Here is a 141486-nt window from a genome sequence, read left to right as displayed (position 1 = left end):
AAGCCCTACGAGCTTCCAATGTAGTTGCTGCTAAGTCCTGTGTGATCCTGACTGCAGCTCCATGATATTTGAACTGTGTCCTTCTGGCTGCTTGTAATATTTTCTCTTTGACTTGGGAGTTCTGGAACTTGGCTATAATATTCCTCAGCGTTGGTTTTTTGGGATCTCTTTCTTGGGGGCGGGGGGATCTGTGGATTCTCTCCATTTCTATTTTGCCCTCTGCTTCTAGAATATCAAGGCAATTTTCCTGTAGTAATTCTTTGAAAGTGATGTCAAGGCTCTTTTCCTGATCATGACTTTCAGGCATTCCAATAATTTTGCATTTCTTAGAGTACAATAACATTTTATTACATTCCTATATGGCAACTTGTTCAGCCATTCTCCAATTAATTGGCATCTCCTCAATTTCCAATTCCTAGCTATCACAAAAAAGAGCTGTTATTTTTGTACAGATAAATTGTTTTTCCTTTATCATCTCTTTGAGATACAGGTCTAGTGGTGGTATTGTTGGGCCCAGCGGGATGCAAAGTTTTAAGGTCTATTTGGGTATAGTTCCAAATCACTCTCCAGAACGATTGGATCAGTTCATAACTCTATCATCAGTCTTGCACTTTATTCTGTAATGTCATAGAAATTCTTTAACAGGGGGAGGCTAGGTGGCACAGTGGATAGAGCACCGGCCCTGGAGTCAGGAGTACCTGAGTTCAAATATGGCCTCAGTCACTGAATAATTACCTAGCTGTGTGGCCTTGAGCAAGCTACTTAACCCCATTGCCTAGCAAAAACTAAAAAAAAAAATTCTTTAAGAATTAGCCATTTGAACCTCAAATATCAATATCTCCAGAGGTGTCGATAAGCTCAGCAACCCAGGTAACCAAGGGCAAGGACAAAGCAAAACAAAACATCTCCAATTAGATATACAGCAGGAGCAAAGCCTGGCCCTGGCACAAAGCCCCATTTTGGAACCAAAGCTGGGAGATTCGTAAGACAAAGTTACTGACTGTTATATAAAAATTATCACAGATGGCAAGCAAAATTCAAAGGATAACAAGGATTTTCCATAAGGTCTGTACAGATACCTAGAAGAAATGAAACAAATTCAAAATATTAAAAACTGGAAGAGAGAAATAATTAGTATTTTAGAAGTGAAAGTAGTAAATCTTACCCAATTTACAGGCTTCCTAAAAACTTTAATAGACTAAACAGAATTAATGACTCCAAGAGATAGCAAGAAATAGTAAAAGCAAAAAATCAAAGATTGGAAAAAATAGGAAATGGGAAATTCAGACCTGGGAAGGGAATAAGGACTACCGTGACAGATTTCTATTCCCTACAGCACATTTTTTATTTTTTTCCAGTGCTCCAGGCATCAGATTATGGGCACTGACAAAAGCAGTCTAGATGTTTGGACCTTTAGTTTTCACCTCTCCAGCTTTCCCAGTGACATGGATTTGAGGAGGGGATATGCCAGGCTATCATTAGAAAACTGCTGTGTTACTGTTGTCAACATCACTGCCACTGAGAAGAGAAGGGAAATGCCACCACCTTCTTTCTCTGGGTGTTTTGTCTTTTTTGCCTAAGTCCCAAAGCATGACATTTCTTTGCCTCAGAAGATGAATGAAAACTCAAGATCAAGACAGAATATCTCTGTCCCCTCTGAAGAGGTACAATTAGGCTATTAACTTCCTCATTCAGTTAATTTAGCAAGGGATAATTGAGAAAAGTTAGTAGAACCAATAAAGATGTTTCTTTATTTGCATATAATTGCTGTCAATGTAATTTTTATGATACCTTGTTATATGTTATTGTGTACAAAATTATCACTTTTTATTAGTATTAGAATGTTTCATGGATCCATTTTTTGTTGAGTTTTACTTATTCTTTCTTTTTTATTTTATTTAAGACTATTATTTCACTCCCTTCCACCCCCACCCCCCAACTCTTCTCTTCATCTAGATCAATTTCTCCAAAGTGAGATCATGGCATTGATCACAAGGGTTGCATGAACAAACAATTAGAGGGTGAAAAGATGTCTAGCTCCTTCCCTTTTGGTGATAGTCAATCAAAGGGCTTGTCTTCAACAGAGTTTCATCTACTCTTATTTCTTAACCTTCTCTTATTCTTCCCTTTCTCTTGTGAAAGTTCTTAACTTCTTCAGAACCAGTCATTGCAAATGATGTTGGAAAAGCCTGAAAATGCCAAACACTTCATCCCCAACACACCTACTCCCTGTCCCTCAGAATACTTCATGGCTGTAACAGCTAACCTTGGAAGACTAGTCATATTCTCTGGAACTGAGAATAAAAGAGTCTTTTCTTTGCTACCTTTTAATTTTGAATGGAACAAAGTGAAGTCTGAGCAGTTCTGGATGGATTGCATTGTGTAGTATTTTATTTCTTATGATTTTATTCTCCCCCCCCCCAACCTATTCCTTCCCCAGACTTCCTATTTTTTTTTAAAATAGATTTTATTTTTTCAAACAGTAAAAAATCTGCTTCTCTGCCTCTTGCTCCACTGCCTCCCCATCTTCCCCCCAAAATGAGAAAGAAAAACAAAACTTTTAAAACATATTCAGACTTATTAAAACATTATTCAAATATAAAATATTCAAGCAAAACAAATTTCTGCATTGGCCATAAACAAAAAAAGAATATGCCTAATTTTGCATTCTGAGTCCTTCACTAAAAGGTGAATTAGGAAATGGACAGCATGTTTCATTTTAAGACCTCTAGAATAATGGTTGGTCATAAGGTTAATCAGGGTTCTTAATTCTTCAAAATTATTTGTCCTCATATTGTAAACATTGCATAAATTTGTTTCCCTGGTTTGGTTCATTTCACTCTACAGTAGTTCATACAAGTCTTGTTCAGCCATTCCCCAATTGTTGGGTATCATTTATTTTGACACCTCAAAAGAGTTATTATAAATGTTTTTTTTTTTATGTAAGTCCTTTTCTTTTTTTCACTTGTCTGGGATATAGACCTAGTATTTGGCACTTGTACCTGATATATTTTTATTAATTATTTATTGAATTAAATTTACAAGATTGTTGAATTCATGGAGGTAAGTGGTATATTAGACCTTGTGTTAAGAAAGCATGCTGGGACAGCTAGGTGGTGCAGTGAATAGAACACTGGCCCTGGAGTCAGGAGTACCTGGGTTCAAATCCGCCTTAGACACTTAATAATTACCTACCTGTGTGGCCCTGGGCAACCTACTTAACTCCATTGCCTTGCAAAAAAAAAAGCATGCTAGCATTGAAGATATAATTAAAAATTCTATAGAAAGCATTACTTGGGGGAGGGGCAGAGCCAAAATGGTGACAAGAGAGGAAAGTCTCTTAGGTGCTCTCTCATAAAACTTTGAAACTAAGGACTTTAACTAAATTTTTGAGAGGCAGAACCCACAGAGGGTCCCAGGGAGATAGTTCTCCTACTCAAGGTAACCTGGAAAAGAGCAGAAAGGCTCTGCTCCCCGGGGTCAGAGGGGCGGCCAGCCAGAGGTGTGGCCCGCCAGAGCAAAAGAACTTCAGCCTCCTGGAGGCAGTCCCAGGCACTGGGAGCTGCGGCTCACAGTAGAGGGTGAGCTTCCTGAGCTACACCCAGGGAGCACTGGGCACAAATTGGGGGAACAGTGGGGGACCTCTGCCAGAGCAAGCACGTGAAGTCCAGCCCTCAGGGCACACAGTGAGCAGCTTGACCACTGCATTCCAAATCCAGGAAACAAGCAGGAGTCCCCAGGACATGAGCCCATTGAACCTAAGGAGGGGAGTGAAGAGAGACTGCAGAGCTCTGCCCCTGAAACAGGACTTTGGGGTTCTGAACACATTCAGATCCTGATCACAGTCTAGGCCCCCCATAGAACAGCAGGGCCCCCCCACACCTTAGCCCTGTGGCAGAGGGGGACGCATATGGTCATTCACAGACCAGGAGAGAGGACAGAGCCTCACACACTGAGACCCTTTTGGGAGTGTCCCAAAAGCTCAGGAAGCACCCCCAAAACAGGATTAGGCTGGGAAAATGAGCAAGCAGAGAAAAAAGAGGAACACCATTGAAATATATTTCGCATATGAGCCCAAGAAGGATCAAAACACTCAGTCTGAAGATGAGGAAGCACAAGCTCCTGCATCTAAAGACTCCAAGAAAAACAGAAATTGGGCTCAGGCTATGACAGAGTTCAAAAAAGACTTTGAAAATCAAATGAGGGAGTTAGAAGAAAAACTGGGAAAAGAAATGAGAGAGATGCAGGAAAAACATGAAAATGAAGTCAGCTGCTTAGTCAAGGAAATCCAAAAAAAAATGCTGAAGAAAATAGCATGCTAAAAACCAGCTTAGGTCAAATGGATAAAACAGTTCAAGAAGTTATTGAGGAGAAGAATGCTTTAAAAAGTAAAATTGGCCAGATGGAAAAAGAGATAAGAAAGCTCTCTGAGGAAAACAAATCCTTCAGACAAAAAATAGAACTCAGGGAGATTGATGAATTTACCAGAAATCAGGAATCAATACTTTAAAACCAAAAAAAATGAAAAATTAGAAGAAAATGTGAAACATCTCATTGAAAAAACAACTGATATGGAAAATAGATTTAGGAAAGATAATTTAAAAATTATTGGAATACCTGAAAGTCATGATCTGGAAAAGAGCCTTGACATCATTTTCAAAGAATTACTACAGGAAAATTGCCTTGATATCCTAGAAGCAGAGGGCAAAATAGAAATGGAGAGAATCCACCGATCTCCCAAGAAAGAGATCCCAAAAAACCAACCCCTAGGAATATTATAGCCAAGTTCCAGAACTCCCAAGTCAAAGAGAAAATATTACAAGCAGCCAGAAGGACATAATTCAAATATCCTAGAGCTGCAGTCAGGATCACACAGGACTTAGCAGCAACTACATTAAAAGCTCATAGAGCTTGGAATATAATATACCAGAAGGCAAAAGAGCTTGGAATGCAACCTAGAATCAACTACCCAGCAAAAATGAATTTCCTCTTCGAGGGAAAAAGATGTATTTTCAATGAACCAGGGGAATTTCAAATGTTGCTTTCGGAATGGCCAGAGCTGAACAGAAGGTTTGATCTTCAAATACAAGATTTACGTAAAGCATAGAAATTGGAGGAGAGGGGGAAAATATGAGGGACTTAATGATGATGAACTGCATATATTCCTGTATAGAAAAATGACACTGATAATACTCATATGAACCTTTTCAATTAACAGAGAAAGCTGAATTTGAAGATAAAATATGTTGTAAAAATGGAGTCAATAGAAAAAAGGGAAATGTAATGGGAGAAAGAAAAAGGAGAGGGGGAATAGGCCAAGATATTTCATATAATAAGTTTTTTTCTTTATTACAATGAGCTATTGCAATGATATGGAAGGGGGGGAGGCAAGGGGGAATGAGGGAATCTTTGCTCTCATCAGAGGTGGTTAGGAGAGGAAACAGCATATATACTCAATGGCGTATGGAGTAAAAGGAGGGGTGGACAGGGGGAAGGGGGGGATGTTAGTGATGAAGGAGAGGATGGACCATGGGGGGAGAGTGGTCAGATATAACACATTTTCTCTTTTATTTCTTGCAAGGGCCTGGGATTAGATGACCTGTCTGGGACCATAGGGCCAGGTGGATGCTGAGCCTAAGGCGGGGTATGGGGGCTTGGGGCCAGGGATCTGTCTGCTGTGCCACTCAGCTACACTACAGCAGAGTCAGAGTGAAAGGAGAGAGAAAAATATAGTATGTGGTAGTGGAGAAATACAAAAGGAGGGAGCTGTGATCAGCAATGGCAACAGTGGAAAAATATGGAAGTAACTTTTGCCATGAACTTATCATAAAGAATGTGACCCACTCATGACAGAGTTGTTGGTGTTTGAACAAAGACTGAAGCACATTTTTTATTATTATTATTTGGGGGGGGGATGCAGGGCAAATGGGGCTGGGTGGCCCACCTGGGGCCGCATAACAGGGTGATCGTTGTGTGTCTGAGACCAGATTGCGACCCAGGTGCTCCTGGCTCAAGGGCCAATGCTCTGTCTGCCACCCAGCCACCCCTTCTATTATTAATATTTTATTTTATTTTGGGTTTTTTCCCCTTTTTTTGGTTTTTGCAGGGCAGTGGGGTTGGGGTGGCTTGCATGTCACACAGCTGAGTGATTTTTGGGTGTACAGGGCTGGATATGGGCTCAGGTGCTCCTGGCTTCAGGGCTGGTGCTCCATATATTGTACCACCTGGCCATACCTACAATTATTACTATTTTTTTAATTTTAATTTTTTTCTCTCCCCTTTACTTTATTGCTCAAGTGAGTCTATATTTTTTTGGCAGGAGGGGGTATTTTGTTTACTCTTAAACAAGAATATTTTATTAATCTAGAAAAAAACATTATTTGTACAAAATGAGAATAAGTAAACGTTAAATTAGATATGAAAAAAAGAAAAAAGAAAGCATTACTTGTGAAATCTACCAACATTTCAGATCTTAGAGATGTGGGTTACAGCATATGCCAGAGAGACATCATCTAGTAAATTAAGTGTTCATTTTGGGAGAGAGGAAAGGAGGAAGTGGTATGGGAGCATGAGAGAGGAAATCTGTACTCGAGTATAATGACAACTGAAAACTGGAGCAGATGGAGAAATCCTATGGGAAACAAAAGACATTGAGTTAGATTTGGATTCAAGTTTCTTATGTATGCCTGGACAGAATCTAATACCCATACCAGTTATGACTTTAAAATATTGAGATGTGAAAATAATTTTTAAAAATTCATAGGTTGCTTAAATATTATAACAAAGCGATGAATTAATGTTACTTCTCTTTTGTCATGAGTTTGATGTATGTTGCCAAGAATGAGATGCTTAAAAGAACCATTTATTTCTAATAGATACTGTGATAGCTCTTTGAGTTTTAGATTGAGGTCCTTTTCAGATGCAACACTAAATCATGATGGTGTTTTTTGTTCTTTAAAGATTTGGAGAAAGGGAGCTCTTCAAAGCCAACCTTCCTGTTTGTGTCTTGAATCTATCCCCTCTTATCTCCTCTAGGATCTTGCAGCTTTGATAATCCTCATTTTCTCCCTGATTTTAATCTCTTCTTATCCAATGGCTCCTTCTCTAATACTATAAGCATGTCTATTTCTCTCTCATTCATAAAAAGCTTTCATTTGACTCTATCAGCCCTTCAAGCTATTGTTTTATTTTTCTTGTCCCTTTTCAGCCAAACCATGGAAAATGCTATCTACCTTCCTTGCCTCTACTTTTCTAACCTCACACTTCTTTCTCAGTTCCTTTTTCCTAATTGTATCATTCAATTGAAACTGCTTTCTCCTAGGTTATAAATGATCCTTAGCTTCCAATTCCAAGTGAATGACTTCTCAATTCTCATCCTTTTTGACTTCTGCAGCATTTGACACTGTTGATCTCTTGTTCTCTTAATCTCTTTTTTCTGGATTTTGGTGACACTTGTCTCTACTGGTTCTCTCCCTACCTATCTGGTTGCCTTGTTCTTAGAATCCTTTGCTGCATCATCACCGAAGTTCTACCACTTATATAGACAGACATCTAAGGTTCTTTTCTGGATCTTAAATCTCTTGGTGATTTTATTAGTTCTCATAGGTTCAATTATAATCTTTATGCAAATAACTCCCAGATCTATATATCTAAATCCCGACTCTTTCCTGAACTCCATTTCCTGAACTCCATCAGTCTTTATTGAACATTTCTAATTGATGGTCCCAAAGGCATCTTCAATTCAATATGCCACAAAATTGGGAGGGATTCCTAGTATGCTGTATTCCATGCAATCCAAAAAGATCTTGCTAGGGAATTGAGTTGAATCTAAAAAGGCAAAGTTCAGTCAGGATAAATGTAAATTCTTTTTGGTTCAGTTATTTCAGCCATGGTCTATTCTTCATGACCCCATTTGGGGTTTTCTTGGCAGAGATTCTTGGGTGGCTTGCCATTTTCTTCTCCAGCTCATTTTACAGGTGAAGAAACTGAGGTAAACAGAATTAAGTGATTTGCCCAGGGTCACACAGTTGGCAAGTGTCTGAGGCCAGATTTGAACTTTCTCACTCCAGGCCTGGTGCTCTGTTTACTACACTACCTCCAATGTAATATTTTACATGGTTTTAAAAAATAAACTTCCCAACTACATGATGGAGTTGGTCTGAAAACAATCTGAGTGTTATAGTTGACTTCAGACTCATTGTTAGTAGTGTGTTTTAGCAATCAAAACAGAACAAAATGAATCTGATCTTGGACTATATCACATGAAGGCATAACTTTCACAAATCAGGAGATAATAGTTTCACTGCCCTCATCAGTTCTCATCTGGTGTTATTATATTCAGTTCTGTTGTTTGGTTTAAAAAGTTCATTGATAAAATGGAGAGTGTCCACAGAACAGCAAACAAGATGGTGAAGAACTTTTGAGTCCATGTTCTATGAAGGTGTTTTGAAAGAACTAGGTATTTTTTAAACTAATTTTTATAAAGATATTATTTGAGTTTTACAATTTCCCCCCCAATCTTACTCCCCCCCCCCCCACGGAAAGCAATCTGTCAGTCTTTACTTTGTTTTCATGTTCTACCTTGATCCAAATTGGGTGTGATGAAAGAGAAATCATATCCTTAGAGAAGAGACAAGAAGTCTGAGGTAACAAGATCAGACAATAAGATATTTGTTTTTTCTAAATTAAAGGGAATATTCCTTGAACTTTGTTCAAACTCCACAGCTCCTTATCTGGATACAAATGGCACTCTCCTTTGCAGACAGCCCAAAATTGCTCATTATTGTTGCACTGATGGAATGAGAGAGTCCTTCAAGGTTGATCATCACTCCCATGTTGCTGTTAGGGTATACGGTGTTTTTCTGGTTCTGCTCATCTCCCTCAGCATCAGTTCATGCAAATCCCTCTAGGCTTCCCTGAAATCCCATCCCTCTTGGTTTCTAATAGAACAATAGTGTTCTATGACATACATATACCACAGTTTGCTAAGCCATTCCCAATTGAAGGACATTTACTGGATTTCCAATTCTTTGCCACCACAAACAGGGCTGCTATAAATATTTTTGTACAAGTAATGTCTTTACCCTTTTTCATCATCTTTTCAGGATATAGGCCCAGTAGTGGTATTGCTGGGTCAAAGGGTATGCACATTTTTGTTGCCCTTTGGGCGTAAGAACTAGGTATTTTAACCTAGTTATAAAATATAAACTTAGGGGAAGGATGTTATATGCATAAAATTATTTTAAAGATTTTTGAGGTAGAACAGGGACTAAGCTTATTCTGTTTTTCTGGTCCCTGAAGGTAGAACAAAGATCAAGACAAGGAAGGAGCAAAGAGGAAAATGTAGGCTTGATATCAGGAAGTACTTTCTGATAATTAGAAAGTAGAAATAGCTGCCTAAATTGGAAAGGGCTACCTTAAGAAATGGTGGGTTCCTTTTTTCCTCTTGGAGGTATTCAAGCAATATCCAAAACAGAATTCATTAGTTTGATCCACCCTATGAAATCCTTTGCTCTTTCTAACATTTTTATTTCTTTTGAGGTTAAGATGATCCTTCCAGGAACTCAGGTTTTCCACTTTGGACTCATACTTGACAATTCTCTTTCTCACATCTAATTACCAAGTCTTTGAATTTTACTTCCATAATATGTTTAGCATCTACCTCTGTCACAAGGGCATTACTATAGATTGGACCCTTATCACTTCTTAATTATTGTAACCATGGTGTATTGCACAGTTTCTGGACAGAGTAGGCACTTAATAAATATTTGTTAACTTTACTTGAACTAGAATATTATCATTGCCTCCCAACTGTTCTCCTTCCCTAGTCTTCTGCCTCTGTAATTCATATACCATAGAACTACTAAATTGATATTCCCTTTTTTCAAAATGGAGAATTTATTGAAATAGAATATGAAAGATTTAGACACATAAAATAAGGGGCCTGCTCCTCTGAAAATGAAATAAGTCCAAAGTTACAATACAGGAAGAAAATAAATTCATTTTGCCTTCTAACTGGTGATAGCTTTAACTAACTGGTTAAAATAATTGCCACCTAGTGACAGTTTAATTTAATAGTATATCAACTCAAGTGCAATAAAAAATAGTTGAACATTTCATGCTAAAGATTTTATTCTCCAAACCTTTAATGGAATGGCATCCTTTCATTGGGATACTGTTATTTATAGTTTGAGATTTTTTTGTATTTTAAAAACATATTTATTTTTCTAACTACCTGCAAAGATAGTTTTCAACAGTCATTTTTTTGGTAAGGTATTGAGTTTCACCTCTCTCTCTCTCTCTCTCTCTCTCTCTCCTCAATCTTCCCCCTGACAGAAAGCAATCTAATATAGGCTATATGTGTATAATTAAGTTAAGCATATATCCATATTAACCATGCTATAAAAGAAGAATCAAGTCAAAAGAGCAAAAAAAAAAAAGAAAAAAATATAATTTATAAGACAACTTTTAAAAACTGAAAATAGTAAACTTTGATCTTCAGTTATACTCCTGGATATGGGTGGTATTTTCCATCACAAGTCTTTTAGAATTATCTTTTATTATTGTACTGCTGAAATCATCACTCAATGTTGCTTGTGTATGTACAATGTTTTGGTTCTGCATATCTTCTTCTTTTGGTTCATGCAAGTTTTTCCAGGCTGTCCCATCCCCCAAGATTTCTTATGGAACAGTAGTGCTCTATCAATTTATATATGATGGATTTTTCCAATTCTTTGCCACTATGAAAAGAGCTACTATAAATTTTTTGTACATGTGGATTTTTTACCCTTTTTTGTAATCTCTTTGGGATATAGACATAATGGTGGTATTACTGGATCAAAAGGTACATGCTTTGGATGTAATTCCAAATTACTCTCCAGAAAGGTTGTATCAGTTCACAACTCCATCAACAATACATTAGTGTCACAGGCAAAATGAGAGTCTTTTTTTACAAAGGGTTAAGTGACTTGCCCAAGGTCACACTGCTAGGTAATTATTAAGTGTCTGAGGCTGGATTTGTACTCAGGTCTTCCTGTTCTATTTACTGCTCTATGCCACATAGCTACCTCCACGGAGATTCTTTTTTTTTGTTTATTTATTTTATATTACTATAATAATTTTGTTGTGAGAGTAATCATAACCCCCCCCCCCAAAGATGAGAAACCTCAAGAATAGCAAGAGAGGAAAAAAAGTATACTTCAGTCTGTGTTCAAATTCCAAGGCTCCCTAAAAAAATTCCAATGGCTCTGTCTCTGGGATGAGTTGCCTTCCCCATCATAGCCACCAGAGAAGTTGTTTCAATATTTTTCTCACAGTTGCTATCACTTGCTGTATTTCCCCTCCATTCTCATCTATGTCATTCTCTCTTGCCTTTCATCCTGTCCCTGTTCAGAAGTGTGTTATATCTGAGTATCCTCTCCCATGATCTTCATTTTCTTCCATCACCTATTCCCCTATTAAGTGTATATGCTATTTCTTCTCTGAGCCATTTCTGATGAGAATGAAGGCTCACTCATTCCCCCATTCCAACTCCATTGTAAAAGCTTTTTCTTGACTCCTGTATGAAATATCTTAGTGCCTTCTTCCTTTCCCTTCTCTTCCTCCCAGTACTTTATCACTCATCGACTCCATCTTTTTACTATATTATACCATTATATTCAGCTCCTTCCTGTGCCTTGTCTATATATGCTCCTTCTAACAGCTCTTATAAATGAGAAAGTTCATATTAGTTATCAATATCTTCTTCCCATGTAGGAATACAAGCAGTTCAACATCATTAAGTTCCTCATAATTAGTCCTTTTTATCCACCCCTTCTATGATTCCCCTGAGTCCTATACTTGGAGATCAAACCTTCTGTTCAGCTTTGGTTCTTCCAGTAGAAAAGTTTGAAAGTCCCCTGTTTCATTAAAAGTCCATCTTTTCCCCTGAAAGAGGATGTTCAGTTTTGCTGGGGAGTTGATTCTTGGTTGTAAACCAAGATCTTTTGCCTTATGCACCCTTAATGTAGATGCTGCCAGATCCTGTGTAATCCTGTCTATAGAGCCATGACAATTGAATTGCTTTTTTTTTTGTCAGTTTTTAGTATTTTCACTTTGACTTGGGAGTTTGGGAATTTGGCTGTAATATTCCTGGGAGTTTTTCTTTTGGGATCTCTTTCAGCAGGTGATAGGCAAATTCCCTCAATTTCTATTTTATCCTCTGCTTCTAGGATCCCAGGCCAATTTCGATGTATCATTTCTTGAAAAATGAAGTCTATGCTCTTTTCCTGGTCATGACTTTCTGGTAGTCTAATAATTTTAAAATTATCTCTTCTGGATCTGTTTTCAAGATCAGTTATATTTCCAATGAAATATTTCACATTTCCTTCTAATTTTTGTTTTTTTTGGTTTAGTTTTATTTCTTTCTGAGTTCTTGCAAAGTCATCAGCTTCCTTTACTCTATTCTGCATTCTTTTTTCTTCAGAGAGCTTTTTTAATCTCCTTTTCCAGCTAGCCAATTCTGCTTTTTAAGGCATTCTTCTTCTCATTTGCCTTTTATGTTGCTTTTTCCATTTGGCCTAAAGTGGTTTTTAATATGTTTATTTTTCTTCAGCATTTTTTGTATTTCTTTCACCAAGTTGCTGACTTGGTTTTCATGATTTATCTGCATTGTTCTCATTTCTCCTCCCAATTTTTCCTCTCCCTCCCTTAATTGCTTTTCAAAGTCTTTTTTGAGCTCACCCATAGTATGAACCCATTTTCTATAACTTTTGGAGGTTTTTGATACAGATACTTTGATTTTGTTGTCATCTGAGTATGTATTTTGGCCCTCCATGGGACCAAAGTAATGCTTTATGGTCAGATTCTTCTTTTTCTGTTGTTTGCTCATTTCCTCAGCTGATGACTGATTTATCACACTTCCAAGGCTTGGGGGGGTGGTTTGGGACAACCCACAGGGAACTTAATTCCTCCAGAGTCTCATGAGAGGCTCTGACTGCTCTCTTGCCTGTGTTCAGGCTCTCCCCTCTTCCCTGGAGCTGTGAGAAGGGTCTGCTCAGCTATGGAGGTGTTGTGGGGGCCCATACTACAACCTGGATCTGAGTGTGGGCAAACAGCTGAGTCCTGCTCCAGACAGAGCAGAGAGACCTCTGCAGTCTCCCCTGACCCCCTTACCATTTATGGGCTATGGATGTGCTGGGTGGCTGTGCCAACCTAGCTGCAGGTTCTTACCACAGGGCTGCTCTGAGGCTGGAGCCACATTTACTCTGGTGTGGCAGAGTTCTCTCACTGCCCCTTCTGGCTGTCCCGGATGGTCCCTGGGCCAAGAGGTTTGGAAACTATCCCCTCTGCTACAGACCTAGGTACCCCCGCTGAGATTCTTTTTTTTTAAGAAAAATTTTGTTTATTTTGAATTTTACAATTTTCCCCCTAATCTTGCTTCCCTCCCCCCATCCCCCACAGAAGGCAATCTGTTAGTCTTTACATTGTTTCCATGGTATACATTGATCTAAGTTGAATGTGATGAAAGAGAAATCATATCCTTAAGGAAGAAAAATAAAGTATAAGAAATAGCAAAATTACATAATAAGATAACTTTTTTTTAAATTAAAGGTAGTAATCTTTGGTCTTTGTTCAAACTCCACAATTCTTTCTCTGGATACAGATGGTACACAGAAACCCCAAAATTGTGCCTGATTGTTGCACTGATGGAATGAGCAAGTCCATTAAGGTTGATCATCACCCCCATGTTGCTATTAGTGTGTCCAATGTTCTTCTGGTTCTGCTCACCTCATTCAGCATCAGTTCATGGAAATCCTTCTAGGCTTCCTTGAATTCCCATTTCTCCTGGTTTTTAATAGAACAATAGTATTCCATCACATACATATACCACAGTTTGTTAAGCCATTCCCCAAATGAATGACATTTACTTAATTTCCAATTCTTTGCTACCACAAACAGGTCTACTATGAATACTTTTGTACAAGTGATGTTTTTACCCCTTTTCACAATCTCTTCAGGCTATGGACCCCAACTGAGATTCTTTTTTTTTTTAATTTAAATTTATTTTTATTAAAGATATTATTTGAGTTTTACATTTTCCTGCAATCTTGCTTCCCCCCCCCCCCCCGAGAGCACTCTGTCAGTCTTTACTTTGTTTCCATGTTGTACCTTGATCCAAATTGGGTGTGATGAGAGAAAAATCATATCCTTAAAGAGAAGAGAAGTCTAAGAGGTAACAAGATCAGACAATAAGCTGTTTTTTTCCCCTAAATTAAAGGGAATAGTCCTTGCACTTTGTTCAAACTCCACAGCTCCTTATGTGGATACAGATGGCACTCTCCTTTGCAGACAGCCCAAAATTGTTCCCGATTGTTGCCCTGATGGAATGAGCAATTCCTTCAAGGTTGAACATCACTCCCATGTTGCTGTTAGGGTGTACGGTGTTTTTCTGGTTCTTCTCATCTCACTCAGCATCAGTTCATGCAAATCCCTCCAGATTTCCCTGAAATCCTGTCCCTCCTGGTTTCTAATAGAACAATAGTGTTCAATGACATACATATACCACAGTTTGCTAAGCCATTCCCCAATTGAAGGACATTTACTGGATTTCCAATTCTTTGCCACCACAAACAGGGCTGCTATAAATATTTTTGTACAAGTAATGTTTTTACCCTTTTTCCTCATCTCTTCAGGATATAGACCCAGTAGTGGTATTTCTGGGTCAAAGGGTATGCACATTTTTGTTGCCCTTTGGGTATAGTTCCAAATAACTCTCCAGAAGGGTTGGATGAGTTCACAGCTCCACCAACAGTGTAATAGTGTCCCAGATTTCCCACATCCCTTCCAACAATGATCATTATCCTTCCTGGTCATACTAGCCAATCTGAGAGGTGTGAGGTGGTACCTCAGAGAAACTTTAATTTGCATTTCTCTAATAATTAATGATTTAGAGCATTTTTTCATATGGCTATGGATTACTTTGATCTCATCTGTAAATTACCTTTGCATATCCTTTGACCATTTGACAATTGGGGAGTGGCTTTTTGTTTTAAAAATATGACTCCGTTCTCTGTATATTTTAGAAATGAGTCCTTTGTCAGACAACTGAGATTCTTAAAGCACAGATCTGACTGTCATTTATTACTCTTGCCTTTAGGATAAAATACAGACTCTTGATTTTTAAAGCCTTTCACAATTTGTCTTCAGTCTATATTTCCAGGCTTGTTAACAATTATTCACCTTCATTGACTTTTACGTTCCAGACAAATTGTCTGACTTTCTGTGTTCTATATAAGGCATTCTGTGCTTTCAAATAGCTGTGCCCAAGGCCTTGGTTGCACTTCTTTCTTGACTCCCTACTTTCCTTTAAAGGTCAGCCAAAGAGCCATTTTATAAAGCAGGACAATACTGATCTGCCCAGTTGCTTGTGCCCACCCTCCTAAATTTACTTTGCATGACAGTTATTGTATATGTGTGTGTTCTTGCTTCTCTCCAATAGAATATTAACTCCTAATCTGTTTGTTGCCTTTTGGTATTTACAAGACTAATGCCTAGGACAATGCCAGATAAATAGTATTCATAAGCATTCACAAATGCTTGTTAAAGAAATAGAGATGAAGTAATTAAGAGTGGTCCTATTAATGAGTTCTGATGGATGCTACTAATCTGGAAAGGTGTTAAGTAAGAGCTGAGTCATGATTCTGAAGACCAATGTAGCCAAGTTTGAAGAGGATGGCTCAATTTTGCCCATGGCAACCTTCAAAGATAGCTAGATTATGAATGCTACAATTTGTGTTGGGGGGAGAGAACACCTTCATTGAGCAATTGACTTGAACTACTGACAAAACACAGTAACTCAAAAGGGCAAACCAATCAATTAACCAATAAACATTTATTAAACATCTACTATGTAACAGGAAAGGGATACAAAGACAAAAACTGAAAGAGTTTGATCATTTCAGTTGTGTTTGACTCTTCATGACCCCATTTGGCTTTTTCTTGACAAAGATACTGTAGTGGTTGGCCATTTGTTTGTCCAGCTACAGTTTACAGCTAAGGAAATTGAAGCAAAGAGGATTAAGTGAGTTGTCCAAGATTACACAGCTGCCTGAAGTCAGATTTGAACTTGGGAAGATGATTCTTCCTAACTCTAGACTCAGCACTTTACCCACTGTGCTACCATTGTTAATTGACCCTTTCTCTAGGCAGCCCATTCCAATTTTGGCAGTCATTTCTACTTTCTAATTGTTTATGTTTTCGTTTGAAAGTCATCTACTTTATATTTTTGATGTTTTATTTATGTTTTGTTTGTTTTTCATCATTACCTACCAACACTTTCATGGCCCAAATGCAAGTCTTTTATATTTATTAAATAAGTATAAATGTATATTACATTCTGCACTGCTATTCTATTACCTCTCTTCCAAAAGGCCAGAATCATACTTCATCAGTTGTCTGAAGTCATGACCAGGCATTTTGAGGTTAAGATTTTTCTTCAATCTATTAATCAACAAACATTTATTAAGCCCTTACTAAGGTACTGTGCTAAACATGGGGATAAAAGGAAAAAAGAAGCATAGTGCTTGCCCTTGACTAGATTATATTCTAATGAGGGAGACAGCAAGTAAAAGCAAAATTCTTTGTTCAGGCTTTCAACCTGATTCAGGAGGCAAAAATCAAGACAAAGTGAATTTAAAGGACTATAATCAAAGTAAGATAAGTAGCAACACAGAGCTTATCATTGAAGATCACAAGGATTTCAGGATGGGGCTAGTTTTTTTTGGGGGGGTTAACTTTAGTGATGAGATAAAGGCAATTTGCATAGATCCATAAAAGTAAAAGGAGGTGGGTCATTGTATTCTGGTATTACCCCCCAAGGTAGCAAGTAGGTGACAGTTTGCTGGGGGAAAAATAGGGGATGACTTGCAACAGGATCAAAAATGACAAAGCTACAGACTGAGCAACACCTCTCCCCCCAACACCAATTGACAGGCAGATCTAGGAACAATGGGTTACTGAGTCAAACAGAATTAATATAGATGTCAGAATGCAGAAGGGATCGATATCTGTCTATCAGGTAAAAGATAGCATTAGGGGGAAGACATTACCAATTTGGGGGAGGAGGTAGGAATGGGACACAGCCCCAGGAAAGACCTGCAGAAGATGATATTTTAGCTAAATTTTGAAGGAAGTTAAAAATTCAAAAGGTAAAAGTGAGAAAGAAAAACATTCCAAGCATAAGAGATAGCCAGTGCAAAGGTTTGGAGGAGGATAATGGAGTGTTGTTGAAGAATAGTCAGGCAGTCATTATGGCTTCTCACATGGAAGGGAATAATGTGTAATCTCCATTACCTAGGGACCTCTTTCCTTAATTGGTTAGTTCATTCCAAAGTCTCCATTTTTAAGGAAAAAATGCCCAGGTCAGTCATGTCTGCATGACTTCATTCTCTGGATGTTCTCTACCATGCCCCTAAAGGGGTAACTTTTTTCCCTTTTCAATTTCCTTTTATGTAGTATCTTTTGTCTTTACACATGAAGGCAGGAGACTCTTTCAGCTTTTATTTATATTCTTGCACCACCATTCTATCCCCTCTCTTCTAAGAGACCAGAATCATACTTTGGTTTTCTGAAGTCATGAACGGGCATTTTAGGGTTAAGATTTCTCTTCAATCAATCAATCAACAAACATTTATTAAGCCCTCAATAAGGTACTGTGCTAAGCATGGAGAGAAAAAGAAAAGGAAAACATAGTTCTTGTTCTTGAGGAGATTATATTCTAAGAACAAACAAGTTAAAAGGAAAATTCTTTGTTCAGGCTTTCACACTGATTTAAGGAAGCAAAAAAATCAAGATAAGGTGAATTTCAAAGAGTTTATTCAACATAAGTCAAAATAGCAACACTAGGCTTATTACTAGGGATCATAAAGGTTTCAAGATGGGGCCAGCTTTTTTTGATAACTTTTTTTGATGAGATAATGGCAATTTGGATAGGTCCACAAAACTTTGTTGACTTGCCTTGTTAAAAGATGAAAAGGATATAAAGGAGTCAATTTGGGAAGAGCTTTAAATGCCAAATAGAGAAGCTTATATTGGAAGCCATTGTAATTTATTCAATAGGGCACTGGCATGGTCAAATCTACTTTTTTTTAAAGCTTTTACAAGATAGTGGGGTTAAGTGATTTGCCCAAAGCCACACAGCTTAGGTAATTATTATGTGTCTGGGATCGAATTTGAACTCAGGTCCTCCTGACTCCAGGGCTGGTACTCTATCCACTGTGCCACCTAGCTGCCCCTCAAATCTATCTTTAGATAAATTACTTTGGCAGCTTTTTGGAGGAAGATTTGGAGAGGAGAGAGATTTCATGCTGGGAAACCAATTAGAAAGTTGCTGCAATAATCCAGTGAGAAGTTATAAGAGCCTAGAGTGGTAATTGCTGCAATGAAGAGAAGAGAAATAAATGTATGAGAAATTATGGAGGTTGAAATGGCAAAACTAGTCAGCTGATTGTACATATGAAGTGGATACCTTGATTTACTTGAGCCCCACCCTCTCAATTATCCAGGTAACCAAAACAACCATATGAGGATTGACTATATGGATCTGATATACCAATAGTCCTTTGAAAGAACTAAGAATAAACCTAGCTGGACTTGCAGAAAATCAACAACTCTGAAGCCAATTATATTCCTATCAATTCTGAACTAGGCCCTGAGCTATTTGATGGCTTATAGACCTTCAAGAGAAATCCCTATTTTCAAAGACTTTATGGGCTTTGGAGACAACTTTATAACCAGAGCCTCTCCTAACTTTGGATAGGGGGCTCTATCCTTGGACTGCTAATCTGCTATCAAAGGGCCAGAGCCTTGACTCCTGGAATTCCTCACTCCCTCTCCCTCTCCATCTGGGGATAGGGCTCATTGACTCATTCCTTTCTAAACCCACCTTCCCCCCCCCCCCCCCAGATTCCTTACCTTTTGTTTAAAAACAATATTAACATTGCCCATTTATTACTTGGTGAGCTGGCAGCATAGGCTGTCAGTCCCCTTGTGCATGTTTTACATCCCCACTTAATAAAAACCTTTCTTTAATTTCACAAGCATTGTCTTCCTCTAGTTTTCTTTCCTATGGTGAGAACTGACCTTTTCATTCTCCAGGGATCTTCTCCTTTGGGGAAAAGAGAGATTGGGTCAGTTCTCACTATAGGAAATAATAAGGAATAATAAGTCAATAATAATTGACAATTACAAGGAAGTTCAGAAGAGGAGTGGGTTTTGGAGGAAAGTTAATGTTTTGGACATATGAATTTGAGATGCCTAGAGAATATTCATTTTGAAATTTCCAAAAGGCAGTTAGTAAAATGGAAATGGTACTCAGGAGAGATAGGGATGGATAAATAGATCTGGAAATCATCTGCTTGATAATACTGATAATTAAATTTATGTGAACTACTCAGATCATCAAATGAAAATGTATATCAATAGAGGGAAAGGGACCAGAACAGAGTCTTGGATAGGGCTATGACTTGGATGAAGATCCAGTAGAGAAGACTGAGAAAGGGAAGTCAGATAGGTAGTCAATTTGTCAACAAACATGTATTATATATTTTTTTCTGTCTTTCATTCTTGAAGAAGACCATGACATCAGGGAGGTGATGTCATGACATGCAAATGAATTGAATTTGGGTAAGGGGGTGCTGTGGAAAGTCACCCGCACTTTTTTCTCTGGAACATATGGGTCTAGTGGCCAAATATGAATCAGCTCACTGAAGACTGCCCTGAATGTGAGGTAATTAGGGTTAAGTGACTTGTCCAACATCACACAGCTAGTAAGTATGTCTCAAGTGTTTGAGACTGAATTTGAACTCAGGTCCTCTTGATTCCAGGGCCAGAGCTCTATTTATTATGCCACCTAGCTGTCCAGATATGTCTTAAGTATGGTGAAGAAGCAAGCGAGCATATAGGAAAAAAGAGAACATTTAGGAGAAGAAACTGGCAAATGCCACAGAAAAGTCCAGGATTAGATCACTAGGGAAATTTGATGGGAGCAGTTTTAGCTAATGAGGTAAAAAACCAGATTGCAGAGGGTTTAGAAAAGAATGGTGAGAAAGTGGAAGCCCCTACTTTATACAGTTCTTCCCTCCCCGCCCAAGGAGTTTAGAAAAGGAGGAGATATCAGGTGATAGATGGTAGATCTAGTGTGGCTTTTTTAATGATGGAGGAGGTTTGGGAGTGTTTGTAGCAAGCTAAGAAGGAACCAATACATAGGTAGAACCTGAAGATAGAAAGAGAATGGAGATGGTTGTAGGGGCAATCTTTAGGAGAAGATGGGAGGAGATGGTGTATATATATATATATATATATATATATATATATATATATATATATATATATATATATATATATATATAACCTAGTACAGAGAAGAGCCTTCACTTCAACAGATATTTATTTTAATGATTCCTCTAGCTAAAGTACCACACAATTTTTCAGCTCAAGTGGTCTTCCCCAGCCTACATTAACATGTTGGTCTCTCCATTTCCTGGAGGCAGGAAATTCTACCTCTGAGATTTCAAACTTAGCTAGAGAAACTCTTTCTCTGGGTTACTTTTATTTTTCAACTTCTCTTGTTCCAGGGCTGTGGAGAATTACTGGAGAAATCCTTGAAATTGAATCAGTTTCACTCACTACATATTAAAGTTCAGCCTTTCATGCACTCTTCCCTAAGCAATTTCTTATCTCAAAGCCTTCCTCTTCATTTTAAGGAGGCAGGGATTTTTCTCTCCTTTCATCTTTAATCTTCACTCTGACTTCTATACTTAGGAGACTTCTACTTCATTAAGGCATTTATGTGATATAAACCCAGTCATTTCCATTCCTTTATTCCTCATTAATCCCAGTATATGAAACAAAATATTAACTCAATTGTTACCTAAACTATGGATCCTTGCTCAGTCTTGATTGTGCAATATTCTTTGCTAAAGAATCCTATAAATTGTGATTTCAAAGTGATTTACTTGAGAGAGATATTGGAAATATCAGGAAACTCTTGTCAATTTGGACATTTCTCTTCATAAGTAGAAAAATGCTTACATTTTTTATTATTAATTTTTTGACAAGCTTATTCCCAAGAGTACAGCATTTTCTTTTTGTCAAACAATTCCTACTGTCTAGATGATGCAATGGATAGAGCACTAGGCCTGGAGTCATAAAGAAATCAGTTTAAATATAGCCTCAGACACATACTGGATATGCAGACCATTTAACCTCTATCTACCTTAGTTTCCTCATCTATAAAATGAATGGAAGAAGTAAATGACAAACTACTCCAGTATCTTTGCCAAGAAAACCCCAGAAAACTGGACACCACTGAGAGACAAAACAGACCAATGATCTACTTACTACCTATTTTTCCAAGTCCTTGTAATCAGATTTCTTCTTGAAACTATTTGCTCTAATGTCATCAATTTTTTTATTTTATTATGAAACCCATCAGTCTTTTTTTTTTTAGCCCTATTCTGCAGCTTTGAACATTATTGATCAATTCCACTACTTGGTCTCAATGAGATTATTACTATGCTTTCCTGATTTTCTCTCACTGCTCCTCTGAAACCCTCATTGTATATTTTACTTTTTTCTGATCCTCAAGATGGGATCTGCTATGGGATCTGCTTGTGTTTGGCCCTCTTCTCTTTTCCCTTGCTTTTCCTTGAGAATTATATTCATTCCTATGGCTTCAACTACTGTCTCCATGACAGTGATTCCCAAATCTCTATACGTAATCCTGACCACTCTTCAGACCTGTGTCTATTAGTCTGTAAATTCCTTGAGAGGAAGAATTGTAGATTTTTTTTTTACTATTTGCTTTTCTTTATGTCCCAAGTGTTTAGCATAATATCTGATATATAGTAGGTATTTAATACATGCTTTTGTTATCTATTAAACCTCCATACCAGCATGTTCTTGATGGCACCTAATATTTCAACATGTTTGAAATAAAATTCATATCCTTTTGTCTTAAGCCTAATCTTTCTTTCAATTTCACTATTCCTGTTTGTGGCATCTCTATTCGTTAAGGATGAATAATCTGAGGGTTAACTTGATTCTTTTTTCCCCCTTCTTTATCCAATTAGTTATGATGTCCTATGGATTACACTTTATCCACATCTCAAAAGCATTACCCATCTAGAAGCAGCTTAATATAAAAGGATAGAGTAGTTGGAGTCAGGAGTCCTGAATTTAAAAGCTCATCTATCTCAAAGATTTACTTTCGGTGTAATGAAGGGCAAATAACCTAATCTTTCAAAGCCTTGGTGTTCTCTCTTGTAAAATGAGATTAATAATTGCAATATCTTTCTCAAAGGGTTGTTGTGAGAAAAGTGCTTTACAAAATCTCTAAGTATAGGAGTCTTTAATATTCCTTCTTTTCTATTTCTATCACAATATCGGCCCCCATTCTCATTCACTTGAAATATAAAAATAGCCTTTTTACTCCAACTCTTTCTGTAATTCCATTCTTTATGATGCTATCAGAAAAATCTTTCTTATACTTGGGTCTGCTCACGTCAGGCCTCTGATCATCAGTGGCTGCTTTTTAGAGTTCCCCTTGAACCCAGTTTAAGGCAATTCATTCTAACTAGTGTCTAGAATATTAGTTTAGAATTAACACTGGGTCTAGCATCTGAAAAACTGGGTGCCTTCATGTGCTAGCTCTGCCTCTTATTACCTACCTTTTGGACACATCATTTCATCTTTTTAGATCTCACTTTTCTCATTATTCAGAATGAATTAGATGACTTTTGAGGTTCTTTTCTGGCTCCAAATCCATGATCTTGTAAAGTTCAAACCCCTTTGTTTGTCTTTGAAAGCTCTCCACAATTTGGTACCAGCCTGCCTGGTCTATAATAACTTCCTCCAGAAATTTTCACTGAGACTGTGGTTTCCTTGATTTAAGGACTGCCTTTTGCCTCTTACTGTGTTCCCAATGGGCCTGGTACATAGTAGGTATTTATTCATTCATTCATTCATTCATTTATAATTTGTATAGCTATGAACATGAACAAATATTTTAATTTATTACATGCTATTTGTAAATTTATTTCATAATATGTTGGAACATGAAAGAATTGATACTGTTTTTGTGATCTTGAGTTTATTTTTCTTACATTGATATAAATTACATATTTGTTTTATATATCATGTATTAATTAAATACAATTATTAGCACATATATGCAATAATTTCTTATTGTACTATTATATTTTTATTGCTTCAGTTAGCATACTGATTTTGTTGAATGCCTTAAAAAGGAAGCAATCTTTTTTTCTTTTAAAGGTTTTTGCAAGGCAGTGGGGTTAAGTGGCTTGCTAAGTGTCTGAGGCGGGATTTGAACCCAGGTACTCCTAACTCCAGGGCCGGTGCTTTATCCACTACATCACCCAGCAGCCTGGAAGCAATCTTTCAAAAAGGTGCATACTGAATTGGCTGAAATGTATTGAATGTCCTTGAAGCCTCCCATCCTAAGAAGTAGATGGTGATTATTAGACTAACAATATTATAATAATGCAGGGTGTCTCAAATCCTATTTTTTTCCTTTAGATTTTTTTTTTCAAGGCAATGGGGTTAAGTGGCTTGCCCAAGGCCACACGGCCAGGTAATTATTAAGTAAGTGTCTGAGGTCCGATTTGAACCCAGGTACTCCTGACTCCAAGGCCAGTGCTCTATCCACTGTGCCACCTAGCTGCCCCCAAATCCTATTTTGAGAGTAGTCCAATTGCAAAGAAAGGTGAAAGACTTAGATTAAAGAGTAATGTCTAGTAACATAAAGTCAAATGAGTTCACTCAGGAAGTCCTCTACTTATTTTCTGACATAAGATCTTTCAACAATCTGGTTATATAGTGACAATCTTCATGAGTTTGGTGTTAAAGATAATAATTAAATTAAATATATGTTAACCTTCAGAGCTTGTCCTAATAAGGGACAAACATTAACCTCTACAGTCTGATCTTAAGAAAGAGCAAAACAGAATTAGGTTAATATGTACATTCATCCATGCTTAAATATATATGAAATGGGGGAATATTGGAATGTAATGTTTTATAACTATTAATCCATACCTATGTACTGACCATGAATCTCCATCACTCCCCCCCCACCTCCATGCCAGTCCAAACTAAGGGAGAGGTCATTGAACTTTTAGTAAAATACTTTGTAATGAAAAGAAAAACCTGCTAGATTGAGAGAAAATTGTACATTTTATTCATGAACCTTGCAAGATACATCTTACAAGATATGGGTACCTCACCTAGGCATGAGGCACCAATGTCTTCAAAGTCAGGTAATTACAAATAGGTATTTAACAAATGTATATTGATTGATTGAAGGAGGGACTAAACTTCTGATTTCATTGACAAAGGGAACTCTTATTGATGAAATTCCCTTTATCTTTTTATTTTATTTAAGGCAATGGGGCTTAAGTGACTTGCCCAAGGTCACAGAGCTAGGCAATTAGTAAGAGCCTGAGTTGGGTTTGAACTCAGATCCTCCTGACTCCAGGGGTGCTCTATCCACTGCGTCACCTAGCTGAAATTCCCTTTATCAATGAAGATCAACTTCTAGTTTTTAGAATTGCCTTGGTCTTTAAGAAGTTAACCAATGGCCCAGGTTCTACATCTAGACTGTGAACCAGGTAGGACTTTCTGACTCCAAAATGGGTTCTCTTATTATATCTTTGCTCTTCATAAATCCCAGCAGAGTTTTGCTTAAAAAGAAAAAAAAATTTGTGGGTGTTCTTCACAAGTTTAAATTCTGGGATATTTTTCTTTTTTCTTTTTTTTTTTGCAAGTGGAAATGGCATTAAGTGGCTTGCCCAAGGCCACAGAGCTAGGTAATTCAGTGAGGCCGGATTTGAATTCAGGTACTCCTGACTCTGGGGCCACATAGCGGCCTGATGTTTTTCTAAACCAAAAAGTACTGGATATGGATCTGGGAAGTCCCTTCCCCAACATCTCCAAGGAGACTCTTTGAGGGAGTTCTCAGGGGGTAACTTTCCTAGCCTCGGTTTTTTTTTTTTTTTTTTGGAGTTCTATGCCCCTCATACCCCAAAGAACACAACGAAGCCTCAATTCTTTCTGCCCCCTCCCTTCCTCAGCTACTTAGCACAGCAGGGTAGGCCCGAGGACTTTCTTTTCAGTCTAATCCCAGACATCAATCCGGGTCCTCCCCTCGCCCCGGCCCGGCCCGGCCCCGGCCCCGGCCCCGGCCCGGCCCCCGCAGCTGCAGCTCTGCCGGCCCGGCCCCGGCCCCGGCCCGGCCCCGGCCCGGCCCCCGCAGCTGCAGCTCTGCCGGCCCGGCCCCGGCCCCGGCCCCGGCCCCGGCCCCGGCCCCGGCCCCGGCCCCGGCCCCGGCCCCGGCCCCGGCCCCCGCAGCTGCAGCTCTGCCGGCCCGGCCCCGGCCCCGGCCCCGGCCCGGCCCGGCCCCCGCAGCTGCAGCTCTGCCGGCCCGGCCCGGCCCCGGCCCCGGCCCGGCCCCCGCAGCTGCAGCTCTGCCGGCCCGGCCCGGCCCCGGCCCCGGCCCGGCCCCCGCAGCTGCAGCTCTGCCGGCCCGGCCCCGGCCCCGGCCCCGGCCCCGGCCCGGCCCGGCCCCCGCAGCTGCAGCTCTGCCGGCCCGGGCACCCCTTAGCCGAGGTGAGTTGTGCCTCTGCCTGTGACCTTCCCCAGACGCCTGGGACAGAAGCCGGAGGAGGCCGAGGCCCGGCGGGTGGCCAGCAGGAAGGGGCCTCGCCCCCTCCCCGCGCCCGGCTCGGAGGACGCCCGCTCTCCCGGGGGCAGGCCCGGGTGGTCCCCGGGGCTCCTTTGTGGGGCGTGCCGCGCCGCCAGCGCCGCCTAGAGGCGCAGAAGCCACGCACCGGCCCGCTCTTCGGGCACGGCCCCGCCGGCGGCGCCCCGGCCCGGGTCCGAGGCGCGGGGTGCGGGAGGAGCCCGAGGAGGAGGAGGGCCTTGGGAGGCCGGGGCTGCGGGGCGGGGGCGGGGCCGGGCCGAGGTGAGCCCTGGGCTCCGGTCCTGCCCGGAGGAGCAATGACATCACCGCGGCTCCTCCGGGTACAAAGGAGCCGCGGGAGGATGCGCCGCTGCTGGCGCGGGCTCGGGCTGCCACCCAGAGCGGCGGGGCGAGCCCGGCCGGGGGCGGCGGCGGCTCCCGCTCTTCCTCCTCCTCCTCCTCCTCCTCCTCCGTCTGCTCCGCGCCTCCCCGCGCCCGCCGCTGGCCGAGCTCGCTGACGCCCGGCCCCAGCCCTCCGCCGCCGCCGCCGCCGCCGCCGCCGCCGCCGCCGCCGCCCCGTCCCACGCGCGCCGCCCTGGCCAGCCGAGGGCCGCCGGGCGCCCGCCGCGCAGCATGCACTGGGGGATCGGCTTTGCCTCGTCCAGGTCGTGCGTGGTGGACCTGAGCCGGAACCAGAGCATCTCCCTCGGCTTGTGGGCCGCATCCGAGGAGCCCTATCCCTTTTATGGGGACATCGTCGCTTTCCCTTTGCAGGATTACGGAGGGATCATGGCCGGGCTGGGCTCGGATTCCTGGTGGAAGAAAACCCTGTACTTGACCGGGGGAGCCCTGCTGGCCGCCGCGGCGTACCTGCTCCACGAGCTCCTGGCCATTAGGTGAGACCGGGAGACGCGAGCCCCGGGAGGCCGGCGGCGGGCCGGGCGGGGGCGGGCCGGGCCAGGCGCGGCGCTCTAGGCCGGGGAGAGCCGGACCAGCGGGGGTCACCCGGCGCTGCCGGCGGTGCCTCGGCTTCCAGGAGGCTGAGCTACCGGACACGCTAAGGAGAAGGTGCCCACCTTAACCCGGAGTGAAGCCGGGATAGCGGGGGGCGGGGGGGCAGTGGGGGCACTTGGGGCTTTTATTTTCATTTATAATATTTACAATATTCACAACGCGGACTGGCCCGGGCTTTGGAAATTGAGGCCGGCTGAAGATGTGTTTATTCGGTGAACCGGGATGCTGGAACTAGCGGCTGCGGCGCTTGATTGGAGGCGGCGGGAGCAGTTCACCTGGCTGGCCCCTCCTTCAGTTCCCCAGAGCTTGGGGCTGCGAATTCAGCAGCTCCTCTCGGAGGAGGAGGGTCTGCGAAAGGCTGTTGTTTCAAGCTGGGGCCGGTGTGCTTGGGCTACCTCGGAAAATGATGCAGTATTAACCTGTTTAGAGCTGCCTGCAGAAAGAAGGGGGCAGCGTCCTTGTCTCCACTCACCGCCATGTGGATCAGGCTGCTGGGGCTGCCGCTTTTAACTTCCAGTTGAATAACCTTGTGGACACTGAGGACCACATGCGTGCGTGTCTGTGTGTGTGTGTGTGTGTGTGTGTGTGTGTGTGTGTGTGTCTGCCAGCCAGGAAAGTGCTAGAAACGGTAGTAGAGTTTGCTGCAATTTGTTTACAGGGATAGATGTGGAAAATCTTCGAAAATGGTGGCTTCTGCTAAACACCGGTGGAGCCAACTGGAAAGGAAGGTGTTTATCTTGAGGAAGGATGTGGGGGCGGTTCATGTATTAATTGCTCCGAGTCATGATGAAAATTTTACTGTGTTTAAGCTTTCCTTCAATCGCTGAAAGATCGCTGAACCAAGATACATGTTGGCCAATTTTATATAAAGCATCTTCAAAAGACTAAAATGTCTTCTGGCAAACTCCTATAAGAGAATCATAAGCAATTTTTTTCAGGGGAGGAGGGGGCAATCATCCATAATATAGTATAAACAGAGAATCTATAATGACCTTTAAATTTTCCATCGATCTTTTGCTTTTATACCACTTACATCTCACAATTCCTCATTCCTCTTCCAGAAAGCCTATTAAATAATCTTTGCAGAAAACAAAAACCTGAAACACACATTTGAGGAAGAGAGTATGTTATGGTATTTTCTTGTACATCTGGATTTTTCCGTTTGCAGAACAAGAATCTTAAACAGCATATCTATGAGAAAAGGGGTATTTTAAACCATCATGTCTACAGCTGCAGTTTTCTGCTTTGAGTTGTATAGCTGATTCTCTTAGCACTGTAGGTCATATTTGTGCCTATTTTTTTCCTCACAAAAGGAATTATGTCTCCGGATGTGTTGATCTACACAAAGTTAAGCAGAGATTTGAAACAATTTATTCAAATGATTTAAGCAATGCATACTTAAATACTTCAGTAATCTCTGATTCTCTCCATTTGAGGACTCCTTTTACTGATGTAGATTGCACTTCTTCATGCCTTTAAAGATGGTTTCCATTAATTGATTTGGGGAAAGGGTTTTTATCACCCATTGACCACCTTTCTCCACACATTAGTGTAGCTGACCCATGAATATAACACATATAGACCATATACCACTCAGTTAAGTAGGGAACCTAATAGAATTTGCACTCCTGCTTAGCCTTTGAAACCCAGGCTACCATTAGTAGGACTTTAATGGAGGGAGGAATGAAGAATTGAAACAGGAATCCAATTTTATCCTTGCCAGATTTCAGGTCATAAGGGTTTCTTCCTTCTTCCTTCCTCCTTCCTTTTTTTCTTTCTTAACTCCTATGACTTTCTTCTTTCAGTCTCTTTTTTCTTTAACTTTCTTAACTCCTTTGACTTTTTCTTCTTTCTTTCTTTCTTTTTTCCCTTCCTTCCTGTCTCTCTTTTTTTCTTTATTAACTTTCTAAACTCCTATGACTTGTTTAGCTCATTTATGTGTTTGATGTAGCATCAATATGTTTAGCCTATTATATTCCAGAAATAACTTTGGAATATATTTTGGTGATCAGAACTGGCCATGGAATAATTTCCTTGTAATTTCTAATATTTAATTAGAGTAATTTCTAATATCTCCTCCTCACTGGTGACAAATATTCCCTAAATCATGAGGGATAAGGCAATTATGTATTTGGAATTCCTTCTGTGATGCAAATATGATTCCTAAGTGGAAGTAGGTTCTGAAGAAAATTTTGATGGGGGAGGGGAAAGAGAAAAGGAAAAGATCTGTATAATAGAGTACTGCTTAGGAAGGCAGACCCAAGTGAGATTCCTGATGACTTCTAGATAGTCTGGATCTGGAAGTGAAAGTGACCTCACAGATTATCTTTCTCCTCCCTCATTTTCAGATCAGAAGATTAATTGATTTTCTCTGAATGGGTTAGGATATGAATCCATGTCTTCTGTTTCTAGAACTAGTATTTTTTTCCTTGTCCTGTGCTGTTTCTTGGTGAAAGGTACTTGAAAAGGAGAAATGTGCTAAAAGGAAAATAGAATTGTATCAAAATCTTTGTGTTTATTTAGACTGGGTTTAGGCTAAACTCTGTGAATACAGGTATGCACAGTTTTAATTGTCAGGAAAATTGACAAACAATTCTGAATTACTCAGTAATAAAGGTAATAATAGCTAGCATTTATATAGTGCTTTAAAACTTGTAAAACCTTACAAATATTATTTCATTTGATCCTTACAACAACCCTGTGAGGTAGGTTTGTCAATTTTTATTTGACAATTGAAGAAACTGAATTTTAATTACTTACCTAGGGTGATATTACTGGTGTTTGAGATAGAATTTGAACTCAGATCTTTCTGACTTCAGATCTATCACTTGATTTACTATGTCACCTAGTAGTAAGTAGTAGAAAAAAAATTTTGCAAGTCAATCACTAGTATTTAATAAGTATAGGATTTTTACTTACAATGTCCTTAGTTAAAAGTATCCTATTTATTGACTAGATCCTTAAATAACTGGTCCACCCTTCATTTTATATTTTTTAAATATAGCCTAAACAAATGCTTTGTTTGCTAGTGTCTTAACACACTAGTAAAACATTCTTAACTAAAAAGAAAGCATTTGGATCTCCAGAAAGAAAAAATTAATTCCATTCTTTTGATTAGTGAAGAGGAATATTCAAAATGTTTCACTCATTAGCTTCAGTTTTATGACCAATTATGTGGCAAAAATTTTGAAAATGTAACTATACTTTTTTGAAACTATACTTCTCTTAACATTAGCACCCTTAGTGAATATCTGCAAAATTAAAAAAAAATCTTACATTTTCTCTAAATGAAATGAATTCAAATGTAGATGAAGCCTAAGAGTCAATAAAAAAAAAGAAATAATTGCTCAATTATTTATAAAACACCCACTTTGTACAGGACACTGTAAATGTTTATTGAATTTGTTGATTTTATATTACACTTTAAGCTTACAGAGCAAACTTTTACATGCATTATCTTGAAGAATAGAGTAGAGAGGAAAGAGCACAGGTCTAGGAGTCAGGAGGCCTAAGTGCTATTCTTGGCTCTTTTGTTGTTGTTGTTCAGACCTTTTTCCATTGGGGTTTTCTGGGCAAAGCTACTGCAGTGCTTTTCCACTTCCTTCTCTAGGTCATTTTACAGATGAAGAAACTGAGGCAAATGGGGGATAAATCACCTGCCCAGTGTCATACAGTTAGTATGGGTGTAAGGCCAGATTTGATCTCAGGAAGAAGAGTCTTCCTGATTCCAGATTATTTACTTTGTTACCTAGCCACTTCATTCTTGGCTGTGCCACTAACTAAAAGTGTGACATTAAGCAAATAATTTTATCTCTCTGGCTCTCCATCTAGAATAGTTGATTTCTAAGGTTTTCCAACTTTAACAGTCTGTGTTATAACAACCCTGGTAGGTATGTATTTATAAATGTTGGTCTGATTATGGATGAAGAAACTGAAGTCTAAAGAGGTCACACACAGTTGGTGATTGACATAGTTAGACTCCAGTTCTTCTGACTCCAAGTTCAGTGTTTTGCTATTGTATCATCTATCATGAGAGTAGAGGTGAAAATTTTATCACATTTATCAAAAAATGTTAAGTAAATCCTTAGTGGTGTAGTGGGGCCTCAAAGGACTATAACCTGCTCTTAACCAGATGACCACAGATGGTTTTGGGATCTGTTGATATTTTCAAATTCCCAGGTTAAGGAGAATGTGGGGGGTTATATTTTCTGATACTACCCCAAATAAGGTTGGCAAATAAACCGAAGAGTTAAAGACTCAAAGAGAAAACTGAAGAAAGCCATCATTTGGGGGTGGAAAAAATATAGAGTTAAAAAATAGATGGCAATTCAAACCAGTTCCTGAAATGAATGGAGTGGGAGGGATCAAGGGGGACTTTATGAGAAAGCATGGAAAATCAGGGCTAAGAATACTTTATCTCTTGTTCTCAATAGTCTGTGCTTCATGAATACCAAGGAGTAGTTTACTACTTTCTAAGAAGAGAGTAGCCAAAACTTAAAACTAAAATGACACAAGTGTGGAAGTGAGGCATAATAAAAGGAGAGAGTGGTGTTAGGTTTCCTGGAATGAGGAGATGTGAGATGAACACTGGAAGTGAGGAAAAAGGACATTGCTAAAATAGTGTAGATTGGGAGCAAAAGGAAAGTTATGAGAAGTCAGATCTTTGTGATACCTAAATCCTTGGGACTAAGTCTTCTAAGCTGAACTAATTCCCTGAAGGAAATTCTGTTGGCATTGTTTGTAGCCAGACTTATTTCTGGGTCTCTATATCTCTGATGTGATTTTATAGATGATCTTTATCAGATTGAATATTTCAGTCCTGTTCTACTTAGCCCTCATAGAGGAAACATAATCCAAAGTGGATGAAACAGATTAATTCTGGAAAAATGCTTTTCTTGATCCCAAGGTATTTATATCTGAGGAAGAACAGTCTGGTGTAGTGAATAGAGTCCTTGATTTGGAATCAGAAAGACCTGGATTTAAATTCTGATTTTGACAATAGCTGTTTGATGATCATGGACAAGTCAATTAGCTACTTCTCTGACTTCATCTGTAAAATGGGGAGTTTACACATTTTCTGTAGTTCCCACCTCACAGGGTTGTTGTGATATTCACATGAGATGATATATGGTAAAGCATTTTGCAATACAAAAGTGCTATATAAAGATCATCATCATAGTCCTTGTCATCTTCATCACTGTTATCATTATACACTTAAGCAAAGAAGGTAGAAACATTTTTCCTAAGTCCCTAAGTCACTCTTTATTAGTGAAAACTTTTTAAAAATTTCTGATCTTTTTCTGATATATTGGCTAAGCTTTCTTCTAAAATTGAGTGCTTTAGAATCTAAGACTTGAACAAAACAGGTCTACTATCTCATTAAAGAGCCATGCCTCAGTAGTTTTTGAATATTAATGAATGTATAACACGTGTTCTATTGTTGTTGTTGTTTTTTTTTTTTATTTCTGTTCTGGTTTTGACAGGAAAGAGCAAGAGGTTGACTCCAAAGATGCTATTATTTTGCATCAGTTCTCAAGGCCAAACAATGGTGTCCCCAGTTTGTCTCCTTTCTGTTTGAAAATGGAAACTTATTTAAGGATGGCTGACTTACCTTACCAGGTACATCTGTGCATGTTCTGTGCATATGAGGTTCTCCTCCCCATTATATCTCCACTTCCACCCTAATAGGACCTACTGGTGGCAAAGAATGTAATTTGATTCAGCAGAAATGCTGAGGATATCCTTGGTTAGACTTCATCAAACTATAGTGTGCCTTTAGCCATATGGATATCACAGATCTCAGGGTCTCTTGATGTTTTTAGATAACTAGCTTAAGTATGGCACAAAGGGGTATGCTAACTAATCTTTCTCTCACAAAGAAGAGAGATTAGATTTATTCTGCTTGAATCCACATTTCAGGACTAGTAACTATAAGTAAAAATTACAGGAAAGCATAAAATATGTAAGGAGAAACTTCCTAACAGTTAGAGCTATCCTAACATAAAATGGTTTTTCCTGGAAGATAGTTATCCATCACTTCAAGCTGAGGCTGCATGACCATTTGTCAGGATTATTTTGAAGGGGATTTGTGCTTCATGTTGGGGTGGGACTAGATGACCTGAAGTTCTTTCCAATCATGGTATTGTGATTCTTTGTTAAAATGGGCCTGTTACCCTGAAGTGATTTTGAGATAAAATAGTACTCTTTTGATCTGACCAGGCTCACTGTGTTAACCACATAGATTATACTCTCCTATACTCCCATTGCCTTTTCTTTATTCTTATTCTTTGGAGAAAATGTTTTTTTCCCCCTCCTGAATCCCAGGAGTTGAAGGACAGAAGAATATTTCTAGGTAGATTCTGAGGCCATGTTTCCTGCTTCTTGTTCTCTCTGAAATGGATGTAGTGAAATGTTTCCCCCCCTTTCAGACATTACTTCTAGGCTAAAGGGTTGAATGTTGGTTCCAGATTTGGGGTGCTAAGTGAACAGAGTATTTTTTCTTAACCTTTTTCATTCAGGAAATGGCATTTCTGTATGTTGCTTTATCCTCATCAACATTTCCTCTCTTTTCCATTCCTATGCCATTGTGGAGATCTCTGAAAATTGTTTCTTGCTGTGTGAACAGCAAACTTCTGGAGATATTTTTAATTTCTATGACAGCTAGGGGTGCCTTGTCTTTATGATATTATGATTAAAAGACTTTATTTCTGATGAAGTTTCTGGGTGACAGTAAAGCCTAATCTGTTTCCAAAAAGGCACATACTACTCCACACAATGTTTGGGAGATAGAGTGGAAGAAACTAAATGCTTCTTTGGATCATGGTGGCAGGAACCCAAATAGATTATTTATTCTGTTCCCCTGTCTAGAATCTTTTACTTAGATCACCTTGGAATGACAACTGTTAACCCTTTTTTAAGAACTTTAAGAGAAGAAAATTCCATATTACAACCTCCTCTGATATTAAAAAAATGACAAAAAATAGCATTGTTTTTACACACACACACACACACACACACACACAGATATTTATTGTTTTCACATATAACAGACAAATGTCTGTTATATAATTTAGAGATAACGGATGAGAAATATTTCTTTATTCAGTTGCTATGGGAACCCAAGAAAAAAGGTATTACAAAGTGTTTAGTATTTGTCATTTTCTATAGTCTTTGATTACCACCATATTTAGACGTTTCCAATTGACTGTAAGCTCTTTGAAGACAGCGAATATTTCATTTTCATCTTTGTAGCCCCAGGACCCATCATAGTGTTCTTGGTACATAATAGATACACAAGAAATTCTTGTTATTTGATTGATTGATTGTTTGAGGAATCTGTCACAGCTCCATCTATCTAGATGATTCATGGGGGTGGAGTTGAGGTGGTTATATGAATGATTTATGAAAGTCCTTGATTGTGGCAGCTCTGCTTGTGCTGGGAATACCATTTCAAATGTAAAACACTCTTCCCAGTAAGTGTTTAGAATGGGTCAAATGTCAGGTAGCCCTTGATGGGAACTGTGCTGCTGTTCCTAGCTCTAACTTAGTCTTTATCTCAGAAGCCTGTAAGTGACCTTGCATTGGAATTCCTGTTGGTATCTGGGGCAAGAGAATGAGTTTAGTTAGTGGGTATGTCAGAAGGTGGGCATAGTACTGGAAAGGTCCTTTTCCCCCTGGAAGTACCTTGATTAGACACACAAATGTTTGGAAGACAAAGCCTCCCTACTCTATTTGATTTCTTCTAAAAATAACTAGCATTTTTATATTGCTTTCAAAATTGCTGTATTCTTGATGCACATAATTTTTCTTAAGGTTTAAAACAACCCTGAGAGATAGATTAGCACAGATATTACTGTAATTATTTTGTAGATGAGGAAATAAGATCAAAAAGGTTATGACTTATCTGTGGTCACTCAGTATCAGGTTGAATTTAAACTTTGATTTTATTTACCCCAAGACCATGACTTTATCCATTACTGCAGGTTTGGAGAAGAACAAAGGTGTTCTTTAGAATGCCAGTAATTTGATAAAAATTGAATGTTTTAGAGTTTAGTGACACGGATGATCAGTGTGGAATGAGAGGACCTGGGTTTGAATCCGATTTCTACTGTTTACAATCCACATGCCCAAGGGCAAGCATTCATGAGGAAAAAACAATCCTCTCAGGGCCTCAGTTTCATCATTTGTAAAATGAAGGGGTTGGACTTGGCTTCTGGATTCCCTTCCAGATCTATAGATTTATGATTCTGTGATCCTTTGCTTATTAGTCTTTGGTGGTCCCCTTTTTCCCTCTGCTGAGGAGAACAATTCTTAGCCACTTATTTGACAGTTGGGAAAGCAGGTAGTTAAAGGTACTAATGGTGTATCTAAAAACCAAGAAAGATACCTTCCTTACCGTCTAGGGATCTCAACTTGAATACTTAGCTAGATGTATGGCTCATCCATGGAGATGAATGAAAGTCATGTCCTTTCACTTTTATACATCCAAGTTGCCTCAACTGTAAAAATCAGGAAATTAATATGTATACTACCTACCCCACAGTGTTGCCATGAGGGAAGCATTTTGTATATATTAAAGTGCTGTAGAAACTGGCAATGTAGGCATACTCAGTCTTCCTCTTCTGGTTATTTAGTTTCTCATTTTGCAGTTTGAGGTGGTAAGGTGGTTTGGGGGGCTGTTAACTGGGCCTGGAGTCAGGAAGATCTAAGTTCAGACCTGATCATAACCTTTACTACCTTCCTGTGTGATCCCATGGCAAGTCATTTAACTAACTATAAAATGGGGATCATGATAGCATCTACCTCCCATGATGGTTGTAAGGATCAAATCTTAATGTTTATAGGTGCTTCTCATACTGCCTAGCTAAAAATAGGTGCTTACATGCTTATTTCCTTGTTTCCTCCCATGTAGATCACAGAATAATGCATTTTACTCTATCAGGGTCTTTTAAGGAGTCCAACACTACTTAATTTTATAGATGAGGAACTTTAATATTTAGGAAAGTCAAATAACTTGCCCAGGGTCACTTGGTTAAGTAAGTGCAGGGCTGGAATTCAGACCCAGGTCTTTTGACTCAAAATCTAGTGATCTTTCTATCGTACACTTAATTGTACCATTCTTCTTTCGTCATTTGGGAAAAAGTCAACAAATGCCAAAAGGGGGGGAAGCAGAAGAAAAATCTCATTATGTCAATGATATTATCCTTTTCATCTAGCCAAAACTGAATAACAATGTTATACATGATTGGGCAGGTGCATTTAATAGATGTTAGATTTGTTTTGCTGTGTTTGAGGGCAAGGGAGTGGTTGCTTTGCTTCCTCTGAATAGAAAAGCTTTAGGAGGAAAGGAAAGGGGAACATACATTTATTAAATGCTTATTATCTGAAAGACTCTGCACTAATTGAATTCTTACCACAATCTTGTGAGATAAATACTGTTTTTAATCCTCATTTTACAGTTAAGAAACTGAGGCAGAAAGATTTGCTTTAAGTCCACAGCTAGTAAGTATCTGAGGCCAGATTTGAATTTAAGTCTTTCTGATTCTAGGCCCAGTATCTATTCATTGACATCTACCACCTGGCTTATTCAAAATGGGCCCATCAGAACTAGGGTTCTTTGCTTGCCCTACCCTGCCTGGTGATAAAAGCCTAAGGACAAGTGGCAATTGAGTGACTTGGATTGTAGAGACCTTGAACAAGGAAGAACTGGATTCAGATCCTATTTCAAAAACATTAACTTTGTGATCCTGGGCAAGTGATGTAACCTCTCTGAATCCCATTCTCCTTGTATGTAAAATGAATTCAGAGTTAATGAGATCACTTGAGATAGTACATGCAACCTTAAAAAGAATTTTTATAAATGTCACATAACATAATTATCATTGTAAAGTACTGAGCCATGAGACAATTACATGGGTCACATCTCTTAAAACCATCCCATTTGATTTTTGTTAACCCTTTACTTTTGGGTGATTCGTTAATACTTTATAGTTCTGTGATTTCATGGATGTTACCAGTACTGATCAAGTATTTCCTAAATGGTCTTTATAAGGTGTTGTGGGGAAAAAAAAATCATTGCCTGTTGGTCTATCTTCTGGTGATAAGTCACTCTGAATTTGTTGGGTTGATCCTCTCTCATGAAAGCTATAATCTTACCAGTCTGTCTTTAGAGTCTTTCTAGCTTGGTAGAATCTGTCAGAAGCTGTGTTCCATTAGTATTGACTTATCATAGGCCCAGAGGTCACACTGGGTTCTGGGTTTCAGCATATAGAGATATATCTGCATAGATGTTTGCATATATATACTTGACCTTGAAGAGGTCAAGTATGTTATGTCTTGAAAATCACCTTTGCTTCCAACTTCAGTCACAGAATCATAGAATTGGGAGGGATCTCAGTGATTGTCCTATCCAGACCTTATCTGAAAAGGAAACTCTAAGTCATGGGAACATGTGACCATGATTTGGGTGGTGGAGAGGGAATCTACTGGCTCCCAAGGAAGCCTGTCACACTTGTAGATAGCTCTAATTGTTAGGAAGTTTCCTCTTATATCAAGCCTAAATATATTTAGGACATTTGTTCTATCAAGAATTGTTGACAATGATGTATTGGACCCAGCTCAAACAAGATCTCACTACCTTGATTTATTGTTTTGTTGATTGTCTAGACTTAAGAAAATGATGGAGAAAAGGTTAATGATGCAGATTAAACTTAAAAGTGTATTATGAGTAGATTTATATCAACAGAGTGCTAGATGTTAAACATTTACCAGCATATCCCTGGTTGTTGGCCACAATCCCTTTACAGATATGCTTCCCAGAAGTTATCATGCTATGTAATTGTCTTATATAGCTGAAATTTCAGAGCAGAACACTCCAGTCTTTCCAAGAAAGACAGGAATTGAGTTTCTGTAGTCTTCAGGTTGTTTTTGGAAAACTTTAGTTGAGATGCTGTTAGTGGGAAACTGAGTGTGCTGTGGGGAAAATGAGGAATTTAATAGGAAATATGTCAGTTAACACTTGGATTTGGACAGTGAGAGAAATATCTGGTGTTAAAACCCCAAGCCCAATTAACAGTAATCATAACTAACGTTTATATAGGACTGTTAAGTTTTTTAATTTTGCAAAGCTCTTAAACTATGTTAGGGCAGGTAGGTGGCACAGTGGATAGAGCTATAAACCTGGAGTCAGGAAGACTCATCTTCCTGAGTTCAAATCTAGCTTCACATGATTTCTTAACAGTGTGATCCTGGGCAAGTCACTTAACCCTCTTTATCTCATTTTCCTCATCTGTAAAAAGATCTAGAGAAGAAAATGGTAAACTACTTCAGTATCTTTGCTAAGAAAACCCCAAATGGTATCATGAAAAGTTGAACATGACTGAACAATTACCTATGTTATATACCTTTTGTTTCTCAGGGCAATCCTGTGAGGTGTAGGTGCTGTTATTATAACTATTAAATGTGTGAATTGAATTTGGATACAGATCTAATTCCATCTCTCAGCTCTATCTACCACACCACCTAGTTTCCTCAAGGGAAAGTTAAAACAAATTTCTTATTGGTTCTTTTTTGCAAAATGACAGTACCTCTAAAATGCACCCCCTTGAGACTCTAAATTATATTTTTTCTGTCTTATGGTTGGAACAATAAGAAGCAGGAAGAAGCTGTGATTATTTTACTGTCATTCCCAGAGTAGGGAAGGAGGATGTTCAGGGGAAGGATGCTCGCTTTTCACTGGAGGTTAGGCACATGAGAAGAGAACCAAAAGAGAGAGAGAGATAACCCAGATAGCTCCCTATTCCTTCCAACTCCAGGTTTGGCTGGCTTCCTGAGAACAATCATCCCTTGAATTTGGTCCACTGGTCAGCTGTATTTGGTGAGCTTTGAGTGCCTCTTTGGTTATTGAATACCTGTATTTTAAAGTACTTGGAGAATTCCAAGAGAGCCCTTTGAAATGCTAAGCATTATTTTTTATTACCTGCAACAATTCAAATTTTCTTTTCAAACAACCGTAATAATAACCAGACTTTATATTAGCATAATCTCTTACCCTCCCAAGGTCTTTCAGATTTTTTATGGGCCCTCAGAAACTGGCAAACAGCAGGCAGTTAAGTCTTGCTGTGTTGTTCTTTCATATTAGCCATCTGTTTCTGCACAGGATAAAATATGTAATGGTTGGATAAGATATCTAGGATGAGTATTTCCTCTCTTTTCTGAAGGAAAAAAAATAGGGTTTTTCTTTTGATTCCTCAGCCTGCTATAGTGGGAAGAACACAGGAATTGGAGCCAAAGAATAACTTGACCTGTTGTGTGATTTTGAGCCAATCACTTTTCTCTGAGCTCCATTTCTTCCTCTGTAGAGTGGGGCCTATAAAACTTACACTGCTTTCCTCAATCAGTGTCTATGAGGATGAAATGAAATGAATGAGGTGCTCTGTAAACTCTAAAATGTTATAAATCAATTTTAACTAGCGCTATTTGTTTTTGCCCAAGTGGACTCCTGATCAGTGGGTCATTGCTCGGCTGAGGTATTGGCTTTCAACCTCTTCAGGAGATGCAACACTGGAATGCAGTTGTGTTAAATTAAAGAGAGAGTGGGCCACTTACTCATCCATCTGTCTTAATACTATAACTATTCTACTAAACACTGCCGCATTTAATTGCAGTGTTGTTGGCAGTTGAATGAAGGTCTAGCAATTTGTAACTACTCTTTGCTTTCAGACTTTTTTTCTGGAGATTTATCCTTCACACTCAAGTGATTCTGTTATTTACCTCTCTATAGAAGGGAAGCCTTTAGTGACTACACTCAACTGACCATTTTTCCTTCTGACCATGGAGTTAGCAGAGAAGACTTGGTTTCCATCTTCACAACAATTGCTTTGAAGGACAGCTGCCCTGTCACTATCTAGTGGGACTAGGCAGGTCCTACTGTGAAATTTGATACCAGGCCACAACACTTGGAAGTATTTGGTTTTGGCACTAGTTTATTTTCATAGAAACTGTTGACAAAGTAGAAGGATTCCTCCCTCACCCCACCCCATTCCCCTCCTAGAAAAAATCATTTCTGATTGATGCTTTAAAATACTCAGTGGTGTTCTGATTTATGTGAGATTGTAATTGAAACCTCTTCCTGTACATAGCTTTTGTAAAGAGGTAAAAGAAAAAAGTAAAGCCTTTATATGTACTCTGTAAATATTTAATGCTGAAGTTGCTCAGGATGAATTAGACATTTGGTTCAAAAAATCATTTGTAAAAGCAGAAGATCCAGGAGATATGGTCAACCATAATTTGTATGCAAAAGATCTTTAGGTCTTAGTGGTTTACAAATATACTATAAACCAGCAGGGTAATTGACCATCAAAAAGCTAAGGTGACATTGGGCTACAGTAATAGAAGCTTTAATAGAATTCATGGAAGCATAGTGTTCAGAATGGGGAGGGGGAGTTAATGTGTTCTTCTATGGTCAGATTATATCACAACTATGCTTAGTTCATGTTTTAGGATAAACATTGATAAACTGGAGCCTGTTCAGAGGAGGATGACCACAGGAAAAGGCCTGAAGACTATGCTACATGAAGATTAACTGAAAGAATTGCTGGGAATACTCACTAGGCAGGATAAAAGAGGATTTAGGAGATACATGATGGTTCTCTTCAAGTATTTAAAAGGCCATCATATGGATGAGAATAATATTAAACTTGTTTGACTTGACATAGGAGCAGAGGATAGAAGATAGAACTGAATAGATAGATTTTGACTTAATATGATGAAAAACTTCTTCACACTTAGCACTCCCTGAAAGTGGACTGATTATATCAGTTATATATATATATATCAGACAGTTCAAATTAAGCCTGGAAATCCACTTTTCTGGGGTGGTATAGAAGACTTTCATACCTGTTTGGATTGTATTAGATGATTTTTAATTCCTTTCTAGCTCTTGAAATTTTTTGAAATAGTAGTCAACCTCTTTTTGAGATTTCTTATGTAACTCAACAAGCACTTATGAATCACTTAGTATATGTGAGGCACTATGCTAGGGATACCAAAATGACAAAGAACCCACCTTATAACCTAGTATGGGTATAGGACAATTACATATCTAACTATAATCCAAGTTAGAAAATGAAAGGAGAGGTCAAACAAAATAGAATAGTGACAGATTTAAGGAGGGATAGATTACTTCTAACACAACTCAGTAAACTAAAGTAGGTCTCTGGGCTTATGCTGACTGAGGGTGATCTTAAAGACTTCTCAATAATAGCCCTATGGATCATGGTCCCAATATCCCTTCCCATCCCATCCCATCCCATCCCATCCTATCCCATCCCATCCCATCCCATCCCATCCCATCCAAGTGCTTTCTCAGCATTTGAATTGGATTTGTTTCTAGCTCTCATTTAGATGTTCTCAGTTCTCTTCCAAGAATCAAACATACAAAACATAAAACAGGAAAAAAAAGTTTATTATGAATAACAAAGAATACTGACAGTTAAGAGATACTTTTTCCTTGGCAGATTTCACCTTGCCCAAGAACTTACCCATTTGTTTCAGATTTAGAGTACCATGTTATTGTGATCCTCTTCTAAATAGTTCATGTTTTAGGATAGACATTGATAGGCTCTTTGATAAGCTCCACTTTCCTTTGAATCTAGACAGTTGTTTCAGACTTGCAGCCTAACCTTAGAGTTGAGGTTCCTTATTTATAAGTATATAAATAACTTGGAGTCACTAGAGAGTTAATTCTCTCCTCTGGACCTGTACAGTTTATGTGACTAACTGAATTAGTGAAGGACAAGATTCAGATTTGCTGTTTGTCATGGATCTGGATCTGATAACCCTCCAGTTCCTCCTTTGATTTTTATGACTGTGCTTTCATATCTCATCAATTCTGCTCCCTCTTTTCATGTTCCATGGATCCATTTTTTCCTTGCTTTATTACTCTACTGTCTATAAGTCTTTCAGGTCTTTGCTCTATTAATTACTGACTTTGAAAATATATAATTGAGGATTGCCCACTCTCTCATTAAGGCAATGGGGGCTATGTGGCTCTGCTACTTCATCACCATACCCAAATTGGCCATCTGCTTCCCCTTATTGCTGCTACTGGTACTTTCTTGGCTAAGTGTTACAGTCTTTGACTTAAGAAGATTTTTAAAATGTCATCCATTCCAAGTTGACTCTGTAACAAATAAAACAGTTAAAATCAGATATCCCATCTAACAGTATACTCAAAATTCCATACCAATTATCTACTACTACTTCCTTTCTTAGGGGAAAGGAGCAAAGTATAAGATCACCCATATGACACGGGGCTAGTCAATTAATTTCCAGTTCTTTTATTAGTCATATCTACAACCTGACTCCAGTTGATACACACTCAAATCTGTCAGGCAGCTGACAAAAATCCCTTCTCAATCAAATTCTTCTCACCATTATGCCTAGCCAAAAAGGAATTTACCCCTTCCCTTTTCTGCTTTAGAGTACAGGTCATGTTCTCTCTCCTACCTGCTTTTCCTTCCATCATCCTTTGAGTCTTTCTATTCATTCTTCTAGTTCCCTACCCTCTTCTCTACTCTAATGTCTTATGTTGGGAAACTTTCAAATTCTGACTTTTGGAATAGATCTAGAAGGATTCTCAGGAAGATTTGAATTTTTTTTGGGGGGGGGGTAGTAAAAAGATCATGTTCCTAAATCTTTTACTTTTCAAGTCTTTCCCCCCACTAAGATTTGAAGAAATATTTAATGTCAGTCAACTTAAGTGATGTTAAAAATAATCTTAAAATATTGAATGCTGAATTTAATGTGATAAAAATTTAGATAAAAATGTTTTGAGCAGCATGGCCTATCAAGTAGCTGACCTACCAAGCAGGGAGTCTTTAAATCTGGGTCCTCTAACAAATTTTCTACACACAATATAGGCAAAATAACTTAGAATTTATAACTGGGGGGGCAGCTAGGTGGCACAGTGAATAGAGCACTGGCCCAGAAGTCTGGAGGACCTGAGTTCAAATGTGACCGCAGAAACTTAATAATTGCCTAGTTGTGTGATCTTGGGCCAGTCACTAAACCCCATTACTTTAAGTAAATAAAATTTTAAAAAAAGAATTTATAACTGGAAGAGATCTTAGAAATCAGTTGGTCCAATCTTTTCATTTGATAAATGAGACTGAGGACTAGAAAACTAATTTGCCCAGGATACCTTTAATGCTTTCTTCTTCAACACTAATTTTTTCTTCTCTGCTTTCTTGAATATCTTTATTGTTTACTAGCAATATGCATTGAAATGTGAATGTATTACTCTTCCATCAATAAATTGAGAGGAAATTTTGAACTTGATCAGATTATGACAAGAGGATTTTTCTCTAACTGAGGTCTCTTTATCTTCTACCACAGTGATCTTTAGGTATGAAATTGTCCTCTGTTGGCAAATCTGACTTCAAATGCATTTGAAATAATAGATGAAGTATTTCTTTGATATATTTAAGGAAAAAAGTAAATGTCAAATAATCATAGTGGCTAATGAGCATAAAGCCAAAAAATATATGCATTTGTGACTTTTTTCTAGTTTTTTAAATTCTGAATTTAATGAACACTAAGAGAAAATTCCTATATATTGTATATATATTTTTGTGTACATATATGTTTGTATGTGTATATATGTATTTCTTTCTCTTATTTCTTCCTTCTTCCTCTTGCCTCCCATTGAGAAAACAAGAAAAACAAAATATATCACAATGTGTATAGTTAAGCAAAATAAATTTCTACATCGACATGTTCAAAAAAACCCCTCAAACCTCAATTTACACACTGAGTCCATCACTTCTCCCATAAGATGGATAGTATGTTTCATTATAAGACTTCTGGAATTATGGTTGGCCATTGTGTTGATCTGATTTCCTTAAGTCATTCCAAATTATTTGTCCTTTACAATTTTTTTTTTGTCATTATATAAATTGTTCTCTTGGTTCTGTTCATTTTGTATCAGTTCATAGAAGTCTCCCCAGATTTCTTTGGACTCATCCTTTTCATCATTTTTTTCAAAACAATAGTATTCTATTACATTTTTCTTGTCCAGTCATTCCACAATTGATGGTTATGCTTTCAGTTTCTAATTCTTTGCTACACATAAAAGAGCTGCTAATAATATTTTTAGGCTTCCTTTTCCTTTTCCTTTGATCTCTTTGGGATATAGACCTAACTCTTTGGGTATAGGCATTTGTTTCCAAAAGAAATATGAAGCAGAAGTTCTGAGAGCTCTGTTTGATAGATATGTATGGTATCTATCTGAAATTTCAATTTGAAGGCAACCAGTCACTTTTTTTTTTTTGGTAAGGCAATGGGGTTAAGTGGCTTGCCCAAGGCCACACAGCTAGGTAATTATTAAATGTCTGAGGTCAGATTTGAACTCAGGTACTCCTGACTCCAGGGCTGGTGCTCTATCTACTGTGCCACCTAGCTGCCCCAACCAGTCACTTTTGTAAGCTGACAAAGGAAATGTATTACAAGTTTTTTAAAAAAAACCCTAAGTAATTTTTTTCCAAACAACTTTCTTTTTTCCTCCATAATCCTTTCCCCCTCCATCTACTCACCACACAAACAAAAAACTATCAATTGCTGAGCTTTCCTGTTGTGAGATAAGCAATTTTTTTTTGCTTGCTAAAGATAAAGATAGGGTGAGTTTAGACAGATTGGTAGAGGTTTTGGGTATTTATTCAGATTTCCTTCAATCTAAGGATAGACACAACACAAAATAAAGATTTAATTTAGGCTATGTATGCTGTCAGCCAAGGGCAGCTAGTTGGCCCAGAGGATATTGAGGGCCAAGCTTGGAGAAGACTTGAGTCCAAATTTGATCTCAGACACTTGCTATGTGACTCTAAGCAAATCAGTTACTTCTATTTGCTCTAGTTCCTCATCTGTAAAATGAGCTGGAGAAGGAAAAGGCAAGCCACTCCAGTGTCTTTTCTAAGAAAACCTCAGTTTATATCATGAAGAGTCAGACATGACTGAACAACAACAAAACTCAGTCAAGCCAATAAATTCAGACAGGAAAGACCAATGTGAGGTCAAATCAATCAAATCAAATTAAATAATTGAATTACAACTTTAGCTTTCTCATTCCTTAATTTATTTGGAGATGTCAAAGTAAAGTAAAAGTTACTCTATACTTCTAGTTCATCAAAGGATCATAGATTGATAGCTGGAAAGGACTTTAGAGAACATTTAGTCCAATCCTTTTTTTTTTTTTTTTAGTTTTTTTGTAAGGCAAACGGGGTTAAGTGGCTTGCCCAAGGCCACACAGCTGGGTAATTATTAAATGTCTGAGACTGGATTTGAACCCAGGTACTCCTTGACTCTAAGGCCGGTGCTTTATCCACTGAGACACCTAGCTGCCTCTCCAATCCTTTTCTTTTGCAGATATTGCATTTATAGATGAGGAAATTGAGGCAAAGGTAGGTGAAATGACTTGTCCAAGGTGACACCTCCAGTGAGTTTGAAAGCTGGGAGCAATGTATTGGTATTCCTCTTTTCAACCTTGATCAATATGAGCCTCCTGCTATATTGGGACTGCTTAGAATACTAAACCTACCTGGTATGTCCTTGATTTCATTTTTTTCTCCTAAGTTGCTTGCCCAAGGCCACACAGCTAGGTAATTATTAAGTGTCTGAGACCGGATTTGAACCCAGGTACTCCTGACTCCAGGGTCAGTGCTTTATCCACTGTGCCACCTAGCCACCCTATAATTTCTTTAAAATTTTTTTTAGTATTATAATTTCTTTGTAAGTTTATTCATATTAGTGACTTACTTCATCATAAATATCTTGAGTGTCTTTGTTCAATGCTCCCTATTTATTTTTGGGTGCATCTTTCATGTATTTATATATCTTATAGATCTTTTTTGTGTGTTTCACTATAAGATGTAAGTTCTAAGAGCGTAAAGACAGTTTCTTATTGAAACCTGTCTTCTTCAGTGATATATCTAAAATTTGTAAACTTTATATAACTATATATCATTTATTATTGTGTTATTATTTTAAATTAAATATTTTTAATAGAAATGGAATATCAAGCATCCCTATGAACAGTCAAGCTTGCTCAATAACTTTACATTTAGGGTTATTAAATCTTTATATTTGTGAGATGTTACCTCATAACTTATATATGAGTAATACTTCATTTTTTAAAAATTAATTTTTTTATTTTTTCAATTACATATTATGGAAGTTTTTCAACATCCATACACTTGCATATATGTTATACATTTTCTACTATCCTCCCTTCCCCATCTCCCCTCCCAGTGGCAGCTAACAGTCTGGTAAAAGTTGTACATGTACTTTTGTTTAACATATTTACATATTAGTCATTTTGTAATACCTTCATTTTTCTTGAAGGACTTGCACATTTATCTTATCAGCACAAGGCCTCCCTGAGCTAATGTCTCATAGATCATAGACTTCAAAATACATTGATTTAGAGCTGGAAGGGGTCTTGAGGTCAATTTTGTTCAACTGTTTTTTAGACATGTGGCCCAGAGAAGTTAAGTGACTTTCTAAGATCACATAGAAAGTAAGTAGTAAAGTCAGGATTTGAAGCCAGGCCCTCTGACACCAATCACAGTTTCCATGTTTGTTTTTAATCAGGTAGAAGTTGAAGGGGTTTTTATTAATGTTTTCTTTTTCTTTCTCCATTCACTTGCTTAGAACTATTTTGATGGAAAGCTTTCCCCTCAAGGGAAAATGCCTTGGATTGAATACAATCAGGAAAAAGTGTCTGGCACAGAATTCATCATTGACTTTTTGGAAGAGAAACTTGGAGTGAACTTAAATAAGAACCTTGGTCCTCATGAAAGAGCAGTGTCCCGAGCTGTGACCAAGATGGTGGAGGAGCACTTCTATTGGTGAGTTTGTTTTAGGAAGAGGAGCTATGCCTGATGAGTAGCAGATTCTGGGTGAGTCAAGAGAGGAACTTTCCTGGTGTCTTCAATCAGATACACTCAATGTTCATTCTCCCAACCCTGTTTCCTACAAATGAATTTGGGAGGGGGAAATCTGTGACTTGATTAGGATTTGGACCTGTTACTCAATGGATTGAGGTGATAGAAAGACTTCATGATAGCTTGGGAATACAATTGTGATGCATTAGACCATTAGAGGATTCATGAAGCAGTTTGAAGACCCCAAAAGAAAGAACAACATACTTCTGACACTTACTGTGTAATCTTGGACAGTCACTTAATTTCTCTTGGCCTTTTTTCTTTATTCGTAGGATGAGGACTTTGGATAAGATGATCCCTGAGGTTCCTTCCAGCTCTAAATCTATTATCCTTTTAATTCTATGATTGAATCAAAGGCATATAGCATTTTATATCTTAATAATTATTTTTCCTGGATGATTTTGCTTTTCTTTGTTGCAGAATTAACATTTCCTTTCTAAGTACTTTAGAATCTCCCAATTCTTGTTTTTTCATCAAAAGATAATGTTTCTCAACTTCCCTTGTGCTACTCTAGGGTTGTGCTAAATTTTCTAGTGTGTAAATTAAGTATTAAATTGATGTTTTTTTATATCCCTTTCCCTTAAATCTTCTGTTTTTTTTAATGTGTTGATTTTTTTTTGAATCTTTACATAGAATTGGAAGCTTTTTTTTTTAAGGCTTTAGCTTTTTCTGGGGACACAATTTTAAAAGTCTTTTGACTCTTTGACATTAAATGCAACTTCTGTTATAATAATGATAATAACTAACATTTATAGACTGCTTATTTTATATCAAATCTCTTTACAATCATCTCATTTGTTATGACAAACTTGAGAAGTAGTTGCTGTTTTTATTTCCATTTTAAAGGTTAAATGATTTGCCCAAGGTCAGAGAGTTGGTTTCTGAGACTTGATTTAAACTCAACTCTACTTAACTCTAGACTATCTACTGGGTCACAAAGAAGTAGCTCTTATTTGATAGTCCTAAAAAATTTACTCAGAGTGGGAAGTTCTTCTTTTTCTTATTATTTTAGTCTCAGTAGGTAAACTATTTTCTATTTTGTTTTCTTTTAATCTTTGTGGTATGATCTATTCTGTCTCTTGGGATTGAAAACTGGTTATTACTATCTTTTCACTTTTTAAAATATCCATTTTTTAAATTTTTATATTTTTTCTTCTGTCCCCTTTTCCTCTTGAGTTGACTTGAAGTTATTTCCCCAGAGAGGTGCAGATGTGGGGCTGATTTCTGAGTTATTGGTTTAGAGAATGGAAGGAGGTGATTGAATAGGCTATGGGAAGATTAGGAAAGATTTTCAGGACCCATTTAAATACCCAAAATGTAATTCTTCCCATGAAAGGAGTGAAGAGGCCAGGAGCATAAAACCAAGTGGGGAGAGGAGGAGGTACAGATAGACAAAGGGTTTTTTCACTGAACAAATGTTCTGGGCATGGAAACAACTGGGACAGATTTCAGTAAAAAAGTAGTTTCCCTTGTGACTGGGTTCCCTCATTAACATTTACGTGACTATTGAATAAAGGATCATATCTGCCTTACTGACCTCCCAGATACAAGTCTAGGCTTCTTTCAAAACATTTCTCTCCCAACCATAATTATCCTTATGGAAGGGGAGCCTCAATATAGCTTAGGAAAGTGACTGACCAGTCCATTGATGGGGAACTTTATCTTCTCTGATGCCTGAAAAATTATCACTGGTGAATACTAGATGTTTTAGTTCTCACTTCTGATAAATATCCATCCATAGATAAAAATGGTGTTTGTCTGAAGAGGAAAACTAACCACTCCTTCTCTCTGTCCCCCAACTTTGTGAAGAGGGTCTTTGTGTTGCTAACATCTTCCTTCAGCATGGCTTTCTTTCTAGTCATTGCTTTAGGCTCCTTCTTTGGGGGAATGTATTCCTTTCAACCTGAAGTTCTGATGGAAGCTTGGAGATACGAGTTGCCAAAGGCTATTGCCTCAGAAAGGAGCTTTATCCTGTTACCATTTACCAAGGCTTCTTTTCTTACAACAATTGACTCATTTATACCCAGGTGAATTCTGGTTGGTCAGAATGCATTTTGATCTCTGTTTAAAAGCAATTTATGTTTTTTGGACTATGATATATCTCAATGATAACTTGGAGCATTCTATGATGGAAGTAAGAGTTCTCTTTGATCTATGTTTGATCAGAGAGTCACACTGTATAGCCCTCTTCTGGGGTACAGATTACTTCTATGTTTGAGATAGTAGAGACTTGGGGGACTCTAGATGAAAGCCACAACTGATTTTAGAGTCATTATTTGATTTGTTTAAAGTTTAGCTGCTGAGTCCCATGAAATAATTGAACAGAGGGTACCCTCATAAATCACTTTGTAGAAGGATAGGAGTAAAATAAAGTCTTCCTTTCAGGGTCCTCCAAAATCTACTCATTTGCTTGAATGCCTGTGTTTTACTTTTTCTTAAAAATAATTCAGAAACCATAATTCGATTTTGTCCATTAAATAATGCAACTCAACATTTTTGTACATTTGTTTTTCATGAGGGAATTATTTGGAGGGAGAATATCTTTTTCTGAGTATTTTGAAGAACCACTCTGTTGCCAATAGGTCCTGGGGACTCTGAGCAAAGACTTTTTTTGTGTACTAAAATCATGAACATAGCTATTCCCAGGAGTTAGGTAGCTATTGGCAGGATCATTTGAGCTGGGGGGAGATCTTTACCCTCTCCTATTCTTTTCCTGTCCTTGACTACATGCCCAAATAGTCTTAGTGACAACATTGAAAAAACAGAGCTGAGTTTAGGTCTGTTTTCTTCCTTTGAAATTATAATAGTCATTCTTCCTGTAATCCCACAGTGTGCATTTCTCCTCCATTAGTGAATTATAACAATGTGTTCTTTAATAAGGGGTAAAAGTCCAACCCAGTGATTCCAAGGACATGCCAGAATGTTTTGGAGGCTATGAAATTAGCCCTAAAATAAAATGTTGCTACATTCTGTATATCTACAATATGAGGTGCTATGTGTACTCTCACAGGATGAAAGTTGAAGTAGCTCTCCAGAAAATGATGTAATCCCTTCTCCCGATTTTGCCTTAATTATTTGTCTGTTGCCAGTTAAAGTATCCTTTTTGGTCTACTCAAAGTCATATAATAGAAGTTGTTGTAGTGGATGTCAAGCTAGTCTTAAAGCCAGAAAAACCTGGGTTCAACTGTGTAACCTTGGACACTTGAGTCACTTAATCCCAATTGTTTAGCAAAAAATCCCAAACCAAAATAAAAAGACCTATGTTCTAGTCAATCTATCACATTTCATGACTCTAGGCAAGTCGTTTAACCTCAGGACTCTAGGCCTGTTCTCTGAGACTAAAAGTGGCAGAGAAGATTCTGACTTGCGTTGGTAGAGAAGCTTCCTTACCTGGGAGTTCCTCATATCAATGAAATCACAGGCCTAGTCTCTATATATTCTTGTCTTGATTTACTGAAGAACATTTTTCCACAAATAAATTGAGACTCCAGGAAGGTTAGCCACACATATCTCTTGTCAGGGATTCTAGGGGTTCCATTGAGGAGTTAGGATGTTTTTCTAATATTATTGACCTGAGTTCATATTCCTGTTTTCCCTAATATTAACCGCCAATGATTGGTCTTCCAATATCATTTAGTCAATTAATATTGAGTTACTTTTATAAAGGGATATTTATTGAGGATATAAAGCATGAACAGAAGTATAAATCATTCTCTGAACTCTCCCTTTTATCACATTAGTTCCTGGGAAGAGTAGCCTTAAGATCAAAGTAGTTGAAACAGTACTTTTACCCCATCAAATTCACTTCTAAATATGGCCTAGCTGCTTGGTAAAGTCTTGTCCTTAGCAACCAGTAGTCTTAGGGTCCCTTACATCACTCCCTCAGGGCAGTGCTGGCACATCTGCCATCTCAGCAAAATCCAGAATGTATTTTGGTTCCGGGGTCCCTGATAGGTAGCCATTCCTGCCTTTTGAAACATATAAGATTGTAGCAATGGAGAAGAACAAATGCAAAGAGGCAAAAACAATGCCAACAAAAATTGGCATACAAAAGACAGAAGCCATATTCATGGACACAGGTGGATGGGAAGGCAAGTAATAACTGGAAGTTATTGTTCTTGCCTTTTTCAGAAACAGCTGGGCTGCATCCTTTTGACTTTGTGGTGGGAGAGATCTCCCACCTAGAAATCCACAACAACTCAACTTTCTTGTTCATCACCAGGGAAGGAAAAAGATCTAGGTGCCCTCTTTGGACATATTTTGTATGTACTCCCAGTTCCAGTTCAGGATCCAGTAAGATGACCATCTCTTCACCATGTGATTAGTGTACTGGAAACAGAATATTTGGGCATGATCCAAAGTCCATTTGGGGAACTTCATCCAACAGAGCCCATTGTACATGCTTAAGAGACTGGAATTTCATTGGCAGTCTCTGTTACACTTACAATTTAGGACTTTATTGTTGTTCAGTCGTTTTCAGTTATGTACAACTCTTCATGACCTCTTTTGGGGTTTTCTTGGCATAGATACTGGATTGGTTTGCCATTTCCTTCTACAGCTCATTTTACAGATAAGGGAACTAAAGCAGATAGGGTTAAATGACTTGCCCATTATCACACAACTATTAAGTATTTGAAGCCAGATTTGAACTCAGGAAAATGATTCTTCCCAAATCCAGGACTGGCACTCTATCCACTTCACCACTTAGCTGTCCCAATTTAGAATTAGGACCACAGTTGGAAAATGACTTTAGGGAATGCTTAGTATATGGAGTCTTAACCTGGAGTCTTGGTTAGATTTCAGGGGGGGGGCAGAAATTTAGATGGGACAAATTAAATTTTTGTTTTTGCTAACTTGTAACATAAACATAACATTTTCTTCAATTATTTAAAAATATTATTCTGAAAAGAATGCATGGGTGAGTTTGTTGGACTGCCTTGGGTGATCATGATACAGAAAGGGTTAGGAATACCTGATCTACAACCTTAATGGACTTGCTCATTTCATCAGTGTAACAATCAGGGACAATTTTAGGGTGCCTGCAATGGAGTACCATCTATATTCAAAAAAAAAAAGAATTGTGGAGTTTAAACAAAGACCAAAGACTATTACCTTTAATTTAATTTTTTTAAAAAGGTATTTTATTATGTAATTTTGCTATCTTTTATATATATTTTTCTCCCTTAAGGATATGATTTCTCTCTCAACACATTCAATTTTGATCAATGTATGGCATGGAAACAATGTAAAGACTATGAGACTGCCTTCTGTGGGGGGGGAGGGAAGCGAGATTGGGGGAAAAATTGTAAAATTCAAAAACAACAAAAAAAAGAATACCTGATCTATAAAGTCAACACCGAGAGACTTGTTATGGAAAATGTCATTCACATCTAGAAAAAAACAGAAAAACTATGGAGTCTGAATGCAGAGCAAAATATGCTGTGTTCACTTTAAAAAATTTCTTTTATGCTTTTTCCTACTTTCTCATGGCTATTTCCCCCCTTAGTTCTAGTTCCACCATCACAACACTACTAATATACAAATATGTTAAACACAATAGTACATGTACAACTTTTACCAGATTGTTCACTGCCATGGGGAAAGGGTAATAAAAAAATGTGTAACTCAGAAACTTGTAAATGGATGAAACTATCTTTGCATGTAATTGGAAAAAAAATCCTGGATCTCATCTTACCCTTTAATTTCACAGATGAAAAAACAGCTCTAGAGAGGCTAAGTAATTTGCCTAATTTTATATAGCTAATAATTCCCAGAGTTTAGATTCAAATGTAGTTCATTTGACTCTAGAATATAGCATTTTTTCCACCAAACCACATTTGTTGTTCATTGTTTTTGGTCATTTCAGTTGTGACCCTAATGTTTTTTAATTCTGAAACTCCATTTTAAGTCTCTTCAGATATACATATTGCATTTCAAAGTGAATTTTCTTGCATTTAAAATCTATGTAATTATATCCCACGTGAGTTATAAAAACTATCATTGAAGTCTAGGAAGGTAGAAATTCCTTAGTTCCTTGCTTCTGCCTGTTAGACAAAATAATAGATGTGTGAATAATGAGAGATTAAAAGAATTCAGAGTCAATTTACTTTAAATCAAACTGATAATAACTAGCATTATAAAGTTTTCAAGGTGCTTTACAAAATATTATCTCTTTTTTATCCTTATAACAAGGGAGGTTACTCATTTTAAGATGAGGAAATTGAGACAAATAAGGGTTACATGAATTGCCTAGGATCACACAACTAATAAGTGTCTGAGATGGGATTTAAATGTCTTCCTGATTTCAACCCCAAGTTATCTATCTACTCTGCCACTTAGACTACAAAGTGACAGATTTTTCAATGTAACACAATCTATATGAACATACTGATTTCTTAGAGAAATCATTGAAAATATTAAAAATATCAAGTGCATAATCGGGTTGAAATACACTATTTCTATTCTTTTAAAGAAAAATCAAACTTTGAACTATGAATTCAAATGCATTAGTGAAAAAGATTCCTCAGGAACTTCAAATGTGGAAAAAGGCCCTTTTTAATAAACCAAATGGATAAACCCCTGATTATATCTCTATTGATTACTTTTGTTTTTCTATCCCAATTTCCCCTTTCTCATCATTTACTATATTTAAATAGAGCTCACTGTACAATAAACTATGTGAAATGACAAAAGAGTTACTCCCTATCTCTTAAGATCTTTGTTGTTTAATTGTTTTTAGTCCTGTCTCACTTTTCATGACCCTATTTGGAGTTTTCTTGGCAAAGGTACTGAAGTACTTTGTCATTTCCTTTTCTAGCTCATTTTACAAATGAGGCAGCTGAGTCAAGTGAGAGTTAAGTGACTTGTTCAGGGTCACTGTGACCTCATTTGAACTCAGGTCTTCCTGATTCCAGACCCAGCTTTCTATCTAGTAAGGCACCTCCTTGTCCAAAGTAAGATTTTATTCTGTAATAAATGACAGTATCCAAATGAACCCACTAAACAAAACCATTCTTTGGTTTGATTTTTATTCCATTCTTTTGTAGGAAGTAGTGTGGTATAGTAGATAAAGGGTTATCCTTGGTGGGTTCAAGTACTACTTCTGATAAGGAATAGTTTTGGGACCAAATGAGACACTTAGCTTCTCAATGTCCCAGGCTATTATCTCAGCTACAAATTGATTACTAACTAGCAGCTTCTTTTCAGTCAGTTTCCTTCACTGCCAAAATCACAGAACAAAAAAACAAACCCACAAATTTTGTTAAGAAGTCATAGAAAAATTACCAGGTTTTATGTTTATCTTTATTTCCTATAAGAAATTGTAGCACCTTCCTTCATTCTGTGATATCGTCTTACCTTTCTCTTCTGAATCCTGGAGGCAATTAATTCCTCCGTCTTTGGCTCCCTTTCTTTGGATTAATCAGAAACATCAGTAAAGTTCAGGAAAATGAGTGTCTTAGCTTCCTGAAATAGGCTCACAAGGTGATTCAAGATGTTAATTGCTTAGCCAACATTAGTTGACCCTCACTGTCATCCCCAGTCAATAATTCATGAATACTATGTGGGCTCTTTGCCCAGCAAAAGTGTCAAGAACATTGGTTTCCAGAAGAGACATGGGAGAAGAAATCTCTGCCTCTACCCTTAACCCCTAAGTTATTTCTCTCTTTCATTTTATCTCTTAGAAATACTTAGGTGCGGGGCGGCTTGGTGGCATAGTGGATAAAGCACTGGCTCTGGAGTCAGGAGTATTTGGGTTCAAATCCGGTCTCAGACACTTAATAATTACCTAGCTGTGTGGCCTCAGGTAAGCCACTTAACCCCTTTTGCCTTACAAAAACCTTAAAAAAAAAAGAAATACTTTGGTGCAAGGTAGGAATGTTTGGGAATTTATTCAATTAAAACCTCTTGTTTTTGAGATTCCTAGGGAGTAAATATTGGCTAGAGAAGCCACTCAGTACAAAGGAATAGTATAAGATTTTTGGAGTTAAAGGCTTCAGATATGAGCTTGGTTCTGTGTGTGTGTGTGTGTGTGTGTGTGTGTGTGTGTGTGTGTGTGTGTATACATATGTATGTATATGTGACCTTGGGCAAGTCTTAGCCTCTCACATGTAAAATGAAAGAGTTGAATTAGATTGGCACCAAGGCTGCTCTTCAGAAATCTTGTGAATGTAAATTAGTTTATTCTAGGGTACTAGAGTTCCATTAGTTAAATTACCTATTCTAAGAAATCAGCTCCCATTAACTAATGTAAATGTCTTTAGTGGTACTCCTGTGAAAGAATCCATTTACTTCATATGGATGACTTTTAATCTCATTGTAATTTTTTTGCTTACCATTAGATCAAACTCTTGTAGAATAAAATAATATTCCTTGGTGATAGGTACACAACAATTTATTGAATAATTATTATTAACAAAATCTAACATCTTTTGGTCATTGTCAATCACATTTGAATTTTTAATTTTATCCCATAGCCTCTATTAACAGAATACAAATTAAACATGAGACCCCAGGAGAAGACTATTTTCTTTGAACTTCTAATGGAACAACCCAAATGATTCACTCAGATGTCTCTTTTATTCATATCGGCTATAATACATTATTAAGAATATCTCAATCAACTGTTGATCTTTTGAAGAGTAATTAATATTACTACTGCTGCTGTTACTACTACTACTACTACTGATAGCTAACATTTATATAACTATGTATGTGCTAGGCACTGTGTTAAGTACTTTACAATTATCTCATTTGATCCTCACAACAACTCATTTTACAGATGAGGAAACAGAGGCATAAGTTAATTCACTTGTCTAGGGTCACACAGCTAGAAAATATCTGAGGCTGAATAAATCTGTTAAATGAAAAAAATTCCCTCTATATACTAGAGAGGAAGAGGTGATTTTCATTAAAAGAATGGAACTATAATAAAGGGGCAAGGGAGAGATCTGATTGAACTGTTGCTATAGAGCTTTTTTTTTTTAGGTTTTTTTTGTAAGGCATATGGGGTTAAGTGGCATGCCCAAGGCCACACAGCTAGGTAATTATTAAGTGTCTGAGGCCGGATTTGAACTTAGGTACTCCTGACTCCAGGGCTGGTGCTGTATCCACTGTGCTACCTAGCCTCCCCAGCTTTAGAGCTTTTAAAAGCAATTTGTAGATGTGATTTGTTTTTATTGTCTATAAATACATAATGTTTCAGTATTTGGTCATTTTATATCACATTTGAATTTTTAACTTGATACCACTGCATTCAGATTTTTTTTCTGAGGCAAAAAGTTGTTTTTTTTTTAGAATTCAATAAATTCTTAAAGAGTTATTGGCAAGTCTCTAAGGAAGCATTTATATCTCATATTCTCATTAACTTATTTCTGCATCCTTTTAGGACATTAGCTTATTGCCAGTGGGTGGACAATCTCCATGAGACCCAGAAAATGCTTTCTCTTAGTGGTCCCTTTAGTGACCTGCTCAAGTGGATTCTCTGCCATCTAACGAAAGGCATTGTGAAGCGAGAAATGTATGGCCATGGCATTGGTCGATTCTCTGAGGAAGAAATCTACATGTTGATGGAGAAAGACATGCGATCTTTAGCAGGACTTTTGGGTAATATACAATACATTTTATCTTATACAGTATTTTTTATTGGACTAGTTTTTGGGGATTCTTGCCTTTATGAATCACATTGTTATATCACTATTTAACGAGAATGTTAATGTTATGAGATGTTGGGGCTTTTCCCCAGGTGCTGAAATTTAGAGAGATGTTATAGCGTTTGTACTTTTTTCAGCAGGTAAAAAATAACTGAACTTGACACCTACCCGGAATAATTAGTTAAAATAAGAAGATTGCATTGGTGCTTTCTTCTCTAAGTAGTTGTACCTTGGGTGAGCTCCTCCTTGAGTAGACCTTATCCTTGTCTCTCAGTGTCAGTGGTTTGGGTGCCAGAATGTTGTGATGCCTCTGCATCTACTTTTCATTTATTAAGTGGCAAAGCTTTGTATGAAACCAACTATGATTCCAGGGAACTGTTGATGATGCATGCTATCTAACTTCTAGCTGAGAGGTGATGGACTGAAGATGCAGAATTGGGCAAGGCAATGTGGGAATTTATTTTGATTTACTATCCATATTTGTTACAGGGTTTTTTCTTAATTCTTTTTGTCCCCCAAAGAGAGAAAATGATGTGTGTTAATTTAAAAAAAAAGACAATGACTTAGAACTATGGTTCTGACTTCCTTTGAGTGTGTAGAAAGACAAAAATTAATGTTACTTCTGATTTCTATTGTGTGGATTTTATGTAATTGATTTTATGCTGTATTAATTCTTAGAATGGTTAGTATCAGCCTGAATTCACATTGCTCAAAATTTCATTCTATTCTAATTGCTTAAAGATGTGACTAAAGCTCTTAAGACTAGCCCCTGGGACTTCTTTGATGTCTATACACCTCTACCAATTTAACCAGGAATAACTGTTTTGTTGTCTGTAAACACTACCAAGGACAGCTCCTTGCCTGCCCCTCTGAAGTGAAACAAGAACTGGGTGGTTTTGATTTTCTAGCAAAGATTATAAGAAGCAATTAGATTCTATAAAGCAATGAACATTTCCTGTCAGAGAAGGGTGTGATCAGCCACACCTGAATGTCAACCCACTTTCTTTCTTGGGTGTCAATAAAGAAGGCCTTTCCCTTTTTCATGGGGTCACAGGCCTTACTGAAGGAGCCAGTCTGACTTACTTTGTTAACAGCTATTATACTTGTCACTGTTAATAAACAGATTGATCTATGAATGACATGGAAGGGGTGGGGTAAGAGCTTTCAAAAAAAAAGTGAAATACTTGAGGGATAGCATTTTTTTTTTAGGTTTTTTTGCAAGGCAAATGGGATTAAGTGGTTTGCCCAAGGCCACACAGCTAGGTAATTATTAAGTGTCTGAGACTGGATTTGAACCCAGGTACTCCTGACTCCAAGGCTGGTGCTTTATCCACTATGCCAAGCCGCCCTTGGATAGCACTTTTCAAAGATTAGTTCTCATCATTTCCACAAGAAGAAGGATCTTTGGATAACATATATTCAAAATAATGAAAACTGAAAGGCATCTAAGAGAATCCAAATAGGGCCAAGAAAAGTTAGGCATGAATGAAATGAAGGAACAACAACAACTTATAACAAAGAATGATTTATTCCTGGTCCTGAGTATTATACTTTGGAAACTCAGTTATGATTTATTCAACTTCTTTTTTCTGAGGTTGGGTTATTTAAATTCTATATTTCTTGTTTTGTTAATCTGTAATGTTTTTTGATAAACATTCAACTATAACATTTAAAATATAAACTTTGTTGGCAAATAATTGAAAATTTTTTTAATTTCTTTTTCATCTGTGTGAATTTTCCTTTTTTTTCATGTTTGAGCACAGTAAATTTTACTGTCTTTTTTGATCACATTAGTCAGGAGTTTGTCTATTTTGTTAGTGTTTTTTAAAGCAGATCCAATTTTTTTATTAATTAATTCCTTGAATTTTTGTTTTCAGTTTTGTCTCTTAGATTTTCAGAAAATTTATTTTATGTTCATTTAGGGGTTTTCATTTGCTATTTTTTTCTGGTTTTTTTTCCTCCTATCTCCTGTTTCCTTTTCAAAGATCCCATCTATCTATGGTCTCTTGATCAGTTTGAAAATCCTCTATTCTATTAAAGATTTATATCATTAACTGCTTATTGAATGTCCTTACACATACCTTAAGCTTTGCATGTCCTGAACAGAATTCATTATTTTCTTCCCCTCCCCAAAACTTTTATTGTCAAAGATACCACCATACACTTAGATAGGTACCTTTGACTTGTCATTGTCACTCATATCACACATCCAATTTACTTCCGAATTCTGTAATTTCTACCTTTGCAATATCTTACATTTATTTTGCCCCTCCCTCCTACTTTCCCTAAAAAGCTGCTTACCTGATTCAAGCCCTTTTCACTTTACAATGATCTTTTCATTAGTTTCCCTGTCTCATCTCACACTACTTTAATCTACCCTTTTCTCAATGACAAAATAATCTTTCTAAAGAACAGATTTGATCATATGTCTCCCCTACTTACTAAACTTAATAAACAAAATAAAATAATAGTATTACCAAGGAATTACTGACTCCTTATCATCTCCAGGATCAAATGTGAAATACTCTTTCTTACTTTTAAAGCCCTTTATAATCTGCCCATTTCCTTCCTTACCAATGCCTATATTTCATTCCCTTCCCATATGATCCAGTGATACTGGACTCTTTGCTATTCTTTACTCTGATGGCTTCATCTTCCACCTGTTTCAATCACTGCTCTCCATCCTTGTTTATACCTCCTGGTTTCCTTCAAGCCTTAACTAAAATTCCTCCTCTTAAAACAGGCCTTTCTTGATCCCCCTTAATGCTAGTGTCTTCCCTCTGTTGATTATCTCCAGTTTATTCTGTATGTATCTAATATCTATGTAGTTACTTTCATGCTGTCTTCATATTACTGTGAACTCATTGAGGGCAAGGACAGTGCTTTTGTCTTTAATTTCATGGTGACTTGTCCAATGAATCACATATAGTAAAAATTTAGTAGGTGCAGAATGACATGGAGCTATGTGTTAATTGCATTTTAATATAATTGATTTCCTTAGTTATCCTATTTATTTTATTTTATGTATTTAAAAACATAGTTCTGACACTAGTTCCACAGACTTTGCCATATTACAAATGGGATCCATGATACAAAAACCAAAAAAAGAACATTATTTCAGTTCTTAATAAAGGAATTTTATGGATAAATTCCTTTGCCTTCTATAATGTATGAGTCTTCCTTTGACTGGCTTTCCTTTTCTCCATTGTCTGGTTCACATTGCAGAATACACAATAACAATCTTGGCAAATACCCAAAGGCCAATATTTAGATTAAAAAAGGTTATTCTATCTTAATTAGTCAAGACACAAGGATAGAGGATGGCAAGTTCCTTGGATTAGGCCTTGAAGAAACATGAATCATATATATATATATATATATATATATATATATCAGGTGGTTTAGAACTTTATGAATACTTTGAGTCTAGAGGTAGTTGGAAGCAACGTTTTTCTAATAACAAGTAACTACTAGGACATTAATGAATTGATGAGTAGCAGGTAATGATTTCTGAGGTTTTATGATGGACATTTTTTCATTTTATGGTCTATTTATTTTCATATTATTACAATAATCTTTTTATGAAAATAAACTTAACCCCCCTCCCCCCAAAATACAAAGAAACCTCAAAAGAAATGAAATGAGAGGAAAAAAATGTACTTCTGTCTGTGTTCAGATTCCATCAGCTTTGTCTCAGGGATAGGTTTCCTTCTTTATCATAAGTCCATCAAAGAAGTTGCTTCAATATCTTTTCCCACAGTTACTATTACTAGCTGCATTTCCTTCCATTCTATTTTTCCCACTTCCATTCTATTTTCTCTCTCCTTTCACCCTCCTCAGAGATGTTTGTATCAGACTACGCTCTCTCATGATCTTCCCTCTCTTCTATCACCTATCCCCATGCCTCCTCCCCCCCCCCGCACCCCATCCCTCTTATCCCATTCTTTTCCTCTTATTTTTCTCTAGGGGAAGATAGATTTCTATGTCCTATTGAGTGTGTATGTTACTTCTTCACTGAGCCACTTCTGATGTGAATGAAGGTTCACTTATTCCCCCTCGCCCCCCACTTCCACTCGATTGCAAAAGCTTTTTCTTGACTCTTTTATGTGAAATATCTTAGCCCATTCTATCTCTCCTTTCCCTTTTTTCCCAGTACTTTCCTTGAACACCCATTGACTCCATCTTTATGCTATATTGTACCATTATATTCAACTCCCTCCTGTGTCTTGTTTATATATGCTCCTTCTAACTGCTCTTATAAATGAGAAGGTTCTTATAAGTCATCAGTATCTTTTCTCCTTGCAGGAATACATAATTACATAACATAATTAACATAATTAAATCCCTTATAGTTAGTTCTTCCCCTCCACCCTCTCTGTGTTTCACCTGAGTTCTGTCCTTGGTGATCAAACTTTCTGCTCAGCTCTGGTTGTTGCAGTTTGAAAGTCCCCTGTTTCATTGAAAGTCCATCTTTTTCCCTGGAAGAGGATGTTCAGTTTTGCTGGTGGTTGATTCTCAGTCGTAATCCAAGCTCTTTTGCCTTCTGGAATATCATATTCTAAGCCCTACAAACCCTTAATGTGGACACTGTCAATCCTGTGCAATCCTGACTATAGCACCACAGAGTTGAATTCTTTCTGGCAGCTTGTAGTATTTTCTCTTTGATTGGAGAGTTTTGGAATTTGACTATAATATTCCTGGCAGTTTTATTTTGGGATCTCTTTCAGAAGGTGATTGGTACATTCCCTTTATTTCTATTTTACCCTCCTTCTAGAATCTCAGGGCAATTTTGCTGTATAATTATTTCTTGGAAAATGAAGTCTTAGCTCATTTCCTAGTCATGACTCTCAGGTAGTCTAATATGTCTTAAATTCTCTCTTTTGGATCTGTTTTCCAGGTCAGTTGTTTTTTTTCTAGTGAGATATTTCACATTTTCTTCTAGTTTTTCATTCTTTGGGGTTTGTTTTATTGTTTCTTGATTTCTCATAAAGTCATCAGCTTCCTTTAGCTCCATTCTACATTTGAAGGAATTATTTTCTTCAGTGAGCCTTTTTATATTGTTTTCCAACTGGTCAATTTTGCTTTTTAAGGCATTCATCTTCTCATTTGCATTTTGGACAGTTTTTTCCATTTGACCCAAACTAGTTTTTAACATGTTATTTTCTTCATTTTTTTGGTATCTCTTTTACCAAGCTGCTGACTTGGTTTTCATGATTTATTTCATGATCTCTCTCATTTCTTTTTCCACCTTTTCCTCTACCCCCCCTTACTTGCTTTTCAAGCCTTTTTTGAGCTCTTCCATAGCCCAAGACCAATTCCTATTTTTCTTGGAGGTTTTAGATGCAGAAGCTTCGACTTTGTCATCTTCTAAGTGTGTGTTTTGATCCTCTATGGGACCAAAGTAATTGGTCAAAAGTTCTTCTTTTTCTGTTGTTTGTTCATTCCTCAGTCTATGACTGATTTCCCACATTTCTAAAGATTTTGGGGGCTTTTGGGATAACCCCACAGGGACCTCAATTCTCCAGGGTCTTACGAGAGGCTCTGACTGCTCTCCTGGCCTGTGCTTTGATCTGTGGATGGCCACAAACCCTCCCCTCTGCCTTGGAGTTGTGAGGAGAGTCCCTGCTCTGCTATGGTGGTATGGGGGCCCAGAGTGGGCCCTGGATCTGAGTATGGACAAAGCAGCAGGGATAGCAGAGAGACCTCAGCAGAGACCTCTCCCTACCCCCTTACCATCTGTGGACTGAGTGCTTTGGAAGCAGCTGCTGGATGACTCGGAAGGTTCCTGCTGCAGGGCTGCTCTGAGGCTAGCGCTCATCTAGGCTCTGTGCCCTGAGCTTACTTTGTGCTCATTCTGGTGCCCCAGAGTTTTTTCACTGGCCCTTCAAGCTGTCCCAGTGATCCCTGCTGTGTTGGAGCTCTTTCCAACCTCTGGTCAGTGAAACAGACCTTTCCTGCAGATCTTTCAAGTTGTCTTGGATTGGGAAATTGTATCACTCAGCCTTTCTGTGGGTTCTGCCCCTCTAAATTTTGGCTAGAGTCATAAATTTATGGCTTTTGGAGCTTTTGGGGGATGAGTTTCTGGGAATTCCTGCCCTCATTTTGCCATCTTGGCTCTACACACTGTCATGTACATTTTTTAAAAGAACCAATTTTAATTAGACCTGAGGAGAACCAGAGTGAAACCTTGAAGAGAAGTACAATTTCAATATTGGTCACTCCTTAAATGATAACTTAAATCACCCTTATCACATAATCTCTCTTTTTAGTCTTCTGCATTTGAATAGTGTTTTAAGAGTTTTACTCATATCATCTCCAGGGATTTAATGTACTTTGATAATAATAATAACCCTATTTTACAGTTGAAGAAAATAAGGCAGACAGAAGTTAAATGACTTTTCCTAGGATCACAGTGCTAGCAAGTTAAGAGTCTAGATTTGAATTCAAATCTTTCTGACATTCTAAGATGAAAAGGAGCTGAAAGTGAAAAATGAATTTAGCATTAGAGATTACAGATCTACCATAGAAGGTATTTTAAAGACTACTTAGTCTAACACCCTTATTTTACATATGAGGAAACTGAAGTCTCAGATGTTTAAGTGACTTTCCTGAGGTTACAGATGTAATGAGTGCCAGGGGATTTGAATCCAAGTCCTCTAACTTCATTGCTAGCACCCTTTCTAATGTACCACTTTTCATAATTGAATCCTCAATGAATATCATTATTGGTAGCTTCTTTTCATTTTTACCTTTTTTGTTTGTTTTTGCAAGGCAGTGGGGTTAAGTGACTTGTCCAAGGTCACACAACTAGAAAGTATCAAATGTCTGAAGTTGGATTTGAACTCAGGTCCTCCTGACTCCTGGATTGGTGCACTATCCACTGAGCCACCTAGCTGCCCTCTTTCTTTTCATCTTTTCAAGGGAAACTAAGGGTCTCATATAATCCTCTCTAATAGAGAAAGTGAATTTAATAGTGTGTGAAGTTGATTCCATTTTCAACACACATTTTCATTAAAACAAATATAGGGAGTGGAGCTAGGCATTAGACCTCTGATTTCACTTATACAGTCTAGCTGACTATCTCTTGTCTTAGGTCTCTGTTAACCATGGTTAAAGTATTTCATGAGCCAGTCTATTTTGCATCTAAAATTTTCAAATGAAAAAAAGTTCTTGAAGTTGATTAGTGAAAATATAGTAATAGAATGTGCAAAGCTTAAAGAATGCACAAATCAGCTTGAAGACAGGATTAAAACTCTAAGTGAAAGAGTACTGTTTCTAGAGACAAAGGTTCAAATTCTGCCTCTGATTTTCTAGTATGCCAAAATCCCTACGTTTATATGCTCTAAGAACAGTAGGTGTTCTTGAAGATGGCAATCTGATTGATTAACAATTAATGAGAGAATGAATATTATTATGAATGTGGACTCACTCTAATGATTTGGGGTATGTAACTTGGATCTCCCAAGTCTTGATCAAAGAGAGTTACCAATTTCCAATCTGATAAAAGGGAGAATCCATATCTTCCCAAACCTGTCTGAGTAAACACAATGAAAATTTAACAATCCTCCTATTAGCCTAAACCTAGGATTTCTTTTCTTGTTTGATTAGATCTTTAGCCTGGGTAAGCTTTTGAGCAAAATTTCCCACACGGGTTGGTTTCTAAATAGGTAATAAAAAAAAAAGAGAAAAACCTTGGTCCTGATTGGTCTCTTGAACTTTTTAAATGCCATATCAATTAAATTAGGTACAATTACTAAAAGATTAACAAGAAGCAAGTTTATAGACCTTAGGTTAATGGCCCTTGCCTTAGAAACCAACTCTCTCATGAAGAAACTAAGATTAAGAATTAATATCAAGTACAAATTTGAGTAAGGACTTCGTGATTCCCAGTATAATTTTTTTCCTTTCTTTTTTTTTTTTGTTTGCAAGGCAGTGGGATTAAGTGATTTGCCCAAGGTCACACAGCTAAGTAATTATTAAGTGTTTTATGTCATATTTGAACTCAGGTCCTCCTGACTCCAGAGCTGCTGCTCCATAATGTTCTTTCTACTTCAATACCTTTGTAGCTATTTGATACTGAAAAAAGACATACTTGTGTCATTTTATAAGTAATGATGCCCTATCAGAAACAAAAGTTTCTAGTTTATGATCTTCCCTCAAGACTTACATCTTGCAGTATGTCCCAAAAGTCTTAGGACAGGGGCAGTTAGGTGGCATAGTGGATAGAGTACTGGCCCTTTAGTCAGGAGGACTTGAATTCAAATGTAGCCTTAGATATTTTCTTAGCAGAGTGATCCTGGCCAAGTCAATTAACTCCAATTGCCCTCCCCCCCAAAATCATAGGACAATTTTAAGCTTTAACAGTTCTTAAAACCTAAGAATTCACCATGTTGTTTGGCTAATGTTTAAAATTACTCCTGGGATGGCTAGGTGGCTCAGTGGATAGAGCACTGGCCCTGGAGTCAGGAGCACCTGAGTTCAAATCTGGCCTCAAAAACTTAAAAATTATCTAGTTGTGTGGCCTTGGGCAAGCCACTTAATCTCATTGCCTTGCAGAAACCTAAAAAAAAAATACTCTTAGACTTTTGGGAAACTCTGTATGTGTAGATTTTTTTTTTTAACATGAGATGACTTCTGATTAGAACAATGGCATTAAAAAATTTTCCTTAAGGACACAGAGATCTTTGACTAATGATTTGAAGACTAAAATGTTCTAGAATTTTAAAGAATTATTTACCTTGTTATACTTCTGAAAAAGGAAGTGATGGGGGAAATGCTAATGATGCAGATTGAACTGAAGAATACATCCTGAATACATCTTTTTTTTTTTTCAGAAAACTAGTAAATATTTACCAGTTTGCCATTTATCATGGAGCTAGAGGTAGAAAGGATCCCAGAGATCACCTCTTATAAGGGATCTCCCCCTCACCCCCCTTTTATAATGAAGAAACTGAAGCCTAGGGAGGTTAAGTGATTTGTCCAAAATCACACATATCAGAGGCAGAATTTGCACCTCTGTCTTTAGAAACAGCACTCTTTCATTTAGAGTTTTAATCCTGTCTTCAAGCTGATTTGTGCATTCTTTAAGCTTTGCACCTTCTATTACTATATTTTCACTAGCCAACTTCAAGGTCTCTTTTTTTATTTGAAAATTTTAGATGCAAAATAGATTGGCTCATGAAATGCTTTAACCATGGTTAACAGAGACCTAAGACAAGAGATATAGTCAGCTAGACTGTTATCAGTGAAATCATAGATCTAAATGCCAAGCTCTTCTCCCTGTATTTGTTTAAATGGAAATGTCTGTGTGTTGAAACTGGAATCAACTTCACACACTATTAAATTCACTTTTTCTATTAGAGAGATTATATGAGACCCTAGACTTTACTCCATTGTGAAGATCTTGATTTCCTTTATTTACTAGTGGAAATAGGGATAATTGCCTTTTAAAAATTCTGAGGGGTTACTATTTACTTTTAATGGAGGGTAGCATGTGAATGGATATGGTAAAAGTATTAAATGCCTCCCATTACTGAGGGAAGGTTAATGAATTAGTGAGAAATAATTTATTAAGCACTTATTATTTAGAAATCATAAAAGCTGGGTACTGGGGATACAGATAGGAAAAAAGGAATGGCTCACATTTTAGTAGGGGAAACTATAGGATAGTCTTGAGTTTAAGTCATCTTGAAAAATACTTAGATACTTAGGGGAACATAATGGACAGAGTGCTGAAGGTGTAATTAGGAAGACCTTGATAACCCAATTAACCACTGTTTGTCTCAGTTTTCTCAGCTATAAAGTAGGAATAATAAATAATAGCACCTATCTCTCAGGGTTGTCTAGAGTCCTCAAACAAGGTAATATTTGTAAAGCATTTAGTGCAGTGTCTGTCATATTGATGAAAGAACAAAACTGTTGGGGGAGATCTAGCCTAGCATTTGAGAATATGAATGAATTCATGGAAGTCCCCAGAACTATTAGGGACAAAAAGAAGTTTATTACTCAGTGGTAATTCCCTAAGAAATTCAGTAAGAGAGAAAGTAAAGGTAATTGCAAGGCTATTGCAACTGAGTTGATGCCCTTAGAGAATAAGAGGCAGCTAGAAAAATTTAGCAAGGTAATTAGGGACAGTTAGAACAACTGACTGATCAACAACCATCTGGGGATAAGCAATAACAGTAATGGGAATTTTGCAAAGTAAAGAAGGAAAGTAGGGACAGATCGTTACAAATGGGCTGATCACAGAAGCTGTCAACAACATAAAAAGGTAGAGAAGCACAAAGTAGAAAAATTAGGGACAGTTTCAAGGTTGGTTCAACTGGGCAGATAGCCTGGCTAAAACCAGGCTTTATATAAGGAAATGCTGAGAAAGAGTTAAGGAAGGAGTTAGGAAGGTACTAGGAGGGGATTAAGGAGTGGGGTAATATATATCCTGAGGGTGGGGCAAACTAGGTGGTGCAGTGGATAAAGCACAGGCCCTGGAGTCAGGAGGACCTTAATTCAAATCCGGACTCAGACACTTAATAATTACCTAGCTGTGTGGTCTTGAGCAAACCACTTAACCCCATTTGCATTGCAAAAAACCTAAAAAAACAAAAGAGTTAATATTCCTAGTGAAGTTCTCTCAGGATTAAAAATCATTAAAACAAAGACAGAGTATTAATCTTAGACTATTCTAAGAAGAAAGAGGGAGATCAACTTTGTATTCCAAGCTAGGTACCCTTCCCGAATCTGTTGGGGGGGGGGGGGATAGTAGACTATTTTCATAGAAATCTTGCGTTTTTAGTCACCTATTTAATGATAAAACTATGTTAACTGGGAGAACAGTAGACTGTTCCCATGAGAAAAAGCTTGCCAAGAAGCTTGTAAGACTCCTCTTGTTTAATGATAAGTAGATTGTTAAATCAATAAAATAGTTATAATCCTGAAGCTTATTCTCACTATCTGGATGGTAAGGTAATATATTATGAAAACCTTTCATTCTTTTCTTTGTTGCTGGGGTAGATTTTTACAAGTAGAATGTAACTGAAGAATAACCAATGAATTGACAGAGAGGGATGATAGGAAGGAGGAGGGGATTCCATTAGGTCATATAATCTCCTTGATCTTCACTACCTTTGGGAGACTTGGAGTGTGCCCTTTTCTTGAGAAAAGCCAAAATAAACTTTCTTTTTTGTTGAGAGGAGTCTATATTTTTTATTATTTTATTATTTATTTTTAATTTATTTTTATTACAGATATTATTTGAGTTTTACAATTTTCCCCCCCAATCTTGCTTCCCCCCGCCCCAGAAAGCACTCTCTCAGTCTACTTTGTTTCCATGTTGTACCTTGATCCAAATTGGGTGTGATGAGAGAGAAATCATATCCTTAAAGAGAAGAGAAGTCTAAGAGGTAACAAGATCAGGCAATAAGATATTTGTTTTTTTTCCTAAATTAAAGGGAATAGTCCTTGCACTTTGTTCAAACTCCACAGCTCCTTATCTGGATACAGATGGCACTCTCCTTTGCAGACAACCCAAAATTGTTCCTGGTTGTTGCACTGATGGAATGAGCAAGTCCTTCAAGGTTGAACATCACTCCCATGTTGCTGTTAGGGTGTACAGTGTTTTTCTGGTTCTGCTCATCTCACTCAGCATTAATTCATGCAAATCCCTCCAGGTTTCCCTGAAATCCCATCCCTCCTGGTTTCTAATAGAACAATAGTGTTCCATGACATGCATATACCACAGTTTGCTAAGCCATTCCCCAATTGAAGGACATTTACTTGATTTCCAATTTTTTGCTACCACAAACAGGGCTGCTATAAATATTTTTGTACAAGTAATGTTTTTACCCTTTTTCCTCATCTCTTCAGGTATAGACCCAGTAGTATTTCTGGGTCAAAGGGTATGCACATTTTTGTTGACCTTTGGGTATAGTTCCAAATAGCTCTCTAGAAGGGTTGGATGAGTTCACAACTCCACCAACAGTGTAATAGTGTCCCAGATTTCCCACATCCCTTCCAACAATGATCATTATCCTTCCTGGTCATACTGGCCAATCTGAGAGGTGTGAGGTGGTACCTCAGAGAAGCTTTAATTTGCATTTCTCTAATAATTAATGATTTAGAGCATTTTTTCATATGGCTATGGATTACTTTGATCTCCTCATCTGTAAATTGCCTTTGCATATCCTTTGACCATTTGTCAATTGGGGAATGGCTTTTTGTTTTAAAAATATGACTCAGTTCTCTGTATATTTTAAAAATGAGTCATTTGTCAGAATCATTAGTTGTAAAGATTGTTTCCCAATTTATTACATTTCTTTTGATCTTGGTTACATTGGTTTTATCTGTGCAAAAGCTTTTTAATTTAATATAATCAAAATCATCTAATTGGTTTTTGGTGATGTTCTCCAACTCTTCCTTAGTCATAAACTGTTCCCCTTTCCATAGATCTGACAGGTAGAATAGTCCTTGATCTTCTTATTTGCTTATAGTATTGTTTTTTATGTCTATGTCCTGTAACCATTTGGATCTTATCTTGGTAAAGGGTGTGAGGTGTTGGTCTAATCTAAGTTTCTTCCATACTAACTTCCAATTATCCCGGCTATTTTTATCAAAGAGGGAGTTTTTATCCCAATGGCCAGACTCTTTGGGTTTATCAAACAGCAGATTACTATAATCATCTCCTGCTTTTACACCTAGTCTATTCCACTGGTCCACCACTCTATTTCTTAGCCAATACCAAACAGTTTTGATGACTGATGCTTTATAATATAATTTTAGGTCGGGTAGGGCTAAGCCACCTTCTTTTGCACTTTTTTTCATTAAGCTCCTGGCAATTCTTGACTTTTTATTTTTCCATAAGAATTTACTTACAATTTTTTCTAACTCGTTGAAAGTAATTTTTTGGAATTTTGATTGGTAGGGCACTAAACAGATAGTTTAATTTTGGTAGAATTGTCATTTTTATTATATTAGCTCTACCTATCCATGAGCAGTTGATATTTGCCCAGTTATTTAAATCTAATTTAATTTGTGTGAGAAGTGTTTTATAATTGTTTTCAAAAAGATTCTGAGTCTGTCTTGGCAAATAGACTCCCAAATATTTTATATTGTCTGAGGTTACTTTGAATGGGATTTCTCTTTCTAGCTCTTCCTGCTGTTTCTTGCTAGACATATGTAGAAAAGTTGAGGATTTATGAGGGTTTATTTTATAACCTGGAACTTTGCTAAAATTGCTAATTGTTTCCAGTAGTTTTTTAAGATGATTTTTTGGGAGACCATCATGTCATCTACAAAGAGTGAGAGTTTTGTCTCTTCCTTCCCAATTCTAATTCCTTTAATTTCTTTTTCTTCTCTAATTGCTGATGCTAACATTTCTAATACAATATTGAATAGTAGTGGTGATAATGGGCACCCTTGTTTCACCCCTGATCTTATTGGGAATGCCTCTAGCCTCTCCCCATTGAATATAATGCTTGTTGATGGTTTCAGATAGATACTGATAATTATTCTAAGGAACAGTCCATTTATTCCTACACTCTCTAGTGTTTTTAATAGGAATGGATGCTGTATTTTGTCAAAAGCTTTTTCAGCATCTATTGATATGATCATATGATTTCTGATAGGTTTGTTGTTGATATAATTGAGTATACTAACAGTTTTCCTAATATTGAACCAACCCTGCATTCCTGGAATAAATCCTACCTGATCATAATGTATTATCCTAGTGATGACTTGTTGTAATCATTTTGCTAAGATTTTATTTAGGATTTTTGCATCTATATTCATCAGGGAAATAGGTCTATAATTTTCTTTCTGTTTTAACTCTTCCTCGTTTAGGTGACAGTACCATATTGGTTTCATAGAAAGAGTTAGGCAGAGTTCCATCTTTCCCTGTTTTTCCAAAGAGTTTATATAGGATTGGACCCAATTTTTCCTTAAATGTTTGGTAGAATTCACTTGCGAATCCATCAGGCCCTGGAGATTTTTTTTTAGGGAATTCATTAATGGCTTGTTGAATTTCTTTTTCTGAGATAGGGTTGTTTAGGTATTTAATCTCTTCTTCATTTAACCTGGGCAACTTATATTTTTGTAAATATTCATCCATTTCACTTAGATTATCAAATTTATTGGCATAGAGTTGGGCAAAATAATTTCGAATTATTACTTTAATTTCGTCCTCATTGGTGGTGAGTTCACCTTTTTTCATTTATGATACTAGCAATTTGGTTTCCTTCTTTCTTTTTTTTAATGAAATTGACACGAGGTTTATCAATTTTATTAGTTTTTTCATAATACCAACTTTTGGTTTTATTTATTAATTCAATAGTTTTTTGCTTTCATTTTTATTAATTTCTCCTTTAATTTTTAGAATTTCTAATTGGTATTTAATTGGGGATTTTTGATTTGTTGTTTCTCTAATTTTTTTAGTTGCATGTTTAGTTCATTGATTTCCTCTTTCTCCAATTTATTCATATAAGCATTTAGAGCTATAATATATCCCCCAAGAGTCACTATGAATGAATCCCATAGGTTTTGGTATGTTGTTTCATTATTATCTAGGATAAAATGGTTAATTCTTTCTATAATTTGTTTTTTGGTCCACTCATTTTTTAAAATGAGGTTATTCAGTTTCCAATTTGCTCTGGGTCTATATCTCCTTGGCCCAGTATTGCATATGACTTTTATTGCATTGTCATCTGAGAAAGATGTATTCACTATTTCTGCCTTTCTACAGTTGATCATTAGGTTTTTATGTCCTAGTACATGGTCAATTTTTGTATAAGTTCCATGTACTGCAGAGAAAAAGGTATATTCCTTTCTATCCCCATTCAGTTTCCTCCATAAGTCTACCATATCTAATTTTTCTAACAATCTATTTACCTCCCTAATTTCTTTCTTGTTTGTTTTATGATTGGATTTGTCTAGATCTGATAGCAGGAGGTTGAGGTCTCCCACTAGTAGAGTTTTGCTTTCTATGTCTTCCTGTAGTTCTTTCAGCTTCTCCTCTAAGAATTTGGGTGCTATCCCACTGGGTGCATATATTCAATATTGAAATGACTTTATTGTCTATGGTACCTTTTAGAAGGATAAAGTTTCCTTCCTTATCTCTTTTAAGGCTATCTATTTTAGCTGCTGCTTTGTCTGAGATAAGGATTGCTACCCCTGCTTTTTTTACTTCAGCTGAAGCAAAATATATTTTGCTCCAACCTTTTACCTTTACTCTATATGTATCTCTCTGCTTCAAACCAGCTTCTTGTAAGCAGCATATTGTAGGATTCTGGTTTTTAATCCACTCTGCTATTTGCTTACGTTTTAAGGGAGAGTTCATTCCATTCACATTCAAGGTTATGATTACTAATTCTTTATTGCCCTCAGTGCTATCTTCCCTCTGTTTGTATTTTCCCCCCCTTTCCCCCTTTTATCCATATTCCCCAGTCTTTTGTTTCTGAATACCACCCCCTTCAGTGTGTTTGCCCTCCTATATCACAACCTCCCCTTTCTTTCCCCTTTCCCTTTTTCCCTTTTCCCTTCCTTTCCTTTCCTTTTGTTATTTCCCCTTATTTCCCCCACTCCCCTTCCCTTTCTCTGTCCCCCCTCCCCTTTTCCCCTTTTAATACTTGAAAGGTTAGATGTTTTATAAGTTAACTGAGTATGTGTAGGTTGACTTTAAGCCAAGTCTGATGAGAAGAAGATTCAGTTGTTTCTCCTCTGCTCCCTTCTATTATCATAGGTTTTTTGTACCTCTTAGTGTAATGAGATTTACCCCATTCAATCCCCTCCCTCTTCCCATCTCTTTCCTGTCCCCCTTTTTAGGGAGGTAGTGTTTTTTATAGATCATTCTATCTAAATCATAGAAAATTCTGAGTGTCTGTCCCTTCTAGTTCTGTATATTCTATCAAATAGAGTCAAAATTCCTGAGAGTTATTAGAGTCTTTCTCCCAAGTGGGGTTAAAGCCAGTTACATCCCATTAGATAGTAGTCTCATGGATAAGTCATGAATGTCCATCATTTCTGGCTAGGTGTATTCTCTCTGTTAGAGTTACATTATTCAAGGTTTATGAGAATCTTCCCCCCCCCCCCCCTCCATGCTGGAATATAGCCAGTTTCAGCTTACTGGATTGCATTTTTTTCCCTTTTACTTCCCCCCTCCCCTTTTTTTTTAACCTTTGCATGTGTCTATTGAACCTCCTGTTTGATGTTCAGATTTTCTGTTTAGCTCTGGTCTTTTCATCAGAAATTTTTGGAATTCTTCCATTTCGTTAAATGTCCATCTTTTTTCCCTGGAAGAGATGGCTCAGCTTTGCAGGAAAGTAGATTCTTGGCTGCATTCCAAGCTCCCATGCTCTTCAAAATATCTGGTTCCAGGCCCTTTGATCCCTTAAAGTTGATGCAGCCAGGTCCTGCGTGATCCTTACTGTGGCTCCTTGATATTTAAATTGTTTCTTTCTGACTGCTTGCAAGATTTTCTCTTTTATCTGATCTGATAGTTCTGGAGTTTGGCCACAACATTCCTTGGTGTTTTCATTTTAGGATCTTTTTCTGGTGGGGATTGATGTACTCTTTCAATAGCTACTTTGCCCTTGATTCCATGATATCAGGGCAGTTTTCCATCACTAGATCCTGTAATATCAAGTCCAGGCTTTTTTTTCTCTTCATTGTTTTCAGAAGTCCTATAATTTTCATGTTGCCCCTCCTTGATCTATTCTCGAGGTCAGTGGTTTTGTTGATGAGGTATTTTACCTTTGCTTCTATTTTTCCTATTTTTTGATTTTGTTTAACTGACTCTTGCTGTCTCATGGAGTCATTAGTTTGTGTAGACTCCATTATTTTTTGGGGGGAGGAGTTTTCTTCATTAACCTTTTTGCAACTCCTTTTCTAATTGGTCAATTCTACTTTTGAAAGAGCTTTCCATTTGACCAGTTGAGGTTTTGAGAGAATTAATTTCTTTTTGCATTTGCTCATTTGAGGATCTGAGAGAATTATTCTCATTTTGTAATTGTCCAGTTGATGATCTGAGAGATTTATTCTACTTTTGTGTTTGTCCAATTGTACTTTCTAAGGTTTTGTTTTCATGTTGCAAGGTATTGTCTCTCCCAAATTTTTAAGCTCCTTCCTTATTTCTTCAAGAAAGTCTTTCTGTGCTGGAGACCAGATTGTATTCTCCTCAGAGGTTCCAGGTCTCTCTGAGTTGGGGTCTTTCCCTTCCAGGAATTTTTCTATGGATCCACCTTTCCGCTGACCCTTCTTCATTATGTTAAGACCTTGAGTTGGTGGGGGGGGGCTGGTTCACCTGGGCTTGGGATTGCTAAAGGCTTTACTGGGTGCAGTCTCTCTGGCTGGCCAGTAGGAGGTGCTGGTTGCTTTCTCTGGAGTGTCTGTGACCTTGATTGAGGCCTTCTCCCTTTGCGGGAAGGGAGGAGTTGGAGCTATTGAATTCTTTTGCCTTCAATCAATGGTGGGCTTTACCCTGGCCTGAGGTCATTCCTCAGCTGGGCTGGTTCTTCTGCTCACACACCTGGGCCTGAGGCAGAAGTAATTTGCATTTGTTTGTTTGGGAAGAGGCCTCTGTGCAATGGAGGTGGGCACTCAGAGTTTCTGAGACCTGAGGAGCCTAGGGATGGTGTCCGCAGCTCTCCTGCACCAGAACTCTCCCCCCAGCCTGGTCCCCAAGCTCCTGGGGGACAGCACCAACACCAGTGCCTCTGCTTCTCCGTGGACCCAAGCCCCTTTCGTCCAGCCCCACCACTGATCCAGCAGGTCTGGCTCTCTGGCCCTCAGACTCCAGGTTCCAATTCAGCTGTTAATCTCGCTGATCCAGGACTGATCCTCCCTCTGAGCCCAGACTCATCCACCTGAATTCGGCTAAAGCTGTTGTGGGAGACAAATCCTGAGGTAGATGTTCTTTTTCCTGGCTTTTCTTTCTGGGTTTTGTGGGTCGGATTTCTTTTAAGAGGTTTGTTTCATGTGATAGATGGGGAAGAGATCAGGAGACTTTAGAACTGTGCCTGTCTTCTCTCTGCCATCTTGGCCGGAAGTCTATTTATTTTTTTAAAGTGGATTTTTATCCCATACACCTAGCTATGTGAACTCTGTCTTGCAAAAACCAAACCAAACCAAACCAAACATCATATATCCTGAGGGGTCAATTAATATCTTCAACTTTTTTTAAGGAAGATAATGGAATGTGACTATGGGTAGGTTTTAAATAGTTGGTTCTTAATAAATACTAGTTTTCAACTTTTCAGTATAAAGTATTAATGTCATTTCTACTGATAAAACCTAATGGTCTCTGACTTTGAACCACTTGCATTGCTAAGGCCTTTGGATGAATGCAGAGACAGTAATCTGAGATGTTATTCCTGGGCTTCTTGGTCTCAGGGCTCTGTAGTATAAAGGGAGGTGGTTTTACTCTCTTGGAACATACCATTTCCTTTCTGTTCTATATAGTACCTTGATCCTTTAGTTCTGTTGACTTACCTAGACTGACCCAGACATGGCCTACTCTAGGGGATAGAGATCTGGCTGCAGAGTCAATAAGATGTGGGTTCAAAAATGCCTTTCACACATTCATCAATAAATCACTACTTAGAGATATTCACTACCCAATATGCTGAGGATACAAACAAATAATCATTCCTCTTAAGGATCTTTTGTTGTATTGCAGGAGGCAGGAAGTAAATATTACATATCAATAATAAATGCAAATATGTTACAAAGTCAGAAGAGGACTCCAGGAAAATCTGTTCCCTTCCTAGGAGAAGTCCTAGGACCCAGCTGAGTAGCCCTATAGTAAAGATGCTCAATTTAATTGCAATGGAGATAATCCTCTGGGAAGAAGATAATCTTAGATGATTGAGAGTTAAATGATTTGGATCTTTGTGGCACTGGAGGATACTGGCACTGAGCCCAGGCCCTAGGACACTGCTGAGATTGAACCCACTGGCTCCATGGTAGACTTTAGGGATCGTCTCTGCAAAGCCCTAGGCAGGGAAGATTGCCTTCCACATTCATTGCTGCCATCAATATTAGCCAGAGGATGACATTTATTTTATTCATTTGAACAAAAACTTAACAAAAGCACTCTTCTGAGATGCTGGAGAGCCAGGCAGCTCTATTTAACCACAGAGTGAGGGAGTTTTGACAGTTATACAATATGCTTTATTCTACTTACTGGGTTTCTCAACTTTCACCTCCTGTGAGGAATGAAAAAAATTTTTACTGTGTCGGCCCCTTTACAGGGCATCTTTTTTTTTTTTGAATTACAGGATTCCAATTTCATATATATATATATACATATATATATATATATATATATGTAATACATATATAACATGCATATCATATACATTTACAATGAAAATTTTCAGAAATTAGTAATCCTGTCTGACTAACTTCTTAATTTATGAATTAAGATCATAAATTTTTGAGCCAAAATAGGCCTTGGAGGCCTTGTAAGCGAACCTCATTCTTTTATTTTCTTTTCTTTTTTGTAAATAGTACTTTATTTTTTCAAAAACATGTAAAATAGTTTTCAACTTTTATTTTTTTATAAGATTTTGGGTTTCAAATTTTTCTCCCTCTTTCTCTTTCCTCCCTTCTCCCCAAGTTGACAAGCGATCTGATATGTAACTTCCTCATTTGAGGAAACTGTGTCAGAGAATTTAAATGTTAAACACTGACTTATAAATGACTAAAGTATTTATTAATATTTAATATGTGCTAAGAAAGCACTGTGCTTGGTACTAATAGAGAATAATCCCAAGGAGCTCACATTTCAATGAGGAGATATCACATATAGAAGGTTTCAGCATCAAATCAGATGGAAACATCCCATGGTCCCTAGGGTATGTACAACAACAAAGCAAATGGAAATGCCTCTTTCTTGCCTCTCTTTTATATATGTTAAATATGGAAGACCATAGAGTGAAAGAACGTAGTATTTTAGTTGAAGATGTGTGAAATTGTCTTCTCTATGAAGATTTTTGTGTTAGCTTTTATATGAATTAAAATTCTTAGGATGGATCATCCCAGCTGTTCTGAAGAAGCAGTAAATTTAATTGAGTATGATCTAAGTATCCTAAAATATCAGACTGTTTATTTGCTATTTACTCCTTGATGAGTCTTGATAGTATAGCAGAGAGAATTAAAATGATTGCAAAGGTCATTGTGAACATAAATAAGCACTAATGGAATGTTCCCTTATTTCTAATAAAGTGAAGTTGAGAGGTCATGAGAAATGGATATTTTCCTCCTGATAGTATATCTGCATAGTAATGCACATTGTAAATTTAGAGTAGACCACAGTCTTTCACATAAGAAAAGAGGATGCTCATGATTCAGATTTAGGAAAGAATTGAAATTGTGTATGATTAAAATGACTAACTCACAAAATTAGATGTTAACCTTTTACCTTTATTTCTGAATCTTCTGTGGCCTTGGACTCCCCAAATGGTCTTGAGAGACACTTTTTGCTCATCATTTATACTATTAGAAAAGTGTGGGAGTGATGCCTATGGTAGCAGAACTGTAATTGTTTAAAAACCATATTGATATCCAGATAAAAGATAATTCATATATCCAGATAATATATCATTCTGTCAGTGGAAAATATTATTATTGATTTTTATTTAATGCACTAATGGAAAAGAATTTTGGTCCTTGAAAAATCTGGGTCCATTTCTCATTGTTTATGTCTCTTCAGTTCCCCCCAAATGGAAAGTTCTCCTCCTTACCCCTCCCAATTCTGGCATCTCATGTTCGGTTGGCTGAGCTATTCTGTCTGCCAATTAGAACACTTGGGATTATAGCCAGAGGGCAGAAATGGAGCTTATGGAAGTAGCTGGAAGTGACCAAGCAGCAAAGAGATCTGAGAATTTATTTTTATAAGTACCTTCAGTTCTCTGGAAAGTTTTTTCTCACTTTGGCAAGCTTATTCTAAGAATTATTTATCTGAATTTGGTATGACTGGAATAAATTTATATTTATCAGAGCATGTCATTAATGGATTTAGGAGAATTGAAATATACTAGAAATATATATTACAAGATATGGGTATCTATCATTTTATCTAATTTATATTTATCTGTATTAACATTTTGATCTAGTTCTGTGATTTCACTGATTATGAGGAAATGCTGGTGAGAAAATGTCTTCTACCAATAATGATTGTCATCTGTGCTTCCTTGAAGCACTGAGACATTAAGTGAATTGTTTAGTCTTGCTACCATTCTTGCTATTGTGGTTTTTTATTTATATATGTTTCTATGTATTTCAAGAATAGCCCAAAAGAAAAATTTTTTCCTTTATCTCATATAATATGTATCTTTATATTGTCATCTATCTACCTATAATATATAATATATATGTATATTTCTATTTATCTTTCTATATTATGTCCTCATTTTGGGAGGGGTTACTTTTGAAATGGCTGTAGTGAGGAGTGTATTGTTTCTCTTAGCTCAAGCTTCCTACCTCTAAATTTGTGTAGTGATAGAGATTAAACATACACAATGTCACTTGAGGTGTCATCTAACTGATGTTGGTTAGTACCTAATTTATCAAATACCTCCTTTTATAGATAGGGATCTGCTACAAAAAAATGTGAAGAGGTAGAATGAAGTGGGCATATGTGAAAAACAATGAGTAGATCATTCCCTGTGGAGTTTGTGTAGAAGCCTTGTTGGTCATGGTTAGAATTCTCCAGGGCCTTTGTTGATTGCAGGTGGTGGTCTGTAGTGTTGAATCTGAAGTCAAGAAGACTAATTTGGATATTTACTTCTTGTATGATACCCTTACATGCTCCAATTCTAATCCATTCATTATTTGCCTACTAGATTAATGTTACTTAGCTTCCATTCAAATAATAAGACAGGGTTCCTTAGAGTGCTTATTATATTGGTGGAATGAAAAGACTGATCTATTTAGAAATATGACTGCTAGTATAATTCAAGAAAGCAGCATGGTATAATAGAGTGTGTAGTATGGAGTTAGGAAGACGAGTTCAGATCCTACTTCTGAGATTTAGTAGGTAATATATAGGATTTTCATAATAGTTTATATAGTGCTTTACAAGTTCATGAACAATTTATGCATTTCATAGAACCAAAAATTTTGGGGATGAAGAGTGCCAGTATATTTCTCCCATTTTCCAGTTAAGGTTAAGTGACTTGTTCAAGTTGTAGATCTGGTAAGTAACAGAAGTATTCAAGAACTGACTCCAAGGAAGACTTTTGTTTTTAACCCCTCCAGTATATCATATCCTCTATTTAGAGTTTCTTCTAAAATGTTAGAAGCCAATTCAGGATGGCAGTAACTTGGCTATAATTGGGGATATTTCATGATCTTTGTTGGCCTTAGGCTAGACTTATAATTTTTCTAGTGCAATACTTTTATTTCTATCCAGATCTTTTGTTCTTAGGGAAAATTTTTCTTTATGTTTTGTTAGGTAGGATGAGTCAGAGTCATAACTGGAATTTTCTTGCCTAGGGTGAGCTTCACAAAAGACCATGTCCACTTTCTCAGATCTATCTCACTTTGAGGAAGAGGGAGAGAGAATCAGTAGCAGATTAGCCCATACAATATAAACATTCCAATGATGTGAGGGTGGTGAGGAAAGGAGAGGAAATGGGATTCATTTAGTAATTAAAATTTTTTTTGATAAAATTTTATTGTTAATCAAAATGATCAATTATTAATTAAATTATTAAACTAATTTGATCAAAATTATTTTGATTACATTTTCTTGCTAATCATGCAAAGCTTTGTCTTACTCTAGTTCTAGTTATATAACTGGCTACAAGAATTGTCATATTTGAAGAAAGGAATTTCTCATAGAAATGTCATCTTTAGCAGTTTTTATTCTAATTGTCTAAAGTTTTCACATGTTGGTGTGGATCCAGTTCAGAGTTTTGGGGATCATTGTTGTATTTGACTATATTTGAGTAATGCTTTGTTTGCTTGGCTTCTGTTTCATATAATTTGATGGTTGTTTTATTTTTTTTCTCAAAGAAAAGGTGAATGATTTTTGACCATAAAAAATATGAAATAGAATGATCATAAACTTTCCCCAAAACAGTTTAAGATGTAGTCATTAAAGTCATCTGAGAAAAGGAGAGATTGGCTCTACTCACTTTTCTCTTTCATTATTGTAGGTGATAAAAAATACATCATGGGACCAAAATTTTCCACTCTTGATGCCACTGTATTTGGACACTTGGCACAGGCAATGTGGACCTTACCAGGGACAAGACCTGAGAGACTAATCAAAGGTAAGCATTGAAATTTTCTTGTCTGGGAAATTCATTTTTCCTTTTTTTGAAAAATATGTTTGTTAAATTCAATGCATATGTCTGTGAACTTGGGAAGTGTCACTGTTCATGGTTACAAGATCATTATCATCTCTTTGAAAATGTTAAAACATGTGAGGAGAAATAGGATATCATGTGAAATATTAATTCAATAACACATATCTATTGATATGTATTATAAGTCTATTGAAAATGTCATAAAATGAAAATAAAACTTTAATAGTAGTCTTAAAAACCATAAAATGAATAATTATTGGTAGATTAATATATTTTCTTGATCCAATGTATATTCTTTGAACATGACTTCCACTGAGTTTTCAACTCTTATGATTGGGATAGATAGCCAGCTCATTTCTTTACTAATTAGAACAGGTGTGTTCAGTCCTCAACCCACAGATGCATGCAACCCTCAAAACCATTTATGTGACATTATTACATTTTGTTATTATGCTCATTGGTAATATTGGGTTACATTATAGTCATAAATAAATATTAAATTCTATAAATGATCCGTGACAAATTTTTGTTGGGTGATGTGTTGAGGTTCAGGACACAGATTGTCCCTTGAAGGAATTCAGACTTTAACTTTCTTCAATTTCAAGTGATATCATTTATTTGGGGGATTGTTCTTCCCAGAAGTGGTTTGGTCTCCCAAAGAGAAATAGCAACTCAAATGAGGAAAGGGTAGAGATGAGGTAATTAGAAATACCTAGGTGAGAGGGGTCAGTAAGCTTTCTCTTGACTTGATTTGTCACAATTCAGGTATTCCTTAACAGTTGGAGGCACAAAAAAAAAATCCTTTAAAGATGCTTTTAATGAGCTACTCAAAGTATATCTGTACTTTGTTACAGAAATTTTTAACAGCTTATTGAATATGATCTATTCAAGTTATAGTCAAGTTCTGGTATATGATTTGCAAAAGCAACAAAACATTTTCAAGTTGCTTTCTTAAATAAGTTCATCTTTGTATGGTAAAGAACAAGACATTTAAGATTCAAATAAGTTAACCAAGACATAGAGAGACATAATAGCACAGATATAAGAACACAGACAGATGACTTAGCAGCACTGCTCACCAATCACACAAATATCTGCAGGTTTCAAGGCTACTCAACTATTAGCATCCATTGGGACTATATACACAAACAGAAACAAAGACAACATGAATAACCCTAAACTTTTGTATTTCTATTTCCTATATGTTAGGGATTGCTGTGTGTAGGAGCACTATAAACTATCTTCACCTGGTGTCTTTGAGCACCAGAGTCTTATCTTACTAAAGTGTCATGGGAGTGGGAGTGGATTAGAGATTGGAAAGGTATTGGTGTTTTGGAAAATAAATGGAGCACTTGGAGATCTTGATGGAGTACTTGTCTCTTTTCATCCTTGTCTCTCACCCCTCAAAAGCTCTCCTGGGTATGATTGAAGGAGTCCAGAAGTGGGACTCAACATAAGTCTGGAAATGGGACTCATCATATGATGTCTGGTAGAGGGGCTCAACATACAAACACACACACACACATGTTTGCATGTTGAGGTAAAGGCATCTCCTTTTTAAGAAGATTTATTTGTGAGAGACAGCCTATGGCAAGTCTTGTGGCATAGAAGATTGTCCCATTTTGCCTTCCTAGCTGCTCACCTCCATCTGTGGTGTCCTGAAGGAAAGAACAGATACTCAAGTAGGACATCCCCCACTCAGAGAGTCCTAGTAGAGTTCAGAGACCCCTTGATGTGGTATAGAGATCCCTTAACTTCCCTTAACTTTTGGCTGAGCAAAGAGAATGGACTTACCTCTTGTTGGAGAGAACCAAAGTTAGAGAGATTTCACCTACAGGACCATCAAAAATGTTGAAGTTGAAGATAAAATGTTGAGGTCAGAATGCAGTTCGTCTTTCAAAAAAAATCAGACTCAGGCTTTTTACAATTCAAGTGAAGACATTTATTTGGGGGATCACTCTTCCCAGCAGTGGAATGGTCTCCCAAAGGAAAATAGCAACTCAGCTGAGGAGAGGGTGAGCTTTTAAAGGGTAGAAATGAAGTAATTAAGGACATCTAGATGGGGGGGAAGTATTAGCTCAGAGAGCAAAAGATGTGGTAATTAGGAACAAGTAGATGAGGGATAGTAGCTCAAAAACTTAAATCCTTTTAGGCTAGGGTAAGGATTTATTGTTTTATGGCTAGGGGTGTTGCCTTATGCCCGGGGCAGGGACTTAAGGAGCTCTTGCCAGGAGTCACTTTAGTTCGAAATTCATTGACCTAGGGGCAGCTAGGTGGCAGTGGATAGAGCACTGACCCTGGAGTCAGGAAGATCTGAGTTCAAATTTGACCTCAGACACTTAATAATTACCTAGCTATATGACCTTGGGCAAGTCACTTAACCCCATGGCCTTGCAAAAACTAAAAAAAAAATTCATTGACCTACCTATGTGGCTCAAAAGAACTCAAAGATTGGATCAAAGATTCTCTTCCTCTGTCCATAGAGAAGTTTGGGTATCTACTAGTCTCCAGTACTCTATAAACCAGTTCAGACAATTTCTAACTCAAAGTTCATCTAAATGGAAGAGATGAAAGAGAGCAAAAGTCAAACCAAACATCCAAAGGGAAGTCAGGTTTTCTATTTCTAGTTAAATTAGGTGAAGTTTTCTCTACATGTGGCCTAAAGCTAGGAAGTGAAACTGTAATTCAGTTCCACTCTGAAGTGTGACAGAACTTCCAATTGTAAGCTTCACTCTTGTTTGTTCTTCACCATGACATTAGGGAGATGCTATTATCACTTGTGAATGAATTGGATTTAAGTGAGTCAGGACTGTGCAAAGTCACCATCTTCACTCTCTCCTTCAAAGTCATCTGGATCCAGTGGCAAGATATAGATTGGGATGATTGGAGATGGCCCCCAGATGCAGTGGGAAACCTTGATCTTTTCAAGCTAATGTCTCTAATAGGTCTCAGTTTGTCTGAATTAATGCCCATTTAGTGATTAGGGCTAGATATGGAGACATGAAACAAAGAATGGCTTTTTTTTTACATAGTCCAAAAAAAATCAATTGGGGCGGTGGGGGATGGGGAGACCATCAGGGTTTCTGGCCAAAACAGAAATAATTGCTATTTACACTTATTCTGAGCCATCAGAGCCCAGACTTTGACCAAATGAGGTTTGGTATGGGACCAATTGTTGACCAATCAATGAGAGCTAGAGTGTTTTGGGCTTAAGGCCTGGTCTTAAAAAAAAAATCCAGTTTATAAATCTCAAGATATCTTGCTAAGTTTTAGTCATCAAAATTTATGTTCCTTTGGGTTGAAAACCTGCAGGATATAATTTCATGTGGATAGAAGGAGTGAAGGGAGAGAAGGAAGGAAGGAAGGAAGAAGTTGTGTGATCCACTGGCCAACCATTTATGAATGGAAAGGTTTGAATTCATTAAGAATCAGAAGACCACCTTCTTACAGAGTCCATGGACTCATTGTTGACTTTATCAGATCAAGAAGATCCTATCTTGTATTCACCATAGAAGTCACACACTCAGTTCATGACTCCTGGAGGACCATTCCTATTCTGGTCTGAGCTAGGTGGGGAAGGGAAGGCCCTCTTCAGGGGTCAGTTGCCAACTGACAAAATACCAAAGAAGACGGAGCTGGGAGCATCTCATAGCCCCATCATAGTCTAAGAGTAATAATTATTAATAATTAATTCTATCAATAGTTGTCTTTAAAACTCAATTAGTAAAGATAGAGAAACAAGATATAAATTCCATTCAGTGCCACTTTAAAAAAAAACTCTTTTGAGTAAGGTTTCTGGAAAAAGAGAGAACCAGGACTTGACTCCAATCTCTGGTTCTAATTTTGGTGCCATCCATTATTTCCCTGATTCTGTTTCCTTATGTGTAAAATGAATGGATTTAAATAACTTATTTCTAAGGTCTCTTCTCTCTAACAACCTATAGCATTCATAATCTCGTTAATAGAAGTGCCTATGTTTGCTACAAAGATGACTTCCCAGATCTTTCTAGTAGAATTAGTTTTTCAAACCCAGGAATTTTTTGAATTTTGGCTCTCAAGTAGTACATCTCAGCAGATGCTAAATCTCACATGGATAGATTTCTATTTGAAAACAAGAATGACTACATAGGGTTAAAATAGAATCTTAGACTAATTACTGGATAGGAATTTAGAAATCATAGATCACACTATTATAGAATTGGAGGCAGCTGAATTGTGTGATGGATAGTGCAAATCTAGACTGATATACTTCATATGATCTTAAGTAGGTCACTTAACTTCTGTCTGCCTCAGTTTTCTTATTTGTAAAGTGGAAATAATAATAATAATTAGTACCTATGTCCCAGGGTTATTATGAGGATTAAATTAGATAATATTTTAAAAGTGTTTTGTTGACCCTAAAGAGTTATATAAATGCTAGTTATTACTATTATTAAAGCTGGAATGAACCTTAGAGATCTCATTGAAAGAAAGAAACAAGTATTTAGTCAGATACTGAAGTGCTTTAAAAATATTATCTCACTTAATGATAACTAATATTACATAGCACTTAATAGTTGTTAAACACTTTTTCAACAATTTTCTCATTTCATCCTTACCATAACCAAGGGAGTTGATACTATTATCATCCTCATTCTATATGGAGGAAATTGAAGGAGACAGAATTTAGGTAGCTTGCCTAATGTTACATAGCTAATAAATGTCTGAAGCTGTTTTTGAATCTAGATCTTCTGAATTTTAGGCTCAGTACTCTTTCCATTTCACTCTAGCTGACTTCCTCTTATTTTACAGATGAATAATATGAGGCCCAGAGATGTTAAATGACTGGCCTAAAGTCAAACCTGTAGAGATGGAAGAGTTGGGCTTTAAAAAGAACAGTTCCTCTAATTTTAGCTATGGGGTTCTTTCTGTTGTACTAGATTCCTGTGTGAAGTTTTGATTAAAAAATAAACATACCAGTCCATCAATTTCTTTGCATGAGATATTTTTTTTTAATTTGCCCCTTTCTTCCAGGGATTTGGGAGGATTAAATGAGACAATATCTATAAAGCATAGTGCCTAATGATATATAACAGGTGCTATATCAATGTTAGCAATTATTATTAATACACAAATTCTAATATACATAAAAGCAGAGACTAAATACAGGAAGGAGATAAAGGCTTTTGTCTTACAGAATTTTGATTTTCATGACCTTGAAGGTCCCAAGTCCTTGCCAGACATGAGACCATTTCAAACCTCAAGAGATCCCCAAAAGAGAAGGCTTGTGGACAAGCATATGAAATTCCTTAATCTTTAAATGTCCCAGCCTCTAGAAGACAGAAGCCTATGCCATTTTTCCTTAGTGGAAAATGGATATCTCTGTCCTTTCATTAAATTTGGGTCTGTGTCACTAGTGGAACAAAGATTGCAACCCTCTTGTAATGTCATCATAGTAGAATAGGAAAGGAATGTGGAATTCTGGCTCTGCCCCTTTGTCCTTTCTAAGGTTCTCTGGGCAGTTCACTTAACCTCTCTGGGCCTTAGTTTATCATCTGAAAGTAAGGAAACTGGACTAGATGACCTCTTAAGGTCCCTTTTAGCTCTATGTCTATATTTCTGTAACCCTGGGATAGGCAAGGGGAGCCTACTCTTTTTCTGGGCCCCGGAAAGATAAAATAAAATTTGATTAGATACTAAATATTTCTCCCTTCCTCATTTTTCTTTCTTGTTGCTAGGCAACTCTACCATGAGAAACTAGGGGTAAAAGATAGGCATGAATAACTTAATATTTTATGTCCATCAACAATACCTATGATTCCCTGGAGGGAAAAGATCAGTGGAGTTTAGAGAAAAGTCCTATCCCTTTCACAGAAAGTTGTTGTCTAGTACAGTAGGCTGCCCTGGTAAAGTCCTACAAGTCTTTATTTTTACTCTGCCCTACCGATTTCATATGAGTTTTGTATTTACTTTTATTTTTATTTATATTATTTATTGTATTTATTTATATGTTGACTTTAGAGAATTGAGATAATAAACACACCTTGAGGCAATTAATGAACATTTTATGTGCCCTAGTCTAGCTGCCTGTATTATCTACCTTTCTGTTTGCCTGTTGAGTCTCATTGTTCATTGCTCAAGTCCCCTACTAGATGGAATGTTGTTTTTTTTCTTCTAGACTTCCATTTATTATAGGTTTAAAATGATTTAAACTTCACTCCTACCCATGCTCACCCCATATAGTATTAAGTAAGGAGCAATTCCTTCCACCAATAAGGGAGGATTATGGTACTATATACTTTAAAAGTGCTTACTATTAATTGTAGTGAATCTCTTCCAGATCAAAATCAGCTACAATTTACCTTCAGGGTACTGTGGGAACTCTAGAGAAGTTGCCTTTGGTTTGAGTATCCATTCTAATATGTTCCATCACACTTAGCCACCAGTAACCAAAGTCCTACTTCCTACTAATTAATATCAATTAACTCTTACAAAGATTTCTTTACTTTAAAATATAGCAAGAATTTCAAATTTTCCTCCCTATATACTGGGGACACATTTTCTACTATTATCTTGATTTTAGGGGGAGAACATTCATGTCCAAATGCAGCATCTTTGCTAGATGCAATAGATTGGTTTAAGTCTCAAAGTCTATTCTTGAATACTTGAGGCCTTGATGCAAAATGTAGCTATGCTCCCTCCTGAACTTTGGGTGACTTGCTCCTCTGATCTTTTAAAATTCACAAGCTCTCAGCTTCCAAACTTGTTCTGAAAGAGAAGAACAAAAACCAAAGAAGAGAGGGAACAAACATTTATCAAGTGCTTACCATGTGCTAAGTACATTACAAATATCATCTTATTTGATCCTCACAAAACTAAGGCATGTACTCATAGGTCCCTTGTCTTTCTGAGATGCATGGTACCTGAGTCATCATTTAGACTTGTATTTTGTCTTACTAGAATGCTATCATAGGAAGTAAAAACCAAGAGAAAGGGATGAGGTAAACAAGTGCCTTCTGAATGCACCCAAGTTTTAGCTATATAGCTATTACCAGAGAGGATTCAATTCATTAAGTCAAGAGAAAAGAACCTATTAAAAAATGTCTCCCAAATATCTTCAAGACATTTCCATTATATATCATTACAGCACCTTCAAGAAACAGGCTTCCTAAACTCTTCTATGTTCATGCTCTTAAGGACTATGGTCTTTGGCCAATTCCTTGTGAGTGGGACAATTGCCACTTAAATTTTGGAGATCTCTCAAAGTATGAAGAGAAAGCTTTATTCATTTCTCAACAGGTCCCAATCAATTACAGAGATTGAGGCAAATGCAAAAGACCCAAGAATCACATTTATCCTAACTCATTCCTCCCTGGCCAACTGACCCACCCTTGTTAATGAGGAATGTGGTTTTACAATCTAGACTCCTAAATTAATCCCAGGAAAAGAGCATATAATTCAAACGGAAACCAGATTATCTCTTCAACCTCTGGAATTGAATCCTCATCCAGATAAGGTGGGGTCCATCCACTGACTCTTCAACAATATCCCAAAAATTGCTTTGTCAAGGGAGGAGGGGCAAATAGTTAACTCTTCTCCAATCTATAATATTCTACTGAAGAAATCTCAGACTTTATCCCACTCACTTGCCACCTAGAAATAGGGAAATATGTATATTTTGACTAAGAAAGAATCAGTGTTTGTTTCCTGAGTGACTATATTAAAGGTTTTCATCTCATGTAGTTGTTTGTGTGATATATAAATTTTGTATTTCCTCAATTTTTGAAGATATGGCCTAATGTCATAGTCATAGTTTAATGGAAGAACCTCTAGATTTGGTGTTGGAGGACCTGGGTTCAAGTACTGGCTCTCTTAACTCATCAAAGTCATCACTTGGATGACTTGGAAATTCATGTTTCTTCTCTAGGCCTCAGTTTCCTTATTTGAAAATAATAGTCTCTGAATTTGCTTCTTGTTCTAGATGCCATGATCTAGAAAAACTTGCTAAATTTTCTTCACATCAGATTTTTTAAGGGTATTGGAATGTATATGTATATGCATGTATGCATATATATATATTTTTTTTACCCCAAGGGTAAATATCAACTGAGGGTGATTTTTAGCTTTTCCACTACTTTCTATACCATTTGAATTATCACTACCCATATACTTAAACGTAGTATTTAGGATTTGAAATCAACTATTACCTAGTCCATAATAGTTGCTTGAGAAATTACATAGGAAGCCTGGGATTTGTCTTGAGAGATAAAATTCACAACTTCATTTGCATGCCATTCTTTTAAAATGGAAGCACTCCTTTTACTATAATAATTTACTTAAGGTTTTTATTTTGCTTATTACTTGAAAGGATTTGAGGTAGCTAGTTGTTCTATCATTTTTGCTTTGTTATTTTCACTTGTGTCAGACCCTTTATGACTCTGGGGGTTTTCTTAGCAAAGATTTGGAAATGGTTTGCCATTTCCTTTTCCAGCTCATTTTACAGATAAGGAAACTGAGACCATATTTATACTCAGGAACATGAGTCTTCCTGACTCCAGGCCTGGCACTCTGTCCTCTATGTTACCTAGCATCTAATATTCTTCTTTTTTTTTAAAAATATTTTATTTACTTTTCTATGCAAAGAAGGTTTTCAACAATCATTCTTTGGTAAAGTTTTGAGTTTCACATTTTTCTCCCTCCTTCCTTTCCTCCCCCCCCCCCAGAAAGCAAACTAACATGGGATATGCATGTATAATTATGTTAAACATATATTCATATTAATCTTGTTGAGAAGAAGAATCAAATCAAAATGGGGAAAAATCAGAGAAAAACACAATACATAAAATAACTTTTAAAAATCAAAGATACTAAACATTGGTCTGCATTTAATCTCCTAGTTCTTTCTCTGGATATGGATGGTATTTTTCATCACAGGTCTTTTAGAATTGTATTTGAGTATTGTAGTGCTGAAATGGGCAAGTCCATCCTAGTTAGCTGTTGTTCATTCTTATCTTCCTCATTGACTTTGACTCCCACTTTTGGGATAACAATGCAAATTTGTTATCTTTTCCTCAAAACCCTATGCCTTTCAAAACTTTTGTTACTGTAAAGGGGACATCACTATCCCCATATTTGGTTCTTCCTTGAGTCTTTACTCTCTTTCTCCATATCCAATCTGTTGTCAAAATCTATTGGTTTTACCTTTGTAACATCTCTTGAGTATATCCTCTCCTCTTCTCTGACACTGCTATGGCTTTCTCGAAGGCCCCATATTATCTCACAATTGGATTGTTGAAATAATCTGGTGGTTGGTCTTCCTGCCACTTATTTCTCCCTATTTTTATTCATTCTTCACTCAGCTATCAAGGAGATTTTCCTAAAGGACAGGTTTAACCATATCAATCCCCTACTCAGTAAACCCTGGTGACTCTCTGTTTCCTTTCAGGATCAAATATAAAATCCTTTGGCATTCAAAGACCTTCACAGTCACATTTCCCCTTACCTATAACCGTGCTGTTCCTCAAGACACTGGCATTTCCAATGGCCATCTATCCCCCATTGCCTGTAATTCTCTCCCTTATCACCTCCATCTTCTGGTTTCCCTGATTTCTTTGAAGTCTCATTTAAAATCCCATCTTCCATAGGAAGCTTTTCTAAATCTCTCTCAATTCTAGTGTGTTTCCTCTGTTGTTTATTTACTAGTTATTCTCTCTATAACTTCTTTGTATATAATTATTTTTACGTTGTTTCTTCCATTAGATTGTGACAGTCTTAGAAGACACGATTGTCTTTTTTCCCTTTGTATTCCCAGCGCTTAGTACATTGCCTGGGACATTATTAAATGTTTATTGACTGACTAACTCCACTTTTTGTACCTGGCTCATAAGGCATAAGTTTAAGCTTTAATATTTATAAAAAGTAGAGCTGAAGTCTGTTATATGTATTAATGAGGACAAGGGAAAAATAAATCACTAAAATTCATTGAGATATCTCAATTCTAGGTCCAATTAATTTCTATTTGCAATGTCTCTTCAAGAGGTTGCCATTCAACTGTAGATCATAGCCTAATAGTCATTCTTTATCCACTTAATTTTGACTCCTTTTCTTGTTATTTAACTGAAATTACTCCCTCCAAAGTTAACATTAGTAAGATTGTTAGTCATTCAAACTCTCTCTATATCTAGAAATGGTATTCTCCTCTAAAAATGAAAGCCAATAATACTTGGGTATCAGAGTGATAATGGTCCTTGTATAAAACCAATCTTACTTCATTTTCATCCCCCTTTGGGTTTGTCTTCTCAAAGTTCTTGGGCACTTTCAATCAATAACAAATTCAGTTCAATAGAAAATGTGAAAACACACATTTAAAGAGAATTTTCAAGTTGAAGTTAAAGATATGTACACATAGTAGGCACTGAAATGCTTGATGACTTGATGTGACTAGACAAATAGATGAAATGTTCCCCCCTCCCAAATCCTGGGTCAAATGAACATCAGTTTCTTTAAGAGAGTCCCAGTTAGCTCAGTGAAATCCCAATGAACTAAGAGGAGAATATTTTGTTTTTTAGTAACATTTCTTCCTGGTATTTACAAACAAAATTATCTCTTATATTCAAGATTAAAAGTTGAAACATTTAAAAATTGAACTGGAGTTTTTTTTGGATCATAGGTTTTGGAACCTCATCTAGATTAATCCTTTCATTTTGCAAATGAAGAAACTGAAGAGCTCAATGGATTTGGGGTTAGAGAATATATGCTCCAATTTCCTGGGGCAGGTCACTTAATCTGTCTGAGCCTGTTTCCCCATCTGTGTGTGTGGGGGAAGGAATTGGACTAGATGGACTCTAGAGTACCCTCTCTTTATTTAAGATCCTTTGAGGGAAAAATGACCTGCTTAAAGTCACATGTGTGTTAAAAGTCAAAGGGAGGATTTGAATCCAGTTTTCTTGATTCAGTACTACTGCTTTTCCCACTCCACAGTGATCTGTTTTTGTGATAAAGTCAACCATCTACTAGTATCCAGGATAATGAGAAGGAATTTACAAATTTATCATGTGCTTATGTACCCTTCTAACAAAGGCCTTTAGTCACATCTTAACCTTGTAAAATATTTGATTAGAAGTCCTAATCTAACTATTGGTTGTAAATTTCAGAATTTTAATGAAGTACTGAGAGCTTTCATTTACTAGAGGTATACAATCTAGGAAGTGCATTATTTTATTTCACATTTTTTTATTTAAAGCAATGGGGTTAAGTGACTTGCCCAAGGTCACACAGCTAGGCAATTATTAAGTGTCTGAGACTGGATTTGAACTCCGGTACTCCTGACTCCAGGGCCAGTGCTCTATCCACTGTGCCAACTAGCTGCCCCTAGGAAGTACATTTTAAAGAACACAAAATGGGGAATAAATTGTAAATAAGAACATAGTTGACATGAAGCAATTATTTTTTAATTTTAGATCCTAAAAATATTCCAAAGAGGATAAAGGCCATGAGAATACATATAACTATTTGAATGGTGGCAATACTGATAATAATAATAATAATAATAATAATAATAATAATAATAATAATAATAATAATAAATTTATATATCTCTTTTAAGATTTCCAAATAAGTATATTATTTTATAGGAGTCTTACAACAGCTGTTTGAAATAGATACTATACATCTAGGGCTTGCTTAGTGTGAATAATGAATTCCTTTGGGGTCATCTTATTTGAATTTACACTGTTTATTTCCATTAGGCTTCCCTTTTTACTATATTTTACATATTTAGAATAATAAATATTACAAATTACAATATCCTTATTTTACAAATGAAGAAGTTCAGACTCAGGGAAATTAAATTTCTTGTCTGTAGTCCTTCAGCTTGTAAGAGGTATCTGCTGAACTTGGGTTTTCCTGACTCTGTCAAGCACTATCTGTTATACATTGCTGAACATCCCCCCCCCCCAAAGCCAAACACTTAAGTTGATTAGTCACTGATAGTGAGTAGAACATGTAGCTAGCTCAGTGATAAGCTCTTACCACCTTTGTCATGGAAGTGGAAGAGGAGAAGCATGGACAGAGATATCCATGGGCCAAATGATGAAGTAATAAAAATAAATTTGCCCTTGTTAGTGCCTGTCAGTGAACCCTTTTACTCTTCTTAGGGTCCTCATTCTAGTCATTTATAGCTGATTCTGTTTTTGCCTTTAGCTTCTGTCCATCTAATCCCTGAAATGTTCATTGATAACTAAGATGCTAACTAATGATGGTACAAGACCAACACACTCCCAGGGGTATTTATATTTTAATGATGGAATTTTGAAAATATTGATGTATCTTCTTTGTCCCTCTTGTTAGGGAGGAGATGCTCCCCCATTGCTTCAATTTCCTCAACTGTAAAATAGGACTAAATAGTAGCATCTACCTTGAAGGGTTGGTTGAGGAATGAAGGACCTAACATTTGCAACAAATCAAAAAACAAAAAAGCCTCGTAACGCAGTGACTGGTACATAGTGTTTGCTATATAAGTGATTATGCTCTTCCTTTCCCCTTCCCTAAAAAGTGCTTCTTGTCTGAATAGATTGCTAACTAGTCCAAGTTTTATTCTAATCATTACTGATTTGATTTCATTAGTCAGAAAATTGTATTTGGACCTGAGAAGCAGCAAAAGTTATTAGGAGATACATAATTCAGGACAATTTTGTAGAACTATTGAATTTTAATACTTGAGAAATCCTTAAAAATTCTATCAAGAGAGAAATGGCTTTCTGAGGTCACAGAGCAAAGATTTTATTTTTATAATTATATTTTATTGAAAATGAAATAATTTATTATGAATAAATTAATTAACATATATATATCACTTTAAGGAAGTTATGATCAAGATCGATGAAGAAAAATCAGGTAGAAATTAAATTTATTAAAAATAGTTAAAATAAGGATCATTTGGATTCAGTCCATTGTTTGATCTTAAACAGCACTTTATAAACAGTAATGAGAAAAAATGAGAGATATAGAATGGTATAGTCGATAGGGGTCTGGCTTCAGAAAGGAAAGACCTGGATTTAAACCCTAATTAGTGTGACCTGGGTAATTCCTTAAGACTAAGTTGCAGAGAAAATAGTGACAGTGGTATTGGGAGAAGAAATTATTTTCTGCTCATTTAAGGAGTGTTCCCTAAAATAATGTTATCACTGGTCCAGTTAAAAAAAAAAGGAATGGACTTTTTACTAGGTAGTACAAATTCTTCAGTTTAGGTAGAGGAAAGAATTTCTTGAAAATAGAGGGATTCTAAACATTAAAATCACTCAAGTAGGGAGATTATAGATTCTTTTCAGGACATCTATGAAAGGCATAGATGCTTGCATATCAGAAGAGATATCTGTCAGGACTTGATGAATGTAAGAAGTGGTCAAGATGGCTTCCTAGGCATCCTTCTGATTCAGTGATTTTCTGTAGATGGAAGTAAGGAGATTGGCACATCAATAGCAGCCACAATTGTGATACAGTTCCTGCTTTCCTCTATAATCACCCTTCCAACCCCTGGTGGGGTACAGAGGACCTCAGTGTTGTCTTCCTTGGACCTCAGCAGGAAAAGTTGGAGAAGCTGAAAAAATCTAAGTGGTTTTTATAGCCTTTAGGATGCTACTGTACCCCATCAGGATGGTATCACTCTTTATAAAAGGTTTTCTGATATATTTTGCTCTTGAAGTAATTGAATTCCTGCGACATTAAACATTTAGCTTAAGGTCATATAACTAATGCATATTAGCTCTGGGAAGAGAGTCCACAGATTCTGATTTTGTTCTGTCACTCAATGATCTAAGTCCTGTTATTTCAGTATACATACTGAGAGATTTTAGAAATTGCGTGACTTTTTTTGAAAAAGAATTCTATGAACAGATGTGGCATCTCAGAAAATGATATTTAAAATTTCAAATAATAAAGTTTTAAACATTTTAATTTCAGAGACAATTAAAATAAATAAAAATTCCTGTCTTTAAAAAATGTTATTCCAATAACATGTAATACATTTAATTGGTTCTATAATCACATTCGTGTAATATATACCAATGACAATGCAATTTGTATTTGCTTATTGTGTACATGTGTCCTATAAATTTTATGTGGGGTAGTGGTGCAGAGGACAGAACATCAAATGTGGAGCCAGGAAGATCTGAGTTTAAATTTGGCCTCATATATTTATTAGCTATGCAACCCTGGATAATTCACTTAGCTCCTATTAGCCTCAATTCCTTATCTTTAAAAATGAAGGCAGGACAAGAAGGGATCGAGTCTTAGGAGCTCTCTGATAAAATTTATCAGCTAAGGACTCTAACTAAACTTTCGAGAGACAGAACCCACAAAGGGACCCAGTGAGGCAGTTCTCCTACTCAAGGTAACCGGGAAAAGAGCAGAAAGGCTCTGCTCCCCGGGATTGGAGAGGTGGCCCGCCAGAGGGGTGGCCCGCTAGAGGGGTGGCCCACCAGAGCCAAAGAACCCCAGCCTCTCGGAGGCAGCCCCAGAGCGCTGGGAGCCGTGGCTCACAGCAGCAGGGGAGTCTCCGGAGCTGCACCCCGGGGAGCACCGGGCACAAAGTGGGGGAACAGCAGGGACCTCTGCCAGAGCGAGCACTTGGAGCCCAGCCTCAGGGCACACAGCAAGCAGCTTGGTCTTTCTGCAGCCCAAATCCAGAAACAGAAGCAGGTGGAGCCAGTTAGCAGGAGATTCCAGGGCATGAGCCCATTGAGCTGAGGTAGAGAAGTGAAGAGAGAGAGAGAGAGACTGCAGAGCTCTGTCCTCTGCCCCTGAAACAGGACTCTGGGGCTCTGACTACATTCAGATCCTGACCACAGTCTAGGCCCCCCCATAGAACAGCAGCCCCCCCCCCCCACCTCAGCCCCTTGGCAGAGGGGGGGCACTTATGGTCATTCACAGACCAGGAGGGAGGACAGAGCTGCACACACTGAGACCCTTGTGGGAGTGTCCCAAAAGCTCAAGAAACACCCCAAACCAGGCCCAGGCTGGGAAAATGAGCAAGCAGAGAAACAAAAAGAAGACTATTGAGAAATATTTTGCAAATGAGCCCAAGAAGGACCAAAATACTCAGTCTGAAGATGAGGAAGCACAAGCTCCTGCATCTAAAGACTCCAAGAAAAACAGAAATTGGGCTCAGGCTATGACAGAGCTCAAAAAAGACTTTGAAAATCAAATGAGGGAGTTGGAAGAAAAACTGGGAAAAGAAAGGAGAGAGATGCAGGAAAAACATGAAAATAAAGTCAGCAGCCTAGTCAAGGAAATCCAAAAAAATGCTGAAGAAAATAGCATGCTAAAAACCAGCTTAGGTCAAATGGATAGAACAGTTGAAAAAGTAATTGAGGAGAAGAATGCTTTAAAAAGCAAAATTGGCCAGATGGAAAAAGAGATAAGAAAACTCTCTGAGGAGAACAAATCCTTCAGACAAAGAATAGAATTCAGGGAGATTGATGAATTTAACAGAAATCAGGAATCAATACTTCAAAACCAAAAAAATGAAAAATTAGAAGAAAATGTGAAATATCTCATTGAAAAAACAACTGATATGGAAAACAGACTTAGGAAAGATAATTTAAAAATTATTGGAATACCTGAAAGTCATGATCAGGAAAAGAGCCTTGACATCATTTTCAAGAATTACTACAGGAAAATTGCCCTGATATTCTAGAAGCAGAGGGCAAAATAGAAATAGAGAGAATCCACCGATCCCCCAGAGAAAGAGATCCCAGAAAGCCAACCCCTAGGAATGTTGTAGCCAGGTTCCAGAACTCCCAAGTCAAGGAGAGAATATTGCAGGCAGCCAGAGGGACACGGTTCAAGTATTGTGGAGCTGCAGTCAGGATCACACAGGACTTAGCAGCAACTACATTGGAAGCTCATAGGGCTTGTAGTATAATATACTGGAGGGCAGGAGAGCTTAGAAGGCAGCCAAGAATGAACTGCCCAGCAGGGCTGAATGTCCTCTTCCAGGGAAAGGGATGGACTTTCAGTGAACCAGGGGAATTTCAAATGTTCCTGTTGGAATGGCCAGAGCTGAACAGAAGGTTTGATCTTCAGATACAGGACTCAGGTGAAGCATGGAGATTGGAGGAGAGGGGGGAAATATGAGGGACATAATCAGGATGAACTGCATGTATTCCTGCATAGAAAAATGACACTGATAATACTCATATGAACCTTCTCAGTTAATAGAGCAGGTAGAGAGAGCTTTTATAGTTGAAGCACAGGAGAAAGCTGAATTCGAAGATAAAATATGGTATAAAAATGGAGTCAATAGAAAAAAAGGGAAATGGAAGGGAAGAAAGAAAAAAGGAGAGGGGGAATAGTCCAAGATATTTCACATAAGATTTTTTTTATTACAATGAGCTATTGCAATGATATGGAAGGGGGGAGGCAAGGGGGGAATGAGGGAACCTTTGCTCTCATCAGAGATGGCTAGGAGAGGAAACAGCAAATATACTCAATGGGGTAAAGACAACTGGAGTAAGAAGGAGGGGGGAGCAGGGGGAAGGGGTGGGAATGTGAATAAAGGAGGAGAGGATGGACCATGGGGGGAGAGTGGCCAGATATAACACATTTTCTTTCTTACTTCTTGCAAGGGGCTGGGATTGGAAGGCCTGTCCAGGACCATAGGGCCAGGTGGATTCTGGGCCTAAGGGGTGGTATGGGGGCTCAGGGCTTCTTGGCCCCAGGACCAGGGATCTGTCTGCTGTGCCACTCAGCGATCCTACAGCAGAGTCATAGTGAAAGGAGAGAGAAAATAGAGTACATGGTAGTGGAGAAATAAGAAAGGAGGGAGTTGCGATCAGCAATGGCAAAGGTGGAAAAATATAGAAATAACTTTTGTGATGGACTTATCATAAAGAATGTGATCTACCCATGACAGAGTTGTTGGTGTTGGAACAAAGACTCAAGCACATTTTTTGTTATGATCATTTGGGGAAGGGTGCAGGGCAAGTGGGGCTGGATGGCCTGCCTGGGGCCACATAGCGGAGTGATTTTTGGGTGTCTGGGGCTGGATTTGGACCCAGGTGCTCCTGGCTCAAGGGCCAATGCTCTGTCTGCCACCCAGCCACCCCTACTATTATTACTATTTTATTTTATTTTGGGTCTTTTTTTTCTTTCTTTCTTTTTTTTGCAGGGCAGTGGGGATCGGGTGGCTTGCATGTCACACAGATGGGTGATTGTTGGGTTTACGAGGCTGGATGTGGACTTGGGTGCTCGTGACTCCAGGGCTGTTGCTTCGTCCATTGTGCCACCTGGCCATACCTACAATTATTACTATTATTATTTTTTATTTTAATTTTTTTCCTCTCCCCTTTACTTTTTTCGCCCAAACAAGTCTATCTATATTCATGGGGGAGGAGGGGTATTTTGTTTACTTGTAAACAAGAATATTTTATTAATGTAAAAAAACATTTGTACAAATGAGAATAAAAAATAAATTTAAGATGAAAAAAAAATAAATGAAGGCATACTGGAGAAGGAAATGGCAAATTCATTATATCTTTGCCAAGAAAACCTAATGGACAGAAACTCCATGGAGTCACTTTGAATTGGACATATCAGAATGACTGAACAACAACAAATCACATAAATTAGCTTTAGTAAGTCTGTCCAGAATGTTGAGGTCCTTCCATTGGTTTTCTTCACAGTTCTTGAGTACCAGTGAAGAATGTGGACTTTCTTTCATTTTCTTTCCTTTATTCTTGTTTGATGAGCAGTCCCTTTTTTAAAAATCATGAACAATCTCATTGATGACATCCTGTGCTGTTTTTCCTTTTTTAATTTCATATTTGTTTTTTTTTTGTTTTATTTTGTTTTATTTTTTAATTCTCATTTTGTACAAATTTTTTTTTACATTAATAAAATATTCTTGTTTAAGAGTAAACAAAATACCCCTCCCCCCATGAATATAGATAGACTTGCTTGGGCGATAAAGTAAAGGGGAGAGGAAAAAAATTAAAATTAAAAAAATAATAGTAATAATTGTAGGTATGGCCAGGTGGCACAATGGACAAAGCACCAGCCCTGGAGCCACGAGCACCGAGCCCACATCCAGCCCCATAGACCCAACAATCACCCAGCAGTGTGACATGCAAGCCACCTGATCCCCACTGCCCTGCAAAAACCAAAAAGAAGAAAAAAAAAGACCCAAAATAAAATAAAATAGTAATCATAGTAGGGGTGGCTAGGTGGCAGACAGAGCATTGGCCCTTGAGCCAGGAGCACCCGGGTCCAAATCCGGCCTCTGATACCCAAAGATCACCCTGCTATGCGGCCCCAAGCAGGCCACCCAGCCCCATTTGCCCTGCACCCTCCCCCAAATAATAATAATAAAAAATGTGCTTGAGTCTTTGTTCCAACACCAACAACTCTGTCATGGGTGGATCGCATTCTTTATGGTAAGTCCATCACAAAAATTGCTTCCATATTTTTCCAACGTTGCCATTGCTGATTGCAACTCCCTCCTTTCTTATTTCTCCACTACCATGTACTATATTTTCTCTCTCCTTTCACTCTGACTCTGCTGTAGGGTCTCTGAGTGGTGCAGCAGACAGATTCTTGGTCCTGGGGCCAAGAAGCCCTGGGCCCCCACACCACCCCTTAGGCCTAGAATCCACCTGGCCCCATGGTGCAGGGCAGGCCTTCCAATCCCAGCCGCTTGCAAGAAGTAAAAAAAGAAAATGTATTATATCTGACCACTCTCCCCCATGGTCCATCCTCTCCTCCTCTATTCACATCCTCACCCCTTCCCCCTGTTCACCCCTCCTTCTTACTCCAGATGTCTATACCCCATTGAATTTATGTGCTGTTTTGCTCTCCTAGTCACCTCTGATGAGACAAAGGTTCCCTCATTCCCCCTTGCCTCCCCCCTTCCATATCATTTCAATAGCTCATTGTAATAAAGAAAAAACTTATTATATGAAATATCTTGGCCTATTCCCCCTCTCCTTTTTCTTTCTCCCATTACATTTCCCTTTTTTCTATTGACTCCATTTTTACACCATATTTTATCTTTGAATTCGGCTTTCTCCTGTGCTTCAACTATAAAAGCTCTCTCTACCTGCTCTATTAACTGAGAAGGTTCATATGAGTATTATCAGTGTCATTTTTCTATGCAGGAATACATGCAGTTCATCCTGATTATGTCCCTCATATTTCCCCCCTCTCCTCCAATCTCCATGCTTCACCTGAGTCCTGTATCTGAAGATCAAACCTTCTGTTCAGCTCTGGCCATTCCAACAGGAACATTTGAAATTCCCCTGGTTCGTTGAAAATCCATCTTTTTCCCTGGAAGAGGACATTCAGCCTTGCTGGGTAGTTCATTCTTGGCTGCATTCTAAGCTTTTTTGCCTTCCAGTATATTATATTCCAAGCCCTACGAGCTTCCAGTGTAGTTGCTGCTAAGTTCTGTGTGATCCTGACTGCAGCTCCATGATATTTGAACTGTGTCCTTCTGGCTGCTTGTAATATTTTCTCTTTGACTTGGGAGTTCTGGAACTTGGCTATAATATTCCTAGGGGTTGGTTTTTTGGGATCTCTTTCTCGGGGGGATCGGTGGATTCTCTCCATTTCTATTTTGCCTTCTGCTTCTAGAATATCAGGGCAATTTTCCTGTAGTAATTCTTTGAAAATGATGTCAAGGCTCTTTTCCTGATCATGACTTTCAGGTATTCCAATAATTTTTAAATTATCTTTCCTAGGTCTGTTTTCCATATCAGTTGTTTTTTCAATGAGATATTTCACATTTTCTTCTAATTTTTCATTTTTTTGGTTTTTTTCTGTTAAATTCATCAATCTCCCTGAATTGTATTCTTTGTCTGAAGGATTTGTTCTCCTCAGAGAGTTTTCTTATCTCTTTTTCCATCTGGCCAATTTTGCTTTTTAAAGCATTCTTCTCCTCAATAACTTTTTGAACTGTTTTATCCATTTGACCTAAGCTGGTTTTTAGCATGCTATTTTCTTCAGCATTTTTTTTGGATTTCCTTGACTAGGCTGCTGACTTTATTTTCATGTTTTTCCTGCATCTCTCTCCTTTCTTTTCCCAGTTTTTCTTCCAACTCCCTCATTTGATTTTCAAAGTCTTTTTTTGAGCTCTGTCATAGCCTGAGCCCAATTTCTGTTTTTCTTGGAGTCTTTGGATGCAGGAGCTTGTGCTTCCTCATCTTCAGACTGAGTGTTTTGATCCTTCTTGGGCTCATATGCAAAATATTTCTCAATAATCTTCCTCTTATTTCTCTGCTTGCTCATTTTCCCAGCCTGGGCCTGGTTTTGGGTTGCTTCCTGAACTTTTGGGACACTTTTGGGATCCTCCCTAGGATCAATGGGCTCATGGCCTGGGGGCTCCTGCTTACTGGCTCTGCCTGCTTCTGTTTCTGGCTCTGGGCTGCTGAAAGACCAAGCTGCTCTCTGTGTGTCCTGAGGGCTGGGCTCCACGTGCTTGTTCTGGCAGAGGTCCCCCCACTGTTCCCCCACTTTGTGCCCAGTGCTCCCCGGGGTGCAGCTCAGGAGACTCCTCCGCTGCCGTGAGCCACGACTCCCAGTGCCCTGGGGCTGCCTATGGGAGGCTGAAGTTCTTTGGCTCTGGCGTGCCACCCCTCTGGTGGGCTGCCCCTCTGACTCCAGGGAGCAGAGCCTTTCTGTTCTTTTCCAGGTTACCTTGAGTGGGAGAACTGCTTCACTGGGTCCCTTTGTGGGTTCTGTCTCTCAAAAGTTTAGTTAGAGTCCTTAGTTTCAAGTTTTATCAGAGAGTGCCTAAGACTCCCTTCTTGTCACCATCTTGGCTCCGCCCCTCCTAATTTCTTATTTGTAATGTGTTGTCTTCTCAGATCCTACATGAACCTCTCCATTTGCCTGTTAAGTGATCCTCAAATCATTTAGAGAAGAGTAATTCTATGTCTCACAGCTATATAGTATCACCCAAAGAATACTTTTTTTTTTTAGGTTTTTGCAAGGCAAATGGGGTTAAGTGGCTTGCCCAGGGCCACACAGATAGGTAATTATTAAGTGTCTGAGACTTGATTTGAACCCAGGTACTCCTGACTCCAAGGCTGGTGCTTTATTCACTATGCCACCTAGCCACCCCCAAAGAATACTTTTATTTAAAAAATTGGCCCATTTTTTCTGGGAAACTTTTGGGGTCCTTAAAGTGATCTTCCAGATTTCCAAACAATCCAGCCTATTTTCCTCTTGTGAAATTCTGGGCCTAACTCATTGTTTCAATTTCTCTTCAAGATATATTTATCCTGATGGATGATGTCTATAGGTTGTTCATTTGTTTGCATATTTTAATCTTGGTAATAAGAATTCTTTATCCATTTTGTTTTTCCTATGTGGATGGTTGGGTTGAATTCATTTGAATAATTATAGATTATTTTTTGATTTTGGGTTTTTTTTTTTTTGCAAGGTATTGGTTTAGGTGACTTGCTCAAGGTCACAAGCTGAGGTCACATTTGAACTCAGGTCCTCCTGACTCTGGGCTGGTGCTCTATCTACTGTGCCACCTAGCTGCCCCTCAATGGATCTCTTTTAGAAGTCTATGCATTTTGGCTTCTTCTATATTTTCACTGAAATTTCAAAGATCTCTTAACTATCAATTCTTTTTTTTTAATTTTTATTAAAGATATTATTTGAGTTTTACATTTTTCCCCCAATCTTGCTCCCCGCCCCAGAAAGCACTCTGTCAGTCTTTACTTTGTTTCCATGTTGTACCTTGATCCAAATTGGATGTGATGAGAGAGAAATCATATCCTTAAAGAGAACAGAATTCTCAGAGGTAACCAGATCAAACAGTAAGACATCTGTTTTTTTTTTTCCGAATTAAAGGGAATAGTCCTTGCACTTTGTTCAAACTCCACAGCTCCTTATCTGGATACAGATGGCACTCTCCTTTGCAGACAGCCTAAAATTGTTCCCAGTTGTTGCGCTGATGGAATGAGCAAGTCCTTCAAGGTTGAACATCACTCCCATGTTGCTGTTAGGGTGTACAGTGTTTTTCTGGTTCTGCTCATCTCACTCAGCATCAGTTCATGCAAATCCCTCCAGGTTTTCCTGAAATCCCATCCCTCCTGGTGTCTAATAGAACAATACTGTTCCATGACATACATATACCACATTAACTATCAATTCTAATGACATTTGCTGACTCCTTGATGGCTTATTATGGCAGTCAGTCACTGTCTTTCTGGATACTTTCTCCTCTTTTGGTTTTTGTGACACTAACATTTTCTGGCTCTGCTCTTACCAGTCTGACAGTTTCTTCTCATTCTCCTCTGCTGAATCTTCATTCAGGTCATGCCTTCTAACTGTGAGCATTTCCCAAAGCTCTATCCTGGCCCTTTTCTTTTCCTTGTGTGAAGTATTGCCTGACAATCCCTTCAGCTTTAATTGGCTTAACTATTATTTTTTTGTGCACTGATTCTTAATCTCTTCATCCAGCTTTAATTTCTCTCTTGACCTCTATTCTATATCACCTCCTGTCTTTTGGACATTCTGAAGTAGATGTCCCAATGCATCTAAGTCACAACACTTCCAAAGCAGAATGAATGATCTTCACCTCTGTCCCAAATTTGGATATGTTTGTTGAGAGCATCGTCCTTCTAGTTATCTAGTCTTTCAGCTTAGCTGTCATTCTTGACTCCTCACTCATACCCCACCACCTTACACCTGGATTGTTATAATAATCTGTGATTGGTCTCCCTGCTTCAAGCCTCTTCCCATTCTGGTTCATCCTACAATTAGCTGCTCAAATGATTTTCTGAAACTAAAGGTTTTACTATATCATCCTGCACTTGAAAAATTCTACTGACTTCTTATTACCTCCAAGATCAAACATAAAATCTTGTTTGACTTTTAAATACCTTCACAACCTGGTCTCTTTCTGACTTTCTAGTCTTCCCTCACTTTATTAAGCTCTTCACACTCTACCATCTGGCTACACCTAGTCTTATTATTGTTCATTTTCAGCACCCCATCTCCTGACCCTATGGATTAATATTGGCCTGAAATGCCGTTCCTCCTCACCTCTAGCTCCTGGCTTTCTTTTGCTTTAAGACTCAGATAAAATTCTACTTTCTGGAGAAGGACTTTCTAGGTTCTCCTTTCCCCCCACTCCCTTCTATCTGAAATAATCTTTAGCACACACTATAAAGTTATCCCTTCCACATCATGACTTTCTCCATTGAAGTTTCCATATATTGTGAGCTGACATAAGAATTTTTTGAGAGTTTTGCAGAAGCTGCAGGCAGCACATGAGGGCTGGCAGATAATACATATAAAGTTCAGAAACTCAAACATGCAAAAAATAAATGTATAGTATTTTATATAATAACAACATATTTTATATTTTTATACTGTAATAATTCAGACCTCTTCTCTGGTATAAAGTTGGGAGGACCAAAAAATTTTACATGGATTTTTCCAGATTATGGGAGTGCTGTAATCCTAGCTGCTTAACCTCCCCATGATGTGGAAGGAATAAGTGTATATTTTTTCTTTTCATAGTTGTGTATTGTCTCCACTTTTAGAATGCATACTTTTTTGAGAATCAGTCATATTCTTGTCTTTTTCTATATTTCAGCACAGATTGCCTGGCACAATGATCAATAACTACTTGATCATTGACTCACTGACTTACTGATTCTTAGGTACACATTTTGTTGAACCTGAAAGTTTTCTTCTAGGGAAGATACATTTAAGGACAGATGTCCTAAATTTGAAATTTTTTATATAGTTGGATTTGCCAGTATAGAATTCTTATATGTGCATAGATCTCCCACCATCACAAAAATACTCTGTAATATAATGCAAAATGCACACAAAAATTGAAACATTTTTTCATATTTGTTACTATCATATTGCAATTGCTTTTGGTTATAATGATGACTTTACTATTAGTAAAACCATTAATGAGCTCCGTATATATAAGATCTTTGTAATTTTTGGTTAACTGGCATATTTGGAGATAATTGTATATAATAATAATAACAATAACAACAACAATAATAATAGATAATAGATAACAGCTCACATTTCTATATTACTTTAAGGTGTACAGACCACCTGTCATATCATTTGATCCTCACAACAACTCCGGTAGATAAGTTCTATCCTTATCCCTTTCTTACAGATATAGATACTGGGGTTGAGAAAGGTTAAATCACTTGTCCAAGCTACCATAACTGATAAATACTGGTATAGTATGCATTTGAAGTCTAAAGGCCTACGTTTGATTCTTGTGCCTCATGTATTGTGTGACATTGACCAAGTCACCCAATCTTTTAGAGTCTCAGTTTCTTTTTCTTTAAAATGAGGGGGTAGGACTAGGTTATCTCTAAAGTTATGTTTAGCTATAAATCCTATGAAAATTCAATTGTTTGAGGGTTAACTAAAAGACTTTTTTGTTTCAGTGTTTTGAGACAAAAATTTTAATGTTTTAAAATGGTTATTTCTAAAGTTATAAAAAATAAGTTGTAAACAGATAATGAATATAGAGATTAATAGAGGACAGAGAGTCTATGGAGGGAGAAACTAAAATATAAACTGTTATTGAAGATACTGCCCATAGAAATTTGTTTCAAAATATAAAAAGCTATAAATACATTGTTAATTTTGTTGATGTTTAAATGAATAATGCATTATTGTTAAAATGCATTAGTTCATTTTCCTGCTTTTGTAAGTAGAGAATACTGAATACATATATATATGTGTATATATATATATATATATATACATATATATATATGTGTTGTCTTTGGATTAGTCAGGACTTTATAGTGCTTCAGGGTCATTAGTACAGAGATGGAGGCAGATGGGTTATATGTGTATTGACTTTCAGACGTATTCTTTTATTTTTTATTTTTTAAAATATTTAATATTTATTTATTCTCATTTTGTACAAATGTTTTTTATACATTAATAAAATATTCTTGTTTAAGAGTAAACAAAATACCCCCTCCCCCCCAAAAAAATAGACTTGCTTGAGCGAATAAGTAAAGGGGAGAGGAAAAAATTAAAATGAAAAAAATAATACTAATAATTGTAGGTATGGCCAGGTGGTACAATGGACAGAGCACCAGCCCTGGATCCAGGAGCACCTGAGACCGTATCTGGCCCCATACACCCAACAATCACTCAACCATGTGATATGCAAGCCATCCCAACCCCACTGCCCTGCAAAAACCAAAAAAAAAGGGGAAAAAAAGACCCAAAATAAAATAAAATAGTAATGGCGGACAGAGCATTGGCCCTTGAGCCAGGAGCACCTGGGTCCAAATCCGGCCTTAGACACTCAACAATCACCCTGATATGTGGCCCCAGGCAGGCCACCCAGCTCCATTTGCCCTGCACCCCCCAATAATAATAATAATAATTATAATAATTATAATTATAATAAATGTGCTTCAGTCTTTGTTCCAACACCAACGCTGTCGCGGGTGGATCACATTTTTTATGGTAAGTCCATTGCAAAAGTTACTTCCATATTTTTCTACTGTTGCCATTGCTGATCTCAACTCCCTCCTTTCGTATTTCTCCACTACCGTGTACTATATTTTCTCTCTCCTTTCACTCTGACTCTGCTGTAGGGTAGCTGAGTGGGGCAGCAGATAGATCCCTGGTCCGGGGGCCAAGAGGCCCGAGCCCCCCCTACCACCCCTTAGGCCCAGCATCCACCTGGCCTTATGGTCCCAGACAGGCCATCCAATCCCAGCCTCTTGCAAGAAGTAAAAAAGAAAATGTGTTATATCTGACCACTCTCCCCCCATGGTCCATCCTCTTCTCCATCACTCACATCCCCCCCCTTCCCCCCCATTCCCCCCTTCTTACTCCAGATGCCTATACCTCATTGAGTATATATGCTGTTTCCTCTCCTAGTCACCTCTGATGAGAGCAAAGATTCCCTCATTCTCCCTTGTCTTCCCCCCTTCCATATCATTGCAATAGCTCATTGTAATAAAGAAAAATCTTATTATATGAAATATCTTGGCCTATTCCCCCTCTCCTTTCTCTTTTTCCCATTACATTTCCCTTTTTTCTATTGACTCCATTTTTATACCATATTTTATCTTCAAATTCAGCTTTCTCCTGTGCTTCAACTATAAAAGCTCCCTCTATCTGCTCTATTAACTGAGAAGGTTCATATGAGTATTATCAGTGTCATTTTTCTATGCAGGAATACATGCAGTTCATCATCATTAAGTCCCTCATATTTTCCCCTTCTCCAATTAATGTGTTTCACCTGAATCCTGTATTTGAAGATCAAACCTTCTGTTCAGCTCTGGCCATTCCAACAGGAACATTTGAAATTCCTCTGGTTCATTGAAAGTCCATCTTTTTCTCTGGAAAAGGACATTCATTTTTGCTGGGTAGTTCATTGTTGGTTGCATTCTAAGCTCTTTTGCCTTCTGGTATATTATATTCCAAGCCCTATGAGCTTTTAATGTAGTTGCCACTAAGTCCTGTGTGATCCTGACTGTAGCTCCACGGTATTTGAATTGTGTCCTTCTAGCTGCTTGCAATATTTTCTCTTTGACTTGGGAGTTCTGGAGCTTGGCTATAATATTCCTAGGGGTTGGTTTTTTTGGGATCTTTTTCTCGGGGGCATCTGTGGATTCTCTCCATTTTTATTTTGCCCTCTGCTTCTAGGATATCAGGGCAATTTTCCTGTAGTAATTCTTTGAAAATGATGTCAAGGCTCTTTTCCTGATCATGACTTTCAGGTATTCCAATAATTTTTAAATTATCTTTCCTAAATCTGTTTTCCATATCAGTTGTTTTTTCAATGAGATGTTTCACATTTTCTTCTAATTTTTCATTTTTTTGGTTTTAAAGTAATGAGTCCTGATTTCTCATAAATTCATCAGTCTCCCTGAGTTCTATTCTTTGTCTGAAGGATTTGTTTTCCTCAGCGAGCTTTCTTATCTCCTTTTCCATCTGGCCAATTTTGCTTTTTTAAAAGCATTCTTCTCCTCAATAACTTTTTGAACTGTTTTATCCATTTGCCCTAAGCTGGTTTTTAGCATGCTATTTTCTTCAGCATTTTTTTGGATTTCCTTCACTAAGCTGCTGACTTTATTTTCATGTTTTTCCTGCATCTCTCTCCTTTCTTTTCCCAGTTTTTCTTCCAACTCCCTCATTTGATTTTCAAAGTCTTTTTTGAGCTCTGTCATAGCCTGAGCCCAATTTCTGTTTTTCTTGGAGTCTTTAGATGCAGGAGCTTGTGCTTCCTCATCTTCAGACTGAGTGTTGTGATCCTTCTTGGGCCCATATATGAAATATTTCTCAATGGTGTTCCTCTTTTTTTCTCTGCTTGTTCATTTTCCCAGCCTAAGCCTGTTTTGGGGGTGCTTCCTGTGCTTTTGGGACACTCCCACAAGGGTCTCAGTGTGTGAGACTCTGTTTTCCCTCCTGGTCTGTGAATGACCATAAGTGCCCCCCTCTGCCATGGGGCTGAGGTGGAGGGGGGCCCCTGCTGTTCTATGGGGGGGTCTAGACTGTGATCAGGATCTGAATGTGGTCAGAGCCCCAGAGTCCTGTTCCAGGGCAGAGGACAGAGCTCGGCAGTCTCTCTCTTCACTCCCCTCCCTAGGTTCAATGGACTCATGCCCTGGGGCCTCCTGCTTACCTGCCCCACCTGCTTCTGTTTCCTGTATCTGGAATGAAGTGGCCATGCTGCTAGCTTTGTGCCCTGAGGGCTGGACTTGCTCTGGCTGAGGTCCCTGTTTTCCCAATTTGTGACTGGTGCTCCCCGGGGTGTAGCTCAGGAAATTCCCCCGCTGCTGTGAGCTGCAGCTCCCAGCACTCTGGTGCTGCCTCTGGGAGGCTGAAGTTCTTTTGCTCTGGTGGGCTGCCCTCCAACCCCGGGGAGCAGAACCTTTCTGCTCTTTTCCAGGTTACCTTGAGTAGGAGAACTGCCTCACTGGGTCCCTCTGTGGGTTCTGTCTCTTGAAAATTTAGTTAAAGTTCTTAGTTTCGAAGATTTATGAGAGTGTGCCTAAGACACGATCGGCTCTTGTCGCCATCTTGGCTCTGCTCCCCCCCCCCACTTTCAGACATATTCTTGAAAGTTTTTTGTTTTCATTTAAAATAATTTGCCTTTTTTTCTAGTAAAAATTGAATGCATTAAATGATTTGTTTACTGAGGTTTCTAATTTGTTGAATTCTAGATATCCAGAGTTTTTTAACCTATAGGTAGGGTTAATATATTTTAAAATCTCTCCTAGAACTTCCAAGTGTTTTATCACAAGCATATTATTTTCTTTTAAAGATACAAGAAAATTAAAATTCTGCTGTTAAGAAAATTATATGTATATATGTACATAGGTGCATACATAGGAATATATAACATACACATATATGTATATATATATATATATATATATATATATATATATATACATGTATGTATTATGCACATGTAAGTATGGGGTCCCAAAAGTTGCTATTGCAATTGTGGCTGCCCTATAGTAGCTTAAAACTGTCCTGACTCTAGACTTTTTGGAGCACCCTGTATATCTTGTTATAAACAATGTTGCCATCTGGTGGAACCAAAGCATACTGTCCATTTCTCTGGATTTTTTTTTTCATATCATATACAAGCAGATACTACTACAGGTTATCTTTTTTTTTTTCATTTCTTTTTTGGTATCTTTAATGCCTGTTCTACCCCAATCTACCTCACTTTCCCAATATGATTCTCCCACACTGGACTCTTTATTTTTTTTTTTTGCATAAAACTGACTGATGAAGTAGCCACAACTCATAAGATATACAACATGTTGCCCTTGCAGTCCTTCACCTTATCTCTCTATTTAGAGGAGACAAATGGGATGAAACCTGATGTCTAGGACCAAGAGTGTTGATTATAAGTGTGAATTCCCTTGCCTTTTGGTGCTCATAGGATAGAAAGTAGTACATGTAGAGGAGGAAGGGACCATAGAGACCTTGTAATCCAACCCCATCACTTTATAGATGAGGAAACTCAAGATCATTCAGGCACCAAATATCAGAAATTACTTTCATTTACTTTGCTATGCTCATTGCGTGTGTGTAGAAGTGTAAATTCTTTTTTTTCCCGCTTTTTTGTGTCACTTTGAAAAAATCTTTACATATTTCTCCGAATTGTCTATATTTGTCATTTCTTATAGTATAGTAGCATTTCATTTTATAATAATTTGCCATAATTATGTCATTTCTTGATCAGTGGTCTTAATTTACATTTTTTTTGCAATCACAAAAATGACTGCTTTGAATATTTTGGTATAGATAAGACTTTTCTGTCATTGACTCCCTGCCTAGGAGTGGAACAGCTAAGGTAAAAGGGGAAAGATATTTCAGTATCTCTTTGATTCATATTTTTAAAAGACTAAATTTAGGAAGAAAGATACTGATTCTAATAATTCAGTAACAAGGTATTATTGGGTGTGGTTGCTTCAGAGAATTCATTATTGGTCATATATATCTATAAAGTCAGTATCCAGGCTTTGTGGATTTTTTTAAATCTGAAAGACATCTTCCTACCAATTAGCATGTTTCTGGTCTTTTTTTGGACAATTTTCTTTATATTCCCTGAGAAATTATTTTAATATTTTTCATGATTATATGATCTCATCAGTGTCAGTTCTCCCTCTAGTGGTGGAGATCATGAACTATTCATGCCTTATACTTCAAAACATTTTGTCCAAGACATTCCATAAATCCTTTCAGAGAACATGTCTAAGCAAGATATATTTTCTTTAAAACCCCTTCCCCCAAATTGTAAAATATATTAGGAAGTCATACAAATAGGCATTTATCTACTGGTTTGAACCATCTTATGTCTTGGGATCATGTATAGAGTCACAGGGCTTCAGACTTCAATGTTCTCATTTTACAGATGAAAATACTGAGGTCCAGTGAGATTGATTTGCCCAGAGTCACATGGGAGGTAAAAATAGAAGCAGGATTTGAATCCATATTTTCTGGCTCCACATCCAAGAGTTTTCCCAGTATACCTTGCTGCCCCCATCATCTCTGCCAATATAATGTTAAGATCTACAGGCTTAATTATATGTCAATCCATGTTTTGTTTTGTCTGGATCTATGATTTCATTATTGGGTACTATTGCATGAACACTCCCTCCACTGTCTGTAACGGATAGTTTTGGGGGGTCTGTATTTTTGTCTGTGATACCATGTTGTTTCTTTGTGAGGCTTGCATATGGCCACACAGCTAATATGTAACAGGATGTGAAAACCCAGGTCTTCATAATTTTAAGATTGGACTTCTATTGGTATGCTGTGCTGCTTATCTATCTATCTATCTATCTATCTATCTATCTATCTATCTGTCTATCTAAGTCTCACTCTCTATCCAATCATGTCTGTCTGCCTCTCTATCTGTTTGTCTATCTATTTATCTGTCTATCTAATCTGTCTGTCTGTGTCTGTCTATTCATGTCTGTCTGCCTATTTATCTGTCAGTTTGTCTGTCTATTGAACTGTCTATCTTTCTGTGTCTATCTAACTGTCCATCCATTCATGTCTGTCTGTCTGTCTATCTATCTCTCTCTCTGTCTATCTAATCATGTCTGTCTGCCTATCTATTTATGTTTGTCTATTTTTTTATCTGTCAGTCTATCTATATCTGTCTAATCTGTCTGTCTGTGTCTGTCTATCCAATCATGTCTGTCTATCTATTTGTCTGTCTATCCATTTATGTCTATCTGCCTATTTATCTGTTTGTCTGTCTATTGAACTGTCTATCTATCTGTGTCTAATTGTCCATCCATTCTTGTCTGTCTCTGTCTATCTTTCTATGTCTAACTACCCATTCATTCATGTCTGCCTGCCTATCTATTTATCTGTCTGTTTATCTATCTATCTAGATATCTAACTGTCCATCCATTCATGCCTGTCTAACTATCTATCTGTATCTAACTGTCCATCCATTCTTGTCTGTCTATCTAAACTATCTCTCTCTCTCTATCTAACCTATCTGTCTGTCTGTTTCTAACTGTATCCAATCATGTCTGTCTGTCTTTCTTTGTCTTTCTATCTATTTATATCTGTCTATTTATCTATTTGTCTATCTATCTAGATATCTGTCTATCTATCTGTGTCTAACTGTCCATACATTCTTGTCTGTCTAAACTGTTTATCTTTCTAAATTCATTCCCTCCATCTTTTTTCTTTATGTAGATTGTGACAAGTATTTGAGTTTGTCTACCTATTAAAAAGCCTGTCAATGCCCTCTGGAACAGTAAGGACAGAAGGGTTGATGGTCTTGATAACTAATCTTTGTATTCTTCAATTTCAGGAGAACTGATTAACCTTGCTATGTATTGTGAAAGAATAAGGAGGAAATTCTGGCCAGAGTGGCACCATGATGATGACAATACCATCTATGAATCTGAGGAAAGCAGTGAAGGCAGCAAGACCCACACTCCACTGCCGGATTTCAGCTTCTATTCAAGGACAGAAACCTTTGATGATGAAGGGGCAGAGAATAGTATATCCCGAACGCCAGACACAGACTTCACTGGACACTCCCTCTTTGATTCTGATGTGGACATGGATGACTATACAGACCACGAACAATGCAAATGATGCTCAGGCATGCTGGCCCTCCTTTCTCAGAGCTGTCACCTCTTGGGGTCGGTCCAGTGTTCCCAGGTAGTGCACCACACCTCCAGGGAGGGAGAACTCCTGGTATGTGGCACATACAGTTCTCCTGTCTTAACTGGACTAGGTCAGCCTTATTTCTTTTTGTAACAAAAGACCAAGACAAAGAAAAAACCCACAAATAGTGGGGGGGAAAGCTGTTCAGATAGCTCCATTTAAAACACAAACAGCCAACAAAGTCAACATGGTTCCTGAAATCCATTTTTGTTTTCATGAGAAAACTAATATCTAAGTCAGTTTGGGTGGAGCCCTGGGCAGGGAAAACAGAGAGATGGGTCTATAGGGAAGTACACATGATAAAGCCAAGGGCCTAGTTGACAGAGGAATCCTTGAAATTTCTATACCTGCTTACAATGGAAGTAGTTGAAAGATGTCAAAATGGAAGAATGTAGTTTTTTTTTCTCCTGGTGGCTGCTTGTCCTGTGTGTATGTGAATTATATGTTCCTAGAGGCAGAATAAATCAAATCAACAAATATTTATTGAGCTCCTATTGTGTGCAAAGCACTGTGTTGGGTGCTAATCAGGAATATGCTTCTTCTAAGCTCTGCCAGTCACTCGCTGTGTGACCTTGGACAAGTCACTTAACTTTTGTGTGCCTCAGTCTCCTCTGCCTGTAAGATGGGGATTATAATAATTTCCACCTACCTACCTCACAGGGATATTGTGAGGATTCATGAGATACTATACAATAAGGCTCTTTGAACCTTTGGGAAGAATGGCGCTACATAGACATAAAATATCATTTATCTTTGTGATTTATATGTGTGAGGTACTGAGGGAAGGAAAGGAATTTTAGTCCATCAACTGGTTAGACAAGGGCACCATCCTAGCAGATGAAGTATATATACAGGTGGGGCACTTATGACTCATCATTCCTTTTCTCATCCTTGCTTGAAATCTTTTTTTTGAAAGAAGGCTGCAAACCATAGGACAACTGAAAACATTCTGATATTTTTCTGTGTCACTGAAGAATAATATTCTTTTTCTTGTCTGCCTCCTATGGGCTCAGTAGCCCTGTCTCTCCCACCCCCAGGATATTAATTTGCCATTTTTTATTTGAAGGCAGTAAAGCACAGATGAAGGAGGCAACATTTTATAGATTTGGGTAATTAGGAGCTTGCCTATTAAAAAAAGAATTCTCTTTTAAAAAAAACTAACAAAAACAAATCCAAGACTTTGTGGGAGATACTGAAAAGTTGCAGTAGGAAGAGAGCCAACTTATTCATATCAGAACACTTAGGCACTTCAGTGATAGGTGCTGCACAGTTCTACTAATGTAACTTCTGATATTTTAGCTTCTAGCTCTGAAAGAGGGCAATTACTGAGGTTAATCTGGTATTCTTAGTGATTTGCTCTCCCCTTAGTACTAGACTTTATTGAGATTGTTTTAAAAAAGGTATCTCTTCTGCTAATGATATTTTTGTAGATTGATGGAACGTGGGTTTGAGAATCTTTGAATAACAATCAGGAGAGACCTTAAAGTTCAGCTAATCACCTCTCATTATTGGTTCAGATAGTTTGGGTAGAGGCTAGAGGTTTGGATAAATCTACTCAAGAGATCTAGTCCATAAAGCAGCACCTGAGATTTCAAATTAACTAATCAGCCCCCTTCGTTGAGATTATGAAAGGGATAAAGATTCCACAAGGCAATGATTCTTTTCAGATTTGGGGGCTGGTAAAGAGGCAACGTCTTGAATCATGAGACCCAAATGGTGATTACAGACTAATTAAATTTTTCCTGGTTTAATATCTCAAATATAGTTTTTGTAAGGAAATTCTTAGGAAATTGCAGTTGAATCATAAAAGGAAAATAGGAAGAGCATTTGTGTCTCTCTAGGCAACAATTTTAGTGCCTTTGTAGAGAACATATAGCTAAAGTTCTGAAAACAGAAATGGGAGTGTGTGAGATCAGGGAAGTTTATTCCACAGATAATTGCCTCTAGGAATTACAGGAAGGGATTCTAGGGCTAACATCTAATAAAAACCATTCATGTCTGATAAAACTCTTTTGGTCTTTATGGAGTAAATGTAAGAAGTGCAATTGGAGCCAGGAATACCTACTGACTTCACCAACTCAGTTTTGAGTCTCTTTTTGGAAAAGGTTGCTATTCTCCTATCATCCTTTAGAGAAGGAGTGGAATGTTGTTGGGACAGGCTGGTCATGGATAAAATGACTGAAATGTGATCAAACTACTAACAAGGAAAAATGAATATAGTGAATATAAAGATGATACATATCTATTTTAAAATATCAGTGATTTTTGAATCCCTGGCAAAGAAAGAATTGTCCCTGAAATTCTAATCAGTATGGGTTTGGGAACCTTCTTTATTTAGTTGTTGGATTAGTTATAAAATTGTCTGAAAGTTTGCTTACAATCTGAGGAAGGCAGTGTGGTATAATGGAAAAGGAAAAGAATTTGGAGTCAGAGGATCTGAATAGTCCTGCCACTTATTGCCTGTGTGACCTTGGGTAAGTCACTCAATTACTTCATTTTCTTCGGTGTAAAATTCAATGACTTTTAAGGTCCCCTTGAAGTCTAAATTGATGAATCTTTGAATAGTGCCACAAGTGTTTGTGTATATGTGTGTGACATATATGAACTGCTAAATATGCACATGTGTATGCAGTTGTGTATTGTGAACATATGTCTAATTTGGAGTCTATTAAAATGGAGGCCCATCTTGCAAAAAGTGAATAGAAAGCAAATTTAATTCAGATGATTTAATCTACTTTACTTTGGTGTTGAATCAGAATTTCTTTTTGGGAACCTCAGTGGGAGTTTGCATCTCTGTAGACAATTGTTCATGTAAATGGAAATCTGACTATTAGCTAAGATAACCATATAATACTTTTGTAAAATGAAGTCTAAAGCATAACAAATATTCACAACATGTCTGTAACTTGAAGCAGTCTTCCATTTTAAATCCCTAAACTTTTTCAGAATTTCATTTTCTTTATATCTGGGTTTGGAATTTCCTAGTCTTTGCTGAAAAAGTGTTTTCTTCAAGAAAGACCTGGAATTTGGGAAGATGATAGGAGGGGATGTATCATTTGTCTATATTTGGAGGACTTTCCCTATAGAACTCTTTTGGGAAATCAGAAGACTCTCAAACCAATCATATTATCACTTCCGCTGGCAAAAAGCAAAAACAAAACAAAAATATGGGCAACCATGAATGAATCCCAATCAGCATGGTAAAAGGGAAAGTATAATGAATTAGGAGACAGAGGAAGTGAGTTCAAATGCCACATCTGCTACTTACTTCTTGTGTGATCTTGGGCAAGTTAGTTAACTTTTGTGTACTTTAGTTTCCTCTACTGTAAAATGAGAGGTGTTGGACTTCTGATGGCTTCTGAGGTCCTTTCTATCTCTAAATCACTTATCTTGTTATCATTACTAAAATTAATGTTTTAATGAGTCACCCATGGTGGGGCATTATTCCTTTATGCAGAAATTAAACAAACATTTATTAAGAATCCACTGTGTTCCATAGACATGCAAGGTTTGGAACATATTAAGTTGAAAGTGAAGCCTTATTTTCTCTCAAGTAGTTTACATTCTCTTAAAAGAGATGATATGCACATATTTAAGTACAAACATAATAATAATCCAAAATAAATTGAAAGTAGTTAAGGGAATAAGGGCATTAGCTGTTTAAGGGATCAGAAAAGAACTCAGGAGAAAAAGAGCTTGAATTAAGAGTTTGAAGGAGGTAAGGGAATCTCAAGTGGAAGAGAGGAGGGAGAATGTTCCGGAGATGGAGACAACCAGGATAAGGGCATGGAGATGGGAGATGGGGTTTCTGTTTCTGTGTGAGTAGCAGCAGGAAAGCTATTTTGGCTGCATCCTAGAGTGTTGAAATGGGAGTAATTTATGAAGAATTTGGAAAGATAGGTTGAGGCCAAGTTGTGAAGGGTTTTAAAAAGCCTGTTTTATCCTAGAGATAATAATTGTCATATAAAAATAAAGAAAAGTAACATTAGTATTTTGTAAACACTAGCTTTGTGGACCAGTAGGAACACTTGTAGGCCAGATCTAAGCAGCAGGGCCTTCATTACTTATATCTCTCATATTCTGTATTTTAGGATATCTGCACAAAAGCAGAATGGGCAGAATTTGAATCGGAAATCTGTCAAGGCTTTTAACTTGACAAGTTGAAAGAAAGCATAAAAATACAGTCTCTTAGAATAGCAAAGGATCTTAGAGATCAGTTAATTCAGGCCCTTTGTTTTTAAGTTGTATCTTGTTCTGGTCCCTCTGACCACTCCCCATTCCTCATTTCCTTTTCTAGTCATTATGTTAAGTTTTAGCAGAAAATAAGATTGCAAAGGGGAAACCTTGAACAAGTTGTCCCAAAGTCCAAAGACATATAATTTACAAATTGTAACTTATATTTACTAAAATTCACCATGCTTGGACATATTTCACAATTTTATAAATGATCAATTCAGAAGCCCAGAGATATGAGGAATTTCCCCAAGGTCACACAGCTAGGAAGTAGCAGGTTATGGATTATAAATGAAGTTTTTTGACATCTAGTTCAATACTCTTTCAAGTAGACTACATTCATCTTGCTCTTCCCCAAATCCCAAATGACTCTTCCCATTTTCCTATTTCCTGGTCTCCCAGTCTTGAAGGCCCAGAAACCTCTTTGATTTTTTCCTGTACCTCACTTCCCATATTGAATCAGCCACATGGTTCTGTTTTTCTTCCTTCAGTGTCCTTCAAACATATTCTCATAATTCTCACCAAACCTGGAGTCAGAAAGACTTGATTCAAATAGGATTCAGATACTTAGTGTGTGACCCTGGATAAGTCACTTAATCCTATTTGCCTCAGTTCCTTATCTGTAAAGTGAGCTGGAGAAGGAAAGGGCAAGTCACTCCAGTATTTTTACCCAGTAAAGGTTCATGAAGATCTGGACACAACTGAAAGGTCTGATCAACAATTCCCACCAAAATTCAGACCATGATAGACTCTTAGCTGCTCTCTCTGGTTCTAATCTCTTCTTCCATTCTAGTCCTTCCTGATTAAACTTCCAAAAATCACTTCTTTGATCATGTCATTCCCTTGGTCAAAGACCTTTATCACATAGAAACTGTGGCCATTCAAAATATTGGCTTAGTATCTGACCCTAAACTTACTTTTCCAGGTACTTACTAATCTACTGTTCCTCCCCTATGTGAACCTTATACCCTAACTACACTGTCCTACCTATTATTGTCTGAACCTACCTTGCATTTTCCAACCTCTCTGTCTTTGATCATACTCCCACTGCCAGATTATCCTCACCCCTCTCTTCTCCTTATCTTAATTATAGTTATCCTTTAAGATCCAATACTAGGTTCTTTTCTACCATGAAGCCTCCTTTGACCACTTCAGTTTATAGTGATCTCTCTATCCTTTGAATTTATAGCCTATATTATCATGGTTTAGTGGAACGTGGAAAGAACAGTTATGTAAGAAATGCATTTAAGGTTAGAAATGGAACTCAAATTATAGCAATAAATTGTGCTATTTAAATTCATCATACATTACTTTCATCCTCATAATACAGAAAAGCAAAAAAATTAAATAAACTGAATTTCAACAGGAATGCAAGGTTGTATGGGTGTTGGGGAAGGGACAGAACTGTCGTAAAAGATAACAGATAGGAAAATAGTTTTGAATTTCAAATTTAAATGAAGTTTAGTGTTTTTGGTAAAGAAATTCCTTTTAGGGGCAGCTAGGTGGCGTAGTGGATAAAGCACCGGCCCTGGAGTCAGGAGTACCTGGGTTCAAATCTGGTCTCAGACACTTAATAATTGCCTAGCTGTGTGGCCTTGGGCAAACCACTTAACCCCGTTTGCCTTGCAAAAACCTAAAAAAAAAAAAAAGAAATTCCTTTTAAATTTAATTTTTTTAAATTTGTGGTTAAAAAAACACACGAACAGATAGTATAGTGAAAGACTCTGTGGGGTCGGCTAGGTGGTGTAGTGGATAGGGACCAGCCCTGGAGTGCCTGAGTTCGAATCCAGCCTCAGACACTTAATAATTACCTAGCTTTGTGGCCTTGGGCAAGCCACTTAACCCTGTTGCCTTGAAAAAAAAATGAAAGACTGTGTGACATAATGGAAATAGATTAGCCCTAGAATAAGAAGACCCTAGGTTCAAGTTGCACCTCTGTTACCTATTACCTATGATTAATTTAAGTAAGCCATTTCATACGATCCCTAAGTTTCTTTCTCTGAAAACTGAAGAGGTCAGTCAGATCTTATCCTTCTGGTTCTTGATCCTGTGATCCACCTGATAATGAAGAAGGTGATTAATAATATTTATTAAACTCTACTATGTAGAAGGAAGGGCACTAGGTGGTGCAGTAGAGAGAACTCTGGGTCTGAAGTCAGGGAGACCTGAGTTCAAATGTGGTCTCAGACCCTTACTGTGTGACCCTGGGCAAGTCACAACTCTGTTTTTTCAACCATAAAATGAGTTGGAGAAAGAAATGGCAAACTACTCCAGTATCTATGCCAAAAAAACTACATTATGCCAACGACTAGAGATTCAAAGACAAAAGTAAAGCAGTCTCTGCTCTCAATTAACTTATTTTCCAAAGGTGGAGACAACATTTCTATATCTAAGTATATACAGAATATACAGAAAATGAATATAGATAGTTTTGGGAGGGAGAGTATTAACACCTGGAAAGAATTACAAGAGCTTTGTAAAGAAGTGGTCATTGAACTGAGTCTTGAAGGAAATCAGAATCTAAAACTTGGAGGTAAGGAACATGTGCATTCTAGGAATGAGGGACAAAAGTAACTGAATCAAAGAGTGTACATTAGGGTTTAATGAAGAAGGACCCTGGACAGTTATGAAGAGTAATTAGATTCAAAGTACTCATATTTTTTCAAGCTGGACTCATCAGTTGAGCACCTTTTTCTTGCTAGCAGACAGCTCAAACTGCTCTAGGGGTGTGTGTGTGTGTGTGTGTGTGTGTGTGTGTGTGTGTGTGTGTGTGACTGCAAATCATCTGGAAAGGGATTCTTGCCTTTTAAAGGTCTTAAAGAGCTTGTCCTCTTTAAGTTCTTTGTGTTGATCATTTGTATGAGTATTATTTTCAGAAGGAGGTAAATAAATGCCTTTGATATGAAACAACTCAGGTTATTTTTCTGATTATTTTCTGATATTTTCTGATTAGTTGTGTTTTCCTCATCAAGACTTTGAGGCTGGATCCAGGTTTTCTAAGAGGAGCAGAGTTGGCAAAACACTTTCAAATAGAAAGCATATGGTCCAAATCCATATGCCTGACAAGCAATTTATTCCAAATCTTGAAGGTCTTATGAAGATTATTCACATAATATTGCTATAACTTACAAAGTTTAGAAGTATTTGGTATTGGTAGTGATTTTAACACAGCCTAATTAAACTCTGTTGTACCTATGGCAGAGGCTTACAAATACAGATTGTGTGTGTGTGTGTGTGTGTGTGTGTGTGTGTGTGTGTGTGTGTGTTTGCCCTTCTTTGCCCATAACTTTCCTAGTTTTTGCTTCAGGTCCCTGTTGGTAAGTTTCTTGGCTCAGGAATCCAGGCAGGTGTTGGTCATGAGGACTGTCTTGAGGAGTGTGAGTCCAGCAAATCACGAGACTGGGGCTAGGGATGTGTCCTCTTCAGGAATACTGACCCCCAATGTTTCTGGCCTAAAGGACTTGTGTCTAGATCTAGGACTTAAATCAAAGCCTTCCCTGGAGTTCTGCCAAACAAAAGGAATTGCTTTAAAAAGCATCCCAAGGATTGTCCTTGCTCTCTTCCTCCTCCTCTCAAATTTCTAGAAAAAACCCAAACCAACACTTTCTTTTTAAAAAAAAAGATTTTTATTGACATCTTTTGTTTTTACATGATCTATATTTGCCCTTACAATCTACTCCTTCCCTCTCTGATAGTCCTCTCTTGTAATAAAGATTTTTTTTAAAGAGAAAAATATTCAGGAGAACCAATTATCATATAAAAATACCTGATATTATATATAGTATTCCTTTCTTGCCAACCCCACCATGCAAAGAATTTGAAGAGGAGGCTGGGAATATCTTTTTCACAATTTTTATTTGAGGCCATCCTTGTTCTTTCTAATTTTTACCAACTTAATTTTCTTTTTTTTGTGTCACTTTCAGTTTTATGTATTTTGCTTTTATATTACGTATGTATATTTACAGATTGCTCCCACTTTGTGAGAGTTTTCTTGTAACAAAGTAAAACACTTAAGTAAAATTAATAATAGAGTGATCTCACAGGAAAGTGCATGCAACTTTTCACACTGTTTAAAAAAAATGAACAAATCTATTTTTCTCTCCTTCCCACTCCTTACCTATTGCAAAAGTAAAAGGAAAAAATTCCTCCAACAGATATACATCATCAAGCAAAACATTTTCCAAATGGCTGTGTTCAGTATCTATCTAATCTATCTATTTATCTATCTTTATCTTAAATACCTCATCTTTCTGTAATGGATATAGTTGTATCATTGATTCTCAGGAATCTTTGGTCCTTGTGTTGATCAGAGCTTTTGCAGCTCTTCATATTCAATTGTTTTGTGATTATTATTGTTTCCATTTATGTTGTAGTAATTATGTACATTGTTTTCCTGGATCTGCTTACTTCACTTTGCATTGTCATAGAAGTTAGGCCATGTTCCTTTGTCTTCAACATAAAAGCTAATTTCCCATTTCAATATTGCAACTGTAATAGTGTAATTCCAAGACAATGCCTGCATGAAACCACAAACAATTATCTAATCTAATAAAAGAAATCCGTTGGTTGAATGGAGCAATCAGCACATTGAATTTGACAGCTTTGTCTCAAAAAAAATTTTTTTGTTAGTGTTGCATGGACAATCCTTTCTTTGTGGTTCTTGGTTGGCTTTTTTTCTTGCTCTATGCAGTTTTGGAAAATAGCCACTGCTTATAATTTTGAATATAATAAATCAATTGTTATTTAAAGCATTAAATTGATATTTATCATTATTAATTTCATCAGTCATAAGCATTTATGCAGCATTTAGTTTTCTTCTCTTGTTGACAGCCATTGATTTTTGTCTGTCATGGCTCCTTTCAAAGGAAGATGATTATTTTGTCCTTGTGGCATGCCATGCTTCATCCATCCAACAGATTTCTTACTTTACAACCTTGTTGTGACCAGTCAATTTCTTTTTCCTCTTATAAGCACCAATACTTTGAAATGCCATACTAATTTATTGCTAATGAGCAGAATTATAGAGGGAATATGATTATGTTTTTAGAGTATCTTCAAAAAAGGAAATCTTTTTCTTTCTTTTTTGGATTTATTAATTATTATCATTTTCTTAGAGCAACTTAAAATGAGATATATCCCCTCCTGTTTGATTGGAACTCTCTGTGAGAAGTTCTTTTGGTTCATTAAAACAGAAATCATGTCCCTATGGTTTCATTTTTACCTTTGACAAATTGCATCTGAAATGTTTTGGAGCAATAGGCTAAACACAATTTTCAACTTTGCAAGGGAGATAGGTTCCAGCAGTGGTGACAAGTTTGTCTTATTTCTGTCATGATGAGTTTACCTCAAGTAAGCCTTTTGGAATCAGACCTAGTGCTCACATAGTTTTTTTCCAGTGAACTGTCCTATGGAGGATGCTTGACAATTGGAATTTCTCTGATGGCTGGGGGTTTCTGGATAGTGATAGTAAGAAAAAGGATAGTCTGAGTCCTTTATTTAGCAGCATTGGTACATTTAGTGGGAGGAGAGGGAATAATTATGTTAAATCAATATGAACTCTAGGGGTGAAAAAACTGAGGTCTGCATTTCAGATCGGGCAACCTCTGCTCATGTTTTCTTGGGATTTAGCATCTCTCAAGCAAATGAAAACCAGCAGGTTGAGAAGTCGAAAATGAATGTATTTAATACATACAGCTGATGTTAGCATGTATATAAGTGACTAATGCAGGGGACCATTAAAGTAATTATTCATCATTTTTTTTTACTGATAAAGAAACCAGGGATATCTTAGGTATATTCATTCATGTATATATATATATACACACAAAACTGTATAGAAATAGCCACACACACACACACACATACATGTATATGGCCTAACCCACTGGTGTCTTGGATATCCCCTATTTTAGACCTCTAGAACCTTTGGGCAGTTGAAGTTCTTTATTGCAAAAATGCTGCATTGCATACATTTTAAAAAATCCAATTCAACAATTTTTCTTTTGAGAATTTTGCAACAGTCTTTGAGAGAGAAAAGGAGACATCCTTAAGTAGGTGAGGTCAAGTGGTACAGTGTTGGATTTGGAGTCAGAGACTCTGGGTTTAAGTATAAGCTCTGCTACTTATTACCTAGATAAACTTGGGCCAGTCATAGTATCATAGATTTAGAACTCAAAGGGGACTTGGAAATCATCTAGCCCAATTTTCTCATTGTGATCCAGACAAGGTAAGTCACTGGCCAGGATCAAATAGGTAGTAACCAACAGAGTTGACCAAGTTGATCACTTTCCCCCATGTATCATATTTCCCCCAGGACTCAGTTTCCTCATCTGTAAAACAGGGGAATGATTTTCATTGGGCTAACTGACCCAAAAAGTCCCTTCCACCTCTAAACCTAGGATCCTATGATCACTTGTTTAAAGCTAAAAATACAAAGATGATGCCTTTTTGGAGTATTAGGTAAATCAACAACTATTCAGTGGTTACCAGTGACTAAGGAAGGAAGACCTTGCAACCTTGGAAGGAAATGTGCAATTTCTATATTGTATTTTACACTTGAAAAATGTATTTCTCTTTTTGAGAGTGGGATGATTTGGAGTAATTCTTCTGTGAGTTCTTCCTTTTCTCCATTTTTAGTACCAGATGGTTTAGAGCAGGGTTTCTTAACCATTTTTGTTGTGTGTCAAGGACTCCTTTGGCAATATGGTGAAGCCTATGGACCTTTTCTAATGAAAATGTTTTCAAATGAATAAGATAAAATACCTAAGATTACAAAGAAAACAAATTATATTGAAATAGTTATGCAAATCTATTCTTAAAAGTCATAGACCTCAGGTTAAGTATGTCTTCAACATTGTTGAAGATGTTTTCAATTCCCTGATCTGAACAAGAGACACTAAATCAAAATAGTGTACAGATAGACTGGATCCCCTAAAAAATCATAGCCTTCGTCTTCTATCCACTTCTCTAAGAAAGATTAATTTTGACTTCATAGATAATGATTGATGACTTTTAATTTCCCTCTAAATCTATAATCCTGTTACATGTTTTAAAAAAGATATTGGCTACTGTGTATATCTGATATTGTTTTGTAATTCACTGTATCAACACTGTTATATTGTGTTATGTGGGCAGGTTTTTAATTTTCAGAACATTTGAAATGGAGTTGACCAAACAATTTTGCAATTGGTTGGAATCCTTATTCCTGAGATACCCGAGAGTGACTTTGGTAGATATCTGTACAATCTCTTTTTGCAAGTGTCATGAAAGAATACATTGCAAACCAAGGACTTTTAATCAGTGGAACCTGTGTCCCATTGTTTGTTTCTTGACCTACATGAGACAAGTTACTTTAGCACTGTTATTACCACTAGTTTATAAAGCCATATCTAAACTTGTATACTTGATTGTAAGATAGATTTGGATTGTGCATTAGGTTGATCACTATGTATATATAAATTTGTGAAAATCTGTATATTTGATCTCAATGCTCCATGTATCTGATGTGTAAATGATCATTAATGGATATGAAATTATTCGAGTTCTGTGTCTTTATTTCAAATGTGCCCAGTTCTTTAAAGCATCAAAAATTTATTGATGCCTTTTGTTTTTCTATTCCAGCATTTTCTTTTTTAAAAAAATTTATTTATGTAAAACAATGGGGTTAAGTGACCTGCCCATAGTCACACAGCTAGGTAATTATTGTCTGAGGTCACATTTGAACTCAGGTCCTGTTGACTCCAGGGCTGCTGCTCTATCTACTGTACCACAAAGCTGCCCCATCAGCATTTTTTGGGGGGAAATGGCCCTTATTATAGTCTCCCTTATAATCCCTGCCCCATTGTCCAAAACTCCCCCAGTAAAAATTAGGCAAAAACAACAGATACTGTGACCAAGTCTGATATTGCATATATATATATATATATATATATATATATATAATTGAACCCTTCAGGGCAGCTTGGTGATACAGTGGATAGAGAGCACTTGCTTTGGAGTTAAGAGGATGGGAGTTTGAATTCAGCCTCAGACACTTAACACTAACTGTGTGACCTTGAGCAAATGACTTAACCCTGTTTGCCTCATATCCAGTACTGTCTTCAGTAGTGCTGATTCATATCTGGCCATTGGACCCAGGTGACTCTGGAGGAGAAAGTGAGGTAGGTGATTTAGCACAGCACTCCCTCACTCACATCCAAATCATGTGTCTGTCATGGCATCACCTCTCTGATATCATGGTCCTCTTTGAGATCAAAGGGTGAACACCATCATCATTGAACCCTAGGAATCCTCTGTCTCTCTTAAGAAGGGAGGAATGTTGCATTATCTGTTTTTTTTTTGAAACCATTCAGGTTTTTTAGATACTTTTAGTTCATCTTTTTTTTTATATACCGATTTTTTACATTTCTATTGTCTTCAATGAGTACATCATTTTTCTAAGGTAGATGAAGTGTTTATTAAGTGTTCCAGACATGGTATTCAGTGTTGGGTATATTAACTGTGAAAATCAGCTATTTTACTTTCTATTAGTTGACAGACACTCCTATTTAATAAGCTATTTAATAAGTCCATTACATTATTGTACTGCATTTTTCCCATCATTCCCAAAATGATGTACATCTATGTTGTTCTTAGTTCTTTCCTACCACAAAAATGCTACTAGAATATTTTGATAAATATTATTTAATCTTCGTTTCCTTTTGTTTGTAACTTTATTTAATCCTTGGGTAGTGGAATCACTGCAACAAAGAGTATAAATTTTAGTCACTTTTCTTCGTTAATTCCAAATTACTATGCCAAATGATGGAACCAATTCACACAACAACAGTATAACAGTGTGTCTTCCTATAGACCCTCTAAAAGGAAGTGTTTCTGTGTTTTTTCTTTTTTTTTTTAAATTGTATTCAAAGGTAGTTTTCAACATTCTTCCATTTGCAAGCTTATTTCACATTTTTCAGTCACTTTCCCTTCCCTCTCCCCTCCCCATGATAACAATGTGGTATAAATTGTACATGTACAACCTTGTTAACATATCATATTAGCTGTGTCTTTTCATCTTTGCCAGTTTACATGGTGAGAGTTGAAATCTCAGTTTTAACAATTTGTAATTTTTTTGCTGTTAATGATGTTCAGAAAGCTATTTGCTCTTTTGACCATTTATCTACTGGGGAACTGGGGAAATGTGCTTCTCTTTGGCAAAAGTTTTAATTTTATAAATGTGATGAGTTTTCACATGCAACATTTTCTTAATCCCATACATGAATGGATTTGGAGTTAGGAGAATATGTTTATATTTGTAAGGTCCTTGATCTAATTAATTAATACAGTACATTAATATCCACTAGGACATTAACTCTGATAAATTTTAAAAGGAAAATTTTACTTGGAGAAGCACTAATTTCCTTCTTCCCTCTGCCCCTCAATTACTCTGTGTGTGTGTGTGTGTGTGTGTGTGTGTGTGTGAAAACTTTTAAAACAACTCAGATACCTGTGTTGTGTAGTAGAGAGAGAACTAGCCTTAGGGCCAGTAAGACCCTGGGTTTAAGACCTATTTGACACATATTGGTTCTGTGACCCTAGGCATGTCACTTCACTTTTCAGTATTGCCACAGGCAATATGCCCAGATTGTAATTTGCTGTTTAGGGGTTGATCTATATTGACAGGTGGAGCTTCTTTCCCAGGGGATTCCCTCTACCAGTGAAATAAAGTTTTGATCCAAACCAAAAAGCTCTTATAGGTATATAATGTAATTTTTTTCACTGTTATTTAACAGATATGAATTCTAAGGTTGTGCAGATAAACGTTTAATGATTGGCTCTTGAAATACAAAGGCATGCTTTTAAATTTAATTTGTATTAGTTTTAATTAGTTTAATTTGTATTAGTTTTCCATCGCAATGAACTAAGTTATAAATCTCAAGGCCTGTTTTGTAGCTTTTGCCAATTTCTGTGGTGGAAATGCTCACAGTGAAATTTTTTTTTTTTTGGTAAATTTTTTATTCACTTTAAACAAATACAAAATGAGAAAAAAAGCATTTCCATGTACACAGCAAAACATGAGAGGATTCAATATACAAAAATATATTTCCATTTTAAGAAAACCTATAAGTACTACACATTTTTTTCAAAGCTTCTCAACTTTGCTTCCTTCTAGTTTTGTTTTTTGTTATGCATTTTTTTTTTTTTTACTTCTTAATTTCCAAGAAAATTTAGCAATCCTCTCTGGGTTTTGGTTCCAGGATACCCCTGAATAACTTAACCTAAATCTGATGTTATATTTAGATGCTGATAAAAATAACAGACTTTGAAAGCCAGCCTGTTTGTCTTAACTTGAAGTCAGAACTCTCCAGGGTCCTGTGCCTCTGGGCTTTTAGCTTATCATCTCAGTGCCTCCAGGCATTGCTTCCAATGGCTTTGCATATTGAGGCCAAGTCTTTGCTTTGCCTATTTTTTTTTTTTTTTTAGGTTTTTGCAAGGCAAATGGGGTTAAGTGGCTTGCCCAAGGCCACACAGCTGGGTAATTATTAAGTGTCTGAGACTGGATTTGAACCCAGGTACTCCTGACTCCAAGGCAGGTGCTTTATCCACTAAGCCACCTAGCCGCTCCCTACTTTGCCTATTTTCAAGTAAGAATCCCACCCCCCCTTTTTCAATCAATTACTATATCTTATTAATTCCACCTTTACAACATTTCTCCTATTCACCATTAGATAGCTACCCTGGGAGAACAGGCTCTTGTCAGTTCTCCTAGGGCAGCTAAGTGGTGCAGTGGATAATGCACTGCTCTTGGAGTCAGGAGGATAGGAGTTGGAATCCAGTCTTGCCACTTAACTAGCTATGTGACCTTGAGCAAGTCATTTAACTTTGCTTCACATCCAGAGTCATCTCCAGACCTGATTCATATCTGGCCATTGGACCCAGATGCTCTGGAGAAAGTGGGGTTGGTGACTTGGCACAACATCCTGTCACTCAAAGCCAATTCAGGAGCTTGTCATGGGCATTATCTCCCTGATATCATGGTCTTCTTCAAAAATGAAGGACAAACAATAACCTCTGCTTTGGACTTTCTGTCTTTACAATCTCCATTCTATCTCCATATAACTAACTGCCTCTAAGAAAGTATCAAATGTCTGAGACAGGATTTGAACTCAGGTCCTCCTGAGTCTAGGGTATATGTTCTTTCCCTTCACCATCTAGTTGCCCCTGGGTGACCTTGGGCAAATCCCTTAACTAGTTACCTTGCATTCAGGGTCATTTCCTGTTGTCCTGATCCATATCTGACCACTGGACCTAGATGGTTCTAGAGGAGAAAGTGTCTGGTGACTTAGCACAGCACCCCTCACTCAAATCCAGTTCATTGCTTGTCATGGCATCATCTCCCTGATGTCATGATCTTCAAGAATGAAGTACAAACATCACCACATAAAACAAGTAGACCACATCATTTCTTTATTCAAAAAAGCTTCAATAGCTCCTTGATGCTTCTAGGACAGGGTTCATAAGTTGAAGTCCGTGGAACTTAATTAAATTTATTTTTGATAACCATTCTTCCTTTATAATGTTATATATATTTTTATGTAGTTGGTCAATTACATATATTAAGCACCTATAGAGATAAGGGTCTGGAGTCAGGAAGACCTGAGTTCAAATTTGATCTCAGATACTTATTTTGTGACCTTGAACAAGTCATTTGATCCTGTTTGCCTCAATTTTTTCTTTTGTAAAATGATCTGGAGACTCATTTTACTGGATACTGTTCTAGCAAGTTTGCCAAGAAAACCCCAAATGGGGTCACAAAGAGTCAGACCTTGACTGAAAATGATTGAACAACAAAACAAGGGTGACAGATGCTTTGCTGAACATTGGGGATTAGGGGAAAAAAACCCAGTTCCACTCTCAAGGGGCTCACTATTTAATAGGAAAGACAATATGCAAACAACTATGTACAAATAAGACATATACAGGATAAATTGGGAGGTAGTCTCAGAAGAAGAGCATTAGAATTAATGAGGATGGGAAAAGGCTACTTTTTTGAACGTTTTTTTTATTTTTTCAATTATATGCAAGGATAGTTTTCAACATTCAAATTTTTGTAAGGTTTTGAGTTCCACATTTTTCCAATACCCTCCCTTCCCTTCCCCCCCCCCCCCATGGCAGCAAGTAATTTGATATGTTATGTATATACAATTGTGTTTAACATATTTCCATAATAGTCATCTTGTGAAAGAAGAATTAGAACTAAAGAGGAAAAATCCATGAGAAATAAGAAACAAAACAAGTTTTAAAAAGTGTACATGGCATGTTTTGCTCTGTATTCAGATTTTACAGTTCTTTCTCTGGATGTGGATGACATTTTCCAGGACAAATATTTTAGAATTGCCCTTGATCACTGAACTGCTGAGAGGAGTTGCATCCATCATAGTTGATCTTCACACAATGTAGCTGTAATTGTGCATAATATTCTCATTTCACTCAGCTTCAATTCATGCAAGTCTTTCCATAAAGTTTTTCCAGATCTTGATTTCTTATAGAACAACAGTATCCCTTAACATTCTTATACCATAGTTTGTTCAACCATTCCCTAATTGGTGGGCATCCCCCCAATTTCCAATTCTATAAATATTTTTATAATATGGATCTAAGAAGATGGGACTTAACCTTACACTTGATATTATTCGAGAAGCCCATAGTTTCGACAGATTGACAGAGGGAGCCATGACACACTTAAGCATCAGTAGTACACAAGTGGGAAGGACCTCTGCTCCATGATAAAAATACAACTCGGGGGCAGTGGCATAGTGTTAAAACCTTTCCATACTCAGGCTGTCATTCGATTTTCCAGTTATGATATCCCTTTAGGCTTCCAAACTGGTCTACTTGTGTTTCTTAAATTGACATTTTTGTCTTCTCATGTGTCTAACAAACTGTCACTCCTGCCTAGAATGTCTTCCCTCCCTCATTTTGCTCCATTTAGTTTCTTTTAAAGCTCAGCTAAACTGTTATTCCCAAGGAAGTTTTTCCTGATCTTTCAGTGCTTGTATTTTTTTCTTTCTCAAATAATCTTCCATTAAAATTTCTTTCTTTCTTTCTTTCTTTCTTTCTTTCTTTCTTTCTTTCTTTCTTTCTTTCTTTCTTTCTTTCTTTCTTTCTTTCTTTCTTCCTTCCTTCCTTCCTTCCTTCCTTCCTTCCTTCCTTCCTTTCCCCTCCTTCCTTCCTTCCTTCCTTCCTTCCTTCCTTCCTTCCTTCCTTCCTTCCTTCCTTCCTTCCTTCCTTCCTTCCTTCCTTCCTTCCTTTTTCTTTTTCTATCTATCTATCTATCTATCTATCTATCTATCTATCTATCTATCTATCTATCTAAGCTACTCTAATCTACATTAGTATCGTATGAGCTGTTCTTTTCATCTTTTTCCCCCTAATAGGCATTATGGCTTGTGACAGTTCTCTGTCATAAGGGAGTCCCCCCATTGGGAAAGGAGAGATATATCTTTTTTTGTCCAGTTGCCCACTTGAGGGTGTGACTGCTGAAAGGTCCCTACCTGGGATCCAGGTTTATGTTTAAGAAAGATCAATTGACCAGTTCCCAGAGACACTGGGGAAAACAAGTCTCTGAATGAATGAATTTGATTGTTGTAATGTCATAACAATAAGGACCAGTTCAATATTCAGATTTTATTGACTAATAAGAGTGGGGAGAGGAAGGGAGGAGACCATATTGGTCAGATACACACACACACACGCATATTTATAAACATGGAATAAAAGTCCCATAAGGTGGCATTGCACTGGAGATTACAGAGGTATGGATTCATTCAAGTGCTCCATTCAGGTAGGAAGGCTTGGTCCCACAGGAGTGACAACATTCCAGGGAGGAGATATACTCCCCAGTATCCTCCTTAGAGCGAGACACTTAAATCTTAATCTTGGTGGCCATTTAGAGCTGACTAATTCACATGTTGAAGACACAGACAGGGTTTTTGAGGTACATAAATGCAGGGGTAGGGGAAGACATACTGGCAGTTGGTGAGACATTATCTTTGGTCACACAGCTATATTTACCTTAAAATATTGTCAGTAGTTTTCTGTGGTCAAATCTTATAGCAGTGGGTCACATATGCTATGAACCACAACCTCTGCTAAAAGATGACTGTTTATGGTGGTCTCAAGACTACTAGACCTTATCTTACAGTCTCAGACTTTTTAATGGTGGGAATCCCTTAAACTCTTAAAAATTATAGAAGGCCTCCCAAAAAGCTTTTGCTTATGTGAATTATACCTATCATTGGTTTCTACATTAGCAGTGAAAATATTTTAGGATTATTGTGAAAACACAGACCAAACTTTAAGAACTACTGATCTAATGGAATCAGAGCCGGTCATGGATTTAGATAGAATTGGGTTGAAGTCCTATTTCAGATACAAATTGGTGATATGAAGTTGGGCCTCTTAACTTCTTAATGCCCTAACCTAGGAAATTCCCTAAGACTATTAGTTACTGAGCAGTTATAATTTATTTTATTTTATTTATTTGATTTTTGCAAGGCAATGGGATTAAATGACTTGCCCAAGGTCACACAATTAAGTATTAAGTGTCTGAGGGTTGATTTGAACTCAGGTTCTCCCAACTCCAGGGCTTCCTCTGTACCACCTAGTTGCTCCTGCAGTTATCACATAAAGTTCTACACATAAAAGAAAAGCACGTGTCTGGAATCTCTTCCACATCAGTGTTCAAGCTTATTGCATACAATTTATAAATGTTTATTTAACTGAGTTGAATATTCAGCCCTACCATTGCTTCTGAGCTCTGCTCTCACAACTCCTATTTTTTATTTATTTTTTCTGTAAAACAGAATGCCATTTAGTAGCATAATTTATGAACATATATTTTCTCAGCTTCAAAATTCTATGATTCTAAACATAGAAAAAAGAAAACATTCCTCCCCCATTTTTTTGGAAGAATAAGCCACCCTTTGTTATCATGTAGGACATAGCACTCTGCACACCATAGGAACTCACTAAGTGCTAATTGAATTGGGTTGAACCCTACTTTTTTACACTTGGCCCTTCACTAAGGCTATTTTAGATCAGGACATGTCTGTCTTATTATATACAATTTATCTTTAAAACTGTAGGGTTTTTTTTGAGGTTTTTGTTTGTTTGTCTGTATAGTGATATAGTTGAAATTGGAAGTCCTGACTCTAATTTACCTAATAACCATGTAAGTTGAAGGAAATTACTTAACTCAGTTTCCTTATTTATAAATGATCATGCTAATAATTGTGAAATCTTTCCCTTCTGGGGAAAAAAACTTTGTAAATAGTAAGCAGAGCTGTAACTTGGGTACAAATAGTTCTCTCCCCCTACTGCTGAAATTGATAGCACTTGCAGTTTTTTTTAGCAAATAGAAATAAATAAGATTAGTATCTGCTTTGCAGTAATTATCAGAACTGATGAATCTGCATCCACCATGAGCTCCACCTATTGCTATCAGTTTTTTAAATTTAACACATTTCACGTTGTTCAGTTGTTTCAGATGTCTGACTGTGACCCCATTTGTTTTTGATTTTGTTTTCATTGTTTTTTAATCAAAGATCCTGGAGTGATTTGCCATCTCTTTCTCCAGCTCATTTTACAGATGAGTAACCTTTAGGCAGACAGGGTTAATTCATTTGTCCAGGATCATACAGCCAGTAAAGGATCTGAGACCAAATTTGAACCTGGAAGATGAGTCTACTGGGCTACCTAGCTGTCCTCACCTTAGATAATTTTTTTTTTGGTGCTTCTTGCTCCAGGAAGGACTTATTATTATTACATAGAATGAAATATTTTGAAACAAGTAAGAGAATATTAAAGTAACTTTATTATGTCTGGTAAATGCCCAACTATCAGTGTGAAATTTTTTTTTTGTGAAAACTGTGAAAGTTTTCAGGAAACCCATTGTTAAGAGATATATTATGGGAGCTGTAATGAATAATTATGGTGAGCAATTTCCATTTGGATACCTTTTGAACATTTGCAGGAATGTTCTCAGAAATTTATGTGCTCAAGTGAGTGTATTTGTCTATATATACACACACACACACACACACACACACACACATATATATATATATATATATATATATATATATATATATATTTGTGCATGTGGAAAGCTGGAAATGAATCAGATTATATGCATAGCTGCTCCTCTTCCCCTTTCAAGTAGTTCCTCTTTCCTTCTTTCCTTTCTTTGTCCTTTCAATGTCTCTTCCATTGACATTGATAATGCAGAGTTATTTGCCCACAAGTTTTCTCTGAGATCAAGGGGAAAAAAATTGATGCGGTTTGGTAGATTCCTTTATTTTATTCTTGAAGGATTCTTTTTGTTTGTTTTTGGGCTTGGGTGACTCCTCTTTTAATCAGTAGTGCTAAGAACAGGGGAGGGAAATGAGTTTTAAAAAAATCCCACTGGTTCTATTTAGGCTGTTCTTCCCTGAATGGGAGGCCCTGTGCCCCATGGGTCCAGACTGTTCCATCCCCCCAAGTTCTATTTCTGGGCATTGTAGGCCAGGGTCCGCTGGTTCATGGGGTTGTCAGGGGACTTATCCACTCCTTCAGCAGCTGTTTCAGCTTGGACAGACGCATGTTGGGGTTCTCCTTCTTTAGTCTGGGCAGGTGCAGCTCCTCAAAGGCAGTAAAAGCAGCCTTCATAGGGCGCTCTCGGGGTGGCGGTCAGAGTCATCATTAACACTGAGCACAGCTATGGCATCTTTGATGGTTCTGGCTTCCACACTGGCCTCATCAGACACCCGGCGGTCGACGTTCTCCTCCAAGGGGACTTCTAGGTGACTTTTTGGCTTCTCCACTATCTCCTCATTCTCTTTCTGTTGCTGGTCTCGGCGGAGTGTCTCCTCTATCTGGGCCCGGGTCACTTTGCCTGGGGTCAGGGGCTTGGGTGACTTGCCCTTCAGCTTGCAGTCTTCTTCTTCCAGCAGCCTCTGCAGCTCTTTCTTCCGTTCCAGCTGCTCTAGACGGCGCTTCTCCTTCTCCTCCTTCCTCTGCTCCTTCCTCAAGACGTGTTTGTTATCATCCTTCCAATAGGCATCCTCCAGTTCCTGCCGCCTGGCATCAGCCGCTGCTTTGGCCTTGGCTTTCCTGGCTCGGGCAGCGGCCGACTTGGCGTTCTCGCCCTGGAACTTTTTGGGCATCCCTCAGCATGGACTCCTTGCCCGAGCTCAGGGCCGCGTCGCGGGCTATAGGAGGGCGGGGGAAGGATTCTTTTCTGAAAGGACTTTCACCAAGGAAGTCTCTCTAAATAGTTTTATCCTGCATCTATACCCACTGGGTCATGGGATTTAGATCTGGAAGAAGCCTTAGGCATCATACTGTCCAACTCTGTCCTTCATTCACGAGAGAAGGAAAAAAAAAGATATAGAGAAAAGAGATGACTTGTAGAAGGTTATCAAGGTAGTTAATAACAGAACTGAGATTTGAACCTAAGTGAAGCCAGATCTCATTCCAAATCCAGGATTCTTTTGTGCAACTGTCCTTTAAATCCTAACTTAATCTATTGAAAGAAAGTTTGAATAGCTCTTTTAAAGGTCACAAGGCACCCAGACACTTCAGCTTTCTTCATTGCTATCCTGATGATACATGTGGGGTTTTTCCAGGTGGAAAAGATTATCAGCAAACCCACACATGTTAGAAATGATGACTTATAAGAACTGGTTCATTGGACTCTTCCATGGACTGAATGATCTGAAGATTGGCAAATTGTAATTCTTTTTTTGTACTATTGCTACATGCCCTTTCTTCTTGGGCATTAACTATGTTCGTTTGTTTTTTAGGTTTTTGCAAGGCAATGGGGTTAAGTGGCTTACCCAAGGCCACACAGCTAGGCAATTAAGTGTCTGAGGGTGGATTTGAACTCAGGTACTCCTGACTCGAGGGCCGGTGCTCTCTCCACTGCACCACTTAGCCACCCCCTGGGCATTAACTATGAAGCATAATTGTGCTAGAGTAGTTCTTGGAGATTTCAGGTGCAGGGAAAATTGCATTATGGTCAGTCACTAATATTTTTAGGCAGGTGAAATCAGGTTAGCTTGAAGGGATAGGGAGAATGAAGGTTGTTGTTTGACTCAAGAGAACTGGTGTATATAGAAAATTTGGCAAGTCTTGGACTATATAAATGTCAATTATTATTTCACAATAGGGAAGTATCCAACATTATCTAATCTATCTATCTATCTATCATCCATTTATCTATCTTTCTATCAGTCTATCTCTATATCTGTGTGTGTGATCTTTTATTTGTATTGACTTTATGATTTTCAACATACTTTTGCATACACATCATTATATTTAAGGAATTGTTTTACTGAGTTACTATCAAGTCACTGATATTTTGTTCCAAAGCCTGGAAGTCTGTGTTATTCTTTTAATATGCCAACAATATTCTCCAGGAAGACCTGGAGAATAAGTGCAAGGGGGATATTAGAGTTATACCACACTCAAGAACTGAAGTATATTTTTTCTAGGGAGAGCTCATTTGCTTCAAGATGTTCTTAGTTGGGGCAGTTAGGTGGTGTAGTGGATAAAGCACCAGCCCTGGAGTCAGGAGTACCTGGATTCAAATCTGGTCTCAGACACTTAATCATTACCTAGCTGTGTGGCCTTGGGCAAGCCACTTAACCCCGCTGCCTTGCAAAAACCTAAAAAATATGTTTAGTTCCTCCCAAACTACTTTTCCCTTTACTCTGCTATTCTAGCAAACTATGATCACATATATTACCTAAATTAACATATTTTTTCAATGTTATACCAACCAAACCATCAAAGGACAAGTTTATAGAACTAGAAATATAATAATGAAATTTACATGGAGGCAAAAATATCAAGAATTTGAATTTCAAGAGAAATAATGAAGAGAAGTGGAAATGAAGGGGTCTGAGCAGTCCCAGATCACAAACTGTTTTGTAGGATAGTAATTTTTTTATTAGTTTTTTTTTTTTGGCAAGGCAGAGGAGTTAAGTGGCTTGCCCAAGGCCACACAGCTAGGTAATGATTAAGTGTCTGAGACCGGATTTGAACTCAGGTACTCCTGACTCCAGGGCCAGTGCTCTATCCACTGTGCCACCTAGCCACCCCAGGATAGTAATTGTTAAAATACTTTGTTATTACTTTAAAATAGCTATAAAATTAAAAAGATTTTGTGCAAATAAATCCAATAAAGCTAAGATTAAAGAGGAACTTATTCAAATATATAAGAATCATTTCCCCATTGATAAATGATCTAAGGATATGAACAGGCAGTTCTCAAGAGAAGAAACTTAGGCCATGTATAACCATGCTTACTAGAAATGTAAAGTAATTCTGAGGTTCTACCTCACATCCATCCAATTGTCAAAGATAACAAAAAAAGGAGTAATGATATATTGAAGGAGTTATGGGAAAATAGATACATTGATGCATTGCTGGTGATATAGCCATTCTGGAAAGCAATTTGGAATTATAGACCTAAACCTAAAAGAGAACAAAATAATGGTCCTATATGTACAAAACTATTCATAGCAGCTGTTTTTGTGGTGGTAATTTTTTTTAACAAAAGAAACTAAGGGAATGTCCATTAAGCAGGGAAGAGTTAAATAAATTGTAGTTCCATTTGAGATTAAATCCAAAGGTCATCTCTTATAAGATAATCTTCGTGCCCTCTCCAGTTCTTTCCTCTTAACCCTTGTATAATTTTGTATTTACTTACCCATTTATGTATTGTTACCCCCAATAAAATGCAAACTTCTTGTGGCAGGAAACATTTTAGAATTTTTTTATATCTCTATGGCCAGCACTGCCTTGGTACTTCTTGTCAAGATCACTTTGTGTTTATTTTTGTTTTACTGTCTCTCATAGTGTTAGTCACATAGTAGGTATCAGCAGAAGTTCTTTGACTGCCTGACTGAATTTCAAGGGAAAAATCAAAGAAGAATCAAATTAACCAGAATTATCAAAAGTTTGAAGCCTTCAACACCATGCACCTCAAAGGGAACTGATGAATTACACAGAACATGATGCAGGTAATGGTGAATTATGGGGTAGTAATTTCTTGTTCTGTGAGTGAAGCTCAAGTGGTTTATGTAGTTCCCAGTGTCCCTTGATGGAATTATAGCGTTGTAATTCAAAGTGTTCCTGTTTGCTTGGCAAATATATTACATAGCTCTGAATCTTTTATTTCCATTTGGCATCATGACTTCCTCCTCTCTCACTACATCCCTCTGATTCTGTAATTATAATCAAATGATTTTTCATAGCCCAAATCCAGCCTTTATCATCAAGTGCTTAGGATCTACTCTTAAACAGGGAGAATTGCATGTATGTATACATGCATGTATGTATGTATGCACAAACATCCAATTAAGAGACCATTTCTCTGACTGGCCCCCTCTTTTGATTGTAATAATAGCTTAACTTTTTAAATAAAAGTACTTTATTCCTTTAAGCTGTATTCATCTACATTAGCATATTGGATGGAACACCTTATTATCCCTATTTTACAATCTGCTACACATAGCAAATAGAGACAGGAGTGGGGCCGCTGGGTGACACAGTGGATAGAGCACCGGCCCTGGAGTCAGGAGTACCTGGGTTCAAATACAACCTAAGACACTTAATAATTACCTAGCTGTGTGGCCTTGGGCAAGCCACTTAACCCCATTGCCTTGCAAAAAAAAAGAAACCTAAAAAAAAATAGAGACAGGAGTGAGGATGGAGCTTTGAGTCATGAGAGCTTGGATTCAAGTCCTGTCCCTAATACATGCTAGTTGTATGATTGGTCAGATCATTAGGCCTCAGATAATTCTCTAATACTATTAAAATATGAGATCCTTGAAGAACTTATATGATAATAATTTCACAAAGACAAACAGTTTTGAAAGCATTAAAAATCAATGCGGTGTACAGTCATGATTCTAGTGGACTCATGATGAAATATGCTAGCCAACCACTTCCTGACAGAGAGGATGGACTGAGTACAGATCGAAACATAACATTGCTTTCTGGATATAACTAATGAAGGAATTTGTTTTACTTGACTATGCATGAACATCTGTTACAGTATTTTTCTTTCTTTTTTTGGTGAAGGGATTGGGACAGGAGAGAGGGAAGGAGAGAAACTAGATTTTTCTAAATTTAAAAATTTTAAAACGTATTTTTTAAAAAAAAGTATATAAGCTTATTGAAGCCAGAGACTATTTTGCTTCTCTTTGTATCCCCCAACACTTAATCTATTGTGTGGTACATAATAAGTACTTAATGTTTGTTCATTCATTGACTTATTTTAAGCTATATAGATGAGATGTTCATCTGTATGAAAGGAATTTCTATACTGATGAAATCACAGGTCTAGGGAAATTTTTTTTTAAAGTGATGAGGTTCCTAAGGACTAAATGACCTACCCCAAATTAAACAATTAGTAGTGGCAATCCAGTAATAGAACTCAAATTTTTCCCACATGATTATATTATCTTAATATAGTATAATTCTTCCAAATGTCTTTCTTCTTTCAAAGAGGAGTTTAGTGTAAAGAGGGGAACTGGGTGATTTACTATGTCAAAGTGAAAACTCTGAAACTTTATGGCTTCTATCAAGCTAATTCTATACATAGTTAAAGTGATAATATAATAATAATAGCTGTTATCTATATAGTTCTTGATATATGCTAGGCATAGTTGCTAAGCACTTTATAAATATCTTATTTGATCCTCAACAACTCTCAGAGGTTGATGCAATTGTCTCCATTTGAAAAAAACTGAGGCAAGTGGAGGTTAAGGGACTATTAATAAGTGTCTGAGGCCAGATCTTCCTGTTTCAGGTTTTGTGTTCTATGTTGTCTTCACCACAAGGATATCCTTAGGCAGATAAGGTCTGTGTTTTTGCCTTTCTTTGTTACCCCCAGAGATTAGAATAGTGCCTGGAACTTAATGGAAGGCTTATTGATCATGGCTTTAGGGCATCTTCTTCTCAGAACTTTTGCATCTGTTTCTTCTCCCTCTTTACTCTGCCTCCCTTGATCTGACTGCAGACAATTAGAAAAATATTATCTAGAGCAGACCTAGACTCTAATTGATTCAGGATTTTTTACCCTGTGATGATATCTAAAGATATTTTGTGGGAATTATTCCTCCCTGATCACCTTCTCTTCCAACGATGGCAGAGAATAAGCACTAAATCTCTGTTAACAGACTTCTGGGGATCTGTTATGTATGTAATTATGACAACTCTTATTTCTCTTTATATCTCTTCTCCTATACAATTCTTCATTTGTCTTTTGAGGACAACTTAAGCTCTTCTTACTATCTCTAAAACCAAGGGGAAGAATAATGTTTGTGTTATAGACCATGATATGAAATTAGATGGACTATTGGGAAGTTAGTATATGTTTTTATAGCATATTTTAATATTAGCATATTTATACACATAAATACATATTAGTATATAGATTGCTACATTCACATACACACATAAATACATTTATATGCATATATCTATTTATCTCTCTCTCTCTCTCTCTATATATATATATATATATACACATGTATAAGTTTTATGACTATGAGCAAGTTACTCAACTAACCTCTTTCAACTTCAGTTTCCCAGTCTTGAAAATGAGGATTATAATAATAATAACCACCTCTGAGGGGTTTTTGTGAGAGTTAAATGAGATATATATGTAAAATGAGATAAGATATGTAAAATGATTTGTAAACTCTGTGTTTGTGTGTGTGTGTGTGTGTGTGTGTGTGTGTGTGTATGTGATAACAAAAAGGAGAAGAATGTTCTAGTTCATAATTGAATGGGAGGAGGAGAACAAGCTGAATCATCTTTGAAAAACTGGGTAAGGCCTCTATTTAATTCTAGACTTCTCCCTGAAACAAAATTCAATCTTTTTTTTTTTAAATCTACATTTGTCTGATGATGTGATTTGACTTAAATAACAGAACACCATAGTTTCCCAGAAGTTAAAACTGTCAGTTAAAAATAGTAATACTACATTATATCATTAGAGTACTTTATGGTTGAAATATGCATTCAGATTTATTTTCTCACAGTGCTGACAATGACCCTATGTGATTGGTAACACAAGTATTATTTTCCCCATTTTACAGGTGAAAAAAATCATCAAAAAAGTCCATATAAGTTATATGATTTGAGGTCGCCCAACTAGTAAGGGGCAGAACTAGGACTCATGGTTTGTAAATACAAAAAGTTTTTTTCTTTAATGTAAGAATCTTTAAAAAAGATTCAGGTTTCATTGAAACCTAGTTGGGTTTTCCCTAAGTCCTTGGGGCTATGTCTTCAGTGGTTTCCGGGGCAGTAATCATCATTAGCAGCTATGATTGAGCTTGGACAAGAATATAACAACATTCAGCAAACAGCTTCTGACTTGCAATTGTTCCTGCACATAAGTTAAACTAAATGATGAATTCTTAGTGGAAATTACATAGTCTATGTATCATTATTCAGAGCCTTGCAAGACAGCTATTAATCAGACAACCCTAGTGTAAGTTTCAGCATATAAATATTTGAGCATCTGGGTAAATAAACAGTGACTTAAACTTTAAAAACCACATAGACCTGGTGATTTAAAAATCATCAGTATAAAGCTCAAAGAAAAATAGTTGTTCACATGGCAGTTAGTTTATATGTAAAACTTATGACTTCAAGAACCTGAATAATAATAAAAAATAGTAATAATAGTAATAATAATAATAATAGCCAAGATTTATGTAGGACTTTAAGCTTTGTAAAATGCTTTCCACATATTTTCTCATCTACTACTCTAGACCAGAAGCATGACCGGGGCCCAATATGTAGCAACCAGTATGCTAAATACTTTGCAAATAATATGTAATCTCATTTGTTCCTTACAACAGCACTTCTGAGCTAGGCATTATAATTATCCTCATTTTATTGTTGAAGACACTGAGACAGAGTTAAGAAACTTGCCTAGGATCATACAACTATAAGTGTCTGACCCCAAATTTGAACTCTTGACTCCAGGCTTAGTGCTACTAAGATAAATCTATTGTATCACCCTGTATTTCTATGTAGAGTCCCAAGAATTTTATATTCTTTGTAGTTTTTTAAAACATAATTTCCATTTCTATCTTATCCTGCTGGGTTTTGTTAACAATATATAGAAATGCTGATGATTTGTGTGGGCTTATTTTACATAATGAAACTTTGATGAAATTAAATGTTTAATTTTTTGGTTGACTCTCTAGGTTTTTCTAAGTAAACCATCATGTCATCATCAAAAAAGTGTAGTGGTTTTTCCTCTTTGCCCATGTTTATTCCTTTATTTTTTTCCTTCTCTTTTTTTACTATAGTTAGCATTTCTAAATTGAATTAAATTAAATTATATTAAATTGAATTATAATGGTGATCATGGACATTTTTTGCTTTATTTGTGGATATTATTGAAAAGGCTTCTTTTTAAATCTATTATACAAAATGCTGGCTCTTGATTTTAAATAGATATTACTTATACTAAAGAAAGCTTCATTTATTCTTTTGCTTTCTACTGTTTTTTCTTTTAAAACCACGAATGAGGGGTGGCTAGGTGGTGCAGTGGATAGAGCACTGTCCCTGGAGTCAGGAGTACCTGAGTTCAAATCCGACCTCAGTCACTTAATAATCACCTAGCTGTGTGGACTTCGGCAAGCCACTTGACCCCATTTTCCTTGCAAAAAACCCTAAAATAAACCACCATGAATGACTGTTATATTTTGTTATTTTTTCCTGCATCTATTGATATAATCATATGATTTTTGTTTTCTTTGTTATTGTAAATATAGTCAATTAAGTTTATGGTTTTTTTGTTACTGAACCAGTCCTATATACATAGTATAAATCTAACCTGGTCTTAGGATACGATCTTTGTGATATATTGCTATAGTTTCCTTGTTGGTATTTTAAAAAAATTACATTAATATTCATTAGAGAAATTGGTCTATGAGTTTCAATGAAGTATTACAATGAACTGGTCTTTAAATGTTTCATAGAATTAGCTTGTAAATCTTTCAGTTTTTAGGGAGTTTTTTTCTTTGGGTCTTCATTTATAGTTTGTTCAATTTTTTTTCTATACTTAAGTATTCTAGTTCTTGTTCTGTGAAACTGGGTGATTTATTTATTTTTAATAAATATTCATTCATTTCATTTAGATTGTCAGTTTTATTGGCATATAGCTTGGTAAAACAGCTTATAAACAATTGCTTTTATTTCTTCTTCATTGGTTGAGAATTCACATTTTTATATTAGAAATTTTGTTTTCTTTCTTTTTATTAATTAAATTAGTAATTATTTGTCTATTTTATTGTTTTATTTTTAAATAATAATTTTTTTAATTTTAATTTTTAGAAATAATTTTTTATCTAATAATTTTTTCAACATTCAATTTTGTTAATCTCTCCTTTGATTTTCAGAATTTATGTATTGGTGTTTGATTTTTTCTAGGTTTTCTTTAGCTGCATATTCAATTTGTTAATCTACTTTCTCTTTTATTGATGAAAGAGTTTAGAAGGCTAAATTTTCTCTAAAAACTGCTTGACTGTGCTTCACAAATTTCACCAATTCTGTATCAACATTTTCATTATCTGTATTGAAATTAATGATTTTCTATAATTTATTCTTTGATTCATACATTTTTGAAGATTACATTATCTTGTTTCTGATTATTTTAAATCCTTGCTCCCCAGATCCTTCATTAAATCTCTCTCTCTCTCTCTCTCTCTCTCTCTCTCTCTCTCTCTCTATATATATATATATATATATATATATATATAGATAGATAGATATAGATATATTTTTTTGTATTGGTAAAAGATGCATTTAATACTTCTGATTTTCTTCATTTGTAGTATTTT

General features: G+C 37.2%; 1 protein-coding gene and 1 pseudogene across 1 annotated transcript; one reads left to right on the top strand and one right to left on the bottom strand.

Moving 5' to 3' along the window:
- Nucleotides 1-26368: 26368 nt before the first annotated feature.
- Nucleotides 26369-123391, top strand: FAXC (failed axon connections homolog, metaxin like GST domain containing). The gene is made up of 6 exons (XM_074187219.1): nt 26369-26631; nt 32233-32368; nt 46454-46650; nt 56132-56349; nt 79541-79657; nt 110997-123391. Exons 1-6 carry the CDS (start codon nt 26369-26371, stop codon nt 111284-111286), a joined length of 1221 nt encoding a protein of 406 aa, XP_074043320.1. The 3' UTR covers nt 111287-123391.
- An 8725-nt stretch (nt 123392-132116) lies between these two features.
- Nucleotides 132117-132777, bottom strand: LOC141489809 (coiled-coil domain-containing protein 124 pseudogene; annotated as a pseudogene).
- Between the last annotated feature and the right edge of the window lie 8709 nt (nt 132778-141486).

The sequence above is a fragment of the Macrotis lagotis genome, chromosome 5 (genome assembly GCF_037893015.1).
Source record: "Macrotis lagotis isolate mMagLag1 chromosome 5, bilby.v1.9.chrom.fasta, whole genome shotgun sequence".
NCBI classification, from domain to species: domain Eukaryota; kingdom Metazoa; phylum Chordata; class Mammalia; order Peramelemorphia; family Peramelidae; genus Macrotis; species Macrotis lagotis.
This window is presented reverse-complemented; position numbering and strand designations above follow the sequence as displayed.

What these genes read in the sequence shown, in the direction of transcription:
- FAXC (XM_074187219.1), top strand. Translation starts at nt 26,369, where the DNA reads ATGCACTGGGGGATCGGCTTTGCCTCGTCCAGGTCGTGCGTGGTGGAC. An exon ending in CACGAGCTCCTGGCCATTAG is followed by an intron (nt 26,632 to 32,232) that starts GTGAGACCGGGA and finishes TGGTTTTGACAG; the next exon opens with GAAAGAGCAAGAGGTTGACT. An exon ending in ATCTTTAGCAGGACTTTTGG is followed by an intron (nt 56,350 to 79,540) that starts GTAATATACAAT and finishes TCATTATTGTAG; the next exon opens with GTGATAAAAAATACATCATG.